The sequence below is a fragment of the Agelaius phoeniceus genome, chromosome 1, assembly GCF_051311805.1.
Source record: "Agelaius phoeniceus isolate bAgePho1 chromosome 1, bAgePho1.hap1, whole genome shotgun sequence".
In the NCBI taxonomy this organism is placed as follows: domain Eukaryota; kingdom Metazoa; phylum Chordata; class Aves; order Passeriformes; family Icteridae; genus Agelaius; species Agelaius phoeniceus.
The window spans coordinates 143,152,053-143,296,231 of record NC_135265.1 but is presented as its reverse complement, the minus strand read 5'-3'; the positions used below and the strand labels follow the sequence as shown (position 1 = coordinate 143,296,231).

Sequence of the window (144,179 nt, the reverse complement as noted above, 5' to 3'; positions counted from 1 at the left end):
CTGTGTTGAAGACCTTAGTCAGTAATTATTAATACTATTGGCCTACATTCTTGTCTCCGTGTGTGTGTGTATATATATGTATAATTTTTTTTTAAACTGTAAAATTAGCTTCTTTTTAGCCAGTGAAAGGGGTTGTTTGATGTTTTCATTCACAGGCAGACAGCTGGATTACAGGCCATCACATAGAACTAAGGCTCCTGGGTTGAACACAGCACTGCCTGTCTCTTCTAAATTTCAGCCTGATAAGCAGCAAGCATTTCCTCCATGCCAAGCTTCTAAAAGGCAGGCAGAGAGATTTGGGCCTGAAAATCTGGATGGCAGCTTTAACACCCTTTAGGTTCTGCAGTCCTAGGGGCTGGCACAGCGTTACGCCTGTTGGCCTAGGGAGAGCTGGGGAACTGGAATATTTCAGTGCTGACCACAAGTAAAATCAGTGAGGCCTTCTCTGTCCTTTCCTTCCAGTGCTGTTTTCCACCACTATTTTTGCCTTTTTCCTACAGAAAAATGAGCTGATCTGCTTTGCTTGCCAAAGCAGTTGTCAGAGTGTTCCAGGACATGAGCTTATGCCTTATGAGTATTTCAAACAGCTACACTGGATGGGATAGAGGATTCCTTAGGATGGAACAAGTCTTCCAAACAGCCGCACAGTTAATATTGAATTTTCATTTTCATTAGTGCTGTAATGTCCAGTGCTCTGTAGGGAAACAATGGCCAAACTTTGCAGGTGCCATTTAGTAACAATGAAGAAGGAGATCAACTTACTAAGTGCTGATCTTTGTGACAGTTCACCTTCTCACACACTGCAGCTTCAACAATGGAGAAGGCATGGGACCAATTTCCATGTTTCCTTGACTACAAAATACAATTATTTTCCTTCTGGAGGGCCTACATATACCATGAAGTTTTCAATAGGGACTGGGGAGAAGTTAAACAGAAGAATTTGGCTAATACTGGAGGTTTTAGCAAGGTGTCAAATTGCTTGATTTTTGGGTCATTCACTTTGGAAGATATTTACACTAGTTGTTTATGTATTTTAAGGGACTGAAAAATTAAGTGCAGTCCTTGTGACGCAGAAATAAAATCAAGTTTAATTTGATGAGGAAACAGGTGTTTTCTAGCACTCTTATGCACCAGGGACATTGTGTAGGTACATTGAAAGTATGTTGAAGCGTAGCATTCATGACTGCTGTGGCTCACAATTAACTTCATAAATAAACACTCTGTAAATAGGAAGATGATTTATTGTGAGATCAAAATGCCTATGAAGAGCTTTGATATAATTTTTGTATGAAAGAATCACCATTATCAAATGCATGTTTGGCTCCTACTGTTTTGGGCAACTAAATTTTCACAATCTGGATGGAGAGTTGATGCATTTTTCAATGTTACTCACGGTTTTCATCACCAGACAGAACCATGCTTTTTCTGCTCTTGGGAGTGCAGCCTAAATGTCCTAATAAATATATTTTCTTGTAAACTGGACAGATTTTGGTCACTTGAACTACAGAGGGAAAATCTAACATAACTTCTTCAGACTCTTTTGCTTTATCTTTATTTTTGATCTTGTTTTGGAGTGACCTTGGTAATAACAAGAAAGTTATGAGATGGGATTTTTTAAAGCCTTTTGTCAAATATGGCAAACTTTATGGAACTGCATTTCTGTCTGTTTGTCAGTGAGTTATTTCCTCCAAATACTTCTAAAATCTACCTTTTTCATCAGCTTTGACGAAGATAAGGAGCCTGAAATTTAGTTCAGAGTAAGTTTCAGAGAGGTAGAGAAGAGAGAAATCAGTCAGTCTCACCTCAGCAATGAAGTTGTCTGTGAGAGCTCCTTGGTTACGTGCTTGGTTTGCCTCACCAGCTTTCTGCAAGAGCAAGGACATGGGGCAGCAGGAGTGCCTAGCAAGCTGCCTAGGGCTTCTCCTCTGGTAATTTTGGTTTTCTTCAACACTGGAGAAAATTGAAAAATGATGTTTCTATCTTGTATTCTGGATAAGCACAGCCAGCTTCAAAGAAGTTCCTTGTGCATGGAAGGCTCTGTTATCTGTGGGATACATCAAGCTTTCACAGCGCCCAGCTAAGAGGTAACTTGTCCAACAAGCAAGAAGTGATGTGCCAGAATAATTCCCTGGTAACACAGGTTGGTTTTGTTGACTATCCCAAGCTTTTATTGGCATCATTCTGCTCACAGGCTGACAAGTCAGTATGACTTGAACAGCAACATGAGTGAGCTGGACTGCGACACATCTGTGACAGCCCTGCCTCCCTGATAACAAATGGGGTCATCACCCTTAGCCTGTGAGATACTGGCTCCACTGAGCACCCTGCTTTCTCCCCATTCACCTTTCTAGGCCTTTCTTCCATAAGCACATGGGCCCCCCTTTACTCCAGGATGCTGACAGACCCAAAAAGGTCACAAACAACAAGAAAAGTCTCCAAAAGGACCAAGAAATGTTGTCTCCAAAGTGTTTTAATATCTCTTTTGTCCATATTTTTCTCCCTAAAGTTTGCAGGCTCTCAGGTGTCCAAAATGTGTTTGTGCAAAGGAGTTTGTGTGCCACAGCTGCAGTTGTCACCATGTAATTCAGCTGAGTCTGGTTACTGGAGGAGGGTACCAGAGCTCATGTGTTGCCTTCTTGTGAAGGCCGCGATGACCTGGTTTCAGGGGCCCAGCACTTCGATCTCCTTTGTGGGATCCCTTGTGGCCAATAACGGACGCTGACACCAATGTGGTGGACGGTTAAAGGCCTTTATTGAGAGATCTTTAGGGTATTTATGGACTAAGGGGTCTCTCTACGTCAGACAGGGGTTTGGCTATACTTTCTAGGGTTAGTATGGAGTGGAAAGTTACTGGCATGCATAGGTTAGGGGGGCTACACGTCTGGCTACATTCCAAGGGTGATCCTTATCTATGGGGAGGGGGGTAGAAGGATTCCTGTAACTTTCCGTTACAACCCGAAATCTTCCGAGCGCCTGTCCCTGGCCTACCACACTTCCCCCCCCTCTTTCACAAATGAACGAGGTAGTCTTATACATAGGCATTAAAATGAGGTAGGAAGTTGAGATCTGATTAGGGAAAAGGGTCTTGGGAAACCTGAGTAAGTTTCTGCCAGGCAAGTCTCTCGTGACTGGCAGCGTTCCCTGTTGAATTCACAGGAATTGTGGCTGCCCCAGGAACAGGATGTTAGCCCGTTCTATGCGGGCCTGAACGAATGAGACTAGCTTGTTCAGCAGGCATGGCCCGAAGGTAACAGCTAAAAGCAGTATTGCCAATGGACCTATTAGGGTAGAAATCAGGGTGGTTAGCCATGGTGATTGGTTGAACCAGGATTCGAACCAGTTCTGTTGGGCTTCCCTGTCTTTCTGTCTCTGAGCCAGTCTGTTTCGGAGTTCTGCCATGGAGTCCCTAACGACTCCTGTGTGGTCAGCGTAGAAACAGCATTCTTCTTTCAAGGCGGCACACAGGCCCCCTTGCTGCATGAACAGGAGATCCAGTCCTCGCCTGTTCTGCAGGACCACTTCTGAGAGTGAAGAGACTGACTTTTCTAGGAAGGAAATGGATTTCTCGATCCTCTGCAGGTCCTCATCGATGGTCATCTGCAGCTGAGACAGTCCTTGGTGTTGAGTTGCCAGGGCTGAGACACCTGTTGCCGTTCCAGCCGCTCCTAGGCCGAGCAGCATTGCGATAGTTATACCTGTTAATATTTCTCTCTTGTGGAGCCGGTTGTTATTTTCGGAAAGGTGATACACCTCTTCGTCTGAGTGGTACAGGATCCTAGGGATGATCAGAACTTGAACACAAAAATCGTTAGAGTTATCGAATTTGGCAAGAGACACGCAGGGACTTACTCCAGATCTCTGGCAAACCCACATCCCAGATGTGGATGGGACTACCCACTTATTATTTTTTCTGTCGGGCTCGACTACTTCGGTGCAGATGTCGCCTTTCCGCCTAGCTAGGGTTGCATTGCCGAAGCATCTGCCCTGACCTGTGACTTGACTCAGGGTAATTCCTTTGCGGGGTGTGTCCCATCTGCACTGGCGAGGGGCATCGGCTGTGGAATAGCTGAAAGGGGTATCTAAAGCGACTCCTTCGTAAAAGGGGGGTTTAACATCGTAACAAAGCCAGCAGGACTCAGTTAGGTTCGGGTTAGATTCATTTAGGGATAAAAAGGTAGCTTCTAACATGCGAAGGATTGGGTCCGAGCCTGACCTGGCTGAGCGGCCTATTTAGAAGGCTTCCTCATCGCCAGTCGGGACGTCGGTGACCCTTGTGGGTAGGGCTTTGGGGTAGGTCATGTTTCTCCCTTTCTGTGTGCTTTTGCCTGTGGGAGCATAGGGTATGAAGATCCCCTGCCCCACTATGGGTTGGCATAGATGGGCCGTCTCGCATCCATAGCGGGAGGGGGCTGAATCCCGCACGTCCCCTCCCTCTCAAAAAGCATACGGCTTATTTGCACTATATCAAAAGGGAGTAAATCATCATTGCTAAAAAGACCATCCACGAGAGTGGAAACCACCCCTGAGTTAATTCCTTTTTCTGAAATGGCTTTTACTATTGTTTGAACGTCTTTGGAATTAACGGGAGTATACGTTCTTTGCTGGTTCCCCTGGGGTCCCGTAATTCTCACCGGGAAGGCATGCACCGATGCCGCGGATGCCCATTCCGCGCATTCGATTTTGATTTTACCCCAGTCGGTGAGTTCGTATTGGGGCTGGTTCCCGGTTGTGTTAAAAGTTTTATTTGGTTTCGTCTGAAACTGCATTGATTTTGTTTTCTCTGCTTCCGAGTCGCTGCTGGACTCGGTGGGCTCCGCAGAGCGATCCGGGGAGCTGTGGCTCCCTTCAGAGTCGGAAGTCGACTGCCAATATACTTCCGGTCTCTGCTGCCGTTTTGTTCGGCTACGGCCCCGCTCCTCCCCTCGGGGGCGGTGCTGATGTTGCTGGCGGTGCCGCCCCCTGGGCTCGCCCTGCCTCCCGCAGGGAGGGATCTCTCCCATATATGGTGGCATCAGTAGGCGCGGCTCCCGAGCGAGTGCCTGCCCTCTGTTGCACCCCCACGCATGCGCGTCTGCTGGGACCCACGGCTCTCGGCCGGGCATGGGCTCAGCGCTGGTTTCCCGCGCATGCGTGTTCGCGGCTGGCCGCGGTTCTGGGTTCTTCCCGCCGTGAGGCGGCGGGCTCCACCCCTCTCCCCGGCCACCCGCGCCATATTCAAACGGGTAGGGCGGCGGATCCCCTCCGCCGCTCGCCCGCGTGCCAGCCCTCTCGGTATTTCGGGCTTCTGTCGCCAGCCCCTCCCAAAAGGACCGTGCGAGTCCCTCCGCTTCTTGCGCTAAGTCGGCTAGCGGCGGGGAAGGGTGTGGCGAGGGGTCCGCGGGCACCCCGGGGGGCTCCGGAGGTGGTCTGGGCCCCGGCGGGTCCCCTGAAGGGGTCAGGGGGTCCCCCGGGGGCTCCGAGGGCTCCGGGGGCTTTGGGCTGGAGGAGGGATGGGTCGCGCCCGGCCCCCCCGTCTCCCCGCTCTCAATCGGGTCGCCGCCAGGGGGGTTTCGCGTTCCCGCCCCCTCCCCCTGCTGTGGCGCGATTAACAAACAGGAGCGCGCAACGTTCCACGTCTCCTGTTCTTCTAATGCTTTGCGTAGGGCGGCTTCTGCCTTCCCCCACGCTTTCAGGCTTTTGCTGCTGCCTGTGGCTTTTGTGTCCTCTGCTAGCGCGACAGTACATTTCTGCCACACCCCAGGGTGTAATATATCTATGGGTCGAGAAATGACCCCAATTTCTAGGAGTCTCGTCAATGCGAGATTAAAATTCCTGAGTTCACATTTGATTCCCCATTGCATATGTATCAAACTTACGACCTTCGCTATCGCTTCCATACGAATCGCGGGTCTCTGGGGCGTCCCCCTTCTTCGTTATGGCCGTTCCGGCGTTGAGTGCTGTCCCCTGGCCAGGAGTACTCCCGTCGCCCGGACTCGTCCCTCCGTCCTGATCCCGGGTTTCGGCACCACTATGTTGCCTTCTTGTGAAGGCCGCGATGACCTGGTTTCAGGGGCCCAGCACTTCGATCTCCTTTGTGGGATCCCTTGTGGCCAATAACGGACGCTGACACCAATGTGGTGGACGGTTAAAGGCCTTTATTGAGAGATCTTTAGGGTATTTATGGACTAAGGGGTCTCTCTACGTCAGACAGGGGTTTGGCTATACTTTCTAGGGTTAGTATGGAGTGGAAAGTTACTGGCATGCATAGGTTAGGGGGGCTACACGTCTGGCTACATTCCAAGGGTGATCCTTATCTATGGGGAGGGGGGTAGAAGGATTCCTGTAACTTTCCGTTACAACCCGAAATCTTCCGAGCGCCTGTCCCTGGCCTACCACACTCATGCCCCAATGTGACTTGTAGAAAAGGAGCTCTGTGTTCCCTTGCTCCCTTGATCATCCTCCAGCCCCAGATGTCTCTCCCCAAGAACTAAGGGAAGTCAGAAAAATGTCCTCTATTTCCCAGATCTGCACTGGAAAAGAGCAGCCTTTTCCTCCCTGTTTATTCTCAGCCTTATATGTTCAGACACAGAGCATAAGTTCACAGAAAAAGCTCATGTTTTTTCCCTAGGAGAATAGGGAGGAAGGATCAAACAGCTCTTCCATGACACTGGGCTCTCTCTCTCTCCTTTGCTGTAGTCTGAGTCAGCTGCTCTTCCAGATTTTCTGTCCCAGTATCATGGCACAGTGGCTAAAGCAAAACCCCATTAAAATGGTTGTGTTAGGTCTGGCCAGGGCACACAGCTCAGATGGGGATCTGCAGCAGTGTTATGAAATTGAAGCATTTTGATTTCACTTATAATGCCTTTCCAAGGGTGAGTTTAGCAAAGCTTTATTCCTTCCCTGCCTTCATATTTCCTAATGGGATGTGCAACCTGCAATTAGGACCCACCATAATTGTGGCTCATATCCATCAGGTCCATGGATATGCTGCAATAACACTACCAGCATGAGGAAGATGCAAGTCAGCAAAGCTATCTCCAGGAAAAGAAATTTCCCCTTGCTCTTCTGCCCTCTCAAACTGTCCTCCCAGAGCTCCTTTGAGTGGGGTGGCAGAGCCCTGGGGCAGGCAGCCAGAAATGCTGTCAGCTCTGCAGCTCTGCCCTCTGCCAAAAACAAATCAGGAAACCTGCAGTGAGTTCAGGAGCTCAGAGCCGACATGGAGAGCTGAAAGGACTTTGTAAAGCAGAGATTAATTTCTGGCAAAGGATGTCTGACATTCATGAGCTATTAAAGCTTTTGGATATAAAAAGCACTGGCCTGTTTTATTAAGGGTGAGCCCAGCTAGATGGCTTTCTTTGCTGTAGGAACTGAAATGCTGCTGCTTTCTGAACCCATGAGTCAGTTTTATAACTCTGCTTGATTGCCATTTCTTTGCTTGCCCTCTTCACTGCATGTGCTTGGGTCAGAGCTGAGTGACATGAACTGGCATTAACTGGCATTTGTTCCACATCTGGATCCTGTCACTAGAAATGAAGATATTTTTAGCCTGAGTTGAATCATTGCTATTCTTAGATTTTTGGCTGGTGCTGTATTCTTCCTTCTTCTCCATCTTATATCTCCTGAAGGTTTTTTTGCTTTGTTTCTCCCAAAGCTCACTAATGAGGATATTGGGAATATATCACAGCTAATAGAGGAGGATGTCTTGGGATTGCTCTGAATTTTAAAAGACAAGAATAATAATTTTCAAGCCTTTCTGTAAGAAACCATCATCACTGAATTACTGGGGAGGTGTGTGTGTGTGGGTGTTACTCTTAAAATCTGCCCCCAGATTTTTTTTCTTACAGGTAGGGTCTAGTCTTGACTTGCTTGGAGTAGGAAAAGCATAAAGGTAAGATAGATATAGATCCTGACCTCTTAAATGGTGAAAAATGAAAGCACAGGAGAAGTGAAATTATCAGAGATCCTTGAATACATCTGCACCACCACCAAACCCACCTCTTCTCAGCTGGGAGTGAGATTGTCTTTGCCCTGTGTCTACAATTATTCTTGCTCCTATTTTGCCCACCATTGTGCAATCTTCTGAGAGAGCTGGTAGTTTGAGACTGTGCTGTCGGGGAAAACAAGTAAACTGATAACATCTTTTATTTCCCATTTTTTTAGAAGCAGATAAATTAATGCCAAAATTGTGATTTAAAGTCTTTTTTTGATGATAAGGTGTTAAGCATCCTCTAAATTGTCTATTTAAATTAATTGGGGGGGGGGGAGATAATTTTACTGTAACTGGTTTTAATGATATGTAATAATAAAGTTGATAACAATAATAAACACTGCTCAGGCATTACCAGAACAGGATTTTTCTTGAGATATTGCCATGCCATGAAGCTGCCAGCTGGGCTCCATCCCCTGGGCTTTCTGGCAGCCAAACACTAACAAGGAAGCACCTGGGTGCTGTACAGAGTTTTCAGTGCAGAGGCACAACAGCTCCTTCCTTTCAGCAGCTCAGCTCAGTGGCTGTCCCTGAGCTGGTGGTCACTGCGGCTGGAGGGCAAGGAGAGGGTTCAGGTTTGCCACTCCCTCCTCCTGCAGGGCATTTGGAGCCTGCTGGGTAATTATGGAGATCCCTATAAGAAAGGGATTGGGCAGCACGGTGACCCTCAGAGCTGCCTGTTTCCTACTCTGTCCATTCATCAGGAGATTCACCTGCCCTTACCAGGAGCTCTGGCAGCTTGCATTAGCAGCTACAGCTGCAGGAATAGCAACACACCCAAATAAACATCTCCTTTCTCTGGCTTCCCCAGTTTATGTTCAGCTGAGATGCACTGGAGTTCAGTCCTTCCCTGTGCCTAGGATAGGATTTCCCACAAAATCCTCAGGAGAGAAATGGGGAAATTATCCTTAATTAATTTTTCTTCAGAAATTGGGAACCAAAGAGTTTGCTGAAGACACAGGTGTGTGCAAGTATGTTGGCCTATGTAGAAGAAGAGTTTTCAGAGCATTATAAAGAATCAGAACATTGAAGATGAGAGGTCTCTCTTGGCCTCACAGGAGCCCGTCTGGGAGCCCCTTATGGCTTCTTCAGCCTCTGCAGCTGCAGGCCCATGTCTGTCAAGGCTGCAGATGGCACAGACCAGCAGAGCTGCTTTGCTGTGCACTGCCTGGAACAGTCTGTAGGGCCTTATCCTGCTCCTCACAAGCAGCTCTGTGGCAGCTGCCTCCAACTCAATGAACCTCCATGCAAAATCTCCAGGGTGTGCTGGATGTGGGTCACTCCAGCTTCAGCAGCACCCCAATACATCACCCATCCTCTCAGAGCATCCACTGCTCTGAGCACAGGGCTGTGGTCTCCCCTTGACTTGTTTCAATCTGACAGATTGAAATTGCTCTTCACAGGGAAGTGATGAAAAATGACACCCCAAAAGCAGTCTAAGATACCAGTCTTCCTTTCCAAAAGGCTGTTACAAGCAGAAAAAGTGAGAAGAGACCTGTTACTGACAGTCATGTGCTTTTGAATGTCTGTGTTTGCAAAATTCAAGAGTAAGATTAACTAGATTAACAAGGACATCATTTTAAGCAGTGTGCCTGCCTGTGTGTATATGTTGCTGTGTGCATGCTTGTTTTCAGGTTTCTAAAATGCAAAAGTAGCAGAAAATAAGAAAAATCTTGCAAGTTTTTGGGTTTACAACATGGCAAATACAGATACTTTTCTTTACATTTCTGCTTCTTTTGTTATCCTAAATAGACTTTTATTCCTTTATACTGTAATAGAAGTCTATAATCTTACCAGCTACCTGGACCAGAGAGGAAAGCACATTAGCTGCCATTCCTCATCAAATCCCAGTGGCAGAGTATGGAAGTAGGCTGTTCCTTGTGCCACAGCAGTCCTTTCAAACAAACTCTTTCAGAAGGAGAACACAACAGTGCATTACATGAAATTGCTTTCAAGGTAGGAAGAGCAAGATGTGCAGCTAAACCAAAGTGTGCTGCTAAACATAATAATAGATTGGATGCTGTTGGGTCACCTGACATACCACTGCAATAGAATAACAGTGCATCATTGCTTCCCTAGCTGGCCAGCCTGAAGGACAGATGTAGCTGTAAGACAGCTAGCTGCTCTGTAAGACAGCTACACAAAAATAGATCACTTAATTCATTTTCATGCATCTAAAATTATAAAGAGCTGGGCTTCAGGAGGGAGGCTTCAGTTCTGTTTCTCTATATTGGAGAGGATCAGATTTCTGTATTTCTGAAGGTTTGCTGCCCACTTATGAGCCTTAGCAATTTCTCACACCCTACCCCAATCAGCTGTAGTATTTCTATGTGTGAAGATTCATGAAAGATTGGGATTTTCAGCTGGTGTTTGATTATTCAGCCACTTACTCAAGAAAGCAGCTGGAGAGTTGAGAGTAGCCTGAGGGCATTTGGGACTGAGCTGTGACCCGACAGATTTCAGATGCTTACACACAAATGCATCATCTTAATGTGGGCCCTGGTTTGATGGGCAGGGAGAGCAGGCTTCTCCCAGAGCTGCAGCATGGGAATAAAAGGAGAGGCAGTTTCCATGCTGAGTTAGTGCTGAGCTAACCCTGCACACAGCTGGAGAAAGCAGGTTTCATTAGTTCTCTCAAAAACTCCGTTTCCACATAGAAAAACAACAGAAAAAATTCAGCCAGTGTTGAAGAGAAAATACATCTTTACAGTGCTATTGTCTATCCTCTGTCCTCCCACAGAAGCCACTGGGAAAGAAACACTTCTGTAGGTATCACACATCTCAGTACAAGGAGCCTTGGGTGAAATCTCCAGTGATCTGATGACCACATTAAACACCAGCAGGGACACAGCAGCTCCTGGCCCTTCTCCAGTCACACAGCAAGCCCTGGCTGGTGACCCTGAAAGGTCACCTGGTCCAGCCAGGGAGCCTCCATGCAGTTATGTACCCCTGGCCTCATCACAGCCTGAAACCCTTCAGTGCTGGGGCCCCACCACAGCCCTGCAGAGGCTGTTCCTGTGTGTGATCATTGTCACTGTAAAAAATGGCTTTGTCACATGGAGATGAGACCTCTTCTTGTGCAGCTTGCTCCTGCTGACATCCTCTCCTTGGGGTGCCTTTGTGAAGACACTCTTTGCAGCTTCCCTTTAACTATTCAAATAGTCTGATGAGTCTCCCTCTGAAGACTGAGCCATCTCTTCTTCAGGGTGAAAAGAGCTATTTCCTTCCACCTTCCTTCACAGGGCAGGTTCTCCAGCCCTTTGAACATCTCTGTGGCCCTCCTTTGGACCCTATCCAGACTGTTCATGTCTTTTTTGACCTGTAGGAACCAGAACTGGACATAGTACACGATCTCCCAGCACAGGTTCATCTTTAACTATTGTCCTTGCTTTTGTTGTTATCCCTTTTATGACATTATCATCCATGCACAGCTTTTCATACACAAGATCTGCAAATGCAAATGAGAATTTGAAAAATGGTCCACTTGAAGGAGTTTTGAAAGTTTGCAGAATCTGGGAAATATTCAGTACATAATCCCTCAGAAAGTTTAGGTGAAAGGTTATTGTTCTTAGCTGTGAAATAACACTTCAGAATTAGAGCTGTAATGGCTGCAATTTTACTCTTAATGTGCTTTAAAAGATGCACATAAACATTTGCTTATAGTCAGTGTCAAGTAGTAACTTCTGAAGCAGCTTCAGGGTGGTCTTGATAATGCTTAAAAATACACTCATCTCCATTGCAGAATAAGAAGGGTGAGTTACTTGTGACAAAGTAGGAGAAAACACAGAAATGCATTTGAACTTGTCAAATAGCTGAATTATAAACATCTTTTTCAGAAGAAGTTAGGATTTGAAAATATTCTTGAGAAAATATTTTTAACTGATGTGTTCTGAATATATTGGCAAAGATCCTGTTTACTATAAAAGGGCAGAATCATGCACTTAATGAAAATACATGAATTTGGAAAAGATAATTTCTCTCCTCGAGTCAGTTCCATAATATTTTTGCAGCTGTAGCTTCTTGTTGTAAAGCATTTCAGTAAGGTTGAATGTCAGGTTCAGTGCTTGTCTCTTTCTTTAATATATAATTTGGTTTTCAGTGCTGAGAATTTCTCTAATTAAAAGTTATTTATGTTGCATAGAAAGCTTGTTCACCAGAATTTTTTTAATAGATAAATTATTTCAATCACTTGCAACTTTGAGATGATCCTCGGGCTACAAATTCACCACTTTGCCTTCCAACTCTTCTCTGGCTTTCCCCAGATCTTTTAATCATCAGGTTGTGCAGACAATCCTTTTGTGCTTGTGCCTTTGCCTCTTTCTTATTTCAGGCTTTGAGGGTTTTTTCCCTGGTATTCTCTTGAAATCCAATGTCACAGTGCTGTGGTGCTGCCAGAGATACCAGGGCAGCAAATAAACACCAAGTGAGGTTTTTCCAGCAATACAGACTGATTAAACATATTTGCCTCTAATAGATCAATATGTGGGATAGTGTGTGTGGATCAGGCCACCCTCTCTCCCAAAGAAGAGAGTACAGCTTGAAACAGGACTGAGAAAGGCAACAAGGACCATCACACTGCTTTAGGAGGAAAGGCTTTAAAAAGGACTTCAGTCTGGAATGAAAACAAGAGTGGATGTGACAAAAGAGGAAAGGATTAATTCCTTCTCACAATCTGTGCCACAGGTAGGACCCAGCTAAATTACTAGAGATAGGTTTAAAACAATGAAGAGACCATACTGGTTAATAGGAAGTGCAACTTCCCAGTTGGGCTTCTTAAAGGAGGTCAAAAGTAAAACCAGGCTCTGAAAGGGAATAGATAAACTGGCACAGCAATGAGCTATGAGCAGGTATTAGACATGGTTATCTGGGTGAAGCTTCTTCTAGGACATCATCAAAGCACTGCTTGAAAACATTAACATTATTTCAGGATGGTTAATTTGGACTTGCTCCACTCTGGCTCTGAAGACTGAACACCCACCAGCAGTGAGAGTGCCTGGGGTGCTGCAGGAGCACAACTCAGATTTTATTTCAACTGGAAAGCTCAGATCCCATCCAGCAACACGTGGGGGCACAGACTGAAGCAGAATAAGACAATCAAGACTTTTTTTTTTTCTGAAGTGCTTAAATGTGAACTGCAACACATGTGAAGGCTCACCATTATACAGTTTTGGAGAAAGCACCATGACTTCAGTGGATTCACTTTCTTCAGGAGAGGATGATGAAAGAAAAATAATCTCCTCACATCAGTATTGAGATGGATAAATGCATGAAATGCACTAAGTGCCCCTAAATATAGGAAATGGCCTAAACATACAGTACCACTGTGGAGCACCCATAGAAGTGCTCATAATGACCATGTGGAAAATGGCCTTTGAGTGAAAAATTATTTTCATTCTTATGGGTGAAAAATGGATTTGGCTTTTAAGGCTGTCACCAAAGTTTCAAATTTTGTACCTGCAGGGACCAGCTTTCATGGTATCTGTCTCTCTCTCTTCCTTATCCAACAGCAGAAATTTGAAGGGTCACATACAAGCATTAACAATTAACAATTGACTGAGGATTAGTTCCAGGCTTAGAAATTCCCTTCTTTTAAAACAACATGGCACATAAGAGCTTCCTTGCTTTGATACACCAGAAAAGGAGAAAGAAAACAAAGGAATTTTGAAATTCTGAAATTTGATCCTCTTTGATATGAAGATATTGCTGCTGTTCACAGTTAGTTTACCCCACATGTTCTTGGAGCAGATAAAAAATGTGTTTGAATTTTAAAATTCAGAATGTATGTAGGAAAACATGTTTTCCTCAGTTGACTGGCTCCTAATGCCATAGTGACAGTGTAGGAAAAAAGCTGGACATTTTTCCTGCTTTGTGAATTCTGTTTTTCTGGGTTTTTAGTGGGCTGCAGTGACATTAGTTGATGAACAGTTATTTCTCTCTGAGCATCACTCTTTTTCTAGTGAGAGTAAATTGCAGTTTGAGATATCAAGAATGTTGAACCTTATGGTGTTGATCCTGGTTTCCAGTTGATGTTATTTAGGACATTTTATTTCTTGTATATTTATAATAATATCAACCTTTATTCTGTTTATAAAAGTCTCTCCTCCATGATAGGAGAAACTGAAAATACAGCCAGAACACAATGTACAGGCTCAAGCAGCAGAAAGCAAACAAAGAGAAGTTAAAATATTTATATGAAGTCTTGGAAGAATTATATCAGGGACTGACTTTTTTTTTTTCTGGAACAAAGATTTTTTTAAATGCAGCCATTCACTTCCACCTCACCTGGGGATGTTCCTGGCAATGTGCATTTCTAAGAAACATGAATCCTTACAGGAGTCTCACTGGATTTGCTCTTAATTTGCTGATCAGTTAACATGAAAATGATATGCAAGTAGCAAGCTAACATTATTCAGTTGATTACTAGACATAATTTTACATTAAATTGATAGTGTTTCTATAGAAATGTTAGGAAGTGGGAAAAACATATGAACAGCTAGATTAAAAATAATCAAAAACCATCTTAAGCTTCAGAACTATAATTTAAGCACCCAGCTTCTTGTAATAAAATGGTAAATAAAAGCAAATGAGAACAGACCACAAGGCAGACTTGCAAGACTCCAGTCTGCTTCTTAGTGAGCAATCAGTCAAAAAAGCATATTAAAGATTGCTGATGAGAAGCAGTGTTCAGAATAACTGGTTTGCCAAAATTATTTCTGTTCTGTACTCTTGTCAAAACTAATCACAAATGTTATTGCAGCCAGGAAGGAGGGAGAGAATCAGCATTAATTTCATGGACACAGAGCTGTTTAGATCCACAGGTCATGTCAGTTCACTTCAGTCTTTGGGAGTGAGTAAATCTATTTAGTTTTTTCAGCTTTTTCACAGAGACAGATCAATTCAAAGCTTAGCACATATCCCAGCTGAATTCTGTAACAGCTCCCTCAAAGCACCAGGTACTTCTGGAGGTTCTTATTGTATTGTTTAATAAGCACTACCAGGGAAACAACTATTCTCGCTGCTGTTCTGCAGTGCCACAGGCAGGGGAAGGACTCAGACACACAGTCCAGTCACTGTTTCAGCAGATCCATGGTCCTTTTTCTCACTTTGGAGACTGTGCCAAATGTGATTCAACTGGGTTTTCCTTGATCCTGACTCAGGCACCAACCCCTTTGGGACTGTTTCACCAGAATAGCTATCTTGCAAAGATGTATCATTACACATAATGAAACCAAGGCAAAATTGTTCAGCAGCCCATTAATGCGGGAAAGAACTCTTCAGGTAAATTCAGCAACTGGTCACAACAGTAATGTTCTTTTCAGTCTGCCTGGTAGGACACTGATGGAACAACAACCAATATTTTTGCAAGCCCTTTTCTGCACCTTTTGGTACTGCTGGATGGGAAAGGCCAGAGGCAGCAGCCCAGCCTTGCAGGAGTTTCACTGTTCTTGGCAGTCTTGTAGACAGCAGTGAACGCTGCGCACCTTAGATCCTTGAAAATGTGGGTCCTGGCTTTTTGCAGCAAGAATCTATAGTTTCAGTTGAATTAAATTAAAAATGCAGATATAATTATATCCCTTCTTTTCTCTGTTTTCCCATCTGTGCAAGTCACATACACACCTTTTAATGCCTTTTGGGTTGTGAAGTCCTGTGTCTAAGTCAAGTAGATTGATTCCACCACTGGAGAGATGGAGGGAGGAATCCAGCCTGACCTGTCTGGCCTCTGTGCTGCCCCTTAGCTGCTCATCCATCCTCCATCCTCGTCCTGTAAGCATGCTCAGAAGTGCAAATGATAAATATGGTCAGGAAAAACAGGACATGTTTTCATGGGTGATTGATAGAACTGCTTTGCCTAAACAATGCATTCAGAAGAGTTGGGTGTTTTCTGAGTCATGCTAGCTTCTGAGATGCATAAAGAACTTCAAGCTATTAATTACTGAAGAATCAATCAAACTGAGAATTGAAGGTCCCACAAGAGAGACAGCAAAGAGAATATAATAAAGGAGCTGCATGTCCCCTGTTGGTACATGTGTTTGAAAGGAAGATGTAAATGGGTTTTATATTAAGAATAACACAAAATTTCCATCACTTCATGTCTGATCAGAGGGTCTGCTCCAGCTCTTGGCAATTTGATTCTTCTGTCACCTGAGTACATTCAGCCCTACAAATACACAAACTTGGCCCAAACAGAGGCAGCATGCAGAGTGATCCTTTCTTTCTACTATTTTGTCTTTATGTAGGAGAAAGGGCCTTTTTCTAAACTGTCAGCATGATATTGTAATTCATTGTCTGAATGAATATATCCTCTGCTGGACATTCAGTATTTCTAAGGAGGAACTGAGGGAAATAATTTTCCCATGATTAAAGTATTCTGAGATGATGTTGAACATCCACTCCCACAGTGTAACTTGTCAGGCAGATTGTAAACAAAGACTTAATTGTTGTTGACTAACTCCAAGTTTTTTTAACATCCATATGGGATGAACCTTTTCTATGCTGAAAAAGTGACTGTAAAAGCCAGCAAAAAGGAGTCAACCCCATCATTCAAAATCCAGTCTATGTGATTCATCCATGTAAAACCATGTGCCTCTGCCAATGAATCCAGCATCCTGCACCCTGCACCTCTGACCTGAAGCACAGGCCTGCTTTTGAGCTCTGTGGAACATTTCTGTGTATCTGCTTCTAAAATACCACAGGGATTGACCATGAAGGTTCATGTGACAGTTTTATCTGTCTCAGTAAGAGGTTTTGTGGAACCTCATTGCCTATAAGTCTCTTGCTCTTGCTAGTACAGGATAGCTGGGAATGTAGTGTACCCACCACAGGCCATTAATTTAATAAGTTTCTCCCAAACAGAACCCAATAGAATTTTTTTTTTAAATAAAGCAATAACATTGTTGAAATCATCATTCATATGCCATTTCATAGCAGCTATAAAACATAGTGCTAAAGTTTAAAACTCTGGTTATAGTTTTGTATTTCTTGGGAAATGTATATCATCACATCCTAGGTTGATAAAACTCTAATCCTTATTGTTGATGAGTTTTGGATTGCTATAAACCTTTAATTTCCTGATAGTCTACAACTGGATGTTGTCATGATTTATGTAATGTGGGTAAAATGCAGGAAGAAAGGGATGTAATATTAGCATATTTAAATTCATTTACCTTTTGTTTCCACTCATATTTTTATCTCTGGTGAATGGTATATAATAGTCCAAAACAACTCTCACTGTGTTGATCTGGATCCTGAACAGACAAATGATAACAAAGAGGCTGAAACATTAGAAAAAGCCAAAGGACAGCTATGTATCAAAACTAAGTGCAAAATTTTCAGTTTGTTTTCAGTTATTATTCAGAAAGATGTCTGAAATGATTGACTAGTTCTGTATCCCATCTTCTGGTGGCTGTATTCACATATCCCTAGTTCCTGACTTGGGTGGTTGTATTGGACACAGACCAAGCTCTTGGACTTTTCTGCTCACAGTAAAACTTAAAAATTAATGTAATGACTCAAATATCAGACAGAATGTAAATTAAAAGGACATTTTATTCCTAGATGCAATAGCCAAAAGATGTTGTTTGTGCATATAGTTCTTGGGGTTTCTTTGGTTTTGTTTGGTTCTTTTTTTAACTTTTGGGACTAGCATTCAGAAAGACGGTCCCAAAGCCTTAATATGGAAGCCATTTGGATGAGACCTCTTTATCCAGAGACCAGTGTATACAGTGGTTATAAACTCTGATCAGTTTTTCATTCTATGAAAAATTCATCTTGCTGCCTAGAAAGGACCACAGAGTGCAGTGCAGGTGGTGCCAATCCTCTGCTCCCAGTCTTGGGGCAGCTCTGGAGGGCTGCTGCAGACAGCCCTGGGGGTGACACTGTCACTGAGCTGTTCTGCAATCTGTCTGTGAGCACACATCCTGCTGCATCCCAGCTGAGGAGGATTCATACACAGGCAGACAGGAGGGATATACCAGGGCTGGGAAGACACTTGTTCCTTTTTTCTTACCTAAGATTTTGCCAGGAGAAGAAGTTTGTGTCAATTTACAGCCTGGTTTGCTTCCAAAGTGAAATCTAACCCCTTCAAAACAATGAAACCACCTGTTTGTCCAAAGGCTGACTGGGACATTTTTGTGTAAATGGCAGCCTTTTAGTGAAATAAGGCAGGGCACCAGCAACATGAGGGGCTGCAAAGGCCCCCATAATGATGACAATGAGGAGGTGATTTGCTCCTGACTCTGGCATGGCGCACATGAGCTCAGTGCAGCCCTTTTTAGAGCCTGTGGAAGCACAAATGTTTGTGGAAGACATCTACTTGGGGAGCCTGGGGTAACACAACCAATAGAGACTGGGGAAACAGAGGACCAGGTGGAAATTCATCAGAATTTCACCCCTTCTGCTGCCACCACACAGCACAGAGGGAAAAACCTCAGCACCAAAAAATCTGATCTTCCAAATTGCTTGCTACTGCAGTAGTTGGTAATATGGGCCAATAAATGGCCTCAAATGTCTTTAAAACCACATCAGCTCCCAGCTGTATGTAAGACTCAATGACCATAAGGATTTTAGTACCTTCTTAGTACCTTTTTTTCCATCTGTAAACCAAAATTAGTAACACTAAGCCTAACAGAAGATGTCGTGAGGCTAAATGAACTGGTTCTCATCAAAGGATACAGTTTAGGGCCACTGCCTTTGATAATGCTGTGCTTATATTGTTCACTAGATTTATCCCACTGGCTGTTTTATCTGATCTCTTTGCATTGTAGGTGTTAGATGGAAAATAAATGGAAAAATATTTGCAGGCTGAAGAGTAAAGCCATTATCAATTTTGCTAACCATTTAATAAACAAGAAAGTGATAAACCCCCAAAAGATTATTTAGAAAACAATAACAAAAGCTAATGGGATTATTTTCATTTGCCACCTAGTTTTTATTCTTTTAATGCATAAATATTAAAACCAGAAAAGACTGTTAAATAATTTGTTATGCCAGTCTGAATGGATGGAGCTCAGACTTCCTCTTTTGGACTCTTGGATGAGACCTAACAGCATGTGTTTGAGTAAAACAAGCCTTTCAGAAATACATCTTGTTCTATGGAGATTTCCAGAGAGGCAGAGGAGTCTCAGGTCCACACTAAGGTTTAGAATGGTAACAGCTTACAGGTAAATATGAGATTTTTTCATTGCTAAATATGAGCCACCTCAGCATCAGGGACTTTCAGAAAAATACATTGTGAAGCCACGAGAGTTGTCAGCTAGAGGAATTTTAAACAACTGATGCTCACTTCTGTGTTGCTTGTGAACTATTAAGCAGATGTTTGCACCTCTAGTCTCATGAAGACTTTCCACCTTTGCTCCTGACCATTCACACAAATGGTCTCTCTGACAGGGAGTGTACAACTCAGACATTTTGTTTGGAGTAATACCAAGAATTCATCCCCTGCCAATTTCAAGCCCTGTGTCAAAGCAGGTTGGTTTTATTTTTTTCCTTTTTTAATGAAAATAATTTTCTTCATCAAGGGATGTGTATGACAGATGAATAAAACAGGTTTTGAGACCACATGAAAGATATATCCTAACAGAAATGAAAAATGCACCCATAAATTATCTAACTCGTGATGTTTTGGTACAGATGGAAAAGATAATGAGCCATGACTCTTCTGCCTCATTCCCATCCCTGGTACAGCTGCAGTGTAAGGACAGTGGGACCATCAAGCTTGCAAGAAGGGCTTTGCCACAGAAAGGCTCCCTTCAAATCAGAGCTCTCCTGATTTGGAGGCAAGGTCATGACTCCTTTTCTAATTCTCAGCTCTGGTCTGTTTTTCAAAGCTAACCAAGTATCACTTCATGGTTTACTGTGGCTGGTTGGAGACAGCTGTGTGAGCAGGACGCCTTCTTGAGCTACTGCATGGCAGGCCCTGCTCAAGAGCAGAGAAGGCAGGAAGCACCTGGGCAGTTTATCCCTCTGGACTGGATGACTGCATGGTTTTGGTGTCAGGTTTGGGGCATGGACCAGAATGGCCCATGACAGATATCAGGTGCTGTGCAAACAGAATGAAAAGACAACATTGGGTGGAGAGGGCATTGTTAATACATAATAATGTCTTATTTTGCTCTTTGTGGTCAGTGCTGCAGACTGCAAACACATCTGTGTGAGAAACTCACTTCAGCTGCTGCTGAAACCACATTTTCTGTTCCTTTCATATTTAGTGGTCTGGCTTAGACTACAAACAGACTACAAAGTGTGTTATGACACATGGCTGTTGCTGCTGATTGATCTTTGGTTTACCAATACCACAAAATTTGTCCCAAACTTCCTTCAGCTGATTTATAGTGTGTAAGAACAAGTTGAAGGACTATTCTCATTGGGAAATGAATTCTCATCTCATTGTTCATGTAGATTTTCAAGATGACAGTCCTGTGCTTCCTCCACATCCTGCAAGGACAGGAATAGCCCTTTTTTTTCAAATATGTGTATTTGTCTCTTGCCAAGCCATCCATTGAGGATCCACATGGCCCTGCAATCAATCATAACCTGTCCTAGAAGTTGATTTTTTAATGGGTCTTCTGTGTTAAGCTATATAATTGATAATATGGTGATGAGACAGAAAAACAAGGAAAAATCAATGTAAGCCTGTTTAGGAATCTATGTTCCTTAGAGACTTTGCCTAATTTTCTGAATGCAGAGTAAATTGCAGAAAAAAATTCTGTCTGTACATACAGAAAAGAATTGCCACATATGCAAATGATTGTTGTAGGTGAAGACTGGATTTTTTCAGAATGACTGTCTGGCTCAGTTAGCAGCCAAACAGTGGAGATGGAAGAACAAGTCACCAAGTAACTGTCCAAGTTACTGCACTACAAAGGAAAGCCCCAAAGTGGAGGTAGTAGGTCAAAATTCAGTGGAAGACAATACAGACCAACTTTAGGCATAGATAAAAAAGCTTGTCCCATTACTTTCTGACTGATAATACACAGTTATTAGTGGGCAAGTTTACTAAGGTTTGTCAAAATCACTTTGGATGCCCACAGAACATGCTTGAATATTGATCTGGTAGTCAATGAAGACAGAGCTGTGGGGAGTAATTCTGCTTATTTAAACACCTTTGCAAACAGAAAAAAACCTGAATATTAAATCTTTCTAGTCTACTTTGCAGACTTCTGTGGGTTTCTAGATGATGCAGTCCAGTGGAGACATGGATGCATAGAAGCCAGTATTTAGTCAGAAGAATCCTGGCTGTTAATCCTCCCAGTTAAAGCTCCTTAACACACTATGTATCTGGACCATGAGTTGCTTAGAATCATTTCAGATCATCTGATGCACATAAAATAAGAAAAGATTGAGTGATTTTTCAAATACCTGTCCAAAGACTGGAGATATGAACGCAGGTGTGCACCAGAAATCCCACAACCTCAAAATTCTAGATTTAAGTCTATGGAACTATTACCACAAATTGATGCTGATTTTCATCAGTACCATTTATTGTGTTGGAATGTATTTAGAGGATAAAAGTAATTTAGCAATAATCATGCTCTAAAATGAAACTAAATTACTTGAGGATTTTAAAGCTTTTCTTTAAGTTGAACTCTTCTTCCAGATTATGCACATCATTTTTCCTTTTGGAAACATGCACAACAACACAGCCCTGACTTCAATGCACAGCCAACACAGTCACATGCATGGGCTGTAAATTTCCTTGTGAGAGTGGGGTGTGATCTTGTAACCACTGAATGTGAACAAAAGCATTTATTAACTCCGGTGTGCAGGACCATGACCATTGGTACCTCTGAATGGGACTTTAGATTTTTCCCTCCCACTATCACTCAGGACTTGCAGGACATAACTACACCAATTTACCCACTGTAGAAGTTCCAGTCAATTGGTGTGAAAGATATTCCTTTCATCAATGGAATAATGTGGCAAGAAAACAGACTATCCATTGTAGTTTAGGTTTTTGAGTCATGTCAGGAGAATTCACACAGTCTGGACACGCTGCTATAAATCTCTGTTGCCTTCCCCTCCCAACCTGACAGGTTGGACAGAGACAGGTATTTAAAAGATTTGAGGAAACTGTTATAATCAAAAGATTAAACAGAGAGCATTTCCCCATCCTCCTTGCCCCCATGCTGCTCCTCCTGTCTCTGGGACTGTGAGAGGAAGCAAACACCAGCCCCTTCCTCACTCAGGCAGCATGGTTCAGAGAGGCTCCTGGCATCTGCAGGCTTCAGGCACTTCCATCTGACACGGGAAAAAAGGACTTATGCAACTGACATCAGTGGAGGATGGAGTCCCACAGGGCTTGCCTGACTCTGTTTGTGCCCCTCGTGCTGCTCCTGTAGGATTTGGCCCCTGCACTCCTCTCTGCTGTGCCAGCAGAAAGCAGAGAGTGCCCAATGTCCTTGAGCAGCTCCCAGCACATGGCCCGGTCCTGTGTCCCTGTGAGCTGCGGGTACGTGACCTCCACACGTCTTGGGAGAACATTTGATACTGCCCACACAACCTCACTGGCATGGCAAGTGCTGCCAGCTTGTGATCAAAGGGTGCTCTGAGCTTCCTGGGAGCAGTGGGGTGAGGAGGAGTGCCAAGGGGCTTGTCCTTCTCCATCCACCTTGGTGCAGACCCAAGGGAACCACACAGTTGATGTGTGACAGCCTCCAGAAAATCCTTTGAGGATGGGGAAGTCCAATCACAGAGACTAAGCCATTGTTCATTGGCCTCTAAGAAAACCCAAATCAGACAATTATACAGTAAATACATGTCATCTTCCAGATGGACATGTCATCTTCCTGTGGGCTCTGGGGCTGGGTTTGGCTTGCCATGAAGACTAGGATGCCCAACACTTTTGTGAAGCCAAGACCCGTGCACACAAATTGGAGGCATTAGAGCTTTTTCCAAGATATATTAGGTCTTTAAAATGCAAAACATAAACAATGTCTCAGATGATGAAATGGGCTGAGCAGCTGGTAAGAAAGTCTTCTCTTAAGTGCTATTAAGGCAGGAACATTTAGATACATAAAGGCCATTGAGTAAAGGCCAGCAAAAGCTCATCCCTGACAAGCTGCTGCCTAATTCTGCTACAATTTTTGTCTCTCTGAGCCATGCTCCTAGACTCTGAGCATTGCTCATGCACTGAACACTAGAGACTTGATGTCTTATTTTACTGTTGCAAAGTCAGAGTGACTTGGTACTAAAATACCTGGGGTGGTTGTGGACCTGCACAGCAACTGGACCCTGCAGGAGTGTGGGACAAGGCCATGCGTATTCTGGGGACACTGACAGCCAGCATAGGTGCCCAGGTGGCCAAGAAGGCCAATGGCACCTGGCCTGTATCAGCAATATTGTGGCCAGCAGGACCAGGGCAGTCCCCTGTCCTTGGCACTGCTGAGGTAACGCCTCAAATCCTGTGGTCAGTTCTGGGCACCTCGCTATAAGAGCACCATTGAGGTGCTGGAGCATGTCCAAAAAGGGCAACAAAGCTGGGGAAGGATTTAGGGGAAGTCTGATGAGGAACAGCTGAGGGATCTGGGCTTTTTGGCCTGGAGAAAAGGAGGCTCAGGGAGACCTTATCAATCTCTTCAACTACCTGAAAGGAGGCTGTATGGAAGTGGAGGTTGGCCTCTTCTCCCAGGTAACAGGTGACAAGACTAGAGAAAATGCACACAGGTTGTGCCAGGGGAGTTTTAGGTTGGACATTTAAAAAATTCCTTCACTGAAAGGGTTGTCAAGCATTGTACAGGGTGCCCAGGGAGGTGGCTGAGTCACCATCCATTGAATTGTTAAAAAAACCCATGTGGATGTAGCACTTGGGCACATGGTTTAGTGGTGAGCAAGACAGTATTAGGCTAATGTTTGGATTTGAAGATCTTAAAGGTCTTTTCCAATCTAAATGATTTCACTGTTGACACAGGTCAGAAAATACTTTTATTAATCCAATCTTATACTTTTATCAATCCTATCTTTAGGTGTATTCTTGCTTTTTCACAGGGTGACATGCTTCTGTATCTAATGGTATAGAATTGTGCAGGACACATTTTATGATAATTTTTTTTACCCTTATAATTGCCTAAAAGACTAAACTATCAGTAGGGTAGAGCAAATTTCCTTTAAGCAGAGACTGAGCAGTAATGAGAGACTGAAAAGGATTTGAATGCTGTGGTGAACATTAAGTTCCTTCTTCTGTTCTTTATTTAGATTATAGGTAAGCATGTAGCCAGGTAGATGATTTAAGATACAGAAATCATAGACTTTGGGGAAATGAAGGATTAGGGTTTGGTTTGAACTGAACTCATGTGACAAATTCCCTTTCAACATTTATTATTGTCTTGAACACTGGGATTAGGCTGTGCTAAACACTGAGGAAAAAAACCCAAACCAAACAACAGAAAACTAAACAAAATCCCTGCTGGTATGACTTTACCATCTGGATGCAGATGACACTGTGCACAGATCACATGCAGGCTCTCTCCTGCCTGTGTTCAGAGCTGAGGTTTTGGTCCTGACCTATCTACCCTCAGATTTTCACCTGGATTCCCAAAGCTATTGTTTCTCACCACATTTGTAGAATCATAGGAAAATTCAGTGTCAGGGGTTCTTGATTCTGTAAAGTGGGACACAAATGTGTGATTGTATGGGATGCATTAGAAATTAGTTATAATAAAACCAGGTTTAAAATGTTTTAAACAAAAAAGGAGGTAGTGTTTCCAAAGAGATATGTACACTGCAATTATACATAGCACTTGAAATCTCATTACACTCCACATTTTGTGTATTGTGTGAGGAGATCTGCAGCAGAGCATGGTGTCCTGTCCTGGCTGAATGCTCAGTCTGATCCTGACTGACTGAACCCTCACTCACTCAGAGGAAACATCCATGATAATTATGAAAAAGCAAATTACTAAAACATTTCAGATGTGAAACAAACCAGTTGTTGACTTGTGCTAAAAATACTTTCATGGTTAACAGAAAGGATCACGAGATCCTGGATCATGCACGTGCCCCACAGGGCCTAGGGTCATGTGAATGAATGAGCAATAATGCTCGAATGACCTTTTTCCAGTGTATTAGGGGAGTGTGGCTGGAGGTATAAACCACTGTGAAAGCAACCAGCATTTTCAAGATAATACAATGAACAGCTGTGGTTTTTTCCACTATTAAGTTAAGCACAATTACAAACTGCAGTAATCAAATATGAAGATAATGTTTAAAATAAGAGCAGCGGTAGGAAGTGGAAAGAAAACAGGAAACAGAAAAATCCAGTGTGCCTGGAGGAATGCAAAAGGAATTGGGACATGTTTCTGGATTTTATTCTTTTATGTCAGTCAGTTCACACAGCATGTGCTGTGGAGGAACCAGAGAAACAGACATAAAATAGCAACAAGACCACAAGGTATGAGGAAACGTAATCCACAGTCCAGAGCAGGGTAGAACTGGGAGGTGTGACTGGGAGGGGTGTCAGTGGCTGTGGCAATTCCTTACAGAGAGGAATTCAGCCAGTTTAAAAATAGAAGTTGTCAGGCAAAACAGAAAGTCCTGGAGACAAGCAGGTGGCTGCAACAGATTTTTGTTTGAAATGATAAGGTGGAGGAAAATTACCATCCTCATCCAACCTTTCCATTTCTTGAGATTGAGAAGAAGCCAGGAAAGCCCATGGAAATCTCTTGCCTTCCCACTGAGCACCCCTTTTCATGGAAAAATTAAGGTAATGTGCAATATGAACTATTGCCTCTTCTCCATTAGTGTATGGGGTTCTCTTGGCTCCCACAGTTTGCAAGGTCACTTAGAGGCCAGATACACTTCCAAATGTAACATGTAATTTACTGCCTGTCTCAAAGGTTTTTTTAGTTTCTCCAGGGCTCTGAAACACTCATCCTCATCCCTGCTAGCACTTGGAGACAGTTGCCTCTGGCAAGGAAGGAAAGGATCTATTCCTGAAGTAACCAGATTATGTCAGGAATGGGAACAGGCAGAAACAGACGTACAGCAGCCAGAGCAATCTATCAGTGATTCCCAGGGGCTCTTGGCACACAGCTTTGACACACTCTGTGCAGGAATTTACCATCAGTGTAACCAAATAAAGATCCATGCACTGCAAGAAGAAAGCATTTTCATTGATTAGATGCTACCTGCCAACCAATAAACATATTGTCAAATTACCTGATTTTGCAGATAATTCATTTTAAAAAGAGTGGACATAGTTTTTTGTGTCAAAAGTACCTCTGCTGTACAGGGAAAGATACATCATTCCTAAGTTTGGATGACAATAGTACTTGTTTCCCTATCTGAGCTCCTGACACTGCCAATGGAAGGAAAAAATAGTTTTAAATATGATTTATAGAGTGTGTTTTAGACTTTAGAGTGACATAATGGACAGTTATAACCACTGTTAGGAAAAGCCAGGTGAATGTCTCTGACATACTGCTCTCCACATCTGTCCCATGGAAAGGAGCAGTTTAACCCAAGAGACCTTGGCCTGTGTGGACCAGCACTGCCCAGTGACTTTAACCTCCTGCCCATGTGGATATGCTGGTTTGTTTAACCTGCAATGTTCTACAGTCATCCCTGAGCTGATTGAGCTGGCAATGGGAGGAATATGACCCCTGCCTTTGGGGCAGCAGTGCCTGAACCAGGTCTCTTTTCTGGACTGTTGTATTTTTGTATTTTAGGGATGCCTGAACACTCCACATTTCACTCCCCAAACAGCAATAGGGACTGCCAGATCTGTACTTTGCAGTGTATCACCAGGAGGACAAGCAGTCTAGTCTTTTCCTGTTCCTTTTCCTGTTCCACTGAAAAAGGTATTGACAGCAGTATAGGAGCCTACAAAGTTCTGAGGCATAGATAAGTTCCCCCCAAATCTTTTGGCTTTCAGCTGCACACCCTGATATTCTCTGGTATGTAGGTGACTGATTTCCACTTGGTTTCTTCTGTAGATCTACCCTGCTCTCTTTGTCTTTCTCCTATTATTTATTTTTCCACAAAATGTGTTCATTTTGCAAATTAATAACTCTTCAAGGGGGGAATGGAAGACATGCAGTAGGCCTGAAATCAGAGTCTGGATAGGTAATTTCTAATTAATTTCCATCCTTTGAGTTCCTCAGAAATGGTGGTTTCCACCATTGGGAAACTCTAGCATTTCTGACCTTGTATTCCAAACTGAAGAAACCCAAACCAACCAGGAAATCTGAAATCTTATAGCAGTACAGGCATTTTCACCTGTGGCTGTGTGATAAGAAATTAAGAGAGAAGTCTGAATTCTGCAAAACAAATATTTTTCAAAGGAAAAATGTTAGTCATGATATTTTCAGCCACAGCTAAATGAAGTCTATCCCTTTATTCAGATCTAAATTTCTTCACTAAATTCACTTGGCAGGATACTGGCTTAAGAGAGATTATTTTGCCAGCATGCTGTTTTGCAGCATTTTCCAATTTTGCTCAAATAGCTTTTCCCCAAATAGCCCATGGGCAGGTGGTCTAAACAGGACCATATATATTGTGATTACCTTTCCAATTTCAAAGAAAGTTCAAGTTAATTTGCTACTGCAGTGTCTATCTGGCAAATGACTTCTAGTCATAATCTATGATTCTACCTTCTGTGTTTGTGCAATTAAAAGGAGATGATCAATCTTAAAAATGTCACACTGTAATGGCAGTAATGACTTTGTGTTCACATTCAGGGGGGATGAACACTTTTCCTGTGTTTCCTCTCATGATAAAGAAGTGTCTTTGCTCTTGTGATTGACTTTTCTGTGGCAAAGGCAGGAAATGTTAGCTACATCTCTGGTGTAAACCCATGCACCTTATAAAGAGACAATTTGATTAAGGGATTTTGAAGAGGTTTTCTCCAACTGATAGAAAATATGAATATGAAGCCTCAAAAGTGCAAGACAGGATACAAAGGGATTTTGCTCACTACATCTGCTAGAGAAAGCAATATGTGTGCACATATTTCCCTGCTCAGGATGCAGAAGGGAGGGAGTGTAAAGATCCAGTTATTAAAATTGTTAGAGAGATGCTTCTGTCCTGATCAAGGTGCAGATGAGACCATATGCCCAAGTCAGTGGTATGGATTGTATTTAACAGTAAATGTGAGAGAGAGAGAGGAAGAAATAGAAAAAGGGAGTGGGGGAAAAACAGAGAGTGATGGAGAGACAGATTAAGTAGAAAATATCACCACTCCCTGGATCCCAACAGTGTCCTGTTGATCCTCTTCTGGTCTTCTGGGTGCTGGGTGCCCTGCTAAACAGAGAACTCAGTGGATTAATCTATGTTCAGACTGGGTGGGAATACCCAGGTACCTCACCTTTTAGGGTGAAATTTGGAGCTGTCTTTTGCAACAGACTCTGGATCTGTTGCATCATTTTCCATCACATGCAGCCCTCTGGAATGAGTCTGGGGGTGCTTTGGGTGTCTTTGATGGTTTATGACACCTCCTCAGCTGCCTCTCACATAAATGTCCTGTGTGAATGTGGCCTTCCCATGGTGGAGGGTTTTACAACAAAGAGTTTGTGTAAGGCAGGATGGGTGTTCACTCCCTCTGCCCAGAGGTTACACCACACACCAAAAAACTTTCCTTGTCTGCAAACCTGGCACCAGCAAATGAGTCTGTGGGCTATGGCCCCTCCCACCCAGAACCCAGCCAGGGCTGATGGTCAGGACAGCTGCTGGGTTTGGCTTTCCTTGTGGATAAATTCTTCTCCTTAGACCTGGGGTGGCTTGGCTCACATTCCAGTTCCTGTCAGGAGGTGTATCTGAGTGGGGAGTGAGTTTGGTGGTCACAGCTCCTTTAGCAATGTTTAAGCTGATTACCAGAACATTTCAGTCTCCCACAGGGGGCTTTAAATTGTGGGCACTAGAACAAGAACTTCTTCAGTATCTTCTGGGTCCTACCAGAGGCAGAGCACTGCCAAGCAAGCCAGTCCCATGGGGACTGTTCAGCCATCACCTCACTTCACCTCTGTCCTGGCCTTCTAATATTTCCTCTGTGAGCAGCAGCTGCATGTCAGGGTAAGCTCTGTTCAGGACAAGGCTTGACTGGCATCTTCCTCCCACACCATCCTGCAGAGGGATTTCACTGGTGAAAGATCTTTGACCTCTGCTCCTTTTCCCTTACTTCTTTCTCAGTCTGCTTACTGTAGTTCAGTCCTAAGGGGAGAAAAATGTCATTGTGACAGCTGTAAGTGAAATGAATAATGGTAACTCCTTTTATCTGAGATTTTTGTGCTTCTCAAGACACTTCAGTGAAGTCTGTAAGTTGGCATCTCATTTTTCTTTGGCAGGGGTCTCTGAGGCAGAAGGGCAGAACAAGGACTGCAGGGCAGTGTCTGTGCCAGTCTTTAGACACTGGCTAGGAAAGGAATAGAATAGCAAGAACAGAACAGGATGGAACAGAGTATTTTGGTTGGAAGGGACCTACAAGAATCATCTAGTCCAACTGCCTAACCAATCCCTGGGCTGACCAAGTTAAACATTTTGTTAAGGGCATTATCCAAATGTCTCTTAAACACTGACAGGCTTGAGGTATTTACCACCCCTCTAGGAAGCCTGTTCCAGTGTTTGGCCACTCTCTTGGTACAGAAATGCTTCCCAGTGTCCAGTCTAAAACTCTCCTGGTGCCCCCTTGAGCTATTGCCACATGCTCTCACTGGATCTCAGGGTGAGGAGTTCAGCCCTCTCCTCCTGCCCTCCTCAGGAAGCTCTAGCAATGATGTTGGTGCTCAGCTGCCTCTTCAAGCTACACAAGCCCAGAGTCCATTGCCACTCCTCACAGGACATGTCACAGGATGTGCTTTCCAGCCTTGTTACCAGCTTTGTTGTCCTTCTCTTAGCACACTGAAGAACTTTGACTTCCTTCTTAATTGTTGGGGCCAAGAACTGCACAGAGTGCTGAGGATGAGGCCACACGAAGAGCCTCAACAGCGGGATAATCTCCATTTTAGATGTCTCCATTTGAACTTGACACCTTAGCTTCCCTTTCCAGGTGGCAGGCAGAAGCAGACTGATTCTGGGTGCCTGTGGTAGATGAGATGAGCAGCTCCCATTCCTCCTTGTGATCACAAAGGCAATGCAGTGATGACAAGCTTGGCAGCAGATGTCAATGCTTTAGAAACTGATGTGCATTTTCTTCATTGTGATAAATGTCACATTCTCTAGCATTACTTTTGATACACCATCAAGACTGCCTGCTGCCCTGTGATAAATGTCATGCTCAGACTCAGCTCGGATGAGACTGATGCTGTTTGGTCTGGTGGACTTTTAGGTCTTATCTAATGTCTTTGGCAAACTTTGTAATTGAAAAGTTCCCCAGGGCAGTTGACTGCAAAGGACATTTGCCAACCATAACTTGTGTAAAAGAGTGAGAAAACAAGATGAAAGGAGTATTTTTTGGTCTTGATATCACTCAGAGTTAGAGAGCTTTAGAACCAGTTAGCCTTGATTAAGGTGGATAAACAGAAAACAGAACAAGCGATCAGGAAACAACTTTGTAGAGTGTTGCAACTTCTGACAGCTCAATCCTTTCTACCCACCATGTTCTAATGTACATCTCTCAAGAGAAACAGTTTTTCCAAGTGTGGGCCATTTCCAATCCAAGATAAAAAATGCCCTGTTCTGAATTATCACAGATTATCTAATTTACTCAGTTTTAGCTGCTTCACCAGAATGTTTTGGAAAACAGCATTTGTAGATCTGGAATTTTGCAGAGCCAAGATCTCTAGGTAGTAAGAAAATGTAATATTTCTTTTCACTTTATTTTCAGTTTTACAGTCTCGCATGATAAACATAAAACAAATCACTTCTCACTCATTAATCTTCCAGTAGAGAAGATCCAAGCCACATCTCCAGGGTAAACAGTGTAAAAAGAGTCTCCTAGGATGGTGAGACACCTTGTCTCATCACAGCCAGCTGTCTTTGGCTGGGAGAAATTACAGCCATTCTGTCTTTGCCTGGCCAGCCACTGGGATATACATCTTCTTGAAGCAGAAACTCATAAACCCCATTTGAGTCCCTCATGATAGTCATAGTACCACAGAAACCATTTATCAATGCCTTAGAGGGCCATTTTGATTTAACTAGGGGAAACAGGGAGATAAATTATTATCTTTTTCTTCCTGATTAAAGAAACCCCAAACCTCAGATTTAATTTTAATGGAGGGGGAGGGAGGGAGGGGTGTGTTTAAGGAATCATATCCATTTGGCTAAATTAATTATTGACATTAAAAGCTCTGACATAAGCAGGAAAGATGATATCATACTGGGAAGCAAATAATGTATTTGGAAATCAAGACACTTATTTGCATATATGCCGTGAGAGAAAGATTAAGGACAGATGGCTTCTTGATCATCAATTCAGTTTTCCTATTGTCAAGTCTTACAGAAATGCCAGCTTTGCAGGCCAGGTCAAAAAACCCTAAAACAGTGAACTGAAGTGTAAAGAAGGATTATGTTTGGTTTTTATATCAATTTTGTGATTCTCTGTACAGGACAGAATCAGCTCTCCCTGAGGTGTGCTGGGTTTGAAATCAGTTAATTGTGTAAGCACAACTTCTGGCTATTCCAATGCCAACTTCAGATGAACTCATGCTTAAATTCATATCTTAATGGGAAAGCAAACAAACATACAAGCAAAAACATAACAACAACAACAAAAAAAAGCTGAGAGGAAGTGCAAAGCCCAGAGGAAAAGGATTTTTATGTCTTCTGTTCAGTCAAGTCTGAAAGTCCATGTTCTGAGTGTTCCAGTGGATCAACATTATCTTACAAGGCACATAAGCCTCTCTTAGCAGGAGCAGCTCAGATCTGATAGAGCTGCTCTCTCATCTCACAGTGCTCATGAACTGGCTCAGCTGCATTACAGGATCATGCTTGCTCTTCATAAAAACACAGGCAGAACAAGCAGTTGTAGAGTTTGAGAGGCTCTGCTTGTTATCTAAAGGTCAGCTAGCTGATTGATGGAATGGATTCCTTTGTTAGCCAGAGAGGGGCTTCTCTAGACCTTACCTGCTGGCCAAATGTGGAACAAAGACTGAACATGAACCTGGAAATAACTGAGATAACTGTATTGGCTATTTTCAGAAACAGGTTTCTGGAAAGATGGACATGCCTTAAAGTTCTGGGGAGTGAGTAAAGTCTTACAGAGGAGTCTTTGGGGACACATGTGCTGACTTCAGTAGCAGCTGAACTGTGCCTAATTTTCCCAATGAATTATGATGGAGTATCCAACTTAACTGCTGTCTAATTTTATATATATAGGCCTGTAATAATTTAAATGGATATGATGAGAATATGAAGGAAAACAGAGATGTCCTGTGCTGTTATATTCACCTCCTATGTCCCTGTACAGAGGGAAGGTTGCCTAGACAAACCAGAGTGTGTGGGCATGTTGGTCAGGCAGCACAGGAATAGGTGCCCACACTTCCAGAGGACTCTTCCAAGATAAAAGCACCCAAATCAGGAGACTGTATAAAACTGCTGAGAAGTTTGAAAATGCAGTAGGAATAGAAGAACCCTACCTGATGTTCTGAAAAGAAACAAAGAGCGGCAAGTTAAAACCCAAAAACTACAAACCTACCACCCTTCTTTCGAATTCTTCTATTGCCCCTTTAATAATTGAAATCAGTCATCTTTTCCTCTCATTCTGTGCCTTACTCCTACAGTAGAGAACAGATTTTCCTTTTTGCAGCTCTACAGTTTCCTGGTTTGCTCTTGTGTCCCACCCTTATACATCTTTGTAGTGTCTGTTCACTACTGTGGAAAAACACACTGCAAGAAGTTGCATCTATTGCCACTCTCTGCAGTCCCTGAGTTTGATGAATTTGAATTCTTAATGCTTCTACAATCCACATTTTCCAAGCATACAACTTTCCCTTTTTCCTAGGATAATCCACCTTTTTTCTCTGCTCCCTTCTTGAACATTTCATTGCCTTTCACTTAAACTTTTGAACATTTGCAGATTTCCTTCCTCCTATCCTCAAAAGCAAGGGAAAAGAAGAAAAAAAAATAGGTTGACATTTTTAATAGCTAGATTTTCTGGCTGAAGACTGCAATGCTGCAAACTCAGAGTAAAAAGTAAATTTCCCAAATTTCAGCATCTCAAAGAATGCCAGATATTGCTCACTGGAAAAAATTACATAAAAGAATCTTGGTGCTGAGAAGGAGGTTTTTATTGGCATTCTATCCCACCTAAATCTTCATTGCTGGAGAATTCTGAGCTCTTTTGTCCATGGTGACACATGAGGGATTCATTTGGTCTTTCCTGCTACTTTATGATGCTGTGGGCAGTGGGGGCTGTGTGACTCAGCCTGAAGCACACAATGGGTTGGAGCTGTGGCTCATTGCCTGTCCCACAGGGTGGCCCCTCCTGCCCACCCACAGCCTCCTCTTTGCCCACAGCACAAGGGCACAAAGATATCAGCATTGAAACTCCAGGAAATGGGCTGTAAGAGGAGCAAGGGGGAAGAGGAATGAGGGAAAAGGTTAATGCTCCAGAGTTGAGCATTTCTCCAAGCAGTGCCTGAGAAAACACAAGGGCACCGTTCTTATTTACACCTGTGGCATTTGTGAATATGATTCATGGGTCACACTGAGAGTTGAGGGTTGAGCTCAGCACTAGGGCTGGAGAGATGGGGCCAGTGCTGGAGTCCCAGTTCTGGGATAGTGAGTGCCACCAGCTCCCTTCATGGACTTCACTCAGTCATCTATTAGCTCTTCCATGGTGGGTCACTCCCAGGGCTTGCTTAATGCAATATCACACAGTTTTCTTAAAAATCCTTTGTGTCTAACCCTTTAAATGTGAATCAATCTGTAGTTATATCCATTTAATATCCACTTACAATTTCCCTCTAAAAAACATAACATCAATTTCACAACCAGTATATTAAAATTAATATAATTAATTTCTTCCACTAGTAGAAACCAGTTTCTCTTACACATGTCCTCTGTTCCAGCCTTGGAATATTTTCAGCTGCATTGACACAGATAAAAAACCTGTAGCATTCTGTAGAAAATGTGGGGAAATATTAATCTTATTAAACCAAAGAATACATTAAAACAGAAAGAGTTAAAAAAGCTTCACTGGCTATGGTTAGTCAAGGTGCAACCTCTCACGGTGGAATCCTGCTATCATTTTACTGACTTAAATAGAAACAAAAAGAACTGAGTGAAATTTTAAATGGATTCAAAAATCTTTCACCAATGAACTCCTACTCCAGAATTGCACTTAATTAAGTCCTTAATTTTTTTTCATTCACCACTCTCTGGATATCTGCCTTTTATTGCACCAGAGGAGGGATCATGCAATAATTTATAACAATAATCAATCTTTTGCTCAGCCTGTCACAGGTAATCCAGTGCCAACAGAAGTGGGAGGTTGAGTTTGCACTGGAGACAGTCTTTGGGGGATACTGTAATTTGGTACAATTTTTGTCTGATCTACAAAGTTCACTTAATAATTGCTATCTGACCTGAGGTCAGGATAAGACATAGAATTTAGATGGCATGCAAATAAGTCATGTCTGCCCCTTTCTTGGTCTTTGAAGCTCTCTCTGAGTGAAGTTTTTTTCCTTACTATCTCCTCTGCTCAGATTCTGCATATAATAGTCCATAATGTCACTCTACATATAATGATGTGTTGGAGTAAAAAAGATGTTTTAGTGTCCTGATGCAATAAGACATGTTCCACTCTTCAGTGTATTGTGCACTCCCAAAGTACCTTTCAACTGAAAAGCTTCAAGAGCAGCCCTATAGATCCACTGGGATTAACAATGGAGAAAATAAACTCATTTTTGACCATTTTGTTCCTTCTCCATGGCTGGCTGCAGTGCATGGCCAAGAAACAGACAACAAAGCAAGTGACTGAATCTGCCTGACTCCCCCACCTTTCCCCAGGCAATTCAGCTCAGCAGGTCATACCAGAATAATTATTAAGGTGACTTTTGCAGTTAGACTACACGGCCCCTGAGGTCACCCTGCTGCTGCCATGTCAGCAGGAATGAGGTCTCAGCTCATTTGGATACATTTAGAATCAATGACTCAGAAACAATAAAAGAGTCTTGAAATACGTCAGGTTTCTATGAGGAAGAAAGGAGTAATACCCACTTCCCTCCCAGGCTGGCAGAAAACACTTTCTGTGAGAACAACAGATGTTCTACTACCTACTCACCTAATCTGAAGACAGGATCCTTCTAATCCCAAAATTTAAAATTTGCTTTATAAGCACTTGTAAATTTGCTTAATTGTAACTGTTTGAGATAAAATTTTCCACCCTGGGAAATGTCCCCGGACCTGAGCTTTAATGAAATTTTCAGCCCAAGTTGCTGAAAAACAAAATTTTATGTTCTATCACTTCTCTTGGCTCCATTGCTAAGTTGGACTGGAAGGATTTGAGTTGGGAAAACTGCAGTCTTTGCTCTTCCCAGTCATCCAATCCAAACTGCAGGAGCTACTATAAAAAACCCCCAAACCTCAGTACATACCCAACAGAATTTGTATTTTGTGATTATCAACAAAAGACATTGCATTCAGTGGCTTGAGCCCAGCCCCTAATAGCTCTTCAAATAAGTGATGTTTCAGCAGGGGCTGAAGAAGTTCCTTCTATTGGCACTTTAAACAGAATGTAAAAGGCTCACAAGGTCTTTAATGACTCACATGTGTTTTTTTTCCCTTGTAAACAAAGTGAAAAAATGATGCAAGTGTGGCTACATCTCCAATAATTGGTATAGAGCCTATCTCAGGCCCTTATCTCTGCTAACTTCAAACACTCTTCTTGAATGTGGAAACTGAGATGAAGCACAAACGTTTGCCATTGATTTGATGTCAGTCTGCCAGGATCACTAAAGCAGCTGCTCCTATTGCCAGAGTGCTGTAGAGAGATTCTGCACCTTCCCCTGTCTGAAGGGAGAGGCTCATTCAGATCCTGCCAGCCTTTCTGCACAGGATCTGCTCCCTGCTGCCATTCATGGAACCAGCATCTGGCTTCTGGGCTGGATTCATGATGAAAGGGGCTTTTTTTTCAATCAAACACCTATTTGCAACACAGTTTAATTATTCAGCTAGCTAGCTTTAATAATAGTAATTAGCAGATTGGAAGAGCCTACTCAACCTCTGAAGTCTCTGCAATGAAATTCCTGCTACTGAAGAACAGCAATGCCCTCAACCCCCCATAGGAATGCAGGAAATATCTGCATCAGAACTGCTGTGAAAATGTGACAATGATGTCACCATTTGAAGAGAAATGAACAGATATCTGATATTGTCCAAAAGAGATTGATGGAAAAGTGTTGTGATGATAGCAGGGTAATGCTATTTTTCCTTGGTGAAATAGAGAGGTGAGATAATTCCTACTTGCTTTGTGTTATCTCAGATAGGTCATGCCCAAGCATGGCTGGGATGAGGCAGTGCAGCCCCTGTGGAGAGAGAGAGAGAGAGAGAGAGAGATACCTGCTGGGGCAGCTGTGCTGGGCCTGGGCAGTGACCTCACAGATCAAAACACAGAAAATACATTCTGTAGGAGGAAAAACAGGAATGTTTTGAGGAGTGCCTTGCATGAAACTTTTCATTCCCTCAGAGAAGGGAGGCATGTGCCAGGAGCAGACAGTGAGGGAAGGGTGCTGGAGCTGGAAGCTGTCCCCCAGGTGCTGGAGAGGGACTTCTGTCTGAGAACTGCCCAGTGAGCTGCCTCTGGAGCCCTGCAGGAGGCACAGCCTCTCTCATCCTGGCTGGCAGGTCCCAGTGGTGCTGCTGTGCACTTCTCCAGCTCCCCTGGTGCACAGGCTTCTCACTTTCCCAAGAATTCTCACAAGGTGGGAGAACATGACAGGTTTAGTTCAACCAAACCAAATTAAGGTAGCTGCACTTCAAGTAGGGGAAAAGATTACAGAAGAGAAAGGCAGAAAAAATGAACCCAAACTCAGTTAAATGAGCCCACCCTCAGATCCTATCTGTGCAGAAACCTCCCTCCCTGGAAGCTGCTGAGATGCCCTGAGGCTCAGAGCAGAAAGGAGTTCAGGCATTGGCACTTCCTGAGTGTTGCTATTTAGGGTTGAACCCTAAAGGGCTTTGAGCTCTGAGGTCTTAGCCCTGACCAGACACCTTCTGTCCCTGCTGTGGTGGCTATGGCTCAACTCTCTCTTGCTCTTTTTATGTGTGATGGGCCCCCTTTCCAGCTGCATTTGAATTCTGCTTGCTGGTTCTTCCCTGTGGCAGGAGGGCAGCACTGGTGGCTCAGATTGTTGATATATTGGACCATCTGATCTAACAAAAAACAGGCTCCAAAATACAGTCTTGGAGGGATAATGTTCAAATGTATCAGGAGCTCTCTTGTCCTCCTAGGCAGCCCCTCAGTTCTAGAGTTTTCTAGGCTGAGGCTTTCCTTTTGATTTCCTGACTCACACTTTGTAGGATGAATTTATTGTACTGACACCATGGGAAACCCATGGCCCTGCTGAGCTTTGTATCTCTGCAGGGACTGAGAGCTACATCACTACTGCAGAGACTGGAGTTGGCCAAAGTGCTCATTCCCACCTGCCCACACACAGAGGGCCTGCTGGGAAGTCAATATCTCTTTATTTATTGTGTTGTGAGGTACAGAGGAAGCAGCTGGAAGGTTTTTCATTACCTTGGTCACTACCAGAGACCAAACTTTTTCTTTGATTTAAATAACTATGAGAGCACATTTTCTGAGGGCTTCAAACTCTTTGAAGGGTTTTGCCACCTCCCTGACTGTGACAGTGTGCTTCCCTCTCCCCCTTTTCCTGCTTGTGCAGTAGCCACTGGTGGTGGTCATGAAGGCCGTGTCCGGCTTAGAGGGAAAAACAAAATAATTGAGGGCCATAAATTTGTTCAACAGCCAAGGACTAATTGAGCATGTGCCAACCTAAAATAGAGCAGGTGTGTAAATCTGACTAAGTCAATCACCCTAGTCCATAAATAGCAGGCAGCCCAGGGTCCATTGGGTTCTCCTGCAGGGCAGCAGGATGTGTGACATGATCTCCCCTTGTGTAGGGATGCATCCTTGATTTACGTGTTACACCTTGAGGCTGACAGAGGCTTGCATGCTAAACTCTGAAATCTTACCTAAGGGACATAAAGAATTCATTGTGTCATATAACCCTCTAAATATAAATGGTTGACTGAGCCTGGGACTAAACTTGGATCTGCACCTACATCCCTGTCTCCTAACCACAGAGGGTTGATTGGTAGGGGTATTGAAACAGCTTTTTTTGGGTCAGTGCTGCTGCACAATCTGAACTCAGGAGCTCTCTCTCCACTGGCACTCTGAATTACTCTGCTGGGTACTGTTTGTTCCTTCTTCCAGCACTGAAATGCTCTTGACTAGGAGGGTTCAATTCTGCAGCCCCTGACTGCTAAAATGCTTTGTGGCATCTCCTGCCCCATCTCAGTGTGCCCCATAAGGTGTTGTTTGCAGCCAGAGTTTACATCCAGGCTTGGATAAGCATCTGCAGTCTCCTGGTGAGGAGGGGCTGGTGAGGTCCTTGCAGCAGGTGCTGCAGGAGGGGTGGTGAGGCTGTGACTGTGCTGCTCTGCCCCAGTGCTGCCCCACCTTACCTGTGCCAAAGGGGCATCTCCTGGGAGCCCTGCCCTCGTGTCCCCAGGGTGATGCCTCTCCATGCCACCGCTGCTTCAGACCTGCACCATGAGAGCCTGATGGGAGGAATGCATCTCCAGGGCTGCAGCCACACTGCAGGAGTTAGAGAAGATGTTGTTTGATTTTTTTTTCCAGAGAGGTTTTTGAAGGCTTTTTTTTTTCCCCAGCCCTCATGTTGAGTCCTGCACTACAAAAGTCTGGAAATGCAGAATACTGGAGCTACTTACAGGTATTTTATAGCAGAGCATTTGATCACAGTGGCTCTCTCTTTTCTGTGCATTCTGTTTTTCTGACATATAAAACTGTGAGAAGCACATATATTTGATGAGAACCAACAGAGGATTTTTTCCAAAGCCTTCAGCAGCAAAGTCACTCACTCTCAGCCTGCTGACTATTTGAAATCCAGGAGTCTCAAGCCCCACACACACCAGAAACACAACTCCCACTGTGCTCAGCAAGAGCAGCACTGCTTTCCTGTGTGATGCTTTGGCACAGAGTCATTTCAGTTTAATGTTTAAGCTGTGCCAGGGATGATTGACCACACAAGCCATATTGTCTGTTAATTAGTTAATTGAGCATGAATGCTGTGGCCTCCCAATGTTTCAGGGGCTCTTTCCTGATGGTGGATCTCATTATCAGGGCTTTGCAAGGTGTCAGCAGGATGCACTGCAGCTGCACACAGCTCAGCAGATGCCTTGCAAATGCACACATGCCCCACTTGCTTCCTTTTCAGTGAAGTAAGTAAAGTAAAAACAACTCACAAGGATTCTGGAATAAAGGACCTCATTGCCCTGTGATGACAGGTATTTTGATACATTAAAAAAAAGGAGATCATAGTCATGCACATTCATATATCAAGAGCCTGGTAAAAGCTCTGAGTTAATGTAATTACAAGCAGTGCAATCAAAGAGCTGTCCCATATCAAGTACTTGCCAGCTGCCCCAGGTTAAAAGAACATTTTTTGTTGACATTTTTTGCCTTGCTCTCTCAAAAGCACTGAAAAAAACACCCCATGCTGCCTGTTTTTCTGATACAGGGATCATAATTTATTTAATTCAGTTACAAGGGAAACTTCCAGTGGCTTTGAATCAACCATAGCCTTTGAAAAACTTGTAAAATATACTGAACTGCCTACAGACTCACAGAGCTGAGACAAGACCAGGTCATGTAGGATTGAGCTATTGCTGTCAGACACTGACCCTGATCAGGGCTGAGGAGCCCCGGCATCATCAGAGCCTGTCCTCAACCACACATCCGACAGGGCAGCCTGCTCCAGTTGATCAGCCTGCTCCTGTTGGGATCAAGCTGCTCTGAAACCTGGAGGTAGCAGGATCAGCTGGGAAGTTTGTAGCTGGTTCCTCCTTTTTGCTTCTACTGTGGGTTGAAATGCACAGGAGCTGGGTTCCAGGTCTGGGCTGCCAAACCTGCTCATAAAATACATTTTCTGAAACTAAATTTCACTTTTCCCCAAGCAGGCAGGTGTCCCAGTCCCAAGGACAGCAGAGATGTGCACCCCCTGATTTTATATTTTAATTTACAGACAACACCTGAAGAAAGTCAATAATACAGGCTCAGTAATTAACATGCTGTGGGTGCTTGGCCTCACAGGAAGCAATGATGAGCACAGATAAACCAAGTGTGTGTCTGCTTTTCATTGCTTGTGGAAGAAAAGCCTGTTCCATCAGAATCTAAAATGAAAGAAGAACCCAAGAGGTTGCTTTCTTCCAAAGAGGGAATGACTTATCTGCTCTTGCAGCAGTGGGAACAGGTGGCACAGGGGAGAAGAAACAGGAGTTTCAGAAGGCCACTTGGCAATGGTGAGTGATTAATTTTAGTAGTGAGTGAGAGCTGATTTGGAAACCTTGTCTTGTGATCAGGGACTGAAGGAAAAACTTTGTGCCCCTGAAGGATGCAGAGGAGAGGTCTGAAGGCAAGGAGTCATCCAAAGGTAATGAACAGGTAGGATTCATATCACTTGCTCTGTTTGTCCTTCAGCCCCATTGGATGGGTTCAATTAACAAAGCAGGGTGAGATCAGCAGGGCTTGTTAAAGATTGCAGCCATTGCAAGACCAGACTCCAACACAGAACTGACATTTCTCTCACAAGGTGTCAGTCCCTCAAACTGCCTGGGAGTCCTCAGGATGCTCATGGGGACTTCTTATGAGGAACTTCCTTGCAGGGTAGCAAAATGAATGGGAGTAAATTCAAAGGCAAATCTGTCACTTTTTTTGTGAAGCTAATGAAATGTAAGTGATTGCAGGAACCAGGGTTTAGTTTTGTGTGCAGCAAGATCATTTTCTTCCCATGAATAAATTAGCATATCTGAATAGTAACCAAGCAGAACAACCTTTCAGGCACTTATCAGACCTCTTTTATTCTGTGCCTAAAAAAGGTTTTATGTGTGGCATAAGCAATGGACTACCTGGGGTCTGACACAGACTGAGATGCCACAGGGAATTAAATCAGCACCCCAGTGACCACAGGAGCAGGAGATCTATAGGTGCAACTTTCCTCTTTGGCTCCAATGGGAAGAGCACCATGGAAAACCTGACATCTGCTAGGAGACAATTTGCCCAACACAGTAATGAAAGGCTTTGGCAAGGGGGAGCTCAGCTACACAAGATCTCACACTCTGGAGTTTGTTTGATACAGGCCCCCAAAGATTGATGGAAGAAATCAGCTGCTGCTGGGTGGGCAGAGGACTTTGATGGCTCACAGTCCAGACAGAGACACTAAAACCAAGTTTTCATCAGTCTTTGCTTCCCTTTCCATAAATCCAGATGACTTCTCAAACCACTAAATGAAAACAGAACCACTAAAGGTGATCTATAAAATTTCAGCTCCCAAACTAGAGATATTGTGTGGGAAAGTGAGGTTTTTGGAGAAAAAGATGCCTTGGCTCTTGACCTGAGGGTCTGTAGGGGCTCTACAGTCACTTGAATTTTAGAGGACAGTAATAGAATTTAAGCTACAAATATAGTTCTTCCCAAACTTTCCCTTTTTATCTGCCTGCACAATCTTTGCTTTAACAAACTGAAAAGGCCCTGACCAGAACCTGTGGAGACAGTAGAAAGCATTAAGCCTTTCCATCTTTCCTCTCCCCATCACAGATGTTATTAAAAAAGAAACAAGTACTCTGACAAAGCATCCCAGCTTTACTTTCCAGTCTGAAAAGTCTTTCCTGTCCAAAACTCCAACACTGTTTTTACAGCACATGTGTTGGCTCCACACTGCAGAGGTCTGTGGTGGGCATGTCCTTCAAGGGCACCTCTGTCACCAGTGGTAGATGTTGAGCCAGGATCACATGGAGAGCACTGGTTATTCTATCATGGCCCTGGGAGGGAGAATCAGAATGCCTGGCTTTGAAACCCATCCTCCATAGTCACATTTTAAATACCCAGTCCATCAGTGCTTCTCACAAATAGCTGCTGCAGCTTCTTGTGCCAAGAACAGGAAGACCTGGCCATGGTACATCAAAATCCATTTCCCAGAGCCATGTGCAAATCCACTTTATGGTCATAGATGCTGATGGAATATCTGTGTGAGTTGCATACCATCAGCATTCAGTCAAAGCAGAGCTTGGGGCATGCAAACCATTTCCAAATAAAGATAACAAAGAGAAAGAAATGCACTAACTGAGCAGAACAAATCCTCCTAAAGTGTTGCTCTTATTATCACTCTTTTCTTAATATATTGACTTTTCTGTACTGTATTCACCACAGTTGTGTTCCACACACTAAAACAGCCTTTCAAGCACTGTGGTGTAGCACATTTGCACAAGTTGTGTACATCCATCTGCATCCATCTGATGGAGAGCCATCAGTCAAAGGCAAAGCTGCTTTCTTGGGTGAAACTATTCCCACACCAAGAGCCAAGAGCATATTGACAGTGTCAAGAGGCTTTTGAAAAGTGTTTTGTTAAGTGCTTTGGTGAGGTTTTATTGCTATGGCTAATTAAAAGTTCATCACAAGCACTAAATGCAGCCAATGTTTATTTGCTGTACAGCCATATTGACAGGCCAGTGCTTTGTCAGTATATTAGAACTGTGTGCTGGCTTCTGGGGAGGATCAACTATTGCTTATCTCTCAGGGGAAAGAAACATCACTAACAAATAAGTAAACAAACAAATAAATCCTTTCTTGGCTCTTATGTTGTATGAGCCTTTGCATTTGGCTCTTTTCCTAATATTTTTCTAAAATCTGGCATTAAGCAGCAGTGCAAAGCTAAACAGTATGTGCCAGCATGCTTTGGGCACAAGAAACCTATCTGGATTCTCTTGTGCCTGAAATATGTCCCTTGACCCAGCAGGAGCCTGCAGCTGCAAGCACTGCTCATGGGGCAAGGTGCCTTGATCCAGGATGAAGAGTGGAGAAGAAGGGAGGCTGCAGGACCAGCTGTGGCCACTTAGGCTGGAGGTAGAAAAGTGGGTGAAGGAGTCCTCTGAGATGTGGTGTCCCAGGGTAGCTGACTGCTCTGGTTCAGGGATTTAGGACACACAGAGACCCTCAATGGATGAGAACTTCAGAGAATGACAAAGAACTAAAGGAAAAGGAATCCACTGGAAGAGGGTGATGGCAGTACAACTATCCTGTTTGACCATCCCACCTTGAAGTGTAGACATCTGACAGGTTTCTGGTGTGTATTTGTTATATGATTTTGTATATATATATATATATATATATATGACTGTATTTCCCAGTCTCCAGGGATTCTCAATTTTGGCCCCAAGTCGATACCAAATTTCTGTATGTGCCTGTCTTGAAAGACACTTGGGTCAGAAATCTTACAGTACCTGTTGATATCACCTAGAGATCTGCTGTGTTTTCAGTATCTGAATGGTGAGGGAAAATGCAGGCTGCACATGATGTAAATGGGAGGTGATTTCCCTGCCCCTATCAGCCTCCCCTTCACTCCAGTTTCTGAGGCAGCAGCTGCCTGCAGTGCCCTTGCAGCTTTCCAGGAGCTCCCTGGCAGGAGCCAGCTGCTTGGAAAAGAGCTCCAGCCACCCCTGCAGCAAAAGGAGGAGGCACTGCTGGGAGCAGTGGATCAAGCACAGCCCTCTAGAGGAGCTGAGCTGTGATGGGCAGGTCACTCTGGAATGCTGGTGAATCCAGGGTGCTGGAATTAGCCAGGTAATGAACTGGCAGTGCCATCACAGAGAGTTCAGCCAGGGCCACTCTCCAGTCAGAGGGAGGGAAGGAACATCCAGAAATCTTTCTGGCTTGTTTCTAATGAAGGAGGCCTCTGTTCCTGATGTGGAGCCCTGGAGCCATGGCAGAGGCATCCAGGAAGCAGAGACAGATTTCTGCTAATCAGTGGAGCTCTGATTAGTCTTCATAGCTGCTTACAGAAGTGCTTGAAAGAGAGGCTGTCTGGAAGAGTTTTATAAATTATCCTTTCTCCATAGAAAATACATGAAAATTAATTTGTTTGCTTTTGAGACAGATTAATTAGAGAATGGAAAGAAGAGGTGGCTGTCATATTCCAAATGTCTGGGAGGCTGGAACCAGATCTTGGGTTAAGCTCTTCCCCAGTCACAAATAGCTGATAAAAGAAGTATAAATTAGTCTGGAAGTAGACAGTGCTCTGCACTTTGGAGCTGATGGCAAGCAGGATATTCAGCCAAGATGATAAAAATCCCTTTGGAGCTGGCAGCTGGCACACGGAGCAATGAGGAGCTCTGCCTGGCAACCAAAAACCTTTCTGTGGCTAAAATATGAAGAAAGAAAATTCTTATATCACCTTGTCAAGGGCTTTATTTCTTCCAAATATAAAAGTAATTTTAACACAGTCATTAGTCACTGTGAGACCAATCTGCTGGGTCCAGTGCAGTTTGCAGACTGGGAGCAAGGCACAGAACATTCTGCAAAAATCAGGACAGAGCAGACCACAGTGCTTCACACAGTTCAAGGCAGCAAGAACAAACAAGCAGAGTAAGGACAGATGAATACAACAGCTGCCATGCAGCATCAGAATCTCTGACCTGACACAAAGGAAAAAATTCAGATTCATTGCCTTTTGGCTGTCACAACATACTCCAGTCATTAATAATATCTCTCATCTTTTGCACCAGAATAGTTTTATTTACTCATACTTGAGCTTTTAAATTGCATTTCCAAAATTCATGGTATGATGAAATATATTAGGAGAAACAACATTTTCTTTTCTGTTTCATACAGGTTCGGTGGCAAAATCGCACAAAATTGAAAAATGTGTTTTCAGAAGAACATGTCACGCATGGTGTGTTAGCAGAGACTGCACCAGACAATAGCCTGGTGCAGAGGGATATGAGATGAAGAGGGACTCAAGGGTGATCAGCACCTTTTCACATCATTGTCTTGCTACATTCAACTGGGGCAGACTTAACTATGTAATTGTGTTTTATTTTCTAGGTCAAAAGAATAGTTTCTAAAGGAAAATAGAACAGAAAAACTCACCCACTGCAGTCCTTTGCCACATGTCTGGTTGCAATATACTCGCTAACATATCTGGATAATTTAGTTATATTTATTATATATTTAAAAGATGAAATTTAGAAGGAAAGCAAAGTCAGGATCTGCTGGATGGAGTAGGGATGGGATGCTTTCAGCTTGCCTTTAGCCACCTGCCTCTGTCATCAGTGGGATGGGGAAGAGGCACTTTAGAGCAAGTTGTCCCATCCAAAATAAGCCTCTAAAATGTTTTTCAAAGGTGAGATGTCTTGTCTGGGGAAGTTTCACTGATATCCATTTTCCAGACTGATGCAATTACCTGTGGTTTAGGCCAGAGGAGAAGAGAGGCTGATTGCACAGCCTTGGCAGGCCAGGTACAAGCAGTACCAAACAAGCTTCCCTTATAAGTGGCTTCTGAGAATTATCAAGCTGTCTGCTTTTCTATTCCTGCACCCTGAGCTTGGCAGAATCACCAGCATTTATAGGATCTCTTTGTGTTGCCTTTTGATGCTTTGAAATGTGCAAAGGGTGCTCATACTTTGTGTGAGGGGTGCATGGTGCAAAGCATTTTCACAAAGGTTGTTTTTACAACAGATCTAACTGTGGGTGGCACTGGAGGAGATTTGGATGGCTATTCCAAATTCATAGCCACTCATCTGAAGGCCAAGTGGAATCACTGAGTTATCAAGCCTTGCCTTGTGCATGACACAGGTGGCAACATTTCATGTATTCTTAAGTAGGATGAGGATTTTCACATTGACAACAGTCTAAGGTTTATTTCTTGTTTTCTTTAATACCCCATGGTTTGTTCTGTTCTGCAGAACAGAAAATCTCTTTTCCATTGCTCTTTGCCTTTGCTTTTCAAGCAGCAGGATTTCCCCTGTTCCCTGTCCTCTGCAAGGATCATTTGTTACCACAATGCCCATGGACAAGTCTTCATCTTCTTGATCCCTCTTCCCCAGAGATCACCAGCACATTCAATTTGCAGCTGGAAAAAAATCTTTCAATCTCTGCTACTGCATCCCTGTCATTGGCACTTAGCTGGTTTATGAGTGTGTGAGATGTTTTTGAAGATCACAGCATTTTTACTGAAAGGTGCAGGATAAATTCTACATGACACCAAATGAGACAATTTAACCTTAGAGTTCTTTTAATAATACCTTTTATCTAAAAATAATCATGCCATTATAAGGTTATTGAAAAACAGTTAAAATAATTAATTACAAAACTATGCAAAGACTGTATTATACATTTATCTTTGTGTAAAGATTTTGACCTTCACATTTAATCATATATCTGTAATAATAAACACTTGACTGAGAAATTAATTTCTACACAGCATTAAAGAATTTACTCTTAAATTCAATTTTAGGTGCATAACAACACTTTCAATGATAATGTCAATAAAGCTGCAGTAGTAATGTTGTACATAATTAATATACACCATTAATGTACATGAATGTGCATGAATGGTAATGTACCTTAAGGATGGGTCTGAATGAGCATTCAAAGAAGACATTCCAATACTCTGAGAGCTCCAGTTTCTGATGTGAATAGTTACTTTTCTTTTTACAAGGAATGAGATGTGTTTAAGGTTAATTAATTATTTTTGCCTGACTTATTTTTAGCAGAAGTTTCCTTATTTGATTGACTAAAATGAGAGCCATGATCTACCCTTTTCCTGTGACTAACCTTTCACTAATTGCACCTGGCAGCGTGTAGATAAAGAGAACCAAGAAGATAACGAGAATAAGCAGAATTATGCCAATGATGATGTACTTCTTGTAATTCCTCCAGATCAGGTGATACAAACACTTGAAAGGGTTTACAAACCAAGAGAAGGATGTGTCTGGTCGGCTAAAGGGGAAGAAAGAAAAAGAAAATCTTTTGTTAAGGCAGATCCATCTCTTTCCAAAGTTATCACACTTCAAAATAGATATTTGAAGTTAAAAAGGACCTTTAACTCCTTGGAACCCACTATAGGGATTACAGGGAATGTCCACCCGTGTTCACAACCTGTTGGGTCACTTTTCTCCCACCCATTCCCGACTCAAGCTCCACACACAACTTGGAAAGGAATTCCAGCTCACACATCATAAATACTTCAATTTATGTCATGATATAGGGTTTGAAATTGAAAACAAGATCATGATGAACCCTAAAGAAGAAATGCAGGCATCATAAACTTGAGTACAAAAGCTTTCTAGTAATTTCAAGGAATTTAGCATCCCAAAAGCCACTACAAAATGAGCCACTACAAAAAGTCTGATTGCACAGTGATAGACAAGGTGCCACAATAATCAGAGCCAGCTCAGGTTGGGCATGTGGCCCAAAATGGTGTATTTTCAGAAGAAAATTTAACACAGGCCTCATGAATACAGGAAATGATGAAATGTAACCCAGATGGTTTGCCTGTGTACATAAAGAAGAGCCACCTTCTTCCAGTGGAGAATATCTGCATCCCACAACCCAAGTTTTTCCAAATGTTGCCCCATATTGGGTTCTCCTCCATACCCAGAAGTTTCTTCCCACTGTACAACAAAGCTGACTACACACAGAGAGGAAAACTGTGTTCTATTTAGGAAAAATGTTGGCCTGGTGTCTCCTCTGGCATGACACCTGGACTGGGAGGGCACTGTGCTGCTGCTCCAGCACCCTCCCCAAGGCACCATCCGCCAGCTTTTCAATGGGATGACCTGATGAATGCAGTGGTGTTGGGCAAATTTAACACCTGCAAAACCTGGGCAGGTTGTCTTTCTTATCCAATGTCACTGTAATTGTGCAGATGGTGCAGCAATAAGGAGAATGAAATTAACTGAGGGTCACAAAAAGCTGTGGCCATGTCTGACTCCAGAAAGGTGTTCCAAAATTTAAGCAATGTCTTAATTATCTAGTGATCTCAGCATTAAGCCAGTGGAAGTGAATGCCAATGTCACAGAAAGTCTGTGAATGTAAAAGGCCAACTGAATATCTTTTTATGAAAGAACGGGCTTTTTATTGAGGTGGGAATTATTCAGAAATAAATAATCAAATCAGCCCTCCAGGTTAAAAGGACACCCTGAAGATTAAAACTACTTGAGAAACAAGAAAGACCCTCAGTCTGCATGTACCAACTGCTTGAGTACTTTTCATAACCTTTAAAGGCTGGAAAAAAAAAAGAAAGCCAGACTCTTGCTTATTTAATTTGTTTCCTTTGCAATGTGGGCAATAGAGCTCATTACCAGTTATAGCAGTGCATTTATTATCATAGACTGCATCCGGAAAGGCATCGTGGCTTGATCAGCAGAATTGAAGAGATGAAAAACCTCATAGTGCTTTGGCCAGCAGGAAATTACACTCATTGAACCTTATTCTTTGTTTGCATGCTCCTCCCTCTAGTTCACAGACATTTCATCTTTGTCCACCTTTGCTCTGGCACATTATTGAGTCTGCTACTGTCTATAGCTCCTAGAAATTTTATTGTTGTTTTGTTTTGAAATTATTTTGTTTCTTAATTAAAAAGAATAATTTCACGAAAAAAATCTGAAAATGTCTCTGCTTCTCTGGGTGTTCCTACATGATGAGCAAAAAAATTGAGTGAATCTGCAGTACTGGCATAGAGATCTGGAGGTCCTGAGAAAAGAGGTCCTTGAGATCCACTCCTTCCTGAAGGGTAGAATAAATTATTTTTCATCTCCCAGCTGATTGTGCCTGCTCTGCATGTATGAACCACATATTGCATGATCTGGGGGCACTGAGCTGGTAAACTTTACTATTTTTAAACTTTAATGAAGCTGAGGCATGCTATGTCTTCAACTGTTTATTTTCTTTCCAGTGAGTGAGTGTCTAGCTAAAATAAATTTTACTATTCACATGCTGATATTGCTTTAGTAACCTTAGGATTTATTCTGCCTAACTTTAAAGCCTGGGTGCTCAGTCGGGTCCTTCATGGGCTGTCTGCATGGGGACAGGAAGGACCTTCAGGAGGCCAAGTCATCTCCTTCCCCAGCTCATGTCTCAGGATATGTGTGCTTAGGAAATGGGAGACTCCTCCACCTGTACCATGAGCAGCTACAAAAGGAGCCTGAATGTTTTGCTTCTGAGATGGGAAGTGTCAATGACACTATCCCCATCCTACTTTTGATTTAATTGAGGCATACATCTCAGTTGTGAGTAGAATTATGTTGAGCCATATGTTGGCTGTGTATTCATACCACAAAAATCACTGATTACTCAGTGCAAGATCTGGAGGAAGGCTCTGGTTTTGTGGCTTCTGGGTCAAATCACCTCCAGGCTGTGCAGCAGAGAAGAGGCCACCAGGCTGGTGACAACTTTTTGGCCCAGCAGATAAAATGCCCTTGAGCTGAAAACACAGGGAGCCCAAGGCAGCCAGGAGTGCATGGGCTGAGTCTCAAAAAATGAGAGGAAAATAAGACAGTTCCTTGTGCATCCTGTTGACAACTCTCTAGACATGCAATGCTTCTATTCCACTTGACACTCCCTCTTAAAACTCCCTAGGCTGATTGCTTTCTACCACATGTATTTCAGAGCTATCCCAGTCCTCTCTCCTCTGAAAGAGGTGCTTTAGTTTCCATTACTGGGAATCTTTCAAGCAGACATCTGTCAGGCAAAGCTCATCCCGCCTTTGGGTAAAGGGACTGGGTGCAGTGATGGATTAAAGTTTTTCCAAGGCTAGTTTTAAACAATGCTCTGATACCTCTGATCTGATAATTCCTTTATGCTGCTTCCTCTTTTCTCATGTTTATCCTGAGATGTATCTCAAACCAACAAAATTAAACAGAATGTGTAATCATTACCATTATGATTAGCAATTGAATTTTAGAAGCTTTTGTAGCAGGAAATATAACATCAATTTCTCACACTCTTTTTTTAATCCAGCTCATTAAAAAACTGCTCAAGTGCTTTGGTAGAAGAAAGCACTTGAGCCTAAATAGATTAAAAATTCTTTTTTTCCTGAATGCAAAAAACTCAGCTGATACTTTTTAGATGTGACAAATACTGAAAGATATATCACTCCTTCTAGATAATTTGCCTTTGTTAAAACACTTACAATGTCCTCATTAAAAAGTCTTATGATGGAAAATAAGCATTTTCATTCTTTGAGTATGAAGAACAATAAAATTAGAGATGGAAGTCACATCCTTTGTGTGTCTAAAGAAGGGCAATGATGCTGGTGAAAGGTCTGAGCATGAGTCTTGTGAGAAGCAGCTGAGGGAACCAGAGTTGTTCATCCTGGAGAAAAGGAGGCTTCAGAGGAGACCTTATTGCTTTTTACACCACCTGAAAGGAGGCTGTAGCCAGGTGGGAATTGGTCTCTTCTTCCAAGTAACAAATGACACAATGAGAGGAAATAACATCAAGTTGCTTCAAGGAGGGTTTAATTGTGTATTGGTGAAAAATTTACTGACCAAAAGGGCTGTCAAGCATTGGAACAGGCTTCCCAGGGCAGTGGTGGAGTCACCATTCCTGGAGGTATTTAAAAGATGTGTAGATGTCATGCTTAGAAACATGAGTTAGTAATGGACTTGGAAGAGCTGGATTAATGGTTGGACTCAATAATTTTAAAGATCATTTCCAGCCTAAATTATTCTATTGTTAATATAATAAATATAATCCAACTGATCTTTATAGGTAAGCAAACTGAGATGTTGTCAGTATGTGTAAGCTATGATGATTTAAGATGTTATCATGTGCCAGGTCAGCTATGGAATGAGCTCATGTGAATTCCAGCTGAGGACAAATGCTCAGCAGTGCAATTTATTTGGGCTTCCACAGGAAGACATTTCAGCAAACCTGAAGGTGCTGTCGGCAGCAGTGCCAGGCACCAGGCCAGGTACAAGCTGCACAATTTCTTGCTGAAGGTTGCAGCAGGAAAGAGAAGAAAATCCAGGAGACCAGCAAGAAGGTGTCCTGCAAGGTGGCCCTTCCCCATCTCCTGCTGAATGCCCCTGCCCCAGCATGTTTAATGAGTTTAATGAGCTCCTACTCACTTGGGTTTTTCCAAGGGCTCAGGCTCCTTTCGAGCTTTGCCCACTGGATTCTTCTCAGCTTCTTCTGCTGTGACCAAGTGAAACTCAGCTTCCACCTTGCCCTGGATCAGAGAGAGAATATGTAAGCATCCAGCCCAGGGCTATTATCACTAATTCACAGCAGGATTTGTCTTGTGGAGAAATGATGGAACCAATTGAGGGCAAAGGAAATTGATTAAGGAAAATAAGGTAGTCTTTGCAGCTGAAGAGAAAGCACAAAGGAAAACCCAGGCACAAATTCCTGACTTATGCTCAATGACTGTAGGAAAGAGAGGTCAGATATTTTCTTCCAGACCTACAAATACATTTTCTGCTTCTTAAATTATCAAGTAATTCATCTGAAAAACACATTTTCTATCTATCACACATCCTGGCAGAGCTGAATGTCTGATCTGGAAGCTGTGCTGCTGACGTGGACCAGATGTAATCCATCAGCAGGGGGAAATTCAGCCAGTCACAAGTGCTGGAGCCATTGACCTGTGAGGTCTCAGCTCTCCAAAGGAAGATGGGATTTAAAGAGTCCAGTTAAAATTCAGAGTGGATAAATCAAATCAGCTTTATAGAATTTGTGATGGATAAAAAACAGACAAATGACTTTACATATATTTGCAATTTTTCTACCCTATACCTTTGTGGATGGTATTGATTTGAAGTGTTGAACTATGCCCCTGGCTATAGATCAACACAGCCTGTTCAGCACAGAACAGGGCTGAAAGAAGGATGCCAGTAAAAGTCATAATTGTGGAAGCAAGGGAGAGATCAAAGTGGACTGGGAGAAAGGGAATCAATTGTTCTAGAGTGTAGAAAAGGGAAGTAAATCTGGGATTTGGAAGTGGAGTTCATTCACTAAATCCATGGAAAGTACACAGTCAACTTCAAGCTGAATAAGGCAATGAAATTGAAGATGGCACGTTTCATTAAAAAATTCTTTTTGCTGGAATAGACAAAAATGTGAAGGGATGGTGAGCTTTAGGAACATTCTTGGACAATCAATGAAAGTCTAGAGACAGGGAAAGAAACCCCTAAAAAAGGACCAAAGCAGGTGAATTTATAGAGGGCTAAACTACTGGAAATGAGTAGATGGTAGCTCTTAGTGTGTGTCTCCCTAGGGAACTGAATGCAGCTGAAAAGGCACTTTAGTACTCAGTTACCTGGGCTCTTCTGAACCAAATATATGGAGAACCACTAAAGCATTTGGAAGACTTTTACAGGTTGCCAGTGGTGGTTTTTCCAAATCCAAAATTATCATATTAGTCCCAGAGCAAAGCTGTTCATCTGTAGTGAGCTGCTTACCGTGAGCTCCCCAGCCTTGATGAAAGGCCACCAGCCTCTGATGCGCTTCTGCTGAAATATGGAGATCTTGTTTTCCTCACTTGCTGCCACAACTGTGCCTAAGTCACAGCTCTTGGCTGTCTTTGCTGCCCGAGGGAACCCATTCAGGTCCAACTCAAGAGTGCCTGGAGAAAGAAATAATTTGACAACACTCAGGGACCAGACAGACACAAAGACATTCAAATAGCAGCTTCCAGACAAGATCCATGGAGGAATTTAGCAGCTGAGAATCTCTCTGTACTGTCAGTCATTCACCCTAATTATTGGCTTTACAAGAAATGTGCAAGTTTGCAAAGTGGTGCTTCAGAAAGAGAAAAGCAAAAGTTGGGGCTCAGACACCACTCTGTGCATTCCTCTGCAAAACACGGCTCTGGTGAGACCTCAGATGGAGCTCAGGCAGATCCATTGTGTACTTACCCAAGAAATCATCTGAAGAGAGTCTTTCAAAATCCCACACCTGAAGCACCAGCTCAGCAGGTATTTTGCGTTCTGTCTTTTCTAAGGAAAATATGTTTTCTCTTTTGGTAACCACCATCTGTTTCTCTGCTGGGAGGTAGTGGAAGGGGAACACAAAGCGCCAGTTGAAGTTGCCCTCTCCTGTCAAGGAATTGTAATGTACATCTGTCTCCTGTTTGTCCTCTTCCAAGCCCTTTATCCACCTACAGCAAGCACACAGTGGAAAGCATTGCTGTCACCAGGGGATCTTGAAATGTAATTGTTATTTGGTTTCAGGCCTGACCATTTTCTAATTCCTCCCTAACCAGTAAGAGATGGCACAGTGTCAGCATGGTGAGATGCAACAACAGCCCTGGCTTGGGGGATCCTGGGACACAGGCTGCTCTAATGGCCAGTGGTGACCAAAAGCTGAGAATGAGAACATGGTTTTTATTCCAATCAGACCCCAAAGTACCACTTGGCCAGTACCAGTTTGCTATTGGCCAAGACAGCTCTCTTCTTTGGGACAGGCAGTGGTGACAGCATCAGTCATTTACCCAGCACTAATCACCCTGTATTGATGTTTTGCCACACTAATAAATTCTGTGTCACTGTCTCAAGACTGATATCAGTGCCCGGTATTAGAGCCTAAATTTTTTGCAATTCCTTTTTGCAGCTATAAACATTGTGTTTGTAAGGCTGGAGATGTCTCTGTTGGTTTTTTTGTGATTTCCTCTTGGTTTCTGCTACAGTGTGCACAATATCAGATGTGCTGAGGTACAAAGGACAATACTTTCTTAAACATAATTTTCTCATCTGAAGAGAGGTAATGACCCAGCCAGGTGTGTTTTAGCTCTGTAGATGATTTATCACACCTTGAATAAAGATTAGTGATTTTGTGCTGTATCCAAAGAGCAGTTTTTCCCCTGCAACCCCAATATTTCAAAAAGAAATTGTGAAAAATGGTAACAACCTGGAACATGGCACTGCCCCAAGTGCAAATCCATGCCTGGTGACAGATACAGTGCCATGTGCACTGTTTGAACATAATGAGATTTGTGTCTTCATCATTAAGGCACAGAAGCAAAAAGTGTCCCACTCCTGGCTTCTCTGTCAGACCACTCAGGCACTGATGGTGATGCTCTCATCACAGAGCTCAGCACAAAGGCTGGCTCCCTATTTAATTCCTCAAATTTGTGTTCTCAAAGCTACTCTGCTACTGCTCTGAACACACAATTCATATTGGCATATTAAACTTACTCTCTAGGAGAGGAAAAATGGCCAGAAATCTAAGACCAGTCTGGCACCTGAGATTTTCAGTACTTTGTACTACCACTTGTGCCCACAATTTCCTCCAAGCCCTCCCTGTATCTGCATTCAAATCCTTCTTAGAAGCAGAAAGTAGTATTCCAAAGCTGGCAAGGAATTAAGAAATAACCTGCTACAATTTCAGGAAAGGAAGGAGATGAAGAGCAGAAAGTGCCCATGTGATGTTCTCCTCAGCATGACCATGGTCATTCACCCACACACACTCCCCACCTGAGGTTAGAAAATATTTCCAACAGAAATAGCTTGGCAACACCTCCTTTCTTATTTCTAATGCAGCTATAATGCTCTTTTCTCTGATTATGTCAAAACTCTGCATCCATGTAAGCTCTTACAGTTCAAGTTCTGTAAGTATTTGATCTCTGTACTAAACTGTGAGCTTGGTGCTTGTTGTGTGCCATCTCTGCCTGAATAGGAACTAACTCTTAGTGTCATTTCAGTTACTTGATTTTCAGAGGAAATAAAACAGGGCAAAAAGGGAGCAGTATCCCATGGGGGTGAGTAATTTTGGCAGGCATTTAGTGCAAAGGTCGCTGAACAGCTCATCAAATATTCTCACAACACAATTTTTTCCTCTGATTTTTGAATGAAATCTTGCATGTTATTTTGAAGTGTGACAAACTTACCCTTTTACATAGATATCACTTGATTTTTGCCCCGTAAAGATGTTTTCATCTTCTAGAATGACATCCTCTGTATTCCAGATTATTACCCTCAGTTCATATCTGAAAAAGAAAAAGGATTTTGTGTAAAGCTCTGGTCAGGCACTAATGCCAACCTCTATCAAATAATGTTTCTTATAAAGTAAGAAATATTGTGTTTGTGTATCAGTCTCAGACCTCTTTTGTTTACAAGAGTCTGGTGATAGAGTGGGGATGTTGGTTCCTCTCAGCTCATGGACTATAATGCACAACAACAGGGTCACTGCCAGCTTCAGAGGGATGGAAAATTCCTTGCTTTTTATATATCTGTTCATTTTCAACTTTTTTTCCACAAAAATACTGCAGTGGAACAAGACAAAGTTGATCTGAAAAACTTCGTCAGAGCTGTCTCCAAAAGAGTGATCAGCTTGCCAATAAAGAATAGAGCTCCCTGAGAGGTGCTTTTTAGAAGAAATGCCTAAAAACATTGCATTTAGTGCAATCTAGGGCATTAAAAGGAATGAGGACTGCTTGGAGATATTTCATTTAAGCAGGTATAATCATCTTTAGAAACAACAGTAAAAGGAATTAAAGTTTCTCTATCTGTTCCACTCCCTATATGCAAACATTTATGGTGGCCATCCAAAGCTCCCAAAACTTGGGCTGATACACAGGTATTGCAGGTGACATAAAAAATTAATACTGAAAAATTTAGGTATTCTTTAAGTTATTGTATGAACTGCAAAATACATAAAAAAGACAAACTAACTATGTTTGATAACACCAACATACAGTTTCCCTGATATGACATGTTTTGTCTTGGAAATAGCCTCAATCTCAGGGTGTGGAACAATTTGCTTCAGAAGTTACCAGACACTCTACATCATGGAGGTCTTAAGGAGCTCCATGCAAAACAAGCCCCTGCAATAGCCAAAGATATTTGAATCTGCAGTGCCCTACCTGAATCTTGTTCAGTCAAAGATCATCAATAAGAGATGTTTTCACAAAGTGTTTGAAGTTTTATAGAGGCTGGAGCCTGTTTTGCTGCAGCAAAGATGCATTTGTCAGCAAGATGTGTAACTTGTGTCTACATGTACTGGGTTTTTCCTCGTAATTTATGTCAACTCTTAGATGAGTGAGAACTAATGTTCAACAGTATTTTCCCCTGCTACAGTATACTACAAAAATGGCAGTAACAATTTAGTTTTGCGGGCTTGATTAGTTTTAAATCTTTTTGGATTGGAAAATGCTTGTTGTTAAGGAGTTTTATAGAACGCGCTGGTCTGAAAGAAGTAATTGCTACATGGACTGTTTGTTTGTCAAATCAAGTAACACAGGAATAGTACCTGATGATGTTTCAGACATGAAATTCTCAGGAAAGGCCTTGCTAAAATACAGGATGGGCTGAGAATTCTCTTTCTCATTTTAGTGTTTTCTTTACAATATTCAATTAGCTTGAACAACTATGTGTAGTACTGCATGTAAAGAAGCATAAGGAAATGGGAGAAGGCTATTCCAAACAGATCTCTTCTATCTGTTGCTGCTTTTGTGTTTCTTGATCTTATCCTTGGACAAATTGCTGGAAATCCAATACATGTAGTGCTATTGCAGCAGTTTAAAGAGCTCAATCAGGGTCAAGGAAGTTATCTCAGTGAAAAAGCTAGTGAAACCAGAATTAATTCTTGCAGCTCAACAAGCAGATGATAACATCAGAATTACTTGCTCTAGTCACCTGCAATCTCTTTATTATAAAGGATAAAAAAAGATATCTTTGTAAGAGGTGTGTGATAGCTCTTGCTGAAAAATCACCAACAGTTCTTTGAGTTGTTTAATGGAGGAAAGCAAACTAGATGCTCTCTTTGATTTGAAGTCATGTGAACCTGAGAAATCTTTCCTCAGGACTGGAGAGGTTTGTTTTAGTAGTTCATTTTCTATTTATTTCCAGACACTTAAGAAAGACTCAGTCTTTGAAGAGTTCTGCCACTGTGAGGGGAGGAAAGCACAGAGTATTACCCTTTGGGTTTTCTTGGTGAAATGTCCACAGGAGGTCCTGGCAGAGGCATATCATTAGGAAACATGTCAACCCACATCTGTACACGACCCTTGAAAACAAAGAGATAAACATCCCTGTAACCCTATTTCACAGAGGATTTAAAAGGCTTTCAATGTAGCTCTGACATCCAAAATCACCTCTTCCTCTACAAGCACCAACCAGCTCAATATCCTGTAACTATGGTTTAATCTAGGAACTTTCTATACAATATCTTTTTTGTGCACATATTCTTTCAATCTTCCAGATACTTTGGTGAAGTTGAAATAGAGCTCAAACACTGTCAGCTTCAGGTAAAATCCATGAAAAACAGTATGTGATGAACAGAAAAAAAAAAGAGATCCAAGGTTTAGATACAAGCAGAGGTTTTGTTAACCTAATAAAGTAAAGCATTGAAAAGAATGAAAATTTGCAGTTGCACTTTGTGTGATTACTGTGGATTTGGGTAAGTAGCTGTGTACACACATGGCTGACAATTTCCAGGTTAACACTGTGCAAAGTCTCACATTTGGTGCAGCACTGGAGTGCTGACTCTGTAGGTTTGCAGTTACAAATAGAAACCACAATAATTGGAGGGAGTGAAAACTGCTCCTGGCTCTACCATCACCACCACCTCTGAGCTGCTCTACCTGCTCCATGCCTGGCTTATCCTTATGGTAGAGGGGCCGAGTCTCAATGTGCTCTGGGACCAGTTTGTAGCCAGCTCCAGGGATTTCTTCCCAAGCACGTAAAACCTTTAAGGAGAGATGTTCGTATGATTCAACTGGCTCCTCTAAAGGAAAGAGTAAAACAAAAAGAACAATGAGAGCTGAATTACAATACTGAGCTCCTTGGTAATATGTTTCATTAGTTATTAGAGGTACTCATTAAAAATTTGCTTAAGAGGAAGGTTTTATGCATTCCAGCTAAATAAAGAAGGGCCTTGAAATAGTTCTAATTTGCATTAATAAGGGGATCCATTGGGCTAATTAGAAGATTAGCACTAAGGCAGCAGATTTCCTCTAAAATACAGCAAATAATTCCACTGCTACAGCATCAGTTTTTAACAGGAAGATGGAAGAAACATGTCAGTTATTCTTTTGACAGAAAGTTGCAAATTTTTAAAGCCTGTGAAAGACAAGGAGACTTGGATTTGACAAAGCTGACAGTAAATAGGCACTAGAAGTTAGCTATGCCTCCTTTTACTTTGTAATGGCAACAGCAAAGACCTCAGAGAATTGAATCACACCTCAGAGGAAGAGAGTTGAAGTCCATGGGCAAGAACATTTCACCTCCTGACCCTCTCACCTTGGCCACTGGAAGGGATAACCAGAGAATCCCAGAGAATCACACCTCAAGGAGGGATCAGTGCTAATAGTGAAAGTAGTGTGGATGTTAGAAAGCAGAGAAAGCCCTTTGAGCTCTTGAGCTTCTCTTTCCTCCCTTTTTGTGTGGGCTCCACACAAAAGAAGCCCAGACTTTTGACAAGTGATACCTTCTAGATTAGAAGTCCCTAAGTGAGAAGAAGGTTAAAATTTATTTGTGTCAACCAATTGTTATCACTTTTACTACGCGTGTTGCTGTATCTGAATTACTGATCGTTGGCAGAAGACTCATTTGGAATTTAAATAGCAGATATTAAACCCTCCCTAATGGCTCAGAGATGGAGGAAGGATGATCTTGTGTTTATGAATCTTGGTTCCCTCTTGTGCACAAACATCTAATTTTAGCCAGCTAAAAGCAATGTCTCTAGCTGCTATTCAGTCAGGCAGCTTCAGTAACAATGACGCATCATCCTACAATATCCTGTATGCTCTCAAAGAAACCTTTCTAAAGATTTTTTTTTTTACCTCTGAAGATGCATATTTCTTCCCATTGGCTACAGATAATCCTAGACTACCTGAGAGTAGTGGACAGGCAGTTGGACTAGATGATTGTTGTAGGTCTGTTCCAACCACACTATTCTTATCCTATCCTATCAACTTCTTTGTTCCTAGAGCAAAGTTAAATTTTTCCTTCCCTTGCAAGTTAAAGCCGGATGGATAATTATAATTTTCTCCATCTGTAAGTGGAAATGGGACTGCTTTCCCTTTTCAGTATGCCTCTAGAGCTCAAATCTGTGGCCTTTGTTAGTTTTACAGTTCCAAATGATGGCCACCCCAGTAATCCATCAGGAAATAAGGACCCAGATGTACTTGTCAGAACAGCAATCTGGATAGAAATTATGTTAAGTCTACATGCGATAAACTATTTCTGTACAATATTGAAAAACTTGTGTACATAAGTCTTTTGACCTTTGTCATCTGGTTCTATATTTCCTTGCTTCTGATTTACATCATCTGACATTGGTTTATCTGTAGCTCATTTTAGTGAACCAGAATTTTGATTAAGACATCCTCTTGCTGGTAGTACACTCAGTCTTCTGCTAGTGAGGAAAACAAACAGCAATACTGGAGTAAAAAATCTCTTTCAGGCCAAGAAACCAAAAATGGATCAACTCTTCTCCCTTCAACAGTGCTTCCCTGGCAGCCTTCCACTCGAGGTGTGAGCTGTATTTTGTAGTTCCTAAGAAGAATTGTGTCAAAGAAAACCGACACTGAAAAGGGACTGGAAGTTTTCTTACACTGCCACAGTGTCCACTACTGTCTCTGAGACCAGCTCCTTTCACTCCCCTTGAAAGGCTCCATCCTCACATCTGTTTTCCTTATTCTAAATACCAAACTGAGTCATAGAATGCTTTGGGTTTGAAGGAATGTTCAAAGACCATTCTGTTCATTTCCCCTGCCATGGGCAGCGGCGCCTTTCACTGATGACTCTGTCCCACTCCTCCCCAATGTGATAGGGACACTGGAGGTCCCCATTGCTTTGACCTCTTTCTAACCAGGGAGCTCTGACAGTAGGTTACATCCTGCCATCTGGATCCATGGACCCCACAGATACCTGTATTTACAGAGTGCTGTGTCAGAAGGGGAATCAGAGTGGCAGTAACCAAGAGGAAGAAAAAATCAACAGAGAGGAAAGACAAGTAGGTAAGGTAGGAGTGGCTGGCAAGTGGCCTGGAATATAACTGTGGTCAGAAATTTGTCTGACCTTGAGTAACTCCCTTCAAAACAGTATTTCCCTCCCTCTACTTCTCATGTCTTGGGTCTGTCTATTCCAGTGTTTTAATTTAGACAGAGAATACATTCTTTGAAAGACTCTTCCTGACTTCTCATGCTTTGATATTCTGTGGGGAAGGATTTCAGAGCATGCACAGACCAACATTAAGCCAGAAGGGCTTTGTTCCAAGAGGATCCCCCACACTCCAACCAATCTTGGACATCCCATCCTTGGGATCAGGTAGGAGCTAGTCCAAGGTATTCCCCAACGGCCACCATGAGGATGTCAAGTCATCAGCAGCAGCTGTTTCACCCAACAGATTCTTTGCAATTAAGCTACAGCAAAAGCAAATACAGACACAGCCTTCATTGCCAGAGTTACAGGAGTGTTTAAGAGCAGACACAGGCTCCAGCAATCCATCTTGGCAGTTCATAGCACAGCAGGGCTCCAGATATATCTTGGTAGGCTCCTGGTACTGCTACAAGGCAAAGGGAGGATGCTGAACTACTTTGTTACCGTTCTCATCTTCTGTGAAGACTGTCTGTCCCTTGAAGATTTTTGTTCCTACTTGTATCTCTCCTGGCCTCATGAAGGGTCCACTTATTCTGTAGTCCTTGCACAGCTTAGTGAGGATCTCACTTGGCTTGGTTGCATCTCGCCATGCATTGTACCCTTCTCTGCAAGAGGGGACAGAGTGAAAAATGGGTGAGGTTTTCCTTCAGAATAGTGCACTGACAGATCAGGAATTTCAATGCAGAGATTCACTTTGTGGTCAGTGGCCCTGATACCAGCTCAGTTAAACTTTTCCTTTGTCCAGCACTGCTACTTACTTGAGACACTGCCTCTTTCTGCTCAGGTCCTTGGAGATCAACCACTCCTTTCTCTTAAAGCACAGGAGAAGCTGAGGCAGCCTTGCCTACAGCTTAGATAAAGTAATAATAGCATGGACAGGCTTCCCATGAGGAAAAGGAACAGAGCTTGTTCCCTGTTGTACCTAAAAGATTTGAGATTACATGTGCTGCATCCATTCAAGGAGAATTATTCTGCAGCTCCCAGATGCAAAGGACAAGCTCAGGTTATCTGGGACATGTAACAAGCACATGAAGGAATATCTCACACTGGAGATTGAGCTGGCATGGGAAGCTTGGGGTTTGGTCTGTGTTCCTGATTGCTTTTCGACATTGTTCACCCTTGGTTTGTAGAAAAAATGAGAAACAATCATAGAAGAGCCCCAAACACACATCTCCCAGGTTAGTGCCCCACCCCAGGGCAGCTGAGTTATTTTAGCTTGACTTTCTCTGCATTAATTATTTTTTATGTGCAAGGTCCTTGAGAGTGCAGCTGTCTGGCAGGGACCAGGAGCTCAGGCTCACTGCCCCATGGCTCACCCCATCACAGAGGTCGTGTCAGCAGCCTCTGCTCCTGCTCCCTCAGTGCCACCCCAGTCCCAGCAGCCCAGCTGCAATCACTGCAGCTGAATAGCAGAGAGCAAAGTAGAGCCCTGGCATAATTTCTCTGAGAGATTTTTCCCATTTGCCCTTTATGCCTGTCCAAAGGCAGTTTATCAAGCAGGTATGTTGTAAACATCAGCTGTTTACTATCTAAAATACTTCTTGAACCAACAGTGCTGTTAATTTAAAAATATCCATTCCCCACTGAGGCTGGCAGCTACCCAAAGCCACCACTAAGGTCTTTGGTGAGTTTTAATTAAAATACTCTCTGTGACACTTCTGTGCTGGAGAAAGCACAATATCTGGAACACATCTGTAATTTCTCCTTTGAGTCAAGTCACTGACTGTGAGCTCTGCTGCTTCCTAAAGAAATACTTACATTTCCTATAGAAGTACTTACATTTCATATTGACTCTGTAACCCACAGGTAGCTCGATGTCTGCTGTAGAAACGATTTTCCAAATCAATTTTAGTCTCTCCAATAAGATCATCTGTCCCAATGAAGTCATGGTCATAGATCAAGACTGTGAGCAAGGAATCCTTGGGGAATGTAGCCTGGATTTCAAATGATCTGCAGGAAAAATTGAGACCAACATGAAGGCAAATCACTTTTGAAACCTCAAAGGCTAGTCTAATTAATGCCATGCAAACAGTGTGTGAGTGGTGTCTCTTCTCATACACAGTGGGATTTTTTGGTAGCGCTTTTTGCTTCAATTAAATACATGAACATGCTGCAAACATACAGTGCAAAAGTGTATTCTTTCCCCTGCTTCCCTATCACCCTGTGAACAGTCCTAAGATTTTTCCTACAATCCTGAATCCAGTAATGCTGATACAGCTGAATGTAAGGGATATCACACACTTTTCAGAACCCCCAAAATAGACATCTAAGTATTTTTTGTTTTCTTGCAAAAGCTGCAAGTTAATAATGAATATAGGAATTTGGGGGCACCCAACAAAATGATCAGGCAAAAGTTTTAAATAAATCTCAAAAAAGCAAAGATAAGAACTCCCTTTCCACTTGGTGCATTTTTCAGCAATCAGTATAGTTGAGATGTGATGGGAAGTTGAAAATATAAACGTGATCATAAAAGAGATTTGAGAAATTAGTGAGAGACAGAATATCTTGATCACAACACTGACTCCAGATTTCTCCAAAGCACTGAAAAAACTGAGCTTTGTCTCCTGAGGGATGAGTTTTCTACTTTTCCCTCTGTTCTAGGATTCTTTCAGTCCAAAATAGTATAGTTTTTCTGTCTTAATGTTCTTCTACCCTGATTTAAAATATTTTCAACCCTCTGAAAATAGGGAAATTTACTGGGGAAAAAATAACACAGCAATTAGCATCAAAACTATAAATAACTATAAAACATTGATAATTCAAACTGGATCTTTGCTGACAGCTTGCCCCTGGCTGTCTGAATTAAAAAAAACTCAGATGTCCTAGAATTATGAGATTTATTTAGCACTATTCAACCTGAAACAACAACAAAGATTGTGTAATCACACTTTACTGTTCTGATATTTATTTTGCTTTAAACTTAATGATTGTATTAATTTTCACAGACAATTATCATTTGTTGCCTCATTTCCTCTCACACATCATTTTGCAAAACCTCTCACAGATTGCATTACTTGGTATGTTTTGATGGGTATGAAAATGAAATATTTTATTATCATACAGTGTGACACCAATAATCAATGCTTTAACCATCAGAATTACAAAACATCCAAACAGGCAGAAATCAGCATATAGCAAACACTTAGTAACAGCAGCAGTGGTAACAAGAGATAAAGCAAAAATTACACTGAATACAAAAATAAGTCATCACTGACCTTCCAAATATGGGGTTGAGCTGCTTGGGGATGTAGTTCTCCCTGTCTTTAATTTCTGTGTTGCCCAGCCTCAGCACAATGTAGGGATCTGACTTCCCATCTGGATCAGCTGGGCTGAGGTTAAATGCCTGTTAAGAAGGAAAATTGTGTCCTCAAGGAGTTTGCTTGAATATAGCAGGGTCCCTACACAGGACTGTGGTTTTCCTGCCTGGTCCTGGGTGTTTGGAAGTTCAGGGCCTTTGCCTGCTTCATGTAATGTAAAATTTGGCCTGTGGCTTTGTAGGCTACTATGAAGAGATGATCTGGAGAGTTTGCAAAGCTGGAAATGTTGTCCCATCACTAAGCTAGAAAAAGCTAAGCAGGAAAGGCAAGAAAGGCAATGCTAGAAGAAGCTGGGTGCATGAGTGCAGGTAGGATTCAGGAAAGATTAACCCACAAATATTGCTCCAGATCCTTGAACAGTGCAAACCAACTCTTTATAGAATCACAGAATTGTTAAGGTGGGAAAAGACCTCTAGGTCCTTATATTCATTCAGGAAGTAAAACTATCTCTTCATATTTTGTTGCCACAATCTCTCTGCATGCCATCTTTCTGTCTTAGATTACCTGCAACTCTCTTGTTTCTCTGAAACACCAGTTTCTTCTACCCATTTTCCCTCTCACACCATTCTCTCTCATCTTATGCTCTGTATTTCTACCTTTATTGACCCCAAAATTTATTTACTTGTAGAACTTTCATAGTATGCTATTCACGGGCCCTCACAAATACTCTACCGTTTCCCCCTTACTGAGGTTTTGTTTAGATGTGTGTCATTTTTAACAACTCAACTCATTAAAACTGGCTGTATTTGCATGTTGTGGATGGAACAGGTTATCCATACTATGTTAGTTATGTATCCAGAGCTTTTAGTTTCAACAAGTGAAGTGATTCTCCAGTCTTGGAGAAATCTCCAGATTGATTGTGAGGAATATATATAACATTTTCTACTCTGAACACACATTTCTACAGTATGAAACTTTGTCTGATATATGACCAGGAAAAAGCCCAAACCCCATGGATGAGGATTTTCAGAAGCTTAAACAAAGACGCTTAAAGTAATCTGAGTTGAGAGGAAAAATCCAAGTTATTTCAAGGTTAAAAGAGCATCTGTCTACTTACAGCCACGATATAAACCCTGATGAGCACTTTGACAGGGTGGTTTGGGGGGATCCCTTGCAGGATGCGGGGCTGCCCTCCATCCAGCAAGCTGCCATCCTCAGCACTTGGGTAGATGCAGAAGGAGCCCTGGAAATACATGGACTTTTATCTCCCTTGAAACCAGATCAAGTGCAATAAAAACCCAACCCTTTGAATGGAAAATCATCACTCATGAAACTCATTTTGTGGTAGCCCTCACAGGGAACCCAAACTGCATTGCACCAAACATCACCTTTTAAAATGTCTGCTCTCTACAACATGGTACTGTCATATCTAGATATTTACAAGGAGTATCTCTGTGCCTATTTGAAACTAATACCTGTCGGTCTTCCAAATCTAGTTTTCTTATCATTAATATCTTAAAGATAATATTTTGACCTTAACTGTATATTGGCAAATTAATAATTCCATTGAGTAAGTTTCATGAGAGTGTGAGAGGAATCCAGCTGTATTTTTGCAGCTCATATGAATCAATATTGACTCATGTTGCTGAGTAGCTCACACTGCCTGAAAGCAACTAACAAGTCATTTGGACAGAAATCTGCATTGCAAGCTAATTGAGACATCAATCAGCTTAATCAAACAAATCCTAATAATATTACTCAGGCTTTGAACTTTTCAGATTGCCTGATGGAGACCTGGATGAGGCTGTAGCTGTGAGGGCCTATACTTAAATTACACAAAATTACATGTAAGGTTCTGTAACTGAAAGTGTAGAAACCAAGTTGCATTAGTGAAATCTGGACTACAAAATATGTCTTCTTCCTCTTCTGTAATTTCAAACTCCTTGTGATTCCTTAGCTCAAAACAAAAGTGAACACCTGGTGCTGGATGATGCTTTTTTCTCTCAGATAATGGGAAAGGAAAAAACTTGACTCTAGATATAATAAAACTAATTCTATTTACAACAGACTAGCAATATTTATTTCTTTCATCCCTGGCATACCTGAAATATGTATTAAAACCTAAAATCTCTAAATTATTACCCATTTAATTAATATTAAAGCTTACCTTAAATTTTCCTATTATTCTGTCTTCAGCATCAGCATGAACTTCATCATTAGATTTTCCTCTTAAGAGCTGGAAAGTTTTCACCCAGTCCTCAAAGTTATTAAATTCACTCTCCAAGTCTCCTTCATAAATCTTTGAAAATAGAAGAATGCTAAAATTTTGTGGTGCAGTGAATATATTTATAGCAACTTTTTTATTAGAGAATGAATAGAAATTCATTTTGACACAAAATGCAAACTTTAATAAAAACCAAGGTTTTGCAAAAGTCCTTGAGGAAAAAAGTTAATTCCCCATTTAAAACAGGACCAATTTTGTCCTCAACCAAAGGCTTTCTCCAACTGAAATAACACATTAATGCAGCAGGTGGAAATAGATCTGAAGGGGCCAAAATGAACATTTGTAGCCACTGGTGTGAGTGAAAAATTGTGGATGTGCTGCTCTTTGCTTCTGTTTCCTTGCTGCATTGTGCCTTTGTTGAACTGACCCATTCTATTGTGTTAATGCATCAAAACTTGAGAGCAAAGCAGACAATAATAAAGTGCTGTGGGGACAGAGCTTTAGGGTAGCTCAAAAGACAAAAAATTTTTCAAAGAATATGTTTTTTCAATGCTCTCCCCCAGTAATTTATCAAGCATTAAATGGAAGGGCCTATACTACTGCCATCTCTCAAAAAATGGAAACAGCAGTTTCAAATTCCCATTTATTCAGGCACAATCTAATCCAAACTGTTCTAATCTTTTCAAGCATCTCATCTTTCCAGGCATTTTGCACAGCACATATAGTTTGCACATATAGTTTTCTTTGAATTCCTTTTATCATTACCCAACCAAATCTAATGTGAGCTGAGTATTATTTCCCATCAGGAAGGGTGCACTAGACATCACAGAAATGCTTTCCACTTCTTTTTAAGGACATTCTTAATAGGCTGCAATATTTTTAACATGGAATTTGGGATTTCCAACTACAGTATTTTATATACAAACAACAAAACTGAATTTCACTGAAGTTTCTCTGGGTTTGTCTCCACCAATAAATTCTATGTCTAAGACTAAGTGGGCCACACGACGGTCTCCTCTGTGTCCTTTGTGCTGAAGGGCATTATCACTATTATTTAGTGTGTTTTATTCATTTTAAAGTATCTGAAATATGTATAAGGAGGGTTTGCCAAACTCAGTTGTGATGTCAAACTTTGGAGAGACATTTGAATAACAACAGCCTTACCTCAGCCTTACTTTTCTCTTACCTGCAGTGTTGCTAGGTTTGGAGTTTCCTTCTGTATCCTTTTCAATGTCTTATCCTTCTTCTTTTTGTCTGGCTCATCCTCTATGATCAATGCTATGTGGTCAGAAGTCTGCTTATCTGCAGAAATTTAATGACATCATGATTGTCTTAGTAAGCAAAGTACATAAAATGCTTCACACAGGGATGCAAAATACATTTTTTAAAGAGTCCCTCTTGCTCTTTCTCTATTTATTCCTCTACTGTCAGACACAGGAATCCTCTCTTTCACCACTGGTCCTCCCAGGCAGGGAGGTGGCAATTTCTGCTCTCTGTGGCTGCCAGTGCTCATAAAGAGCTTGCTGGACCAAGTGTGATGGTGTCCTGTATGGCCCCTCCCCAATGGCCTCCTCCCAGACCACCCTTCTCCTCTCTCTCTGACTCCTCCCCAATGCAAATAAACAGATTTTATCAGCTTTCACATAAAATTTAAGGTGTATTTAAAACTGAAAGCTGTTGTTTAGGCTGACAGCTACTTCAGATATCAGGATTACCTAAGTCCTTCTCTGCTTAAAGATGTCCCAAAATAGGTGTATTTCACCTGGTGAAAGCCTGGAAGTGTGAGAAATGGGAGGAGGTACACCAGACTAAAGTCAGATTCCAAACACTGAGAGGGGATTTCTCAACAAAAAGAGGATGAGCCCTTAAAAGTTACACTGAGGTGGTTCAGTTCTTTGAAATCTGGATTTTGAGTTGACTTTACTTTCATTTTTTGAGTAGTTCCTGTGTGTTTAACAGTACTAAATATTTAGAGATAGATATTTAATGTCAGAGATGTATATGTATAATGCTTATCATCACAGGTTAAAATTTGCAACAAAAATGATCAGAAGAGAATTTACTATTTACTTGAATGACAGGGAATTCATGTTAACCCAACCCTGACTGTGAAGTTTTAACCTACCCATCATCTGATCAGTTGTAGAGGAAAGAGCCCAGTACAACAACAGTACTCTCTTACCAGACATTAATTGTTGCCAGCAAAATAGTAGAGAAGTGGCACTAGAGACAGTATTGATGCAAAATATTAGAAAAATGCAAATAATTTACTTACTGTCTTCAGGTTTTCCTTCACTGGAAAAAATTCCTTTTGCCTTTCAAAAGAAAAACATGATGGACAAAATCCTCATTATGAGTGTAATACCGAAAAGGAATCATTCAGCAGTCAATCTGCTTTTACAACATTGCTCATCTGTGAGAGTTTTGGGCATGCTGGGTGACTCACCTTTTGCATTTTGAGCACAGAAGCATAATATTTTGACCACCAGTCAATGACATTTTCAGCTGATTCATCTGCAATGGTTCTTTTTCTCCTCTTTGTTGACCGTAGGATGGATTTTTTAATCTCCTATCAAATGATGGCAAAAGCACTAGAACTGATTAAAACTAATCACCTGACTCATGGCATTAAGCATGAACAGCTGTATACACAGAAAATTTCAACCTCCAAGAGTTAAACAAAATGCAAAATGAATTCTTGTCTCTGTCTTTTATTCCAAGACATTTCATCATGATCATTGTATGATTAAAGCTATCTCTGTATTTTCTACTGACTATGCCGTGACTTTAAACATTGGAGACACTGCCACAGGAGCAGCCCATACAACAGGCAAATCTACACACATAATAAATAATGATGTTTCAAGGGAAGCAAACATTCAGATACAAATTGTTTTCTCCAACTTGAATCTGCAAGTATTTTACAAACCTATCAGTGGAAGTAATGGAATTCTGTGGTGTCAAAGCTGCATTGTTAATTAGTTCTTTTGAGGGTCAGCGAGATAGTGTGGGTATCAACATAACACCCAAAATCTCTGTACCTGGGGTCAACAGGTTATCACTTCTTAAGGAAGGGCTGAAGTCTGCAAGACTGCAGGAGGGAGTTAGCTGGTACCTTCAGCTGTACCCACCTTCTGCTTCTTCTCTTTCCCTGGCTCAGAGGCAGAGTGCTCTGGTTCAGTGCCAGGAGGTGCTGTGAGGGATGGGTCTGGCTCTACCACTGTCAATTTACCCTGCTCCACCTCAGCATAGATGTCATCAGCTAAAAATGGATCTTCCTGGGATAGCTCAGCAGGCTGGGATGATTCAGGGGAAGCTGAAATTGAAACTTTGCAAATTAGGTAAGATTTTGCAGAAATACTGTCATTGCATTTCATGATCATCAAATAATCATGTGATTAAGGGTTTGATCCTACACTCAACACAATAAAGCACACTGCTAAGTGTAAACCTCTAAGAAGGTCCTTTGTCTTTTTATTTGGGGTCAGTAATGAGCACTTACCTTTCTCAGTTTCTGCAATGTCTACTCTGTTAGGTGCAGCTTGAAGACCTAATGGGGTTTTACATAGGAATTGCTTGAGACAGTTGATGGTATGTGTTCCAACAAGAGTACTCCTCCCAAATGCTCTCCAGTCAACCACACAGATGCTTAGTGGTGGATGCAAGAGTTCATTTTCAGGCAGCTCCTAGTGCAGGGAACAGACAGCAGCATGAGAAAGTTGCTAGAGAACATAGAACATGTCTAGAATATTTCTCATGCACAGCAATAAGGCTTCTACTCTTCCCTCCTTCCCTCCCTCCCTTCTCCCCCTTTCTCATAATGCAAAATGCATTCAGCATAGGCAATATGATTTTTGTTTTCTGCAAAATCTAGAGAAAGCTCTGATTCTTTAAAGTACAGAGGGAACTATACAGATTGTGCTGCTGGGATGAATGCCATGCTCTCATATTGAAGCATCTCTTGTTAGAATAAACTGGGAGAATCAGGAGCATTCAGAAGGATGAAATGCAGTGTTGGAAGTTGTGAGTAATTCCACTGGTGATTTGTTGAAGGCTATCTGCCCTATCTGCCTCAGTTTGCCCGACAACAAGATGTGGGCCCTAAGTGGTTACATGCCTTATAGGATGAACTACCAAGAGGAAAACAGCTCTTAGCACAGTACAATACGAGCTAAAAATACTGTAGGAACTGTACTTCAGTACCCATGTTATTGTTTTGATATACTTTTCTCAAGAGCAAATTGAACAGCTTTATTCTGCTGGTGACTGATTCTGAAAGTGCCAGCTCTTATAACCCAACCAACATTACTTTGCAGTTCATAAAAGCAGGTGTGACAATGTAAGAAGGTCCTGAGCTCAAAAGCCAGAAATGATCAATCCCCTTAATAACCCAGTAACACACAAAAGAAAGTCGCAAGAATGGAAAGAAAACAAAGGAAATCAAGCACTACCCAGCAAAATTAGAAAGGAGGAGGAAAAATAATAAATATATTTCTGTTAGCTGCCCACATGTTCCAACCTATCAGTAAAAATCTGATTGCAACACATTTTCTAATCTACTTGGGACTTAACATCATCTTCTTTTATCATATGGTTGTATTATTTATCCTATTTATCATATGGTTGTAGCAGAAGTCTTTTAAAGCATTTTCAAATCAGCTTTTGCACAAGAACTGACATCCTTTAGTATTTAATCAAGACACAGAACAAATTACTTGACAAGAAAGGAGGGATAATGGTAATTAACACCTTGCCTGACCAGAGAACAGACAGGCAAGGGGCAGCATGCTGTACACACCACTTCAAACCAGTCTGCCAGGCCAGTGAAATTGGGATTTTTCTTGTAGCTCTGTATGACAGAGGATTTGACTCCTTTCCCTGCACACTCGATGAGAACCTGGGGCCGATCCACCGAGAGGAGCTGGACTTTCTTCAGCTCTCGAACGCCCCAGAACAGCACCTGTGGTGTGCAGAGAGAACCAAACACTGTTAGCCTGCAGAAACCCTGGCTTGCCATGGGCAAACAGGCTGATAGCAGCTGGTGTGCAGAATGCAGAATGAGTGGCAGTGAACAGTGAGGCTGGGCAGCATCAGGCATTGCAGTGATAGGAAAAGCTGACGCGTTTCCCAGCTTTCTAATATCAGGCTGCTTTGGACACACAAGAGAGAAGGGCAGGGAAGGTGTAGACATTTGTACACAGGCAGAAGGCATTGTTTGGCTGAAGTCAGGGATCCAGAAAAAGCCTGTGAGGTAGATGATGCCAAACTGCAGCTCCAGGGGTGTCATTTGCAAGGGGAAGATCTCCATCTCCTGTGGACACTTCCTTGGCTGCACAGAGTGTGGATCCACCAGCCTTGCTCTGCCACAAGAGGAGTCCCAGCAGGTCAGGATTGAGACACAGCCCCACTGTTCCCCTCAGTGGAAGCACAGCCCTGCATGACCTCATCTGCTATTTCCATGTGAATAATATTGATCAATATTGTAAAATCATCAGTTACTGTTACAAGAGAATAAAAGGAGATGAGGTTAGGAAAGGGAAATAGTCAAAGTATCTCACCTCCACTCTGTATTTGCTTAAAACAGGCCGTATGTTAGCTGGGACTGGGTAAATCTGGCCAATATCTGGTGGATCCAGTGGGGGAAGTCTGTCTGGATCTGACTCAGGAATCTGAAAAATGAAGCAGTTGTAACTCAGGCTTGTTTTTGGATGAATAAAACCAGTATTGGAAGTATCTGTTGATAATGGCACATAGAACACACCAATCCATTTTATACAACAAGCTGCAGAGCAGAACTGTTGTGCTGTGAAAAGAATGTGACTTGAAATTCTCCCTCTCATGCTGTGATGCCAAAACATATGGCAGAAAAAGTATTCAATAGATTGGGTTTATGTGCCTTTCTGAAAAAAAAGGCTCCTTTTACCTAGTAGGACATAGTTTGCCCCAAAGACATGCAGGTACTGAAGCATGGTAATTCTACCTACTAAAATGGAAAGCATGGTAATTCTATTTAACAAAAATCCTGAGCAAAACTGCTTAGATGTCTTCCACAGGAAGATTCTAGATGGGATCCTTTCTGCACCTTGTGATTCAGCAGGAAGGCTTCTCTAATGAACTTTGCCTGAAGCTCTCACTCTCTCCTGTGACACCACCATAATGAGGAAATATTCCATGTGCTGTCATATTTCTGGCTTTCACCAAAGACATAAATAACTATCATTATTAAAAGCCTGTTTTATCAGTAAGACATGTTATGACATTCCACATTTTCCCCATTTCAGATTTCAGAATAAACTATTGTAGGTTTTCAGCAGATGGAATTTACCTTTAACTGATGGCTCTGCAAATTTCAGTGAAATTGCCTGAAATCCTGGCATGATAGACCCCAGTCCTGCATCTACCAGGACTGAATTTTCCTTTTGTCTTGCAGCTAGAAACCATGTAATATTTCTTTTAATATAGTAGGGGTATCTAAAACCTCAACCTCCCTAATCCAATCCTCATTATTCACCATTTCATTTCCCTAAGAGTGAAAGCAGTATTGGGAGCTTCAAGGCTGGTATTCAGGGCCAAGTGCTCCAAACAGCATCTCATTGCAATGGCAGTGGGATTTTCACAGTTTCTCAGGCCAGAGCAGAGTTTAGGGCAGGGCAAGTGACAGGCAAAGGAGGCTTACAGCCTGTGAAGGGCTGGCAGTGGTGTGTGTGTGGGCAGTGGCCCCTGACAAGGGGGAAGGGGTGACAGGAATTGCATGGGGACTATGAGGCCAAATGGCTCATAGTTCCTATTAATTCAAGATGGTCATGGAGCTTTTGTGAGCCCCAGGGTGTCAAAGAGTAATTGTTGAGAAAGTCAAATTTACCTCCAGAAGCTCAAATGTGGCAAGCAGGTCTCCTCCTGAAAGACTTCCACAGTGCACTGGGTGGTAACAAAGTTTTGGTGGTTCATAGCTTTGATGAGCAAGTCTCACCACAGGGGCAGCCACTGTAGACCCAATATATTCTGCCTTACCCTAAATAAAGGAGAACACAGGGGTCAAATGCATTTGGATTTCACAATAGTTATAGGAGCTGAGATGATGCAGAGCTTAGTATTTATGAAAAAAACCTTCTGAAGGAAGGTCCAAGGTAAGATGCAAGGCAGCTATGAAGAGGAAGAGCTGAGTACTTATTAACTCTTCAGTGTATCCAAAATTTCTGAGGTCTATTGAGACTGCATCAGAGTCTGCATGGTCTTGACCCAGACTTAGGTACAATATTTACAGCAGTGTTCAATGGACCTGGGGGTTCAGGATGAGTTCAAGATGCTTCTGATTTCTGTAAGCTGGTGTTTGGGAGCAAGATTTCCTTGGGGAAAATAAAATGGGAAGGCCACATCTTTGCAAGGCCATGTAGTGAATCTCAGGGCTGTTCTCAGATGTTAAACTGCAAACCACAGTAGCACTGAGCTCTATTCAGGTGATCCATTTAAAGCCTATTCAGTGACTCAGCTTTGCTTTCATGCTTGCATGCTTTTCATGTAAAAGCCCAGGTTTTTAGTGAGAAGAACTCTGAGTTTACCACTGCATCATCATCGTAGAGCTCGATGACAATCTCCGGTGGGAACTGGGCGATCTCCTCTTTGTCACCATGAAGCACAATGCTGTTGAAAAGCAGTGTCTGGTTCCAGGTGGGGGACAATGTCTGAGAAATGATCTAATGGAAGAGAGGGATTGTTTAATGAGCTGTTTGGTTGAGTACCCTAGAGCAGGATGTGCTCATCTTCTGGTGACCTCCTTTTCCACAGCCTGAGCAATGCCACGGCTGAGACACCACATTTATCAGCAGCTCCTCCCAGCCAGGAGAATATGAACCTTTCACTGTGAGGCTGGTATCTCCAATTTCTCCATTCCCCTGTTTGCCTCACAAATCCCTAAAAGCATATCAATACATGACCACCAGTCTGTGTAGACAAACTTCAGTATTAAAGTTAGAGGAAAGCTGTTGGTTTAGGAGAGCAGGCTCATGCCAAGTGCTATTAAAATAAAGCTTTTGCTCCAACTGAGGCTGGTTTTCACTTCTCCAGGGCACATTTTTTAATCTTATTTTTAGTTCTGTGTGACGACACTTAACACTTTATGAAAAAGAAAGAAGATATTTTCATGAATCACTCATAAGAAATCAGAATATTTTAATTTGTTGTAATTTGAATTACATGGTTGCTTATAGCATTTCATCACAGAGAATGTTTCAACTGACTATGCAGAAAATACATTCAACAAAGAAAACAGTTAAAAAGGAAAATTGTGCCAACTGCAAAATTACTCATAGCTTGCTATCATTCTTCTGAATGGAAATAAGGTTCTTTACCATTTATTGGCTCTTAGCTGAAACTCTTATGAAAACATGCAAGTTATCAGCTGCAATATTTTATTCAGGCAGTGAATAAACTTAACACTTCTGTTCCTATTAACACCTATTTTTCTGGGGCCTAATTCTACTTTCCAGAATCTGGTGCATCTAGACATTAATTTAATTGGATTCATTCACCATCTTCTATTACAAGTTAAAATCACATTACAGGAAAAAAATCAATTAATAACCCCAAGGCAGAAGTAGCACAAGCAGGCATTTACAATTTAGAGAAAGGTTTTTCTTTTTTCTCCCTTTGGCATATGCAAAAGAACTTGCCTTGTAACTGAATAAAATGTCAGAGGAATATTAGAATTAATTGAATTGAAACAGTCTTCTGTGAAGTTTTATGGGGAGGGGCTGGATGGGAGGGTTAAATATTTTTTCTGAAGCAAGACTGTCATTTGTTGCGCAGCAAGACCACATTTGGCCCAGCAAATTCTGTTTGTGGCATGATTGTCAGAATTCCTGCCCAATTTTAACCCCAGGGTAGTTGTAAAGGGCTCAGGACCTTTGAAAGGCTCCATGTTCTGTGAGGGACCATCCTCCTGCTCACTTGCCCAGGCTGTACCTCAACCCTTCTTTCTGGAACTCTGTAGGAGTTTCCACTTCTCTCTAGAGGCCCCACAGGAGCCCATTTGATCCCTGGAATTTTCTGAGGGAGATGAGAGATGCCCACTCCATACTGGGAATATTTTTGCAGCCTTTAAGTCTCCCACCTCTCTGTTTTCAGCTCATTCCCATTTTGAGGCTCTACAGCCACCAGTGTTCTTTGCCACATTCCATCACCAAGGGCTGTGCTGGCTCACATGGCTACAGGAGCCAGGGAAAGTTCTTCACTCTGCTCAGTGACTGAATGCACAGGCTGGAGGAAAAGAGAACCATGAGGGTTCATCCTCATACCCACATTTGTACCTAGCAATGACAGCAGTCCAAATTCAAAACACAGAAATAAAGATGTGAAGAAAGGTACACTTGCTACAAAGTCCCAGTAGTCACAGAGAATCTTATATATGAGCTAAAACTTGAAATACTGCATCTCTTATTAGCGTAGTGGGTAACACGTAAACTTTTGCCTGTTTGCAGTGCAGTTTCAGAATCTGCTATTAAACAGCAAGCATCTAACTTTTCCTGCTAGGTACCTCCTTGCAAAACAAAGATTTTCCCTTTTCATTCCTTAATTGTTAAAAAAAAAAAAAAAAAGAAAAATGAAAGGGAAAAAGAAAGAGAGTTTTCAGTCACCAAAAGAGGCTTTGGAACTTACCTTTGTGGTCTGGCTGTGTGATGTGAAAGTAACTTTTGCAAAAGGATCAGAAAGTCCAGTGCTGTCAGCAGCAATGAGCCCCCTGGCCTGGTACATGTGGGCTCTCAGCTGGAAGAGGTGCAGGGCTGCATCAAGGCAGAGAAAACAGCAGCATCAGCTCCATGGAAACTGTGCAGCACATGGGCAGGGGGGAAGAGTCACCAGCTGCTCTCCAACCAGGATCTGATAAGGGGAACTGTTGCTGGTGCTGTCTCACTAAAGAAACACCTGAGACACTCAGAAGTTGTGCAAGACATTTGAATCCACTTGAAATCAATTATGTAGGTCTCTACTGCAGGGCTATTAAGTGCCAATTTTTATTGGCCAATTTTTACTATCTGCCATCACTCTTATCTACTATGTGTTCTATGCATCATCAGGAGAACTGAGGGATGCTTCCTCTACAAGGAGATTTGTGGGACAGGGAACAGAAATTGCAAGTGAACAAGTTCCTTCTTTCCCTGACATCTACAAAGTATCAGTGGCAGAACTGAAGACTTGGCAATGAAGCCAGCCTTTTCTGATAAAGAAGCAAAGCCGTTATCACCTTAGAGCAGTTACTTTATACAGGGGTTGTGCCACACTGAACTAGAGCTTTTGGGACCATTTCTCTTAATTGTTAATAGGGAGAAGAAAGAGTGCCTTACTTTTATACAGCAGGCAAGCAGATGAGGGCAGCACACTGTGCCCTGAGTTGGTGTTAGATGATAACTCAATCTCATATCCTACAGGCAGATTCTCCATGGCACTGTGGGCATAACTGCTGGGTCCAAGCCACAGGTAGATGTCCACCTTTGCTTGCACAGTCCAGCCCAGAGGGCGCTTGCCTGGGAGCTGAAGAAAAAATCCAATGTTACCAACAAGCTCAAGAGAGGTGGCTGAGTCCTGAGTCTTACCAAGCCAGAGTAAAATAAAGAAGCATTCTCTGAGCTGATATACTGATAAATGGCATTTCTTCACAGTGAGTGACCCTGAAACTCATTTAGCCAAGAAACTTCTGGGATTCTTAGGGAAGGAATTAGTAGTTTGCTCAACTAACAGTCTATGTAAACTGCATACTGCCTAATATGCACAGGTTTGTGCATATTAGGCTATCTTACAGCTGCACACATATAAGTGCTATTTTATCCCCTACTTTGCCCAGACTTCAGCCCACTTTCCATTTCATGCATATCCAATAGTTAGTCCCATGTATTACTAAAAGTATTATGCCATTGGGCAGGTCAGAAAACAAAATGTTACTAGTCTTGACTTATTATTTCCTTTTTCTTCCTTCCCACTTCATCTTGATCTGCTAAGTTCAGAGTTTAGTATTATCTGCTCCTAAGGTAATTCTTGATACTGAAGGGGCTGTATAGTTGATTGCAGAACATTTTAATTCATGCAGGCAAATAGAACTTTGCTTAGCAAGTACCTATGACAAGTATCTCAGGATCTTGGATGTTTTTATCTGTTCTTTAGCTGTCCCTTATGGGAGTATTCTCAAAAGTCCAAGGTGAAAAACCACTAAAAAGTCATTATATGAAGTTACTGTTGTCTGGAGTATTTGGGTTTTTCCTGATGGTCGCAGTAACAATCACATTTCACAATATTCCACTCTAGGAGCTACTGGTCACACTGCCTTTGTAGGCTTATACCTATTAGGGCTTTCCTTTGTCATAAATAATCCCATAACAGTGTTTTGGACATATATTGTGCAAACTTAAGCATGTTTTAAATAGAAAGTATAAATAATTCCTGTATTACCCCTGAATACCTAGGTTTCCTCACTGAGTTGCTGAGTGCTGATCTCTCATCAGTTTCCTCCAAGGCTTTCATGTGCTGCATTCTGATGTTTTTGTCAGCAAAAAGGCTGTACCTTTTCTATTTGTTTATGTATACAGCCACTGAAGAACAATGTTCTATACTTGCCATAAGAAGTAGTGAGGGAATTAATTACTCATACATAAAAAGCCTGGCAATGATAGAGTGATTAAAGAATGAGAAGCATAAATGTAAGAAGCAAATATTAATAAATGGTGGATACAAATCTGTATGTATTTTTACATTACAAAGATTAATCTGTAAAATACTATCCCTGGAAGAAATCTGAACACCAAATGCTCCCCAGGCATTACCTGTGTTTGCAGTGTGCCACAGACTTACCTTCAGGAAATGAGTTTTAATCTTCCCACAGTCCTTGCCTCTCTGCTCTTTTGCTGGGGAGTAGAGGATGTTTTTTGCTGGGACTCTGGCATATGCAACTCTTTTGTTGTTGCTGATCATCCAGATGAACACATCAGGCACTGTATTCTGAGGCTGTTAAATGAGGCATATTGAACTAAAACTGAATTCTTTCTGAGAGCCACCACCATCATATTTTTGTTGAAACACTCTTACTAAGAGTAAGAGCTGATGCCCTCATGGCTCCTGTGGAGTGGCAGATATACCTCTGAATTAAATGAGGCTGTCACTTCATGCTTTGCAGTCGATACCTCAATTTCTAATTACAGCTGAAGGTAAAGAGCTTTATAGAGTGATTAAGGATTACTTCATAAGTAATTTCAGGAGATACTAAAATTAAGAATCTGGGTATGGCTCTGTCCCAGGAAATAACCACAGACCATGTAAGTAACTACCATGGAAATACCACCAATTTCATCTATACCAGCAAACCAAAAAGGACCAGGACCAAGCTCAAACACTGGCATGTGATCATCTTTTCTGCTTGTGACAATGCTCAGAGACTGCCTTGCCCTGTCTCAGATAATGTTTCCCAAACAAAGCTGAAAAAAGGACCAACCAGGGGGCTGTTCCCTGAAGGAGCTGTAAGCAGGGTCACTCTGTTTTAGGAAGGAAGAGAATTTGTGTGTAGGATGCTAACCATGCCACTGTGCCACCTGCTCTTGGAGCCAGGGAATAGCCACAGCCCTCTTTGGTTTGCTAGCACAGGCAGCTCTCAGAGGCACAGCTTTCCAGTGGCTGGATTTTGGCCCAACCAAATATGTCAATTTTTCTGTTATTCTCAGGCTAAATGATATAGGCATCCCAAGCTCTTATCAGTCCAAATCCATACAGGTGGTGACATTTCATATCACAAAGCTGGCTTCTTCAAGCCTACAGGTATGGGATGACCTTATTAAAAAAATATCTGTGGTGCATCCTCTCCATACCACACAGCCCAATATTTCCCACCCTGGTTTGATAACAGCTCCATTTAATGCAAAAGAGAATAAGGCCCTGATACCTGAAGGAGAACTCTTTGGATAACCAAGCCAGAAGTTACTATTCACATGGGATTGTGAAAAGAAAATTTTTCTGAATTTTTTGTGGATTACCTCATCAGCCAAGAATCTAATTTTGTCTATAAAGCTCTGAGTCTCATGGATCATTTCATCTACTGGCATCTTCTTTTTCTGCTGCTGAATGATTCCCTTGGCATCATTGGACATGGCTTCCTGCAGTGAGGAAAGACAATATATACTTTTCATCTATTATCAAGTAGTTTGAAGTGGAAGAGAAACAGTCTTTGATTCAAGTTAAAAAGAGAAGATGGGAAACACTTTGTTCAATGCTTCTTTGTCACAACAGAAACTGACCAATTCTTTGGAGCTGGACAACATAAAAATTGAGTGTCCCCAATTTTGTCTTTGTTTGTCTGTATACTGCATGTATGGAAGTCCCAAAAAAAATGTGATTGCCACCTGGATATACTGGGCTCTGATCCAGAGAGAAGGCACAGTCTTTTGTGCTACAAACAGTAAAAAAAGGTTACAAATATTCAGATGACCTCCACACAGTTTTGTTTCTTCTCACTGGTTCCCTGGAGATGACTACTAAGTCCAGTAAGGTCCTCCTCCTAAGGTGCTTACAAAATTCACATTTTACTAGTCTTGAAGTTCAGCATCAGCACAGCAGTAAATTTGTAAAATTATAAATTTGGTGCATTTCCACTGAACTCAGCATTATTCCATTTTAAGATGCTTGGATGAGAAAAATAATCTGATTATTATAATGCCTTATTGATATTTAAAAACAACACCTTCTGATTGATTTTAGTGTATCTGACAGCTCTTTATAAAGCACAGTGGGATTTATTAAAATAAATGCTCATGGATACTATATTCATATGAATTACAAAGCATTCCCATATAGTGCAATCAAATAGAAAATAAAATAGAAAAAAAAAACCCAAGCAGTGTGCTTTCAGTAATCATCATTGCATCAATGCTTATAGGAAAAGAACAGCACATACCAGCTCTTGCTTGAACAGCATGAGCCTCTTTTTGTCCAAAGCAGTGCAGTTCAACCCTTTGGGCTTCTTTTCAGCAATGACCATGAACGCCCTAGGACACAGGAATAACAGGGGTTTAAAATCTGTTATTTTTTAATGTGAGAATGCCAATGTGCTAAAATACATTGGAATGTTCTGTGTCTGCTGCAGTACATGAACCAGAAGACAAAAGGGCTGAAAATCTCTAAAATATTATGTACCTATAAGATTAAAGGAATAGAGTCCAAAACCTTGGCACCACACTTCCCAGAAACGGATTAACAATATCTAGAAATAAGAGCTTAGAAATAAGGGCTTTTGAGCCCAATCATGTAATTTGATACAGAGCCCACTGGATCTATATCAATATGTGGCATCCTTTGTTTTTGTATTAACTACGGTTGGGTTTTTTTTTACAGTGTATCTATCATGCACTTTATTAAATTCTACTTATCACCTATACGACATATTCTTAGAGTTCTGAAAGCCAAAATAATATGACAATGATTGGCAGTCTTCTATTGTCAATTCTGAATATGTAAAATAACAATAAATATTTTCTCTGCCTAAATAGAAACTGCAATTTGGGAAGGTCTTTGCTTTTACAGCAAAATAAATAAAATATATAGCTCAGTAAGTTTACTGTACTTTTTTTAAATTATCATCAGTTTCCTTGTCTAGCCTTGAATTTGTAGCCAACATTAAATTTAATTTTCTGTATGCATCTAGTAAAGGTTATTACCTGCTTTGATTGATAAAACCATTTAGGGTCTTCTTCATTTTCTCCTCAGCTGCAGTCTCTGAAACCTTGATCAAGTCCTTTACTTGCTCTAATGATTCTTCCTATGAAAACCACATGCGAAAGCCATTATGCACAGGAGGGCACTTTGTCATTGTGTCAGTGTTACAGTGCCATTTATGACTAGCAAGAACGAGGGAGGCGATTTTGTGGCCTGACAGAAAGAACTTTTGATATATCACTATACTTGAAGTGCACAGAGAAAAGACTCCAGCAGCATGATATATTTTGACCTTTTCCCAGTCTTTCCAATTACTTGTCCAAGCTATTACTGCTTGGAGCAGCTTTGTGTTCTTAGTTCTTTGAGGAAGATCAATAATTTGGAAACATTATCTGCTAGGTAGGAGAAAAAATAGTTCTTTTTGGTTCTGTTTCTAATCCTGCTGCTTAACTTTAGCAAGTTGCTGGAGTTAACATCTTAAAATTCAGTGGTCACTTGAATCCATATGTAAAGTCCATCACTAAAACCTACTCTTATCCATGAGGAATGGAGTCTATTCTTAAAAGCTAAAATAAATATCTGGATTTTCAGCAAGGCCTGGGGTGCACTGACAAACATTATCTCTCCACATTTGTTTAATATTCAAATACTTGAGTTCAAAATGTTTGGTTATAAGTCATTGTCTTCTCCTGACACAACCTTGCATAAGTGTGACTTCAGTGTTGTTCCTCATGAGATATATATGGATCAATGAGGGATGAATCAGACTCTTAATCTGAGTGCCCCACATTAAAATATTCAACATTAGGAGTCACTTAAAAAAACCCCAACAAACAACAAAACCTATTTTCTTGAGACTGTTGATACTCAACTTTAAATAAAGGTAGAATAAAACCATCATTATAGGAAAACACAGTGACTAGGACATCAGAGTGATTGCCCATGAGATGCCTTTCTGTCTCTGTCAATGTTTTAGGAAAACTAAAGCAAATATTGTCCTTTAATGAGGGCCCAGTATAAATATAAGGCAAGAAGACATTAGAGAAAGAGCCATAGGAGACAAAATTACTCTGTACCTCATAATTTAATTGTTTGAATGTTATTACAAAGAATAAAACATTGCTGAGGAAGGAAAGCAGACCTATGACCAAAAATAATTGTGGTCAGGAATACTTGAGCAGCTCTAACAGCTCAAAGCAATTTGGGGGAAATATAAAGGAAAGTGTTTCTATCAACTGCTTTCTCACAAAATGAACAACAGGAAATGCAGCTGGGGGACATTTTGAAGGTCTGATTTGGGAAGTGTGGCCTCTCACTGCTATACTTTGCTGAATGCATGAGCCTGGGAGGATGGCTGCCACTTACCAGGTGATCTGCCATTTTCTCAAGGGTGTTGGAAGAGTACAGCCGGAAGGTCTGGCTGCCCCAGTAGCTCCTTACACAGACACAGGGCTTCCTCTCCTCATATGGCAGGTACTGGTAGTTCCTGTGGAAACAAGGTGGGGAACAGATCAGGAAGGGGACAGAGCAGGTCAAGGGGATGCAGAGCAAAGAGAAGTTGTTTGGTGCTCTCACAGCACAGAAGGTGTAGGCACAAGAGGATGTGTTCTCACATGCTAACAAGTAAACCCTGGGAAGGGCAAACACAAACATCATTTTGTGCTACCAGTGAGATCCTTGAAGAGAAATAATTTGGAGTCAATGGATCTAATTTCAGTGCTTTCCAGGGTGGGAGACTAGCCAAACAAAAGGCATGCAGGGAAGCTCTGAAATACTATTAGTGCTGGGAAACTACAAGGGAAAAAGGAGCAAAGATTAATATCTGATCACATCTTCAAAAGCAATGGTTCCACACACTGCACAGTGGGAGAGCCATGTCAGAGTCTCAACACCACATTCTTTTCACAAGATGCTCTTTTTCAGAGTTTGTGGAGACTGACATTCCCTGTCGGAAACTAATCTGCTGCTTAGTAAAAGTAACACCAAGCTCATAATACCTCAGTGATACAATGCATCCACTGCACTCTCTTCTCACACTTTTGATCTTAAGTCCAAGGTGTCATACTGACCCTTGTATCTCTGCTTTCTTTGTGTGTTCGGCTGCAGGAGTGACTTGAACTGAAAAAAATGAGTAGGAGGCCAGCATACCCAGAGTCCCTGCAACCTGCTACAAAACTGATGCTTTGATTAATGATCTGCAGTAGGTACCATGCCAAGTCTATGTACCCAATAAGCACATTGTCCTCCTTTATATAAATACTAGAGCCTTATGAAACTCCATTGCCTCAGCCACACTGGATTTAGCAATAGAGGTCTCCTCATTTTCCATACCAATGGTGGGACAGTGGAGACCTTTTCAATGTGTATGAACATTTGCAAACCACTTCATGTTCCTCTGGCTATGGCTCAAATGGCCTCAGATAGTCTCAGTGATTTCAGATAGAACTGGCCACATGTCACATCACCAAGCCAAGACCATGGAAACCAAATCACTTTTTGCTCTTGAGTGTCATATCAATGACTCCAAACTTCCACACATCCCAAAGAGGTTTATGTGTGATTTTTTTCTGTTTAAAAAGACTAGTATCTTCCCTATAACATAATTTTACTGCCCTATGTGATATCAAAAGAGAATTTTCCACTTACTTTCTCCTCAATAACCTACAACAAGATGAGGATTACCCATTGAATTTGGTGCACAGCAGAGCTACATAGGCCTTAGATGTCATTAATTCTGGTGGTTTCAGAAGGAAGAAAATCAGTTCAAACATCTCTCAGGGCCTCAACTTCTTAACCTGAAATTCATAGAACTTATGACCCTTTTTATTGGCTTTGCTAAGAGTATGTAGCCATGAAAAAATTCAAATGGAAAACTGAAAATTCAGGTCTATTATTCCCACTATTACAATTTTGAGGAATTGCTTTTTCAGTTTTAGCTTATACTTAGCTTAAGTTTTAACATAAGTGTGGAAAACTCCTGGGAGTTTCATGGTGTCTGCTTTAGAAGTCTTATTGCTATGCCTGTTCCTTTAATTAGTTCATGGTTTTAATCTCCAAAATATACTTTTCTTTTTGTTTTCCATTGTTCATTTATGAATCTAAATGCAGTTTTTCTAAAGTACTGGATAGCCCATTAAGTACTTATTAATACTAAAAATATCCAGTGGTGAGACCACCAAGACATAATTATGAGAAGACAGTGAAAAACTCATTAATTGGTATCTGTGGCTGACCAAACTGTTTTAAATACCACAGGAGGGAATAAAAGATGCAGCATTCTACATAAATTTGAGGAAAAGGGATCTTTAATGAGAGAAAACTTTATTAATACTGGAGCAAGTCAAGAAGCAAATAGCTGATTTGAAGAGTGATTCATTCTTTTACAATGGTTCTTTAAATCTAAATTCTTGTTAAGGGAAAACTAAAAAATCCCAGCTTCTCTCAGGGAAGATAATAACCCTCTGCATGTACCCAAATTTGCAGTTCTGTTAACAAGGAAAAGAAATTGTCTTTCCTCCAAGCACTGATAGAAAGTGCTTTCCCCCTCTCTTTTTTTACTTGCTGCAAAATCAGATTTTTTTACCATGATATTTTCATTCTTGTTTTCTTTCACTAACTCCTATTTCATCTAAGTGAGCCATTGATTGCAGAAAAGAATGAAAGTGCTTTTTAAATTTAGAGACATCCAGAAACCAAACAGATCCAGGTTGATATTTTCCTCCTGGTCCTTATATCTGTAAACTGCTTGGCCTTCTAAAAGAAGAAGTGCCATTGGCAGTCACCAACACTGGGGATTGTACTACCTACCAAAGCAACAAAGAAAATATTTCTTTTTATTAGCATCTTTCAACTGAATTAAACCTTTACAATTCTTTTTATAAACAAGGTTATTTGGAAGAACTCTTCTGCATGTTTTCATCCATTGCTCCATTCCTTTTCTCAAAGCCTATTTCCTCCTATCTCTGTTACTAATTGCTATTTAAATCTGTATCTGTAATTATTAGCTCTAGAAAGTGTTCTGGGAAGGTGACTTAGCCTTGACCAGGTTTCAAATTTCACATGTGACATTGTGCTTCTGGAGCTGGACACTGGCTGGGTCTCAGTTGTGACCACAGTGTGGAACCCTAAACCAGGGATGCACTGAAGAAATTGCATTTTGCTGTAGCTTTCCAATGTACAGCTGGTGTAACACACAACGCTTTCAGAAAGGATTCAAGAGCCCATGGGGCCAAGATTAGATGCATATAAAATTGCTCAGAGCCTGCTCACTTCAGTGAAGCCAAGGAAATTTACTGTTGTGAAAGATGCAATTGAGGACCTGAAAGCCTCCATTTCACACAAACTTTTTCATGCTGCCTGGGTTCATCCATGAGTCCCACACGATAATAAAATAAGAACCAGAGTCCTACATGATGAGGTTTTGGCACACAGATCCTCACCTGTTCCCACCTGTGATCAGTGGCTTCTCAGGGGGTGTGGTAGATACCAGGGGTATTCCAAGGTCATGAGAAATGTCATCTTCCCCCTCATACAGAAGGCTTTCTTCTGCTTCTCCATTATGTGTCTTCTTTTTCCCTGCAGCTCCTGCTGGCACTCCATCAGTAGTATTTCCAAAGTTACCTAGAGACCCAGGGTTACAGGAGATGTCTAAATTGGAGGTGGTAAACATGAATGAGGTTTTTAAAAAAGAAAATGGCCAGTCATACCACTGGAAAATCTTTGTCCTCTCCTGTTCATTCAGCTGTTTTAACCACACCACAGTTTATTAAGGTTGTGACAGGTTGTGTTTGTCCCTGGAATGTCAGGTTCTACAACAGTGCTTCCTTGCCTGTCCCATGTGACATATACCTAACACATCACTTAGTGATGTGATCCTCTGACTGCTGGCCCCCAGGACCTTCAGCTTTTGCTAAAGAAATTCAGAAACCAACACAATTCTGCTGTTGATATTTCTATACTGAGGGGCTCTGATATGGGATTGATTCACACAGAAAATGTATGTCTTCATAACATATGGATGATCATTTCAAAGTTTGATCTCAGAAGTGATAAACTCTTTTTCAGACAAGTAAATTTTGCACATTAGAGTTGCAGAGTTAGTAATAACAACTCTTTGAGCTTCAAGCCTAATGCCAGACAACTCTGCTAATAATACAATCATCTTCCCTAAAAGGATTTTGCCTTAAAGGGTAATTATCAGCACTGGGAAAGAGGTACATCCATCAAACTAATAATTACAGATTTTAAGAGAGACAGAAAACATTCCCTGCAGGAAAAGAATGTGCTGAATCACCCCATATGACATCCTGATCTGGATTTTTGGTTCAGCCTTTCATGTAAATAATGACAACTGGCCGAGTTTGGGTCCAAATTTCAGCAACACAGGTGGCTAAGAGATGTTCAGGTCCAGAATTCAGGGCTAGATTCATCTTTAGTATTAAGTCTGACAAGCATCACTATAATTCCTTGCCCAACTATTTAAATGAGTTTCTTGTCATTCTCAGCTCAGCTTCCTGCTAAGTTTCAGCAGGAATCAGTATCCCTCATTGGATTCCCCTGTTTTTCACAGCATCTCTCTCTGCTGCCCTGTAGCTGAGCACAGTCATGGACATGAGCACAGAGACTGGAAGTGCCACTTGGTGGGTCTGGTACAGAGAGAATCAAATCCCTGCAAGGGAAATGAGACCAAGTCAAGCTTCTCTCTTAAGAGGAAGTTCTTCTGCTTTGAAAGTATAAATGAAAATGTCTTCATTTTCTCTTCCATTTGCTTCAAGGGATAATTTAGCTCCATGATGAAGAGCTCATGGAGTTTGGTCCTGATTTCCCCTGAAAGAAGAAAGGACTTTCCAGGAGGATATAAGGACAAGGTGGTGCCTGCAACTTGAGTCTTGGCTGTGCCTCATTCCCCTGCCACACTCACAGACCCACAGGAAACTCAGTGGGGTTGGCCAAGACAGCGGACAGGGATCATGCCCACAAAGGGCTCCCTCACAGCCAGGAACTGCTCAAATGGACATCACAGAATGAGCTCTGCCTGAAGTAAATTATCTGAGTTTGATCTCCCAAGTGATTAAAAGGACAAATACTGGCTAAGATGCTGTATATATTGGGGGAGAGGATTTGCATTAATACAGGGCATTTGTGGAGTAAGACAGATAGGCATCAGGATGTTCAGCTTGACTTTTATCCAGAGAAATGATATTCAGGGTTAATTCAAATGTAGGCTCTACTCTGAAGCTGACTGCTGAGCCCTGAGACACATCAGTCAGTAACACCTATCATCCCCTTGCTTCTGAGGCTGCCCCTCTCCTTTGGATAGACCTTAACACACTTACCAACAGAAACCTCAAAGGTTATTGGCTTGTCCCCAAACTTCCTATCAATCATTGTGGCTTCAAAAAATGTCCCAAAGAGAAGGAATTCTTCAAATTTCTCTTCATAGATCTATTGGAGAAGAAGGAGCAAAATGTTGGCATTTGTTTTACCTTCTACTATTTTTTACAGCATAAAGGAAAAGTGCAATGGTCTTTTGCTGAATGCTAGGCTCTGTTTACATCTATTGGAGACCCAGCATCTGGTTGTGCCTGGCATGGACTCCCAGTCAAGGAGGGCCAGCTAACACTTCTGATGCTCTTGGGTCATTAATAAAAACAGCTATTAACCCCAAACCGAGCCTAAGCTCAAAGGAGATATAATTTATGGTTTGAGTTCTCCCCAAATTTACACCCCAGCTGTCGTGCCCTTCCCATCCAAACCTTTCTCATTTCACAACACCTGCAAACTGAGGCCCATTAGGCAAGATCAGCCCTAATTCATCTGCAGTTTGAGTGAGGCAATGAATAAAACATCAGCTCTACATGAATATTTGTTTCCCTGACTTCTGCAAAGCAGAAACAGTTTTTGACACAGCCCATGATCTCTTCATTTTGAAAAACCTTTGCTATACACAGCAAAATATCATAGGTCTTCAGTGAAAGGATTAGCAGCATCATATATCAGAGTCAACAGCTCAGATTGCAGCTCCAGAGTAACTTTAGCTTGTTATACTTGTCCAGTATGAAACCCTAATAAAGCCAAGGCTCAGAGACTATGACACACGCATCTATCTCCCATTACAAAGAAAACAAATTTTAATATCTTCTTGCAGTCAGAATAGGTTGATAAAGTTTTGCTGTGGGGTTGGATAATTTGCTTCCGTTGTCTCAGAGGCTCTATGAGACATTTTTGCATTATTGGTAATGTCTCCAGTTCCTGCTTTTCCTTTCAGAGAGTGGTAATACAATTACTGCCTACTGGAGCACAAAGTATTGCTGAATGTCAAAACTAAAAGAATATCAAGCATCACTGTATCATGCCTTTTATGTATTCTCTATTTGAAACTGAGAAACAGCAGCTGGAAATAAATCCTTATTATTACTATTAATTTTTGTTGGTGGGTGTTACAGCAGGATTTGTTTCTCTGCCTGGGGTATTTGACCAGGCCCCAGACCCAACAGTGTCTGAGGTATTCATAATAATGGATTTCTTGCATATAAAGGAAAAATTATATGGAAATAAGTGTCTTTGAATGTGATCTCTATTAGTCTTCAAAGAAGAACTGAGAGACAGAGATAATTTACAACTATATGAGTAAATAAAGTAACAGCAGAGCACAAGTTCACATAAGTGGCTTGCAATTACCCATGCCAGTTTTCTGCTCACACACTCCTTGACCCACTCTAGCCAGCCCTCAGGCCAGAAATTCCAAGGCCAAGGAAGTGAACTTCTCAAGGCAAGGCCTCAAGACCAAAGAACAATTACTCCTCTCCTAGTTACTTGTAGAGATGGAGTGGAAAGACCAAGGATCAGAACTAATAAAGGACACAAATATCTTAAGTGAGCTGGAACTCCCACTACAAAAAACAAAGTTTTGATCAATGACAGAGAATTACAGAGTCATCAAGGCTGGAAAAGACCTCTGAGATCATCAAGTCCAAATTTGACTGAACATGCCCACTAAACTATGTCACAAAGCACCACATCTATTAATTTTTTGATCACTTCCTGTAATCTGACTCCATCACTTCCCTGAGGAACCTGTTCCAAAGCTTAACCACTCTCTTTGTGAAGACATTTTTCCGAATATCCAACCTGAACCTCCCCTGGCACAACTCATGGCCATTTCCCCTTGTCCGATTGTTAGTTGACTTGGAGGTGAGGCCAACCCCCCTCACCACAATCTCCTGCCTGGTAGTTGTAGTAGATATAGTGAAGTGGGAGGAAAATTGGTTATGAGAATTTTTTTTTCCTATTTATTGGGTAAAAAAAATGAGGTTGCATATGCAGCAATTGCTGTTGCTCCCAGAGAGTGAGGTGGTGGAGCTGAGAATTAAAGCTCAAACATTGGCTCAACTCCAAAGCCCACACACCCTGCCACACCTGCCCAGCCTTCTCAAAGCCCCGTAGTGCAGATTTTCCCCTGATGTAATCCTATACAACAGGTGGAATTAGGCAAACAACATCAGTTACCACTGGTGAAACTGAGCACATAATTTTCAGCTCTTCCTCTAAAGGGATTATCAGCCTAACACTAGCACCACATTGGCAATGCAGTAGTAAAGGAAGACACTAAATCAGGCTAGACTGTATCTGTCTCTCTGCATTTGCACAGATTTTATGTCAATGATTCTCTATTGACTTCAATTAACAACTCTGGATTTTCTTAAGTGAATGCAGGAAGTCAGGCTTTGTAATTCCCAGCTGTCCACACTGATTCTCTGTCCATTAGCAGATAATATGTCAGATAAGTTTCCAGCAGGAATATATGGATGCAGCCAGAGCAAAACGGATTATATGAGAGGAGACTAAGTTTTATGAAGACCAAATCCTACTTGAGAGTTTTTTGAATTACAGGTACACATTAGTGCTCCATTTGTGCTGTATTATTGTGGGGAGGTCCCAAGACTGTGAAAGCATGGAGAAACTGTAGGGAGCACAAAAAGGAGTTTTATATGGCCTGACCCCAAATACACAGACCAGTGCCATTCTTGGAGGTTTAGAGACACATGACAACCAATCTCTTAATATCATACTGACCTCTAAAGGTACATCAAATGGCTCAACTTCCACTTCAGTTGAGTTCATCTTGTCTGAAGGAGAAGCTGACTTTCGGTCCTCTCCTGCTTTGTCAGTTTTGTCTTTTCCTTTCAGTGCTTTATCTTTAGCAGACAGTTTGATATCCTTGATAATGCTTGTAAACTTGGACTCACGGGCTCCTCCTGAAAGTATCTCCACAGCAATCTCAAGGAAGAGACGTCCCCTGAAGGAGACTCCTTCTCCAAAACCTTCATTAAGCTCCTGGTGGTCATCAATGAGGCTGTGGTTCCTGGGTGAGCCATAGAGATTGATCCAGGCAGGCCCAAAGGTAGGCAAAAATCCTGGAGATAAAGGACCTTCTGTGACTTTTCTGTTGGGTATTGGTGTGCTTTCCTCATTGTCTGCTCAAAAAATCTTGCCTCTAATGCCCCAAAAGCCAAACCTAGACCTATTTCTGGGCAGGGGGGAATCACTTCACACAGAGCACTGCTTTGCAGGGCATTGCTTAGACACCAAGAAACCTCTGTCAATACCCAGCCATCTCTGCTGGGCTGGAGCTCTTTCTCAGAAGGTGATGGTAGTACACCTACTGGGCAGGAGGTCTATTGCATCCCTTGGAAAAAGAGCTTGCTGCCACAGACTAAAGACTGGGACATGATGGGAGAGGATGGAGGCTTTCTCCTTTAGGTCAAACTGTTTCAAGTCTGTGTCACTCAATTTATACATATTTTTATTTTATTTTCTGGTTAAGGACTGAGATACACATTTGAATTGGCAGGTTTAAGGAGTTACTGTGCTTTCACTGAGCTGTGATAATTGACCATGTTCCACATATAGGTCACACAACATAAACAAGGCTATGCAGGTAGACTCAAACATCAGTGAAAAGACTCCAAGTAGAGAGTCTCTCCTCAAATAGAGCATAACACATTAGTCCAAGGTGCCTCCCTGGGCTGTGATAGCACCCAGCTGAGTCTTACCTAAACAATTTGCTCCAGTGGGTAGATCCAAAATACAAGCCTGCTCTGCCTTTGATTTTTAGTGATTTTCAGTTTGTGGCTTCATTGCTTAATAGAAACTCACATAAACTATAAACTTACATCTGTCATCCCCAATGGATTAGAGTAGACTATTGCCACAGCCACACAGATGGTAACAAATTATGCAGCAGCCCTTTAACAAGAACAACAATGTCAGACCCTCCATGTGCCAAGCACAATGTAATATAATGTGAAATTAAGCAACAGAGGGTGTCTCAGAACCAACACTTGAACTCTGGAGAATCCTAAATTAGGATTAGCCAGTGCCAAGATCCCATGTAAGTAGATTTTACTTCAAAGGTATATCCTGGAACAGATATTTTCCCCTTTACCTTTGTCACCATCTTGTTCATTTGATATTTTCTTCAAATCAATGAAGTGGGTGGCCAAGGCCACATCATTCATGCTGCCTTCATCCCAGACCTGGATTTTGACTCTCCGACAGAGTGGAGGGAACATTTCTTTGAAGATAATCTGCTCGTGCCACACAGGATCTGCACAGTTCTTTTGCACTGTTGTCCGGCCCTGGAATGGAAGTCCAGCAAATTTAATTCCAGAGGGGTTGAACTCTGGAGAATGGCAATGAGTACAGGAGAAATTGCACTTAGCAGCATCTCTCTGGCCATTTTTAAAGCACAAGTATGCTCTCTTGAAAGTACTTTGGCTTTTCTATTAGCTTCTTCATTTTGCACTCCATATCTAATAAGAAACCACATTATGGCTGAAGAATTCTCACATGCACACAGCAGAGCCTGGAATAAAATCTAATACTGCAGGACCCTTATTAACAAAATGTATCTGTAAAGCCAGACTTTGGCATTTCTTCTACAAACTGCACCCTTCAAATGCCTTTTGAAATATCTGGGTAGTGATGATGCAGTGCAGTTTTTTTCATAAAAGACTAAATTCATTACAGATTCCAGGCTGTGTGTACCAATGGGATTACCTTAAATGAGGTGATTTATCTAGCATAAACTATGATTATTGTGGTTCATGTTCTGGACATATGCCTGTGTGCAAGAGGGGTAGGTCCTGGAGCTGTTCCTCCAAGCCTAAGGAGATGGCAGGACTGTGTCACAGTCTGTACAGTCACTGGTTGTGGCAGGATTTACACTCTCACATTAAATGGAGAGAACTGAGTCAGAAAACCCACCAAGCCTCTCTATGAAACCCTAATTTGCACACCAGTGTGCAAACTCACATCAGTGACCCATTCCTGTCTTCTTCAGCCCTCTATTGAACCTGAGGGTACTGCATGTCTTTGCCTGGTTTAACCCACAGTAGTACTTTGCAATTTGGATTCATGACAAAACATACAATCAGCACCAAGGTCCTTGTTCTCATGCCTGAAACATCTGAAAAGGACTGACTGGAGCTGCCCCTAAGGCTTCCTTGCACACAGAAAGCATTGCTGGCTTAAAATAGCTTCCATGTTGATTCTTTGTTTATTAGCACCAGTAATCTAGACAGGCTCTCTGACACAGGGTTTCATGGTTACCCCAGGGGAACCAGGCCCTGGACCTCCTCTGCATTTCTCTTTCACCAGAGTCAGAAGCCTCTCTAAGCAGTAATCTGTCTCACCATGTTTGATGCTGAAGTTGCTTTAGGAGCAATGAAGCCAGGCAGCACTGCCAGTCTGCTAAAATGCTTACTCTACACAGGAAAGCTAAGAGGGTCCTGAATTTCAGCAGAGTAATTCAGAAATCAATACATAGCCCTAAAAGCCTGATTGAACCACATTCACTGATTTCAGCCCTGCTGCCTTATTTCACTCGAGGGAGACCAGAACATAGCTCTTACCTAATCCCATGCTGTGTAAATCACTGTCTTGTGACTCAGTGTTTTAGTAACAGTGCTACAGAATTCTCTTTCCCCTCCTGCTGCCTGCCTGTAACCTACTGCTGTGAGCCTGATATTAGATCTGCTGGCATTAAATGTCTCCATTATTTTATTTCTGCATAATATAAGAACTGAACATTTTCTGATGACCAAGATACATGTTTTACCTAATTTATGTAACTGTAAGTTAAAGGACATCAACATAATCACCTGCCTGTAGCACAGGTAATAGGAAATAAGGCCTACTTTTGTGATCAAGAGGATCCCAATTACCATTTGACCTGCAAACATGACCACCACATAGGGATCCACAAGGTCCTTACTGTCGCCTATGAATGCTTTGGTGACATTGGCCATGATGCTAGAGTTCATCTTTGGAAGTCCTTCTGCTTTGTAAATTCTCACATAAAACCTGGCCCATGGTCTTTCAGACGGAAAGCCTTTGGGGATCAAGAGATTCCTGAAAGGAAAAGAGAAGCTGTTGTCTTAAAATTGAAAACTTGGACAATGAAGTGATATTTTTTCCATGAGCACTGTGATCTTGGTTTAGCATGCACCTGAGAAGACACAAAAAGGTGTATGAATTTGCTTTTTCATCTAAACCAAAAACATCTTTTTACCACAAGAAAATTATATGGCATTACTCAGCAAACTTTTCTATGTGATATAGAATCAGGTCCAGTCAGATAAGGTTCTCTGGACCTTGTTCAGTAAATTCTGAATATCTTCAAGGGAAGAGATTTGCCACTCTCTTTGGGCCCCTGTTTTGTTTGATCATGTCCATGGTAAAACACAATCTATTCTGAAATTTCATTGTTCTTACCTGCCTCCAAAGCCTCTCATCCTTCTACTGAAAAGAGCCACTCATCTGAAAAGAACCTGTCTCTGCCCTCTTTGTGTATGATGAAGCCCCTTTGAGTGCTCTCCTTTAGGCTCAAAAAGCCAACACCCACCACCTTTCCTCACAGACCATGCGCTCCCCCCGCTTGGTGACTTTCCACAGACTTGGTCCAGGATGTCAGTGGTGACCAGAAACATTGCTTCAGTAAAATTTAAAGTATGCTGGTAGCATATTTACCACCTTGAACTTCTGTATTTTACAAGGAGAATGACAACACTCTTGAGTCTACCTAAGGATATGGAAATATCCATACACTCACATCTGAGGGTGGAGAAGGAATAGGTTTTCCTCATACTTTTTCTTCTTGCTTCACTGCTTTAAGTAATCATTAGTTGGTTTCAGATCAATGAACATTCTGTCACGGGTAATTTGGAACTTAGCCAACAGGACTTGCTCAATTCTATCAGCTGCAGAGAAGCAGCCCTAATGTGCCCTTCAATTTAGATGAGAGGATTGTAAAAACTCTCTTTGAGCATGTGAGAACAAACAGGTGTATAATGTTATCCTGCTATTAACCCTGAGTTAACAAGGAAAGGACTGAAATGAGGGCAGAGACTTATTGAGGCACCTAGTAAGGAAGAAAGCAGAAAAAAAACCAAAACAAATTATTGCAGTACTTTTCAATCTGTTCCTCAGTATCAGCTGTTTTCTGTGTGGCTTGTATTGCATCACCTTTCCCCGTCACACTGAGGTCACACTTCAGGTACCCTTTGGCTCCTGTCCTAATGTCAGCAGGGTCAGTGAGAAGTGCCCACTTGTCACAAAACTGATGACCTGTAAGAAGGACAAGATTAAACAGTCAAATAGAGGATATAAAAACATCCAAGTATTTTCCTCTTCACTCCCAGAAAAGGTAAATCAATGTTTGTGCTGTCAGAATTGTGTTGAAATGTATTTGTTTACCAGACACTTCTAGAGGGTCCAAAATATTTTGTGATCAAAAAGGCAAGCAAAGGATTGATCCAGAGCTTGTCAGAAACAAGCTCATTTTCATTATTTTTAACTTAGATCAATGACTAAAGAACAGTGGAAGCCTGGGTGAGATTTCAGCAGCTGAACTAAGGCTGAACCCTTATGAGGAAGGGACACCTCTTTGATGAGAACTGTCTGAAGATCTCAGAACTCCAGCAGCAAAACCCTTGCTGGCTACTGTAAGGCTGGCAGACAGCTGAGAAAGGGCAGGAGAGTGGACAGCCATCAGAGGAAGACAAATGAGCCAGAAGCATCTTCAGCTTCATCTTTCAAGGAGGAAAATGTTCAAGACAATTCACCCACAGCAGCCCTTGCTGTAACCCTGTCTCAACAACCCCATCAAGAAAGGTCCTAAGTTACCATGTTAAGTCTTTGGACATCACCTTGGGTGGGTAAAGAAGTGGAAGGAGAGACCAAAGAGTACCAGGGATATGAGCTCAAGATCAACCCTCAGCCACCACCCTCCTGTTAAAGTGTGAGCAGGAGATACAGGACACAATTCAAGACTGACACAGCCTGAGCATGGACGTGGAGTGCTCATTGCAGATAGGCCATTCCTCTCTGACTCTTACAGGAACCTTGCAGAGAGAGTGGCCCAAATGACTCTACACTCTTGCTATAACTGTGTGACATCTACAGCAAGTGGCTTAAATATGTTCTTTCCCAAAGAGAAGAAGAGACCATATCCTTGAGTAATTTTGGAAGACAAAAGGGTATATGTTTCGTGGATGGTTGTAAAAACTCCAAAGAAGAAGTAGGTGATCTTTTCTTAGGTTCAAATGTCAGAAATCACTGAACAGCTCTGAAGATGACAAGTCAAGTGGACCCATGGTCACCTCTTTGTCATCTTCTCTCTCCCGTTGTGGCCTGCTTCTCCTCTTGTCTTGTGCTCTCCTCACCATTCCTTCCACTCTCCATCCTTGTCTCCCTCCCTCTGCTCCTTCTACCCCAGCACAGGTGAAAGAGCTTTGGATGCTCTGTAGCAAATGAGTGCAGCTGGATTTTGTAGAATATTCAGCTGTCCACTCTGACCACTTAAAGAAATGCCATCCTTGAAAAGTGCTACCCACCAATGTGCAGATTGCCAAGGTGCTTTCAGGGTTGAACTTCTTTCCAACAGTTTGGCTGGTACTCTGCTATACAAATAGGAAAACAACTCTCCCAAAAGCTCTAAGTTGGTGTAAACCACAACCATCTGAGTGGAAAAGCAGCACATCTACCTCACCCCCCCCCCTCCCCCCATCTCAAATCTCAAATCTCTCTTAGCAGACAAAAAGGGCAGAAAATGCACCACTCACCTGGCTGAATGTACACCGTCCCCAGATCCACCTTAAAGGAGCCTATCAGCACACTCCCAATCAGTTTATTGTGCATAACCTGTTAGAAAAAGCTGATTAAAGAATGTCACTATCTCTCTTCACAGTCAGCCTAAGAAAGAACATCCAAAGATCACATTTAGTTCAGAGGCAATAACCATCAACACCCAAAACTGGGGGGACATAGCCACAGCAGATACACCAGTATTTGAAATATGTCTTTTACCCAACATTGTGCCAATTTAGAAAACAATATAATTGCATCTGAGTGGAATCACACAGGTTCATCCCAGGTCCCTGGGATAGAGTGCAGGAATTCGAACAAGATTAGAGCACCTGCTCCTTCAGAGCAGGTGCAGTTATATTACTTACCCTGACAGTTTTAGCTAAATCATAATGAATATAAACACCTGGGATGTAACTGGTTTCAGACTAAGCTGCAGAAATCCTATCACTGTGCAATAGCTGAATTGCCATAAAAACAGAGCACGCGCAGAGGAGAAAGAATGTGTTTCTTGGCAACATTCTAATGAACACATAAACCAAGAGAGTCATTTCTAATCTACCCCCCATGATATTAATGAAATCAGAGAAGTGATATAGATGTAAATTAGATGGCAAGCAGACCCCAGTGAGTCTGTCTCTGTATTCTTCCTGCCAAGTGATGAATTTAATTTAATTTAATTCGAATTTAATTAATAATTTTCAATTGCCATGATTCCCAGACCTATATATTTCCGGTTTTTGTTTTCAAATACTTGCATGGGGCTCACTTTACAAGGCAGAGGCTTCTTCTAATGGAAGATTTGTGCTAGAGCTGTATTTCTCAAAAAATGTGTCTCACCTGGTTTCAGAATAGCTTAAAAGTTGAAACCTATTCCTTGGTTTGGAAAAGCTTCTGAAAGAGGCCAAATTCTCTGGAACACCTTGCCCAAATTGCAAAGAGAAATTAAGCTCTTTCAAGTCTACAGAAGTTAAATCTAAATATTGGAAGTAAACAATCAAGCCTGCAACAGCATTTCAGGAGTCTGGGACACATCACATTCTCTCTTTGGACCTACACATTGTAGGTAAGGATATTTCTGGATAGGAAGACTTCTGCAATTTTGCACTGGATTGGTCATGTGACTTTATTTTCTACACTTTTCAAGAGCAGGAGACATACATTTCCAAATAAATATCACTGACACCTTCATCAAGATTCACCAGAAAATTCAGGAAGTTTCTCATTGCAATATAATGTCCTTCCCTGGTAAGGGCCTATGGCCACTGTGCCACTGTGACCTGGGGAACACACTCAGCTGTCCTTGATAATTCCTCACTTCAACAGAGAAGCAGTTTCTAGAGCTGAAAAATCAAGAGTGGACAAAGGAACAGTTTTACTTTACTATTAAGCTGAAAAATTAAACAACATTCATGTGGAAGAGGAGTTAGTGTGAAGTTAGTGCTGCATGCACAAGAACTGCTTTTCCTCAATCCCTGATGCTGTCAGGTCCCATCATAGCACTGGCCCCTGCCTCCTATGAGGTTGGACTAGAGCACACACAGGGTTGGGAAGAAGCCTTGAAATCTGTTGGGGTTCTCCCTGAAGCCAGGCAATATTACAGCTTTGGAGGAAGTGCATGGGAATGCCCAAATCAACAGATCCAACTAGGATAGATTAAAGGGGGAAGAAGGCTGTAGCCTTTCTGTAGGGAAAAAACCCCACAAGCTTCTTTAAGACTCAAAACCAAGATGAGGGTATGTGGTGAGTCCAAAGTGATGCTGTTTCATTGCTCTTTGCTCATTTCCTCTCCATGACAGCCTGTGCAGAGAGTGTTAAATGTTAAATGTGTGAAACTCACTTCTCTGTCCTTGAGGTTTGCTTTGTGAAAAGTAAATGCCCCTGTTCCACTGAAATGATGCAGATTTCCACTCCCTGCAGTGCATGTTGCTTTTAATGCTGAGGAAATAACTCACTGCTTCTATTAAACACTCTACATCTTTCCTCATCCTTTTTTTTCCAAGTGTATTTTCTTCTAATGCAACAAAGCAAGTGAGCATGAAGTTTTATAGCAGATCCCTCTTGTCTTCTCTGAGGGGAACATCACATCCACACCACATCTAATTAAAGATTTGTGTCTTTTCACACTTGACTGTAGATGACGGAAGGATTTGCTTCAGATTTTCTGAATGAGCACAAACATACATAGTGTTACACTGAGGAATAGTTCAGTAAGGGAGATACAGGTTTAGCATACAAGGGTCACCTTAGTTTTTCTATGTTATTACTACAAGTTTGCTGAAATGTACAGGAAGATAATAATGACGAAAAAATCTAGTTATTAGCAGGTTCTGTGAAATTGAGTGTCTCATTTTTCTCTCAAAAGCAGGGTTTGAATACAGCTAAACTACTAAACTGATGGACAAGGGCACTAACCTATTTTGTTTTCCTTAAGCTTCCATATGCAAATAAGTTCATAATGGAGGCTACTAATCTTTGTTTCTTCTTAAGATTCATGCTAAGCAAGTGCTGTGAAACTTTCCATCCCTCAGGGTTTCCTTCACTCCAAGCACACATATTTTCTCTCTTTGTTTCTATTCCCCTGATAGTTTGCATTCTCCAGAACTATGTTGCAAGGTAATGAATCTCTGTTTTCAGTAGCATACATGAAAACAGAGGTTTCATGTTCAAGGTTAGTTCATTGTTGTTACTGAGCTTTTTCCTAAAGTCATTTTTACCTAGAAGACCTTTAATTTCTTAGTGTTGCACCTTCATCAGCTATAAATAAAATAAGTTTGCTGAGCCTGATGAAACTGTGCAGATATACAGCAGGTAATGGTGACATGTTTCCCCACACCCCCACTGCAGTCAGAAGAAAGCTGGCACTTCCCCCTCCACCACTGGATATATGGAATCTATATCAAAAGAATGTGAGATTGGAAAGACTGGCCATATGTCAGAGAAAAATAACTACACATCCCCAACAGCACCAGCAGCACACAGGAGCTGGTGCCTTGGCAGTGTGCTGCTACATGAACCATGTCTGAAACATCTCTGGGGCCACAGGCTGTGATATGTCACAGCTGTGAGGTGATATCTGCTCCCATGCCATTGTCAGCCTGCAGTAAATTCTGTCCTCACAGATGAGATCAGAGCTGCAGATACCTTATGTAGTTATGAACTTCATATGTTTGAGCTCTGAGTGTGATACCGTGGATGTTAATGGAACTTTAGGATTCCAACTGTCAGTGTACTCCCTGCACTGAAAACCTACTTGTCCAGTTGTCCATGTGTAATGAACACATTTTATTCTGTAGCTGGGAAAGTCACTCTATTGGCAGCTCAGAAAAGGAAGTAGACAGTGATGTGTCCTATAGCTCCTGAGCACTGCTTGTTTCTGTCAAGCTCAACCAGCACAGATCTTTTCCTGGTGTACATTGTTGAAATGGACAAAGCACTCCAGAGAAAAAGAGCTTTTCCTGGAGCAACAACTGTTGCACTGTTTATTGCCAGAGAAAATCTCTGACAAAATGGTTGGACTTTTAGCAAAAACAAGAGTTCATGAAGGGCACAGCTGTTGAAGTTTCCAAATAATACAAATACAGTGCTGTCCAGAGTCTCATGAGATCTTTAATTCCTTAGCAGCTTTACTACACATGGTGATGAGTTTTGGACAAGATAATTAACATGGCTCCATAGACTTGGCCTTCCAAAATGCACATCATTATCCAAGCCCAAGAGCATGTGTGTCTCCATCAGGACTGTTCTGTGATGTCACAGAAACATGGAATCATTTAGGTTGGAAAAGATCTTTAGGATGGAGCCCAATCATTAACCCAGCATTGCCAAGTCCATCACTGAACCATGTCCCCAGCTGCTACATCCACATGCCTTTTAAATCCCTCTGGGGATGGTGATTCCACTGCTTCTCTGGGCAGTCTATTCCCTTCAGTGAAGAAATTTTCCTAATATCCAGTCTAAATTTCTCCTGGTCCAGCTTGGGGCCATTTCCTTGTGGAATGCCCTGTCACCTGTTACTTGGGAGAAGAGACCAAGCCACACCTCTCTCTAACCTTGTTTCAGGTTTTTGTAGAGAGCAATAAGGTCCTGCTTGTAGTTTTGCTGGGACTTGAGTTGCACTGAGCAGTGGAAGCAGCCCTGAACTCTTGGAGAGCACTCCCATGCTTATAGCAACCAACCAGTGACACTCAGGCAGCCCAAGAGCCCCTGCTGAGGAAAAGTGACTGCATTACTTTAGTTTCATTTAGTTAGAAACAGTTATATCTGAGGAACTGATGTAAACAAGAAGTTTCAACTCAGTCATTTGAATCAAGTGGCAGGCTGAAAATTAGATGGATGAAGGCAATGAGAAGAGAGAGCTAAGCTGAATTTTCTCATTCTTCCTTGCAGTTTGCCACACAGCAATGAGTGTCCCTGAAAATGCAGACTAAATCTTCCTTTTGGGTATGTTCCTTCAAATCTCTGCCAGCTGACTCCTCCTCCTTATCCTCTCTTCTATCCTCTTTCCTATAATTCATGGTGACTTTCTAGCACTCTTGGTACTAAAATTGTTTATTTTTAACTACATTAAGAATAATTTAGATTTGAAGTGACACAAAAGCAATGACCTTTACTTACTGTGTTAAGCTTTCCTGGGTACTTACAGAGATGTTGATTATTTTGTCAAACAGCAACACCTGCGGTCCAACGAAATCGAACACAAAGTACTGTGGGAAGAGGGGGCAGCAGATGAGAACCATCCCTGGGCAGGCACACAGTGCTGTCAGCTGCATGGCTCAGCATTTTGTGTTCCTGCACAGAGCCCAAGTGAGATGCTGGGGATGCAGGGGGGCAGTGGTGGACAAAGCAAAATTCTTTCCTTGTCCCCGATGTGTTACTGCCGTGGCCCAGACTTATTTTCTACTCTATTCCTTGCATAGCTGCACAAGACTTGCTTCACAAATGCCCATGGGCCTCAGTCTGCATCAGAAGGTATTGTCAAAAGGGACAGGAGGCACAAGGAAATTGGTTTTGGGGGTTGTTTTGGTGTCATTTGTCAGCAATTGGAACAAACATATGTCAAGGAAAGGCTGAAAGCATGAAATAGTAGAAAAGGGAGTGGAGGTGTGGAGGGGTGTAGTATAGACAAAGCTCCTAAATGGATGATTTAAAAAACTGCAGTAGCAGTGGTGGTAAGGCAGAATGTGCTGGAGAGGGTAGGGAACAGTTTGGACAGACCTTGAGAAGAGAAAGAGCAAACAGCTCTAACACCCAAGGGAGCTATTCCTGGTGCTTTGTCTCCTGGAGAGACATCCCTGCTCAGACATGGAAGTGCTGCAACTTAATTCATCCCCTTATGAGCTACCAAATGGCAGAGTCCACCCAGAACCATTGAAGAAAGTGTCTTTTTAAAGAGAAAGCACTTACTTCATTGTAGAAAGGGGCATTTGTGCCTTCCTTTACTGTCGTTTGCTTCTTCTCATCACCTATCTCGATGATCACCACAGGGTCGATGTTCTCGCCCACCAGCTGCCTGGCCTCGATGATGGTGATGGCAATCTGTGGGGCACAAGGACACCATGGACACTCCTGGGCTCAGGTCCAGCCTGCCTGGGGAATTCACAGTCACAGAAGGGCTGTCACCCCCTGCTCACCTGGTAGTTCTGGGATTTCATCTCCTCTTCATGAATTCTGGTCACCAGCTTTGCCCTGTTTAAATGTCAGAAGAAGTCATTAGACATCTCTAGGCAAGAGCTGGTACTTGGACACACACTGGAAAGACTTCTCAACAGTAAACAAGTATTATTTATGGCAGACAGCTTTGTTGTGAACTGTTAGGCTGTCATCAGCAGAGACCATCTCTGTCTTTCTCATATACTTTTTGATAGGGAAATGTTTTGCATCCACACAAACCAGTGCAGCTACCTATCATGGCAATGATTTCACTTGTTGATCCCATCAAGCTTGACTCCATTCCTCCCCAGACTGCATTCCTCTCCTGTATGAAAAGCACAACTACACAAGCTCTTCACTATCAACATCACTGTTCCCTTTGGCTTATTTCTTTTAGCAGAGCTCCTTAACACAGCTGTGGCACACTCAGGATCCATTTCATCTTCTCCCTGCACTGGATAGCACCTGGTGATACCTCTGAGCTAAGTGCATTCCACTCTGTCTTGTGGGAGAGCAGGAGTGAAGGGATCACTGCTGTCAGCAAAGGGATTTTCTGTCAGAGGTTTTGTTGAAGGGTAATGCCCTTCCTGGGAAACAGGAATCTGGAAAAGATGTTTAGGGGGATGTTAGGTAAGATACATGAAGAAGCACCTTTTCCTATTTGGGCTTAAGGATCCAAAAGCACTGGACAGAGCATCACTGTTCATTAGGTCTTCTTCTGACTCTTCCTGTCTTCCAAGAGTGTCATGGAGAAAACTTGCAATCTCACTATGATCACCTGATAAAGAAAACAGACAAGGAAATAAAACCTACATCTGATTTCTAGTAGCAAAAAGCTCACTTGGAGAAGAGCAGTGAATTCATCATCATGAACTGAATCTTTTATTTATTTGGGTGTCCCAATTAGAAATTCTCTTGTGGTCTGTATCGAGCAGCATTGATTATAGCAGCAGCTCCCCTCCTGTGCAAAACCATTTCCCACATCCATTTGGCTGTAGCCACTCTCCTCACCCTGTGTGCACTCACAACAGGCACACACACACTACTGAGTAAATCTGCCAGCTTCATTGAGCCAGCCCATCCAGCCATCACAGCAGGCTGTGTATTTATGGTTTCTAAAACAAGCAGAACTTCTGGAGGAATTACGCACTTGTAGTAAATTACCTACCTGTGAAGTAGGAAAAAACCTCTCAAAAATGTGCCATCTCTCTATGGAAAGAGACAGGCTGACATTTTTAGTTTAATGTAGCAGATAGAGCAGTGTGAACTCACAGAATGTGGATGTGAACTTCATGAAACAGTTGATGCAAAAAGAATTAGCTCTCTGTTTATTTGGGAGTGATAAGGAGTTTACTGCCTGTTTTATCAATGCTAAGCCTTGAGACACAATTCAAATGAGTTCACATGAAATCAGATCTAATATAATCCCCCACCACTTGCTCATGCCTGTTGAAATATTGATTTATGAGGCTTACCCAATGCATCTTTGTTTGCAATTGTCAGCCCTTTCTCGCCTTTTTTCTTCTTCTTCAGCTTCATGCCAGCAAACAGCCCCTTTCTGAAAAAATAAAGAAAACTGATCAGTGTAGTATTTTCAAACTTTTCTCTGTACTGGATTCTAATTTAACTCAAGGAGTTGTTAGGAGGGAGTTTTGATTTCCTAGCAAGATCATTATATTCTGAATTTCCTTTTATCGACAGCAAAGGAGAGAAATGAGAGAAAGCTCTGACTTCTTGCTTCATGAAATATAGTTGTTTTTTTTTTAAATTTGGCCATGTACAGGCAAACATAATGTGACAAGAGCCAAAACTTCTGTTCAAACCAAGATGGCAAGACGCAAAGAAAGGAAATCAAAGATAAGTTTCCAATCTACTGCCTTCCCACACATGTAGCTCATTCCTTATGCCTGTGACAAGGCCAGAGATAAAAGGCAGAGTAGAGGATCCAGAACAAAAGCAGTTTTCCACTGAATTGAGATAAAGTCATTTGTGTAAATACCATTTGTGTAAATACCCACTACACCCACGGTATCAGTGGCACATACACCACATAATTTAGGTAGTTCTCACTCCCCTTCAACAGCAAAGCAATCAACAAGCCTGAACAAGGGTTACTCCTCAAGCTGTGTTAGAGAGGTGTTTCTGCCTAGCATCAGTTCTTCCAAGAAAATAAATATGCCACATGTTCCAGAGAGAGAAACAATCTATGCTGCTTGAGAACTTTGTGCTGTTAACTGTACTGGCAAACAAACCAAGTAATGACAGGAAACACAAAGGATTTCATATAATAGGAGCATTTTTCAGGTTCTTTGTTGGCCACAAACATGCAGTGACAAATATTCAGCAAATTTTCTTCCCCCTATCATCAGAGGATTTGTTTGCCTAAATTATCGTAGGTATAAAAATTTACCTGCAGAAGCACACAGTCCAATGAGCCAAAACAAGCAGGCACCTACAAGCTGAGTAAATCTGATAGTGACCAGTGCTCAAACATCTGAAATCATCTGCAAACTCAAACTGTGGAGGAAAAGATAGTACAAACTGGAAGGGGAAGTTGGTAATGTTTAAAGGTTGTATTCAGAGCAAGCAAATTAGGTTTACTGGCCAGCCCAAGAGGAATGTCAGCAATGTAGGGTACAATTGCAGAAAATGTAAAACTTTGTGCCAAAGGATCCTAAAATCTGATCAGTATGAGTGGAAATGTAGCACCCAGACAAAAACAGGCCTCAAGCAAAGCAAGAGTCAGAGGGTGACTGCAGGAAATGGCCATTAATAAAGCCTGATGTGTTAACTGGGCCGACTTCCATGATTCTTATGTTTACATAACACTTGAAACTGCCTAAAGACAGAACTGCAGAAGGTGCCACAGGGTAACAGAAAGAGAACTGGCCAAGCTTTGAATAACTGCATGATGCCAAGAGCAAAATCCATGTTTGAAGTAAAACAGATTTCAGTCTCAGGTTTTTATTCTGTCAGAGGTTTGGGCACAAATGGCATCAGGCTGCATCTGAGCTCTCCTGCACCCCTGACACAGAGGTTTCCTTAGCCAGGATAACCATGCAGAGATGTGTCCCTGACCCCAGAGGTTTCCTTAGCCAGGATAACCATGCAGAGATGTGTCCCTGACCCAGAGGTTTCCTTAGCCAAGATAACCATGCAGAGATGTGTCCCTGACCCCAGAGGTTTCCTTAGCCAGGATAACCATGCAGAGATGTGTCCCTGACCCCAGAGGTAACCTTAGCCAAGATAACCATGCAGAGATGTGTCCCTGAACCCAGAGGTTTCCTTAGCCAGGATAACCATGCAGAGATGTGTCCCTGACCCCAGAGGTTTCCTTAGCCAAGATAACCATGCAGAGATGTGTCCCTAGACAGCACCAGAGAGGCAGCAAGCACAGGTCTCCAGCAAGGCTCAGCTATGGGAACAAAGAGTGTGGGTGTGTTCAGCAGGAGAGCAGGGTGGCATCCTCTGTACATGGGATTTGCCAGAGAGAATCTTCTGTGTAAGGGTCTAAACCAAGTAAATAAAGTCTTCAGGGAACTGAATGAATCAGTCCTTCTCAACAGGCTCCATCACTTTGATATGTAAACCACTTGTCAGCCAGTGTCAGTGTGCACACCTGTAGGAATGTGCCCTCTGTTGACGAAGTAACCAAATTATCCTTTGTCTCCTTAAAAAGGAAAAAAGCCCAGAAGTTTCTCTCCTCAATTTGGTAAAAAGACACCTCATAAGACCTTTAGGACTTCACCTCAAACCTAGGGCTGCCAATTAGACAGAAGCCAAAAAAGTCCCACTTGGGTAATTCACTAGAAAAAGAAGAGAACAAAGGAAATCATTGCTTTTGTGAAATGTTTTAGCAAGAGCAAAAACCTCTTGCCCCTAGCTCGAGTTTTCTCTGTAAGACCTTTGTTATTTTGCCTTTTATTAAAACTTTTCTGTTTCCAACACTACCTCAGAAGCCATCCTGCTGATTTGATGCCATTCCAGGTAGCAGAGCTATCTTGGGTGTGATAGGTTTCTCTGAGAGCTCAGAAGACCTGGCTTGAGGAGAAAACCCATCAAACACCCTAATACTGTGCACATGGGTAACATCCACACTGCTTAATACAACCAGCTAGGCTTCCTGAAAGTGTTCTGTGGATATGCTTTTGTGGTAGACAGTTTGTTCTCATGGGAGGAATAAAAAAAGTAAACTTTCTTCAGATTTCCACAAAATATTTTTCCCTGCAGTTTTGACATAAATTCTGAAACTGCTAAAAACTTGAAAATTATTCCATCCCTTCTTCCCCAAGATGTAAATTTTAACAAGAGAAAGTTTGGACCTTCTATGCAGTTATACCAGATTTGAGAATGACCCCAAAGTTATCCATACCCATCTGTATCCCTAAACCTGGCATAAAACTTTGTGCCACCTCTAGGGGTAAACCCCAAAGATATAGTGGAGAAATGTCTCCCATGTTCCCCCAGGACCTCCTGGCTACCAGTGAGGCACAAACATGGGAAATCAGGAGAGCCTTTTGTGCAGAAAATCTCATTCACCTGTCATGGACCTGTGGGGAGGTTGGAGGTTGTTAGTGTTGAGGCATTACTCACAAACTTCATTGAAGATTTAACCCCCATGTGCTACATAATGCACAAATAGAGACTTTGCTCCTTACTCAATCCTACAAGCTAATCTGAGATAGAATAAAGCAATTTCAGGCCCAAAGAGAAGGCAGATGAAGGAATTCTTACGGGCTACAAAGAGGTTTCCTGTTTCAAGTGCTTTGATTAGAATCAATTAAAAATCAGCCATCTCAGCTAATCAAGAACATTTCTTAGTTCAAAAAGGACTGAGTGTCCCAGCTCCTTTCACATGGGGATTGCAAAAACATCTGAAGTTATGAGAATTTTTTCTTTTCTGCATATTCACAGTACAATGTAGAGGTGTGTCTACATGTTGCAGACATCTTTTCACTAAAAATCCTTTTTTTAGGATTTTTCCTTCTGAGAAGCTAAGAGGCCTCAGAGACAGAATGTAAACAATGGTTATCTGCTGCTGTGGAATGCAACAGGTCCACCTGTGATTGGCCCATCTTGGATGTTTATAATTCATGGCCAATCAAGGACCGAGCTATCCCGGACGGAGTGCGAGAGAGCTGCCTTTGGTACCATTCTTCTTTTCTATTCTTAGCTTAGCCAGCTTCTGAGGAAACCTTTTCCTTTCCTATTTCTTTTTAGTATAGTTATAATGTAATATATATATATATCATAAAATAATAAATCAAGCCTTCTGATCATGGAGTCAACATTCTCGTCTCTTCCTTCACCTGAAAACCCCTGTGACCATGGTCACATTTACATTTTTTGTTTATGACTGTGATTCATTGAGGCTTCCCTGATATAAATAGTAAATAAGAGTGGGACAGCAACCATAGCACAGCATTTGCCTATACTCAGACCATGTTGAATTTGCACCTCTGTAAACACTAGTGTTCATTTCCTCTTATCAGTGCCACAGGTCCACTGGGTCTCTGAATTAATTTTCATACCTTGAAAAAAAGACTCACAAATTTCATTCCCCTCTTGTCAAGGTTCATCCACGGCAGCGTCCAGCTTTCAAAAAATTGCTTTCATGCTCTTTCTTTTCATCTAAGCTGTCCCATCATCACAGAGGCTTTGTGATCACTTCTTGCACAGCATAATGTTCCTCTTAGATATCCAATAATTGCAATTTGCAGTCTAATTTAAAGGAAAGTTGGCAAAAAAATCCACTTCAGAGCTGTCAGCATGAGAGCTCAAATGACCTTACTAATACTGAACCTCAGAGTCCCTCCACATTTTTAAACGTAGTATTTTCTTCCAGCAAAATCTTTTCAGAAGTCTGTGTGCTTGAAGAGTTGTTTTAAGAGGAGACTGGCTTCCTGCTGTGGGAATGGTTACAAGCCATCCAGAGACAAACAGGCCCCTGTAGGGTGCAGGTTATCTGCCTCACTCTGGGCACTCACTGAGGGGTGGCAGAAAACACTTCTCCATCACTTATGAAGTTGGAAGAATAAACTGAGCCATTTAAACACAGGCATGTGTAGCTCCAGGAGGGCTCTTCTGTCCCTCCCTCAGAGCCCTTCTCTGTGCAGTTTTCCAGAACTCAGTCAAGAAAAACCCAGACTTGGGCTTAGCTACAATAGACCAAGACATTTGTCAAGTTCCATTTCTGTAGCCTTCCCTTGTGCTGGTGTGTGAGCTGTGCTCCTCGGGGGCACAGAGGAATGAAACCAGGGAGTGAGATCTGCACACCAGAGCAGACACAGATACAAAGCCTCTTTTGTCCAGCACATCTCCTGACATCATCCAGTTCTCACATCTCCCAAGACCACACAGCTCTCCCATGGACAGGCTGGGTGAGCTGCCAGCGTGCTCTTGGCAGCAGAAAGTCCTTGTTGGAATAGCTGCCCTGCTTTTCCTCCCGAGTCCCTTCCTCCCTGGAAGCAGCAGCCTTTGCAAACCTTTTGGAACCATCAAAATTATTTAGTTCAGGGATGATCAAAGGTTTCTGCACCTCAGCTCTGAGCCAGCTCCAGTGCCTCAAGACTGTAAGCCATGGGCACAGTGGATGCCTTGGCTGAGGAAGCAGAAACTGAAGAAAGAGGAAAAAATACTTCTGCCTTCCTATACATGAACATAAAATTTGATAGGTGAGGTTTTATCTTTGGATTTTGTTGCTTGCATTTTCTAAGATGTCTTGGTGGGGTTTTTATTAGCTCCTAAAAATTCCACTTCTTTCAATGTAAGTTCTTTTTCAAAAGAGTCATTCAGTATATCAGACAGTACTGCACCAGGTGAATAATTATCTACATGATTAGTTCTAATTTCCATGAAATAAACACCAGTTCTCTAAGTTATAAAAATGTTAATTCTTTTCATTTCAAATGAGAAAAAAAAAAAGAAACAACAAACCTGAAATGTAGGGATGACTCTTGGCTCATTTTAACACTCCCACAATATGCACTAGTCAAGGAAATTATCTCATAACTTAAATCCCCTTTTCCAAAGACTGAAATATAATTACAATACAAAGATGTGGCTTCAAAATGAAAAGTCTACTAAACCTAAAACAGTCACATAAAGTCACAGTTGATTAAATCACAACCATTTTTTATTAAGACAGTATGTCATTTGTGATAATAAGTGAAGTTCCAGAGAAGAAATTTTTGCATTACATTTAATTATTAAGGAGGGCTGAATAAAATAAATTCTGTGATCTTGGGCATATGGAAAGCAAAAAAATCTTAATGAGTGGTTAAAACTTATTCATTTCATGCCTTCTTTTCTCAGGATTATAGAAGTTAAGGGAAGACTTCACCAATTAATTAATTTTATTCACTGTTTCCCACTGCAGGGATGCTTTGTTTAGTATACTGTCAGATCCTTCATCCTGCTTCAGCAAAGAACCTCCCTTTATCCCCAGATCCATTATTTCTGATGTGGTTCTTTCAAAGCTTGGAGCTTTTACAAGCTGCCTTAACTTGTTTACACTTTTCCTGATTTCCCCCTGGTTCTGCTGTTTTGACAGGTCCAAGGATTTGCAATAGGAAAGCTTCAGCTCTTCAAGAAGGTGAATTCAGGATCCTGTATGACAAGCTGCAATTTAAAAAACAGCTGTGGCAGCCACAGGTATCAGTTCTGAATCTTGGGGTTTTTCATATCTATGTGACACTGTGACTTTACATGTCTTGACTCAACTATTAATATCTCCTCCATAAGAAAACAAAATTGCAAGTTGACAATAAAGTGGTCAGGATTAGTTACACACTGGCTCTGTGCATTCAAGAAAAAGCTCTAAAATAGCTATTCAGGAGAAATTCTGCTGTCTTTGGGGGTATTTCTGTGTAAAACTTCTGTTTATTGCACTTCAGCAGTCAAAACCTGAAATCAGCCACTAGATAGCATAAGAAATTAAATTAAAATATGAAAGGGAACCTCTTATTCCTTTAAATTACTGCATTCTGGCTACAGCTTGCTGCTTTGTATTCCCATCTCAAAAGGAACCTAAAACTCAGCAATTCAGAGAAAACACAGTGAAGTGTGATCAAAAGAGGGTTTTGGCAGAGTCTGTTTAGCCTGAGAAAGAGATGATAGCTTGTGCTTTTTAGGTGGTGCAGTGAGGTAAAAATAATGAAGCAGGTCTGAGAAATGCTGAACTGGCTACCAAACACTAGAAGATGGTCCTGGAGTCACCCCTGGTGGTCTCTGAATTAGCAGCTCAGTGTGCAGCATCAGTGAAAGCATCCACACTCTGCTGGGTACTGTCAGGATGGGTGTCAGCAGAAAGGAGTGAGTGCCAGCTTGCCTCTAAAGCACTGGTGAACCTACACAAGGTCATTACACAGGATCACAGAATAAATCCATTTAACATCTTGCATTCTGTGTGCAGCTTTGGTCTCCACGTCTCAAATAAGGCAACAGGGTTAGAGAAGGCACAGAAAAAGGGTGGGAAAAGTCAGTTTATGACAGACTAAAACAGCTGTAACTCTTCATTTGGAGAGGAGATGACTGAGTGGGAATAGGATGAAATTTTTTAAATTTAAACTGGCAAATAGGGTGAAAGCAGAGCATAACACACAACACTAGAATGAGGATGCACCTGATGAAACAAGACTGAAAATACTAAAAGGATTGGATGGGGATGTACCCATTAACCCTCATGATAAAAATGTTCTGGATGCTAAGGAGAATGGACACAGAAAGTGCCCAGGCTCATGTGCTCTCCCTGAATATCCCATCCTTTTGCCACTGCTGGAGAAGAGCACAGTGCCAGCTGGATATGGGATCTGACCTCATAGGATGTTTCTCCTGTTCTGGTCATTCCCTGATCATAAATACCAAATCCATGCATGGCTGGGTCACCTGGCATGGATTTGAATCAGGTATGGATTCATTATCATGTTTCTGTCTGAATGATCAAAGCATACATACATAAGCTTTTGCCAAAATTACACCTAATCCAGCATAAAGCCTGATAGGGAAAAAACGAATCCATTCTTGGAGCACACTTGAGCAGGAAGGTGAATCCATTCCCAATTATCAGAGTCTCATGTGATCCCCGTGTCTTTGAGAGGCATCTGGGTTCACTATATTGTTTAACCACACCTGAAGTGTTCTTTGGAAGTGAGCTATAAAATAATGAGTGACATGGAAAGATGGATAGAGAAGGAGTGTCTCAGTTTCACTCCCCAGATCACAAAACCACAGTGCTCAATGACATTATCGAGCAACAAGTTTAAAACAAATGAGGGTATGAACAAATGAGGTATTCTTCAGTGAGGCACAAAAATCAGACATTGCAAAGGTCATTGAGTTAGAGAATTCAAGGAGATTTCAGGCACATTTATGGAGTTTGTGGGCAGAGGGTCTGATATCGATCCAGCTCATAAACTTCCTAAGTGTATGAAACTGCTGGAGGCCTTGCTCATACCTGTTTCATAAACTGTATTTCCAATTTTCCACCTTTAGCCCTTCTTGGGAGGCAGAAACTGGTTTGACACAGTTGCTTCTATGCTTTTCAGCATTTTAATTTTAAAAAAATTATTTCCCTAGATGCAGAAGAAGAAATACCAGGTATACTGATATGCACTCTGAGCAACCTATAATTTGAGCTTTTGAATTGTGCACAGTTCTGCCACAAATGATCTAAAACTCCAAACTCTGAGAAGGCTTCAGGAAGAGCAGCACCACAGCTGCAGCTCCACAGTATCTCTGCAAGCACTGGCCATCCACCCTGGCACATACAGCCCTGTCCCTCCTGCAGAAAACCAATGACTTTGCATTGACATTTAGCATCCTTATGCATCATGAGTCATGACAACAAGGAAGCCACATCCTGAACAGATGCAAATTAGTGGTCATTCAATGACATTTCTCATGTCAATACACAAGAGCTGGGTAACAGATCTACTAAATACTAACACAGGCCTACAAAATAAAGAATGCAATTGTTACATGCAGAGAGGTCCTTTCTTGTGTTCCTACACCTCTTAGAGTTCTTTACTCCCTCTACAGGGATCTTGACCCCTCATCTGCTGAACTGTGAAAGACTTCCCATGACTTTGTGCAGTTAGAAATTATTAAAGACAGCACAAGGCATTATAGTCTAGCTCTTACCAGGAATAATAATCACACCCCCCAGGAGCAGCCAAAACAAGCATTAAAGGACTTGTTGATTTTCTTTTCCTTCAAGAAAAAAGTCTTCAGCTATAATTAGCTGAATTTAATTTAAACCTTGGAAGAATTTCCAGAGGGTATTAGACATACCTGCGGGCCTGAGGTACCACTGTTGAGGGCTCCATCCTGCTGCTTTTCTTCCAGTCTCCACCTTTTACATTGTGAATGGGCTTTCCAAGCTTATAAAACCAATAGGCTGGAGAAGAGCTCTAAGACCATCAAGTCCAACCATTCACCTGAGACTGCCAAGTTCACCACTAAACCACATCCCTGAGTGCCACATCTACGCTCTTTTAAATACCTCCAGGGATGGTGACTCAGCCACTTTCCTGGGCAGCCTGTTTCATTGCTTGATAACCCTTTCAGTGAAGAAATTTTTTAAATATCCAATCGAAAACTTCCCTGGTAACATTTGAGGCTGTGTCCTCTTGTTCTATTTGCATTTAAGTTTGCTTCTTGATGGTAGCAAATGTGGTGCCTGGTTAGTCAATCTGGTAAACACTGAACAAGAACAAAGATTTATCTCAGTGCAAACATTAACTCCTCTTGCTCTGCAGAGATCTGCAGGAGCCAGTCTGTTGTGAAAGCCGTGTCCTACTCTTGAACAACAGCTCCAGCTCAGAGGCCAGCAGGAATACCACACCCATCAAGACACCTTGAAAAGTTTAGATTTCAGACAGTCTTAGCAACTCTCTGAAAAACAGGCCTATCTAAAGTATTTTTGCATTTGCGTTCTTCTTTTTTAATAAGGACACAATTTCTTTTTCTCAATTTTCTTTTTCCACCTATAGCTTGCCTAACTTCTCTCTATAGCAGCTCAATGTACAAGACTCTGGATTGTAGTTCCCCCTTCTACTCCTCTAACCTCTCCAGTTCAAAGGCTTGGTATCTGTTATTCTTGGTTAATAAACCCTCATATTAGTTACAGCTCTTGTCTCCAGTCTTGTAAGTACATCTGATTCCTTGACATTTCCTCTTGGACATACTTCAGTCCTTGCTGAGAACAAATTACAGAGGCACAAGACCACTTTTGTTCTGCACTTCCCAAAGACAGTTTTCACATTGTTCTTAACCTTGTCTGATGGGAGCTGGCCTTTAAAGAGGACACTCCATTACTGTGAGCTGAACATCTCTTTGAGGACACCTTTGGAATGAAACATTTGAACCCCAGCAGAAGGATTCATTAATCCCAAAATACATCATTAAGTATGTGATGAAGTGATGAAGTGCAGTGATGAAGTACCCATAGCACATGAGTTTTCAGTAATTTTGCTGATGTGAAAAATGCAAAGAAATTAAACTACAATAGGCAGGTTAACCCAAGTGATCAACCAGGATGAAAATTCTCTATCTTTTTGGTTTTTCTCAGTGGAATGTGGGGAGATGGCTGCCTCTGAAGGTCAGGCTTATTTGCTCTTCTTCTGTTCTAGAAGATTCCAGCCTAGCTGTCCAGAAGCTGCCCTGCCCTTCACCAGCATCCATCCCACTCTTGTTTGACTTAAGTGATTTCTCTACTCAAAGGGAAATGGTAATTAATTCAGATATCTCATATGCTCCTGTATCTTTAAAAAGCATATGCAAAATTCCCTTTTCTCCACTGGAGCAGAAAATTAATGCTTTTTTTTTTTCATTTATCCTTCTGAATTTTGCAATTAGTCCTGAGTTCTTGTGCTGGCTTTTACTGGGAATACTCTTCAGTTTCTTTTCTTACTTTTTCTCATCTATCTTGTCTTTCCCAGTTTTGGGTAATGGTGTGCCTATGCCACAGGCAGACACTGTTGCTTTACCCATCTACTTCCTTTCAAAGGCTCAATAAGTTTCTCATTAGAAAGCATGAGCTCCACTAAGGAAGGAATTAGAACATGGATAATAGCAGGAACATGGATAACAGCAGATGACAGCACACCCAGTGCAGGCAGGCTGGGCTGACAGCAGAATGCTGTGGTCCCCTGGACACCCCACACAGCACAGCCATTCCAAAGCACTCTCACCAAAGTCAGGTTTTAAAGCACCCTGTTCCTAGATGGAATCCTAAACACCAGGAGAGATCAGGGAGCCCTTTCAGTGGAGGGGTGCTCACAGTCTGCTAAAATCAAAAAAAATAAAGAAATTCTCTTTTGCAGGGCTGAACTGAGAAATGATTTGTGACCTGCACAGAATGGTTTCCCTACCCTGTCCTAGGTTCTGCAACCAAGTATGCAGAACTGGCAGCTCTGCAGGAGAAAGCTGTCAGGGAGAGTCCTGGGCACCCAATACACTCAGTGGATGATCAGTTTTGTTCACCAACATCCTGTCAGGCAGCCAAAATCAGCTTACCTCTGCAGAGAGCTTCTCTGGCAGGCTGCAAGCCCCCTACACCATTCCAGGTCTCAAACAGCTTGTTTTCTGACTGGGCAAAGCTTCCCAAAATCCCTGAAACAATCCAATAGCATCCCCCTTGCTAAGCTGGACATGGTGGCTCTGCATTGATTTAATTAGCATTTGAGTGGCAAAAGCTGAGGTGACCATTCAGCAGCTGCCCTGACCTAATTCTTTTCTTTTTCTTTTTTTTTCTTTTCTCACACTTTGTTGAAGGAGAAAGTAGAGAGTAAGAATGTCTTCACTCCTTCATTTTCCATAGGAAATGTTTTCAGGCCTATGAAGTTTAACAGTTAAGATTCAGTGTGTAAAGAGGTGTAAATCAGCCTTCAGGCCATATGGGATGCCTGCCTTGAGCTGCCAACAGGGCTTTTTTGAGTGGCTGTAAACATGTACACTGCTCCTCAGTCTGTGTGCCTCCAGACTGGCAAGGCTGGCAGGAACTCTCACAGATTGTTTTGTAACTGAGCACTGTAACAGCAAGGAAAGGCTGGGAGGGTGGTATCTCCTGTTCTTGTTGCTGTAAGGACCATGTTCCAGGTGCAACGTCAGCCCATGTTTTCTGAAGTTTATGTTTCCAGAACTGCTGTGCAACAAGTCAGGCAGAAGCAGGCTCCATGTGTGTATCTGTACCCACTCTGAAATCAAGCCATGTTTGCAGAGAACATGGTGCAATGGAGATTCTTCTTCCAGGAGCTACCCTTTCCATTTATTACTACTCACTAGAAAAGCCATGGGTGCCATGTAGAAGCTGGACATTAAATTAGAGAAATCAGACCATGTGATCCTTCCTATCTGTATGAGCACAATACTGACAATTCCATTCCACACCCTTTGCTAGTGAAACTAAAAGCTCTTCAAGGCTTCCTCAGAGACTTTCAGAGACTCTGTGAGACTCTCTGAGAGTTTCTGTGACCATTCCCTGACCCCAACACAGTGGGGTACTGGTCTTTACCTGCCATTGTATCACAGACAGTGAAACATGTCACCATAATAATCCTGACCCCAACACAGTGGGGTACTGGTCTTTACCTGCCATTGTATCACAGACAGTGAAATTTGTCACCGTAATAATCCTGGTGGTTGCTGTGGCACACAGGAAGTGCTGGGTGAGGGGCACTGTCCCTGTGTTTGGGAGAACAGGCTTCAGGGTGGTGGTAGCCAAAAGTGAAATGGCACCAGGGGGTTAACAGCATCCTATTAAAATTGGTGGAAGATAAAGGGGGCAGTTTCCAGCTGTGGTGTTCAGACAGGAAAGCAGCAGCAAAGAGCCCCACAGGAGCCCTGCCTTCACCAGCTGCCCATCCCAGATCACAAAGCACATTCACTGCCTGAGGGGGAGCATTTCCTGACTCTTGCATCTTTTCTCCCCTCCTTAGTAAATCCAACCTCAGCAATACTTGTTAAAATGATATTTTCCCCACCATGCTCAAAGTCCAGCTTTGCATCTCCCACTCTCACCCAGCAGGAACAGCCCTGCACCAGCTGTGAGCCTCAACTCACCAGCCAGGCACCACAGGACAGCAGTTCCTGTGCCTGATGGATTGCTCTGTGCCACAGGAACAGAAGGACAGAAAGTTCTGGCATGTTCATTTTATGAATCTGAGGCTGAACAGAAACTCCCTTGTATTTACAGAGTGGGTGTTTCTCTGAGCTGCCTGATAATTCAAGGTGGGGGCTGTGCCCAGCACCAAGTTCTAGGATACTTGGCAAGTCAGGAGTGTCAAGAAATAGAAAGCTTACATAAGGGGAGGTTTTCAATAAGTCAATATGTTAAAAAACTGACTCAGCCCCTCTCCTGTCATAAAAAAAAAGTAGACCAGACCTGGGCTAAGTCCAGCCTCCAGTGGAAGGCCAGGGATGAGAAGAAAGTCAAGATACAAAGTCTATTTCCAGCCTCATTCCTGCCATATCAATAATGCTGTGTAGCTTTGAGTGGTCTCTTTAGCTGATGGATTTAAAAGATTTACCTATCCCATGGGAAGGGTGTCAGCCTTCAGGGGTTTGAAAAGTGCTCTGATCAAACCATGGCATTTCTAGAGATGGGCTGCTGCATCTGAGGACAAAGTGGTTCCTCCCAACTACCCTGGGCATTTAGTGATCCACATGTTTACATGTTTTGTGTTTGGTTGCAGAATATTGCTCTCAATCACCTTTGAGACCCTGAGGGACCTGGTGCCCTTTGTTCCACTGAGACAGGAGGTAGAGGCCCCATCTCTACCTTCAAGGACAGGCTGGAGAGGTGTCTGAGCAAGCAGATCTACTGAAGGTGTCCCTGCTATGGCAGGACATGGGACCAGATGACCATTAAAGATCTCTTTCAGCCCAAACCATTCTATGGCTCCAGATGGGACCAAACTGGGCGTGTTGCTGCCAAATGCAGGCAGCTATAAACAGGGACTGCATCTTGTGGCAAGTCAGAGAACAAGAAGCACAAATTATCTGCTGACAGGGAGTCCTCAAAGCATTGGAGCAACCTCTTTTGGAGGAAGTGATACTTGGTTAGAAAAAGACATTAAATAGGCTGTCCACTCAGCAGGTATAAATTGCTGTGTTCTCTCAGTGACTGGGTAGCCCTATAAATGGGATTTCTCTAATTTTTCAGGGAAGAATGCATATGTCAAAAACAATACAGAATCATCTAACTAATGATCCAGCTGAAAAGAAATAAAGAGGTTTAATAGAGCCAAGTATAAAGAGCAGAATTTGGCTTTTGTAAGTGATGCTGCAAAGCTGGCCAAGAGCCAGGAGTGCAGATATGGAAGAGGCTGTACAGGGCCACAGCATTTCCCCAGTGCTTCCTACAGCTTTGGGGAGCAGGCTGCAAGGTGGCCACACAGGGATGGAGAGTCAGAACCTGCCAACCTCTGCAAGACCTGGCTGGTGTGGGACAATGCTCAGTGACTGTATTTCTTCCTGAATATTGAACAGATGGATGCTTTGATGTAAAGGAAAACATTTCAAATTTGAGAAATATAATTTGTCCTTGTGGAAGTGAAGTATCACATTCAGTGCCCTGCCCAGGGGGACCTCAGTGTTCTGATACCATCCTCAACTCAATCTTTTAGCACTTGCTTTACTAAAAAAATTTATTTCAGGGAGATAAAGGCATACAAAAGGGTGGAGGGAGTGCTACTCAAGAGCCCTGAATTGTAATCCCAGCTTCACTCAAGGCAAGTGAGCAGCTGCCTGCAGGTTTCTGTGCCCCTGCTTCCCCTTCCACCTCCCTGCTTGTACAGCAGGGGTTGCAGTGTGGCTCAGGCAGCACAAAGTGGCTCAGACCCTGCTAATGCCCAGGTTCTGCTCCTGCAGCCATCAAAACTTCTGCATCTGCAGAAGTAATGAAGCATCAGTGACAGAGTCAGGGCTGTGCTGGTCTGCAAAAGAAACCTGTTCAGCAGCCAAGTCCCAGAGCAGTCTCAGTGCCAGCTCAGCCAGGAGGGGTCTGTGATCTGCCCATAGTCAGTGATGATACCTGATTTAGAGCCCTGTGAGTGTTAAACAAGCCTGGGGCAGGAACTGCTCCTGAGCAAGCCTTGTTCTCTGAAGCCTGGCAGACAAGCATCCCTTGCTGAGCCATTTCTCACAGGCACTGGCTCAACCCTTCCCAGGCCAGGCCAGATCTCAGTATTCAGCCCAGGCTTTGCAGCTCAGCTCTGCAATCTACCTCTCTCCAGAGGGCTTGTTATTTTACAGTACTCACAATATACCAAGTCTTTGGCTTTCCAAAGTCCATTAGCAAGATTTGTCAGCAAATTATTGTGGAGCTAGAAAAGGAGAGGAATCATAAATCCCACCTGGGTGCACTTGGCCCACAATATTATGTATGCTTTGGATGGGGTTGTCAATCCCAAGTCAGAGGTCAGTCTCTTGTCAAGGTATGAGTTAAATCACAGGGGTTTAATTCCTCTCCCTCCCTTGCATTCCTGGTTATAGAAGGCTGCCTGGGCCATGGATATGAAACACACTTAGGGCTGCCCTATTTTGTACCAAACCCTGTCAGTGCCAGCAGCAGCTCTGTGAACTGTCACATGCTCTGATGGGGAAACAAGGCTCTGCCCTGTGCCCAGTACAGCTATCAGGACTCATGACCAAAAAATACAGCCCACCAATACAGCCCCAAGACTTCTATCTGGGTCATCACCCTCCAGTAATGACACAAGATATACTGTGAATGTCAATTAAACAGTGACATCTGCAAAGATGCTTCTGCTTTATCAGTAGATTGTCTGCACTAGAACATAACCACTGACTACTGGGCAGGGAAGTATTAATCCCAAATAAATCCTTTCTGACACAGGAACAAAACCAAACTGCTGAGGGAAGTGCTCAGCATCCCAGTTTATCCCCCACACTCGGTGGGATTCTCTACCAAGCAGACATGAAGTTCAAGCACTGCTCAGGAAGACAAGCAGCTTGGTTTCCATAAACAAAAAGCTGTGAGCACAAAGCAGCTCTGAAGTCACTGCACCTGGCACAGAGCAGCTCCTTTATTGCAGCCTCAGAAAGGTTACCCCAGTAAGGTAGCTCACCTTACCAAGTACAGACACCCAGTAGCAGGGGTCCTGGTGGGCAAACGTGGAGGGTAAGGAATGTACATTGCCCTCCCAGAGTTTTACCAAAAGCTACTGACAATTCTGCACTTAATACAGTTCTCTATTTACAAATGCCTATGTGTGAGATTAAAGTTAGGATTTTTGCACTGCCCACAGCCTGACAACACTTTTTCATTTCCTGTGTCCCTGTGATCCCACACTGCCAGCATTAGATCTCTTTTTTTTTAGATCTCTTCTTCCATTATAAATCTATTCTTATTGTCCCTACTTCAGTTCCAGTCCAAATAAGTGAAAAGACCATCACTGACCAATGTAAAAGATGCTCCTAGATAAAGAGGCAAGCAGCTTGTTATTCTGACATTTCTTCAAACAGGATGAGTATCTCACTTATCTTAAAATGCAAAGGACTCTTATTTCTGGCTCAGTGGAGCTGTAAAATGCAAGAGTTTACCAGTCACATATTCCAGAATAACCTCCTGTTCTGCAAAACTTTCAAATTAATCTTCAGTATGATTTTAGAGGATTATCTTCACAACAGACATATCTTTTGAAAACCAGCATTTCTATAGATATCAAATTTAAAGGGAGTATTTTATGGAATAGCTGCTGCAGTAATTGTGCTCTGGTCCAGATAGCAATCATTGCAAGGTGACTTGATTTGCACTATGGACAGCCTGTGCCCTGCCAGGCCAATTAAATTCCTTTATTCTCCAGCCCTGAACCAGTCATAAGACAGACAGAAAAACAATAACACCTTGAACAATTACTTACAGAGTGTGAGGATAATTGCCTATGGAAATCCCAGGGAGCCTCCAAAGGCTCTGAGTGGGACACATGGCTGCTGCCACCCAGCACCAACCTCTGGCAGTGCTGATCAGTGCCACACTACACTGGGGTCTGGGTCACCCTGGCAGGCAGCTGAGCACCACACAGCCATTCACTCACTGCCCCTCAGTGGAGTGGGAGAGAACAGGGGAAAAAAGGGAAAATTCTTTTGTTGAGATAAAGAAGTTAAATAGGACAAAAATGAAGGGGAAGAAATAACAACAACAACAACAACAACAACAACAACAACAACAACAACAACAACAACAACAACAACAACAACAACAACAACAACAATAATAATAATAATAATAATAATAATAATAATAATAATAATAATAATAATGTATTACTATTACATACAGAATGCAGTTTGCTCACCACTCACTGACTGCTGCCCAGCCAGTCCCTGAGCATCAGGTCACACCACCTGCAGCCAATTCCCCCAGGCATGATGCCATATGCTATGGAATATCCCTTGGATACATATGGTATATGGAATATCCCTTGCATCAGCTGGGGTCAGCTGTCCCAGTGTGTCCATTCACAAGTTTTTGTGCACCTCCAGACTCTTCACTGGCAGGGCAGTGTGAGAAGCTGAAAAGTCCTTGACAGAGTGTAAATACTTCTCAAGAGCAACTAAATCAGTGTGTTACCATCATTATTCTCAATCCTAAATCCTAATCTTGCAACACTGTCCCAGCTACTAACTGTATCCCAGCTGAAACCAGGACACCAGGACTATGTGCCTTGCAGTGATGCTGCAAAATGCCTTTAAACTGGACTAGAAATGTGTCTTCTCTGGTGCTGCAGCAACTCAGGTTCCATTTTCTACCAGAAAATCCAAACTTGTAAAAAGAAAGTGTGTGACCAGTCCAAATTTTCTACAGAATCACCCTTTAATTCAAAGACAGTATTTTTTAATTCAAAAATTTATCTTCCAAAGGAGAGGGCCTGAAAGTTCTGGACAAATATCTTCTCTCTCACCTTTTACCACAGCCATCAATGTAACATTGTTTATCGGTATTACTCCTTTTGTTTCTCTGTTGCTAGAGGGAAGCTGCTCAAATAAAGGCTGTATAAAATGTCTAGAACACTGCTAATGCCTACAGCAACATCCTTATGTCAATATTCCCATCTCATCAATGTCCTTGAGAGCATCCTCCCTTCACAGGGTGGAACTCAAAGGAGTTTGCTGTTTGGGGTATGAGTCACACCTTATCAAAAATAAGCACATTGGGTTGAATCAAGTTCTTTTGGTTACTGCAATATTTCTTAAGATGTTTGGAAGCAGCCAGGTTACTGCAATTGTCACAAGCCTGTTAGTGTCAGAGATGGAAATGGCTGGTCAAAAATACCTGTCCATGCAGTCCAGCAAGGAGCCTGTCTCCACATAAAAATTGATCCTCCTGTGAGGAATCAGGTCTGCATCAAATTTCATTCATATTTTACCAGACTATTTAATAAAGAAGAAAAGCAAACAAACATGAAAGAAGATACAGATTATTATATGAAGAAAGATTGCTGGAGGGATTATTAATATGCCTCTTTGTATATAAACATACAGAGGAATAATTAATCTTCTATTCACAGAATCACAGAACAGTAGATTGGTTTGGGTTGAAAGGGAACTTTGAATATTGTTCAGCCCAACTCCTCCACCACAGACAGGGACATTTTTCACCCAACCAGGTTTCTCCAAGCCCTATCCAACCTGGTCTTGAGCACTTCCCAGGCTGGAGTATCCACAGCTCCTCTGGACAACCTGCTCCAGTGTATCACTGCCCTCATCCAAAGAATTCTTCCTTATGTCCAACTTAAACCTACTGACTTCCAGTTTAAAACCATTGCCCCTTGTCCAGCCACTACAGGCCCTGGTAAAAGGTCTTTCTCTGTTTTTCTGTAAATGCTCTCTGTATAATGAGAGGCTGCAATAAGGTCTGCCTTGACCTTTCTCTTCTGCAGGCTGAATAACCTCAACTCTCTCAGCTTTTCCTCACAGGGGAGGTGCTCCAGCCGCCATCCCTGTCATGGCCTCCTCTGGACCCTCTCCAAGAGCCTTTCTTATGTTGAAGATTCAGAGCTGGGCACACTGGGGGCAGGAGCTCCAGGTGGGCTCTCACAAGAGCACAGCAGAGGAGGGGAATCACCTGCTGGCCATGTTTCCTTTGGTGCAGCCCAGGACATGCTTGGCTTTCTGGACATTGCCAGCTCATGTCTCATATTTCACCAACCAGGATCTCTAAGTCTTTCTCCTCAAGGCTGCTCTCAACCCACTCCTTCTGCAATTCTGATATTGGGGATTGCCCCAACCCATGCACAGGACCTTGCACTTGGCCTTGCTGAACTTCATGAAGCTCACCCAGACCCACTCCCCAAGCCTGCCCCTCTGCATGACATCCCTCCCCTCAGGTCACACAGCTGCAGCTCTGTCTTGGCTGCAAACTTTCTCAGGGTATTTGTGTGACTCAAAGAGGAAAGCAATATACCCCTGAAGTAATTTTCCATATCCACAATTTCAAAACCTTTTCGTGCCCAGCACAACTGCTTTGCTTTTCCTTGTGCTGCAGTCCCTAACAGAGCTGCTGAGCTGTAGTGAACAGAAATAAAGCTCCAAACTTGAAATAAAGGCCCCCACTATGTTCACCCTTGCTGGGAATGAGGGAGGGAGCCAGGGTTTGGTCCCACTGCACATTAGCAGGCAGGATCCTTCTAGCAGACCAGTGGAGACAGACAAGCTTTTCCAGAGAGCATTTAGCCACAAGGGTTTCTGTGGGGTTATGTGAATTGTTTTAAGGAGGAATACTTCCCTCAAAGACATCAAGCAACCTGCATAAAAAATTATACCTAAAATTAATCCCAATAATGCCACCCAGCCTCCTCTTGCCTTTCTTCTGTGACAAGCCCTTTTGTTAACTTTAAAGCTATTCCACAGTAATGCAGAAGAAATATCTATGTGATAATAAATAGAAATTCTTTCTTCTCTGATGGAGATATCCCTTTTCTGCAGGATCAGTCCTACAGAATATTAAATGACTTGGACTCCAAAATCACATATATACATCTCAGCAGAACAAATACATTTCAGCAGAAGAAATTGAAAAAATGATATAAATCTTACCAGAGCTAATGCTAGTTTAGTTTTAGGTAGATATTCTTAGATTGTTTCAACGAAGGAAGCAAACCATTAAAGCAAAACATGACTTTCTCTTTACACACAAAAAAACCCTTGTGTAGTTGTCCTAGAATTTAGGGTGAGGCACAAATTAAAATTTGTCACTGTGTTAAATTTATTTAATCACTACCATTTATTTGCTATTTATATAAACTATATAAAATTCTAAGGCAAATTCTCTAAGAACTTTGGCCAAGATTTGGTCTCAGTTCCACATCTCTGACTCCATAGAAATGCTAAAAAATCCATGAAAAATTCTGGGTTTGTTCTCCTACGGCCAAGGCAAAATTTTTTTCCTAGATCCACATTCAGCTCTACTGCAAAAGAAGGTAGAAACAAGAATATATGCTACAAGCAGGATATCCTATTTTAATAATCTTACTGTTAACAGAAATATAGAAACATATGAATGAACATGGTAGATGCATATATATATTTGCATATTCTCAAGGACACAAACACCCACATATTCCTCTGTTCTCTTTCAGCAAAAAGCCAGTAACCTTTCTTCATGAAAAAGAAGGACTTAAAAACTAGAGCTAATCCCCAGCTCATGAATTAGATCAATTTCACTAAAGTAAGATTATTTCCAGGGGCTGCACCTGAGTATTGAAAGATTTAGGTGTCATATTTTGCCTTTAGATGCATCCTATTGCAATGAAAAGCAATGAAAAGTTTATCTCAATGGATAAACTGATGCATACATGTATCTACCTATATATCCACCTATGAAACACAGCAATGCTGTTTCTGAGTACTTCTTCAGTGCAGAATCACAAAACTACAGGGGGAGATGCCAGCTGTGTTAAGCCAGCTGATGCAGACACAGACACCACTCTCACACATTCAAGCCCCACATCCCTGGACCAGGGTGCTCCAAGGGATTTCTGTTCTTTTGCACTGCTGGTCAATGCACACCAAGTGTCAACCAGAGTGATCCTGAGGACACTAAAATTCTAAAAAACTGTGGACAAGAAAGAAGAAACCTAAAGACGCGAGAAATTATGCTTGCCAGAGACATTCATCTCCTCCCATCTCTAGTTCAGTAGAATTCATGATCTTCCCTTGAAGACTTTCAAACCAAAGAAATAATAATAAAAAACTTGCTGACTGAAATGAAACCCCCATGCAAGCACCTTAATGTTGAAATTCTAGGTCTCTAGGTATTCCTAAATCTTATTTTTTCTAACTGCAGATGTCTGACATTTTCACTACCAAGAAAAGACATTACCTGGGCTTTTTTCCTTCCATCTCCTACACCTTCCTGTTGTCTGCTGTCAAGCTGACCTTCAGCAACTCATCCCACACATGCCAGACACTCCAGCCTTCATCCTTTGGCTGCCATAGGGATTCTGCCTGTGTTTATGATTAACCCACCCAGAGATCCGCCAGGGCAGGGTGAGGCTGTTTACACACTGAATTATACTCAGGATGGTTATTGTAGATAAGCTTTCCCAAAGCACTGAAGTGTAAAAGTGCTCTTAGCTGCTTACTGAAGCCTAGCAAAAGTCTGTGCTTTTGGCTCATAGGGCTCCTTTACAGACATTTTTTCCTCCTCCTACCATGCTGCTGCCGTTGGGTGGGATCAGCTCCCGGCTCAGCCAGGGCTCAGGCTCATAAAACAACTCCAGAGGCACAGCAGCCTGATGTTCTGGGGTGCAACAATGCCAAAATGGGGTGGTTTTGGGGGGTTATGAGGTATATATCCTTTCACAGGCCTTCATGTGGTCCAGGTATTTGCTGCACTAACACAACTTCTGCTCCTTCTCTGCATGCAGAGACCCTCTCTCCAGATTTACCAGCCCAGACTTTTCTCCCCAGTGTACAAATATTCCAACAAAACCAACAGAATCTTGGGAGTTTTAACTCTGGATATCAGAGACTGGTAGAGTGGATAGGTACAAGAAATATTTTGTTTAGTTAAGGTCTTCACAGGGTTCAGATTTATTGCCCCCTGTATGTCTCAGACATTAAAAAAACCAAAAAAATTTTAAAAATCTCAATTATGAAGACAGCCCAGCATTAGAACAACCTGCTCAGAGAGTCTGTGTGATCTCTGTCCTGGCAGATTTTCAAAGCCTGGCTCGACCAAGCCCTGAGCAACCTGGTCTGCACTCATGGATCACTCTCCTCTGAGCAGGAGGTTGAGCTGGAGCCCACCCAGAGGCCCTTGCTCAGTTCTCCTGGGATCCCATCCTGTGATCCTATGTTCTGGGGATGGTGTGTGCAGGCATATCAGGATTTACAGCATGGGTTGAGGACAAAATCTACACCCTGTAGAGATATTGGTCATACACCTTCTCTGAATTACAGTTTATGTAGCTGCTGTATGGGAATCATTCTGGTTTCCTATTTCCCTGGGGCATTTGCAGACATACTATAACATTTTAAAATTATTCATATGGCAAATGATGTTCTACAGTCTCACAGCACTGCAACCAATGCAATATTTCCATTAGTCCTTGAAGTGATACAAGTGTAGACTTTGGGACAAAGCACAGACATAGTTTAGGCAATGTATTGCTTAACCTAATTAAACAAACTGAACATCAACCTGCTGCCCAAATACACAGAGTGTTACCTAGCTCATCATTTCACATCTCATATAAAAACATATATATACACACTCCATATAAGAATAAAGAAACTGCTGTAATAAATAAAATTTGCAGAAAAAGAGATGACCAGTCTCACTGAGCAGTCCATTGCACATGTTGCTACTCATGTGCAATGCTACTCCATTGCAATTTTGCTACTCAGTGCAGTAGCTTGGCAATTCATGTCTAAATGTTGCCAAAGATTGCTATTAAGGAGTAGATGAGGAAGAGAAGAAAAGCCTGATCATCTGGCAAGAGGAATGTCTTACACCATGAAGGTTAATTCATGTCTCTCCAAACAGGACCTCTTCTCTATCTTAGTTAAAAACAGATTATGATAGAGGGAAGCACTAAATGTTTCAACCTTTGTTAGTATTTTCTTAATTGATTTTTTAGGGCTTATGGCTGTTTTAGCACTTGGCTACTCACAAAGATGCTCTGAGTGCTAAGGAAAACTCCCAGGGACACATTCATACCCCCTGGTGTGGACATTTATCATTGATGGGTTTTCATATGGCAATCCGAGTCAATTTAACAGCTCTTTGCTGCTGGGATGGATGAGGGCAGTATTCCCATTTACCAGTCCCCTTTTTGCTCTCAACCATCTTTCTGATGCATATGTTACACCAACTATAGCAACACTCCCCCCACCCTAGACAGTTTATCCACCAGAAAGGAGAAAGGAGTGGACAATTTGGAACTGTCTTCCAGGAGGAGCCAGAGAGTCTGGAGCCAGGAGGAAAGGAGGGAGAGCCATCGTGCAGTTGGGAACAGGAGAAAGGACAGCAGGGAAGACAGAGCTGTCAGGGTGGCTCAGAACCAGATGAAACCACAGCTCAAGCACTTTTCCTCCACTCACATGTTCCCTTGTATGGCCTGTGAAGGTGTCAGGTGAGCAGTTTCTTCATTTCTTTACCCAATTATTTGTTTATCCTGACAAAGTAGCTCCAGCAGCTTTCTGAGGAAGGCCCCAGGTACGTTTAGGTGGATGCTCATCAGGACAGTAACTGGAAACAGGTTGAAATAAGGATGCAAAGGAAGCAGAGCAGCTCAACAGGGGCAACCAGTGCCACCTGTGGTGCTTCAGGACATCCTGTTTGGTCTCCCTTCCCAGCTCCAGGAACAGGTAGATGTCATGGATCCTGTGTTACACTAACCAGCCCTTGAGAGTGGCTGCCCTCCATGGCATCTCTAATGCCTGTGCTTATACAGTTCCAGTTTGGTTGTGAATCAGCACTTCAGGAGGACTGAGTGTGACCCACTAGTTTTTGGTAGGCAATGAATACTGCAGGGCTCAGTTCTGAAAACTGAATGAAATAAATCAAAAGGTGGATTTCAAAATTTTTTTGAAAGTCGTTCCAAGCTAGTCTGGGTAATCTCAACCAGTCCAGCTCCCACATTCAAGAAAATTTGTCTTTCATGGTGCAGAGCTCCCTCAAGCTCTCTCACTTCATAATTATTTTGGGAATTTTTCTGGCTTGCAGTTAGTTCAGTGGACATTACAGCTGCCACTGATCATTACCTTCCAGAATTGATGTTGTTTCCTTCACATTTAGGATACTGACCTATCTTAAGGTGGGAGAATCATCTCTCATGTTGACAGGCACCCATCAGGTATCAGCTGTCCCCAGTTCAGCACTCCAGCAGGCTTTCTAGCAGAGCTGTGCCTCACTGCTCAGCATGAACTGGAGAGGGCCTTTTTGAGGTTAAATGACCTTAATTTCACTCTAGGTATTTTTATTTCTCTAATTTCCTGAAAGATGCCAGTCTCTTGGCTCTGTGAGAGATACTGATGGCTCTACTGCACAGGGGGCACAGGGGGAGTTACTCTGAATTAATATTTAAAGTGGACAAATTCTACTGCATTCATCTCTGTGTAGAGACCATGTTCAGAACTACCATGACAGTAATTTAATTTGGTTGCTTTATGTTTGGAAATTAAATAAATGAAAATGAAGTGAAGCACACTTCAGTGCCCTGGAGGGGGTCACACAGGAGCCCAGTGAGGTCTGTCTGATCTGCTTGGACACCATGCAGGCAGAGGAGGCTGAAGAACACAACTGTGACCTGAAAAGCAGTGGCTGTACTGAAGGTCTGTTGTCTGCAGGAAGAAAGAGAAAAATTGTGTCAAAACCAGGCTTTTAGTCTGCTGATATCTTAGGGATAATACACCCTCACAGAAATAACAGGGAATCTTGTATCACAGCCTTTGCAATGAGAAATAATGATTGACATAATAATGAGGCTCCTGCTGTCCTCAGACAGTGGGATTTGGGTTGGGGTTAATTGACACTTATAACTCAATAAGAACACATTAACTTTTTTTCCCCCAACATCTACCCAATGGTTAAACATGGAAAACTTTGCTGAGTTTCAGTAGTGGGGGAATGAAAGCTGAAAGGAAGTCTGTCTGGATCCATCTCCAGCAATGCACAGCTCCTTGGAGGGACCTCCCTGGCTGAGGGATTACATAAAGCTGGGCACCTTCCTGCTCCCCAGGCAGCTGTCCTCCAGAAACACTGTGACTCAGAAATGTTTACCCACCAATATCCCAAACCTCTGAGAAGGCAATTGGGTTGAGAGTTTAGCTGAGAGCAGCCACAAGGTGTGGCTGGTTCTCATGACATGGTTATCATGCTTAGTTTGAACAGTGCCATTATACCTGCCAGGGAGGGTTTGGCTAATGCAATGTAGTGCACTAAAATGCTGAGGAGAATAAGCCTGGGTAGAGCACAGGACAGAAATGGGAAAACAGGCAATGAGGAAAAGGGCTCCACCCAGGCAGATGCAAAGCAGGCAGAGTTTCTTCAGAAAGAAAGGGGAAAGAAAGACAGAAAAATTAAAAGGTTCATTGAAAATATTCACTCAGGGATTTAATTACAAGGAAATTTTATTCATGCAGTGGCCATGTCCGAGAGGTTTTTTTGTGGATGAAGCATCCATCACTTCTTCATTTTGTGACAAAAAGGATTATGCCACTCCAAGCACCTAGTTTTACACTCTGAGTCTAACATTCTGTGCAGTTTTCCCAAAAGAAGACTATAGAAATTGTCAGGGGACAGAGCAAAGTGACTGAGGTCCCCAAGGGCATGGGGTGCCTTCCAAGTTACAGCTTGGACGCTGATGCTTGAAAAAGACAAATGAGGGGGATACAGCCTTGGCCTCTAAAATCATTAGTGGAATGGCAAAGATGAGCAGGAAACACTTGCTCACAGTTTCTCACTGAAGGAGTATTTTGCATAAGACACACAGCTACAGTGTGGAACAGATGCAGCCATTCAGCTGCTGCTACTTAGCACATGACCATGTAACATTGAGATTCCAGAAGAAATTAAGGGCAAAGCAACTTCATTCAGAGCACAGAGCACAAGGTTCTCAAATAGTTGTTTTTTAAAGAACAGAGTTTTTTAAATTCACAATTAATAGATCATCTTTGGCTTCTCCAGCAGTTCATGCCTCTTGGAAAAATTTGCTGAGTTTTCATGAATAAATTCAGTCCTGAAAAGATGGTTATTGATGTAGAAGAATTGGAATAGACATCATGCACAGCTACTATAAAAACATTTTCCATGCTCTGAAATGGAAGAAGAGTTCTCATTTCAAACAACTACACCCTGCCATAAAAGTTTGATAGCCCCTTTTTCTCTGCTTTCAGAACAGGAACCCCCTGAGGCACACAGATAAAATTTTATGCTGCCTAACCAAAGCTGGTGTGAAGTCTGGAGCATTCCAGGGAGGCTGCAGCCCATCCCTGGCCAGCCACAGCCTGGGCGAAGCATCAGCCTGTGACATCCTCTCCTGAAACTGTTTGTGCTGGAAATCACTCAGGCATGAGATCTCCTGGAGATCCAAGCCTTCCCTGCTTTTCTCTGAATTAGTTAGTAGAGACAGCAGTAAGAGGAGTATCTGCTGGGAAATGGAGGCAGGGCACACTTCTGAGAAACCCTGACGAGGGGGCCAAACCTCCCCAGAGATGGATTTTCTTTGTAGCAGCTGAATTGGGAGGAGGCTCTCTTTCATTTTACTTCATTTATCAACTTACCCCATTTTAAAACAATCCATTTCCCTCTTCCCCACTAACCTAATAAAAAAGCTGCAAAGCTAAGACAGTCAGGCACAAGCCAACTCTAACATAAAAGGAGGAACTTGAACCTGCTGTCAGATTCCTTACTTTTCTTCTGCTGCTTCCTCTCCTCTTTCCTCTGAAAAGGGAGTTGTGCTGGAGGTCACAGTTTTCTAGGTCATAATCCACCTGATGTGGATGACAGAGATGAGATTCATCTCTCCTAACTCCAGGTGTCTGCAGACCAAATGCTGATGTGTGAAACAGTCACCTAGAACCTCTTGGTCAGTGGAAGTAAAGAAACATTTTGAGACTTAGCTGACCTAACACATTCTAGGGAGCTCATGCAGGTGTGGACATGGATACATCCCTGGATAGCAAGGGAGCCCCCTGAGTTCTCCTGTCAGGTTCAGATTTAACATTTGCAGCCTTGGCCCAGCATGGAGGGTGGAATAAAAGACCCAAAAGTCCTTCCCAGTCATGTGGTACTAAGATTACTCAAAGGCATAGAAGACATAGCTAATAATTAACATGAAAGGTGTAGCTCCTGTTCAATACCCTCCTCAAGCTCAAACCATCAGGCCACCCTTGTCTGACTACCAAGGAGGTCCCCACACCACATTAGCTGGCACTTCCCATCACACAAATGCACACCAGACTGACCTGTCCTGCAGTGTGACCACTGACACCTTATCCTGCTGCACAGGCAAAGTTTCAGCCATGTCCTTCACTTAGTCTTACATAGCAAAATCAAAAGCAGCTTAACAAGGCTGGTACCTGGATTCCCCAATGCTTTAAATGAGCACTTCCTACTGAAGGTAACATACAAAGAGAAATCTCTGCTTCATTTGCATCCATTTCTCACTTTTACATATAGTATGAAAAGACTGGAATTTCTTTTGCCCATGTGAATCTAATAAAATTCTCCTTTTTTATACACTTACAGCTTCCCCTGCAGCCAAGTTATAGATGTTTTGGGTTCCCTCTGTGAAACAATTCTGTATAAACCATTCAAACTCTTGTGTGTTCATAACTGTAATTAAAAACATGGTAAAGTTGGTTTGCTTCCTTCCTCAGATATATTGCACTAGAAAAAGGAAAGAAAAAATTTTTAATATGTGCACTTCTCAGTATTTCATACAGATATGCTCTGTTGGTTTATTTAATCCACAACAAGCTTATTCATTTAAATTGAATCTGAAATCCTGTGGGTGACATTTTCATGCCCATATGTCAGCAGAAGTCTGTTTGGGGTTTGTTTTTTTCACTTCAACAGAAACAACTTTATCCAGAATTTTTTCAGCAGTGTCCATAATTCAAATCCCACCTCGAGGCAAGCTTCCAAGCCTCAGTGGCTTGGTCATAGGCATGAGGATGTGTTCTGTGCTTTAAAACCTCACACAGCACTACCCACAGTAATCTTCCATTTCCCTTTCCAAAATTTATCATGTTACTCTCCTGCTGATCCTGAACCTAATTTTCTACAAGTTACTTTAAAGCTAACGTTGTCCAGTGTAATTATCTGTATACTTTCTCCCCTTCTCAAGACAAGTAATTACTGCATCTTTAACATCACATGCTTCTTTATTTGTTTAGCTTAATTCTGTGGCACAGGCTTGATAAGGCAAAGACAGCCATACCTTTAAAATGCTTTTCACTTGGGTGTGATTCAGACCAAGCCTCTGATTATATACCATGATTTCTTTTTTTATTTCCCAATTTATGCATTAAACAGATTTAATTTCTTCTACAGGCATTTGTGAGACATTCACTTCTCCTTGTCAAGTTAGATTAACATTAATTCTGATTTTACCAGCTTTGTATTTTTTTGCTCTTTGTGTATAGCTATGGAGAATAGTTATTGCTGATGCCTTGCACAGCTTCCCCATTACTCTTCCAGCCTCAGCTTTGTGAGCATTGCTTAGAGAATGCATTTTTATCAATTTATGGACACCTGCCCACATATTTCCATAATAGGCATGGGGTTTCTAAGCACATACACTGCTAATGGATTTGGAATTGCTCCGTGTATTTTATCTGCATTGCTTTGCCTTCAAAATACTAGTGGTATAATTTGTAAAGCAGTTCTCATATTATGTCCTTATTTAATTTTCTTCTGTGATGTCTCAAGCCAGGATGAGACCAGAATGGTGATGTCTTCATGTGGCTGTAATTCAAAGCTGCCTGCAGGTCCTAAACAAGAGTTCACAGCAGCAGTAGGGATCAGTTCTCTCCTCCTGAATCCTTGCAGACCAGCTCCAGAACCCAAAATACAGCAGAGGGCCAGCTGCAGAGAGGGACTGTCTGAAGAGCAGCCTCAAGTACAAACACTACAGTCCCTAATATGCCCAGTCACCCAAACACTGTCATTTACAACCCCAAAAATATTTCACAATACTGTTGAGAAAGACTTTTCATGTGTGGCCACACTTACCACTGTGTGCCACTGTCCCCCTCATTTGATTTTATAAGAAGGCAAAGACCCCACCATGAAGAGCTCTGCCCAGGTACTGACTGTCCTGGGCCAGGAAACACCAACTTTGCCTCTTGAGCATCTCTCCAAACAAGCTTTCCAAATGATTGTATTGTCTTAGGGGCATGGCAAACACCTTCACAAATAGCCACACTGGCACTTCTGAATATCTGATAATCTGGCCCTGGTTTAGGTATCCCAGGTGGTGTTCAGCCCTCATTTGGTCTTGCAAACCACTTGGTCAATACTAGCATAATTCAGTTAAAGAGAATTATGAACAAATGTCACAGTTTATGATATCAAAGTTGGAAGCATTTTTTTACCTAGTGGGTAGGGTGCAAGGTCATTACACGGACAGGATCAATACTACCATTTTTCACAAGTATTTCCATAACTGGGTTTATCTTAACTTTGTAATTATTTTCTCATTGTAGTCTCCTTTTACATTTTCTATTGGGTTTGGGTTTGGATTTGGGGTCTTTTTTACATAGCCTGAGCTGTTGGAATAATATCACCCAAGAACCTCAGCCTTTTCTTAAATATTCCTCCCCACCTCTAGTACAATTTGGCTGCAAAGCAAAACCCATCCACAGGTCTAAATCACCAAAATCACCTACAGGCAATAGTAGGTGGTTCAAAATCAAATAAATCAAGTAATAACTCCAAATCTTATCCATTGGGGGACTCCATTCCAGGTGATCTGCAGTTCTCATGTCATGCAAATCAGTCCTAAGACTGATCAGAGACTATGACACAATTATCATAAAATTTTCAGGCATAGTAGGTATAAAAGGTAGGCCAGGTAGAAATATAAATTTGGGCTATAACATGGAATTCTGCCAAGTTTGGTGTGTCAACACCCCTGTACACTGTGTGTTGTGACACAGGTGAGTCAATATTGAACAAGAAGCTAAATTTGAGGAAGTATCTTGTTATTTCAGTGCCATTGCTATGAGAATTTTCCTTGTGCTTTTGTCAAATGTATATTTACACAGCCAGGATTTCAGGTGCAAGTTCAGAATTGAATATGCAAAACCAGGATGGGGGTTTCTCTGACTCTGAGAATCCACTTTCTTTATCAGGGCACAGAGGAGATGGCAAGGCTGGCAAACATCACCCAGCAGAGTCATCCTTGTGGATCTCACCAGCCTTGCCCCTGGTGTGTAACTCCTGGCTCCATGTCTGCACTTCATACCCTTTTCCTTGGTCATACAAACCTCTTTCTCAGAAAGATGCTGCTGTTGGCCAAACACAAGCATTTTAAATCTCCCTGAAAGTCTCAGCAACTGCTAAGTGCTTGAGTGTCCGAGTTTTAGCAAGAGTGACAACTCCTTAAAGACCCCACTCAAAATTTGGGTGCCAGCATTGTAACACTAATTCAGACTTAAAGAGAGGAATAGTTCCTGCCCCAAAAAATCAAAAACCTGAGCAAACAGGGCCTGCTTCAGTAAGTGCACTGCCATATACAGTGCCCTAAGGCATGGCCTTCTCTTCATTGACTTTGCTTTTCATATCACTCAAGTATGAAACTGATTGACAAAATGACAACCTGGGAAAGAAATGACCTCAACAGAACAGGAGGTGGGTATGGTCACACAGATTGAGCTCTGAGCACCCAACTCCCCCTTTAGAGAACAACTGAGGCAGCCCAGAGCTCCGTAGTGAGGTGCTGAAGAGAGCAGAAGCATTAGCAATGCCAGAAGCACCAGTGTGCCCCCAGGCAGGAACCTCAGCAGGGCCCTGCTGAAGCCCTTGAGGTGCCAGCAAGGGCCAGAGAACCCAGGCTGTGATCCATGGACAGTGGGACCAAAGGGACAGAGACTGCCCCTCTGCTTGGCATCACCCAAAACCCACCCCAAGGGAGCCTGAGCCTCAGCAGGGATAATTGCAATAACCAGGCTCTGTTCATTCACACCCTGCATGGTTTTGTTCTCTCAGTTGGTGATGGTGATCTTTAATTGCCTGAACAGAGCTGGCTGAAATGTGGGCCCAGGTTCTCTTTGTGGCAGCATCTTCTCCCTTCTGAGAGTTCAAAGAATGGACAGGAGCATTTTGGTCTTAGGACCTTAATTGAGAGTTTTAAAGTCCCAGGGCTTTAATTAAGAGTTTTAAACCCAAGCCAAGGGTTAGAAGGAGCTTGACTATGGATACACATCCCTCACCAAACACCACATAGACAATCTCACTGCAGGATGAGGTGATCTCACAGTGCAAGTTTGGCATCTTCAATAAGATGCCAAACTTGCATTCACTGCCACATGCTATATTAAAAATACAGTAAAAATAAAAAGTAAAGGTAAAAGTAGATTATGCTTTTTATACAAACCACTTCTATGCTCATTTTATATCACTCTATGAGATGTTCAAGCCAACATTTCACTGAGCTCCATCTGACAGAGACAGGAAAATGGGACTGCTGCCTCAAATCACCCATGACCCAGCAAAGAAAAAATTATATGAGAGATGAGGTATCTCCCTAAGCTGCCTGTGATTTGACTCATTGTTTTTTGGGAGGGTTTGATTTGTAAATGGGAGGAAATATGTCTCCATTAAATTGTCTTCCCACACCAAACACATGCTGCAAAAATTATAGCCCTGGTTAAACAAGGAGGCACACAAAAAGCTGCATTGCTTCGTGACAGTTATTCTGCAGAAAATTCAATTTGGGATAATATTTGATATTCTGAAGTGCCATAAGTCATAGCAGAAATGCCCAGTTACTGAACACAGTAACACTGCCAGGATCAACACAAAAACAGCCCAACCTCCTCACAGCACCAGCTCTGGTGAGTAAGGCACAAAAGCCAAATACTTATCTTCCTCATTTGGAAAAACATTTGTTTGCCTGTAAAGGGATAGCTCTATTTTAAACAGGAAAAATCCACTGCACTGGGGACCTGAAGGCCAGATAAAATAAGCATCTAGGAATATAAATAAGAAAAAGCAGAGAGAGAGAGGAGATAAGCTCTCTTGTCATTCATCTCAATAAATGTGAATTAAATTTTTTTTTCAAGATATTTAATTCAGTTTTGTGGAGGGTACTGTGTAGGCTGATAAACCACACTTTTCAATACGAATTTAAATATCATTATAATTCAAAGATAACAGAAACTTCAGATGTAATAAAATTTAATTAGTACAAAACAAATCCAAGCAGCACTGTGAAACTGTGAAAATTGGAAATGCAACTCTGTCACCTGCAATATAAATTACACCAGATTTGAGCACATACAGACTTTGCTTTTTTGCAAAATCTCTGTAAAATACAGAGCTGTATTGTTCTCATACAGGGTTCTATATCCAGGGGTAGTTTATCAAACCACTTATACCCAGGAAATGGAAATATTTAAGAAATTTATAGCTGTACACAAAAGCCTGCTCCTTCTCTGTGTGGTTCTTTTTTAAATAACTAGCTGATCCTTCATAAAAAGAACTGTGCACCTAAAAATGCATAAAAATCCGCATTTTTTTAAAGATGGAGAAAATTTAACAAAATGAACTTCAGATGGAACTGGTTTGGGTGAAAATTACTGCAGATGGAATAGAGGAAAATTCAGGATCTGTGAGATTTCTCTGAAAAGAGCCACTTGCAGGAATTTCTGAGTGCAAAAATGAGCAACTGCATTTTGGAGTTTTAGACTTGCAGACCTTGGTATCTGTAGGAGTCTCTGCAAGAAAGTCTGCAGGGAAAACACTGGAGTTTATTTTAACTCCTCTGCTTTCTCCATAGCTAGCATGGTTTATGAAAGATTTAGCAAAGCTCATTTAACTGCCACTACATTTTCACCTAAAACAGAACAGAAGTGGAGGGAAGAAAGCTTGATTTTTTTTTTTTTTTTTTTTGCAAAGGATAACCAAAATCCTTTGTCACTTAATTTCTCTCTTTCCTGGTAAAGAACCCTTGGCAAGCAGAGCCCAAAGGCCTCCTGCTCTGTCCCTTTCCCCTCAAAAGCTGCAGCAGCAGAACTCCCATCCCATTTCTTAGAGATCCATTTCCACCACAGCTACAGAAACTCAGCTGCAGCATCAGGGACACACAGAGCTCTGACCACAAACTGCAAATCATGTCATATCTATATCTGTTCATTTTATATAGAGAGAGAGTCAGGAGCCAAATATTCACTTCTCAGAGGCTGGAAAAGCCAGTTACCAGTTATAGAATTGTTTGGGTTGGAAGGGAACTTAGAGGTCATCTAGTCTCAGCTCCCTGCCATTGATGGTGGCACCTTCCACTGGAGGAGGTGGCTCAAAGCCCCATCCAGCCTGGCCCTGAACACTTCCAGGGGTGGGCAGCCACAATCTTTTCCAGAGCTTCACAGTAAACACTAAACATGAGTCTTGGTCTCTCCTGACCTTGTTCTTCTGCATTTTATCAAGAATCTCCTGTCCTGCTGTGGCACAGGGAGAGGCTCTGTGAGCCAGGGCACCCATGGTAGAACCTGCAGCTGCTCCCTGCCCTCGGCTCAGCTGAGTCTGGGTGGGGTCTCGGGGCCAGCAGACAAACACCTTCTCCAAATGGACCAAAATATAAAATAAACAGATCCTGGATCTCTGCCATCCCTCAGGTGCTGGGCTGCCACAGGATCACCCCAGGGCCCAGGGAGGCACAATGGCAGCAGAGCACACGATGGCAGCCAGGGGCTGAGGGCAGAGACTTTGAGGGATGGTGTCAGTGTTTTCTATTTTAGTTTCAAGTCAGCTACCCTCAAAACCAGTTTGCCTGGAAGAATGATAAAACCATCTTTATTTTTCCTGATAGCAGCTCCCACATTGCTGGAGCTTTTCCACTGCACAGTTCAATTCCCCCTTTACCAGCACAATTTTGCAGATGTATTTAACTACAGGCTGTTCCCATAGAGCAAACTCCTGGCTTGGAAAACCTTGAGCCACTGCCTGCCCAGTTCTCTTTCCAGATTTACTTCAGCCTCTGTTACCTGCTCTCTTGTGGTTTTAAAAGCTCCAACAGATTTATAAGACAAATTCATGCTTGAATCTTGGCAGCAGATGCCTGAGTAACTCAGGACTACAAAAGTCCCTATAGATACAGGTCAGAGGAGCTGAAGCCAGACCTTGTATTTCTGTTATCTGTCTGGTTATACTGCAATGACTGCAGCAGCAAATGAAACGATATTTGTGGGGGGGTTTATCCTAATTCAAGAATACAGAGGGAATAAAATTCCTATTTTGGCTGTCAGTGGGATAAAACTACTTCAGCCAGCACTACAGACAGGCATGTGGATCTTGTAGTGTCCTTACCTGTGGCAGAGGTCTGGAACTGGATGATCTTTAAGGTCCCTTCCAACCCAAACCTCTCTGTGATCTGACAATTTCAAACCTTCCCATCACTTTGTCCTCTGACTTGCAATGACAAATCCTTAATGTCAACAACAGCAGTACAGGGCACATTCCCAAAAACATCCAATTTAACCAAATATTTGCCAGAAAGGCAGGACATTATGCATTTTGTGAGTGTGTTTAGAAATACTCTCTGCCAAAGAGCCATTCCAAGGCACACTAAGCCAGCTGTGTTGAAACTACCCAATGCAGGAATTTGTGTGGCATTTTCAGAACTAATCTGGTCCATTGAAAGCCAAGACAATTTGGACACTTCACCTCTTTTACTGTCACAGATCAGATTATGTGGGTTGCTCCTGGTGAACTATTGTGGTAACCATACTGGCTTTGGAGGAATTAGGAAATAACCAAGTTTACACTTAGCAATTGAACACTTAGCAATTAGGAAATAAACATGTTTTTCACTTCACTCCATTTTAATGGTATAGATCTCTGATCTTTTCCTCTGAACAAAAGGAACTTTTGGCCACCACAATGTCATCCATAATATGATGTGATGGTGAAGCTGATGACTCAGTCCTGAGAGGCTCGTGGGGACCACTGTAATTAGGACATCCCTTCACTTCTGTCCTATTTTTATCCAGCTCTTCACTTCTTCTTCTGAAGTACTATTGTTTCAGGCATCAGCCACACAGACACAGCACTGCTGCTCAGCAAGCCAAGAAAACTGAGGCATTAAACAGAGTTAAAACCTCCTTGCCCTCTACATCTGCCCAACAGATAAACCTATTGACTTAGTTAAGCCTCAGTGCAGCACTTTGCCACCCCAGGGTACACAAAGCAGCCTCCAGCTGTCTCCTCTTGTGCTGTTGACCAAAAGGAGAGCAGCAGTTTGGTTCTGATGCTGAAGTGGAGAATATTACCTTGGTCAATTTGGAATTGAATCAAACACCTGTTTTAGCATGGTTTTGCTGGTTTTGGGTTTTTTCCCCCAAAATTTAAACATAGGCAAAATATCTCACAATGGCATCCATCTAATCTGCAGATAGTTCAGCAAAAGAAGCCTGTTTCATTTGAATTTTTTCAACAGGGAAATTATTTGTCAAATAAAGTCATTTAAATAGAGAGTCTCAGCTCTAGTCTGCAGTTTTAACTGGCTTGTTTTCATCAGGAAATAAATGGGGTGACCCTTCAGCCTGAAGTTTTAAAAACTATGATGACTCTTTCAGGGATGATCATAAACCATAACATCCCTCTGTAAATACATACTTTGATATTAATGTAAGCTTTTTTTTTTTTCCTTTCTTAGATAAAAATTTTTCATCATTTTTCTGTTTACTTTTGGTTTATACCTGATGCAGGAAAAGATCAAATCCATTTCTCTAGAAAACACCACTTATCTCTATTCTTTGAAGCGAGTGATAAAAACAATTAGAGCTTGGTGCAGGCATGAATCTCTCTGCCATCCTATTCCTTGCACAGAACTGCAGACTGGTTTGCAAATTTTTTAATCAAGTGAGTGTGAAATCTCAAGATAAATTTGAACAGCAGAACACAGACAATTAATTTTTTGTCCTACTGTGTCTGTTCATCCCAGGTTAGAGCTGCCAAAAGCCAGGCCTGTGGAGGACACCGGGGAGAGGTTTGCAGCCCAGCAGAAAATATGTGGGGCATGGCTGCTGGATCTCTTCCTCAATATCTGGCCAAGAAGCTGCAAAAACTATTCCAGAATTCAGAGTTTGAGATGACAGGCTGCAGAAGTAGAATTCTACCTATTTCCGAATAAATAAAATCTGATCAAAGGAAGACCTTCAAGTGATTTTTGTTTCCCAGGGCTCACAGCACACACATTCAAAAATGAAACTTCTGATACTCCTAAGCACAAACTGTCTACTGAATTTTTCCTAAAATTTTTTTTTCAGCCATAAATCCCAAGGCAGGGAGTTTTGCAGGGAGGAATCACAGTTAAGACATAAACCAGATAATGCATGTATGTGTATGTGATGCTGTCCCATCCACTGCTCTTTCTCACCTGAGGATGCTAAAAAACCCCAAGGGCATCAAAGACAACACTAGCAAGAGGCCACAAATGTCTTGGCCAATAAAATATTTCTGTGTTTTGCTCCAAAACCCACCAGAGAAGTTGGTTCCCCCTTGACTTTGCCCAAGGCAGGCTCACTGCAGATTTGCTGCTGTTTGTGGCAGGTGAGGGCTGAACTGAGCTCAGAGCAAGAGCCAGAAAACAGCACATGGCATCCCCCCGAGGGGAATACCCCAAACTGGACATTTTATCTCACAGAGGAGCAGTCTCAGTCCCTGCCTGCACAGGGAAAGGGAAGGGCAGCCCCATCCCAGCAGGAAATCCCCCTTGCTGCTCCTGTGCTCCCTGCCAGACACCCCCTGCCATCCCCTCCCTGCTGATGGCACCTGAGCCCTGGAGAGCTGCGTGCTCTCCTCCCTGGCCATGGCATGAGACACTCAGAACCAGCCTGGCAGCCCAGGAGGGGATGTTTTAGCTGCACTTTCCCAGGGCTGAGCTCTCAGTGACAGCCCAGCACTGTCCGGTCCGGCTGTCTGTCTCTGCCCCGACACGGGTAGAGTGGTTCTTGGGTGGCACGCGATGCAAAGGACGAGTCTGGACTCTTCAGCTTTTCGGTCTTCAGGTTGTTTATTATTTCTTATCTACAAAATTTTTCTGTCTGCCCAACAGAGGTCTGATCTGCAAGCAGTCACAGGCACTCTCTGACCACCCAAGGGGCGGTCATGTCTTTTTATACTAAAATCTACGTACACAATATTTACCTTTATTTCCCAATGCTTTTCACCCATGTTAGCAAGTGCACCTTCACCATAAACCAATCCCCAAGTGCCAACATCATCACAGGAGATGGAGGACAAGAAGAAGAAAGAGGAAGGACAAAACACGCCCTGATCCCTCCATCTTGTCTCCATAACCCCCCTGTACCAAAAACCTTAAAGTCTATATCTCACCCTCTAAATGTGTCTCTTTTACACCTTTTACTCTAAAGTGATTCTCTTGTCCTCAAACTCTTGTTACTTCTGTGGATGGATCAAAATCAAGCCACCAAACACTCTTGGCAACATTCCAGGATTTTCGAGATCCCCAAGGGTTCTCCTGGCATCTCTGGACATCGGGAACGATGTGCTGAGATCCCACACAGCACAGCCTCAGCTCAGCTCAGCAGCTTTAGCAGAGCCTTCGTGGTGAATTTCCTTCCAACATCACCACTCAAAACACCACCTGCACGTGGTTAAATACACACAGAAAAGCTGAAAATGGCCTTTCTCACCTCAGCACTTAGGGGCAGCAAATATAAAAGTATCACTGGTGCCAATAGACCATCGACTGCAACTCAGGTTCACAAACATATTTCTGGGTTTTCAACACTCAGTATCTGCTTCAAACACATAACAAACCATAAGATAAGTTTGCAATCACAAATCAATAAATTTCTAAAGATTGAAAAATTTGTGTCTAACTTAAAAATATTATTTGAATTTTTTTATATTTTAAATTTTCTTTGTTCAAAATACAAAAACTGCATTATTCTCTTAATATTCATCTCAGGTACCTTCCTTTTTGGAAAAAGTGAGTTTCATGCTCAAATGATCTGCAAAACTAAGAACAGCTCTTCCAGAGTCTAATTCAGTGCCTTTTCAACCTCTTCAGAACAGATAACTGAAATCCATTTACAGAAATCCCAGCACCCTCTACAAATCTTGAATACTTTGTTGAGAACTACAACACCAGCATCAGGGCAGCAGGAGTTAGGCAGGGATTAAGTGCCAGGGAAGACAGTCCCTTAAATAAAACCCTTTTAGCAGGCAGAGACCAAACCCTCCAGTCCTTTCTGCAGTGCCAGGGAAGACAGTCCCTTAAATAAAACCCTTTTAGCAGGCAGAGACCAAACCCTCCAGTCCTTTCTGCAGTGCCTTCTCAGAGGTGCAACTCCATCCAGAGCTGCTAAAACAGCTAATACCAGTTAATGTTCCTGTGCATAAAATAAACATGCAAGCCATACAAAGTCCCTGTCTACAACAGTCTAATAGGTTTTAAATATATAAATTGTTATAATATGACTATGCTTCATACATATTTGGGTGAGTTTTATTTCCCATTATTCTCCCACCGGGATGGTCTGATAAAAATATCAAGTTGAGTGCAGGGCAGCTGGTTCACAAAATCACACTGGGAAGTTTAAAAAATTATGGTAAAAAAGTAAATATTAAATATGACAGCAAAATGCCATGAAGCTCAGCTGACATCTGCAGACACTGTGGTAAACTTTCAAAATACAATGACAAAATTCATTGTCATTGTAGCCTCAGTTCATCAATGCAGCCTCAGTCCATGTTCAGACAAGTGCTCCAGACCTGCTCTGTGCTTTGAGCATTCACACAGCTCTTCACCCTGGAGAGCCCCAGGTCAGTTTTGGTAATCTCCTTGCTCCCTTCCTGAGTGCTTCCAACCAAATCCATTCAAAAGCTCAAAGGGTCAACCTGCTATTTTAGCAATATCAAACAGACATATTTGCAAATTGTCACTTGTTTCTTCCAAGCATAATGGCACATTTCATGCCATTACAGTCCCACTTGGTCAAATGCCCACTTGTGTTTTGCTGCTGAACCATAATAAATTGTTATAATAATAATTTTAATTGACTGTGCTAAGTATTTAAAGAATTTGTGAGAGAAAGTTCTGAGGGATGTGGGCAAGAAAAGGTTACCTTCAAAAGTCAGTTCTCCTTTTCTTAAAATAATTTGTATTCTTTGAAGTTTCTAAGAAAAGAAGGATCTGGACTGTGAATTGATGTTTTATAGTCTTTGCCATTTGTAATACAATTAACTGGTTTTTATTGCTGAAAATTTTAGAAAGTTGTCTTGCAGCATAATTGGTGCCACAGATCAAAAGGACTTTGGTGTTTCCTCCTGGAAACCATGTAACTATGCTTGATTCTCATCTTTGTGTTTTAGAAAACCTACTTGCTGCCCATGGTGTGAGCATATACTGGGATGATTTTACAGTCAAAGACAAAAATCCCTTAACATCAAGAGGTTTTTTTATTATTTTAAACTTTTTCCAGGTTGGGGAGATTCATGCTGGCTGGATATACAAATGCTGCATGTCTGATAACATGTGGAACAATGACAACTTTGGACAATTTTAGTCACTTCATGAGAATCATCTGCCTTGAAATGAGGCAGAACCTAGAACAGAAAGTTGTGCTTTTTCCACAGTGTTACCAGATTTAGATTTTAATTAGCTTCAACCAAATTTTAATTAGCCCTATTCATTAACACCTCTTTTTTTTTTTTTTGCATTTCAGTGTAGGAGTTTTAATCAGCTTATCAAGTGGGACAAAGATGATTTTTTGCTGTGAATTTACATACTTGAGATCTCTCTCTTAACAGCACCAGACAGAAAGAGACAATGTGGGTCCCTTGGGAGGGTCTGTGGCAGGGTGAGGAGGTCAGAGGCTTTTCTGCATTTTCACACACAGACTCACCTGGCAGCATTTCCTCCCCAGGCACTTGGCAGGGGACACATCAGGGAAGGGAAGAAGGCACAGAAGACAGGAACACATGTGTGGCACTGTACACACAGATACACACACAGCTTCCCTACCAGCTTTCCAGAACCATCCACTGGGCTGCCAGGCTTCAGTAGCAGCAGGCATCATTACATGGGACCTCTTCACACCAAAGACAAGGCTGTGTCTGCCCTGCAGGATGCAGAAAAACCTTCCAGCAGCTTTCTGGACAAGTAAAGTTAAAAGTTCAGCCAAGTCTGCAAATCTACAACAAATTCATTCCTTTGAGGCTTGGTGCTTTTTAGACACAGCCCAGCAGAGAGGCAGGGCAAAGCCTGAACACCTCCTGACTCATCTCCCTCCATTCACCCACAGCTGACCTCCTGCTGACCCCAGCCCAGGGAAGGGGTAAGTCAAGGGGAACAGGTCTCCATCAATTCTAGAACAGCAGCACACTTCTGCAGGTACCATGCAAACATCACACTATCAGCTGGAAGATCTCTCTGACCTTGTTATAACTCCTTAAAAATTCTACCTTTGTGGACGAAACTTTTTTTAAAAATTATTAATAAGAAGGTATATGTTGCTTATAGCAAAGTCATTGGTGGCCTAACTATTTTTATTTAAAAATAAAAAGGCACAATGCAGTCACAGTCATTGTCTTCTGTTCCACTTAGAGCAAAGATAAGCCTGCAGCAAAACTACTTGATACATAGCATTGTTCTGTAACTTTTAGAGCTAGGAGCTCTATTTCTAAATATTAATAAGATATCCCAAACCACAGAAGACCTTCATCCATTTTCATTTGGTTTAAGTATCCTTTCCTTCCCTCCAAACTGTAATCCCTGTGCTGAGCCTGCTCCCCACATCACAGATTTACCTCTTTTCACTGGCCTTATCACTCAGCCCCACTGAGCCCTGAGGCCCCAAGCCCAGGTGTGACACACCAGTACAATGAGTGACCAGGGGATGTCTGTGCTGTTGCAATAACATAGCCCAGAACTGCTAACATGACTAAATACAGTGAAATTAATTCTTCCCAGGCCTGACCTGTGCCTCAGCAACACAGAGGAACTGTTGGCAGACAGGGGCAACCTTTTCCCACAGCTGTAATTAGCATGATGGCTTCATAATTACATGGGAATTTAGATGTGTTTGGAGAAGGAGATAAAAAGCCTGCTGGGATCCTGGTGACTGTACTCATTACCTGCAGAAATGTTAGCATCCAGATCAGGGCTGGGCACAGACAGCTACAGCAGTGCTGTGAAATTCCAGAGCATGCTTCCTGCTCTGTACATGTGCGACTGGGGGCATCCCAGGGACAGATATTAACAAACTTCTCCAATTTCTAAATATCCAAAGCCAACTATTTGCTTCTTTTCTTTCATGCCACTGTAGCTCACCATTAACATGATAGAGATGCAGAAAAATGAGGGTAATGAATGGTGGCTTGAGCACCAAGGCTTCTGCATGCCCTCCCACAATCATAACTGGGTGTGCAGGACACTGGCAGAGCCCTGCAGCTCAGGGTGGCACAATGAGGCAGCACCTGCAAAGGGCTGTGCTTGCTTGTGCCTCCAGAGTGTTGGGATGGTTTATCAGGCAGGCAGCACAGGAGCAGCTCAGCAACAGGATACAAGGTCACTGCAGGCACAGGCTGGCTGTCCCCAGGGGAATCACTGGGCTGGGAGAAACCTTCAAGGTCATTGAGTCCAGCCCATGTCCTAACACCTCAACTAAACCATGGCACCCAGTGCCACATCCAGGCTTTTTAAACACATCCAGGAACGGTGACTCCACCACCTCCCCAGGCAGGCCATTCCAGAGCTTTATCACTCCTGCTGTAAAAAACATTTTCCTAATATCCAACCTGTATTTCCCTTGGTGCAGCTTAAGACTGTGTCCTCTGGTTCTCTCAGTGCTACCTGGAGAAAAATACCAAACCTCACCTGACTGCATCCACATTTCAGGAAATTGTAGAGAGTGATACAGTCACCTCTGAGTCTCCTTTTCTCCAGGCTAATGTTTCCAAAGGCAGCACCACAACCTCCCCCTACCCACTGCATGAAAAAGTAAATCCACTCTGGGGACAACATTTTCATTTTTCTGCAGAGCAATAAGTCAGTAAAGAAATCTAATTCACCCCCACTATAAAACACCAGTG

The 144,179-nt window shown here is 42.2% G+C and overlaps 1 protein-coding gene and 1 long non-coding RNA gene across 2 annotated transcripts; one reads left to right on the top strand and one right to left on the bottom strand.

Moving 5' to 3' along the window:
* Nucleotides 1–44,589: 44,589 nt before the first annotated feature.
* FER1L6 (fer-1 like family member 6) lies at nt 44,590–113,520 on the bottom strand. The gene is made up of 41 exons (XM_077188751.1): nt 113,438–113,520; nt 102,397–102,479; nt 101,573–101,699; nt 100,903–100,957; nt 100,676–100,807; nt 99,913–99,975; nt 95,248–95,326; nt 93,595–93,751; nt 92,350–92,536; nt 90,570–90,762; nt 89,198–89,538; nt 86,458–86,566; nt 84,562–84,742; nt 81,488–81,608; nt 80,125–80,225; nt 79,365–79,455; nt 78,448–78,567; nt 77,276–77,428; nt 75,778–75,964; nt 75,092–75,216; nt 72,997–73,131; nt 72,300–72,449; nt 70,996–71,106; nt 70,236–70,397; nt 68,940–69,123; nt 68,569–68,753; nt 67,884–68,006; nt 67,713–67,752; nt 66,624–66,739; nt 65,381–65,512; nt 64,331–64,456; nt 63,172–63,299; nt 61,736–61,906; nt 60,401–60,561; nt 57,436–57,578; nt 56,770–56,858; nt 54,742–54,840; nt 52,772–53,013; nt 52,316–52,479; nt 50,984–51,084; nt 44,590–46,850 (listed from the first exon to the last, which is right to left on the bottom strand). Exons 2-41 carry the CDS (start codon nt 102,458–102,460, stop codon nt 46,664–46,666), a joined length of 5,535 nt encoding a protein of 1,844 aa, XP_077044866.1. The 5' UTR covers nt 102,461–102,479; nt 113,438–113,520; the 3' UTR covers nt 44,590–46,663.
* LOC129131759 (uncharacterized) lies at nt 107,487–138,265 on the top strand. Its single transcript, XR_013184871.1, has 4 exons — nt 107,487–107,595; nt 108,474–108,574; nt 125,344–125,523; nt 138,061–138,265. It is a non-coding gene; the product is annotated as an uncharacterized LOC129131759 (long non-coding RNA).
* Nucleotides 138,266–144,179: the final 5,914 nt, after the last annotated feature.

What these genes read in the sequence shown, in the direction of transcription:
- FER1L6 (XM_077188751.1), bottom strand. Translation starts at nt 102,460, where the DNA reads ATGAAGCTGAAGAAGAAGAAAAAAGGCGAGAAAGGGCTGACAATTGCA. An exon ending in TAAGCAAATACAGAGTGGAG is followed by an intron (nt 70,398 to 70,995) that starts GTGAGATACTTT and finishes TGCACACCACAG; the next exon opens with GTGCTGTTCTGGGGCGTTCG. An exon ending in CTTCACAGAAGATGAGAACG is followed by an intron (nt 57,579 to 60,400) that starts GTAACAAAGTAG and finishes TCTTTCCTTTAG; the next exon opens with AGGAGCCAGTTGAATCATAC.